Genomic DNA, 144,179 nt, shown 5'->3' on the forward strand with positions numbered 1-144,179 from the left:
ATGTAGTAACAGTATTATCATAAACATGCTCCCAACATTTTATTTTATTTTATTTTTTACATTTATTTACTTAGTTGAAAGGCAAAGTTAAAGAGGGAAGGAAAAAGAGAGAGATGTTGCATCCTCTGGTTCATACTGCAAGTGGCTGCGATAGCTGGAATGGGGCCTGCGTCACGCCAAGAGCCAGGAGTTTCTTCTGGGTCTCCTTAGATGGGTGCAGGAACCCAAGGAAGGACTCCTGCAGCTTTGCTGCTTTCCCAGGCCATTAGAAAGAAGCTAGATTGGAAATGAAGCAACTGGAACATGAACCAGTGCCCTATTGGATGCTAGCATTGTAGAAAGCAGCTTAGCCCGCTATGCCATAATGCTAATCCCAGATTTACACTTTTCAAAAGAGTGTTCATAATTGTTTTAAGTCCTACAAAAGTAAACTAGAAAAATAGAGATTGTGCTTATTATTGTATGTGAGGAAACTGAGACGTTCTGGAAGAGGTTTAGTAATTTACTAATTTACACAAGGTCACATCTTCTGTAAGCAACTGAGCAGCATAAACCCAGGTCTCCTAATGCATTTATTTTTTCCACCCAATCAATTATTCTATAGGACTTGATTTGAGTTCTCATAGCTATCTAATTCTGCTTGCTGCAATTGACTTTCATTATTTTCTGCTAATGGCGTTCCAATTTGTCTACCAAAATCACCAAGTCTTTTCTGTTTTAAGAAAAAAATGTGACAAAATTTTCAGTAACATTTTAAAATTCAACATAATGTGCAGTTGCACCAGATTTGCTGCTCAATGCCAAAGGAATTGAATTAACACACCACAGTTATGACTATGTGGTTCAGCTTGTTGTTAAATGTTTTGTGAGCATCAAGTCCTGAAGAAATAAAATGTGAAAATAGTTACTTTGTCCAGGGAGAAAACGGCCTGTGATTTTTCAATAGGTAAAAATGAGTAAAAGAAAATGATTAAGAAAAGGTTTTGCCTTTGCCTGCTCGCTCTTTCTCTAGTTTTTTAAATCTCTATCACCTTGTTTTCATATTCTTCCCTTTTTCATTTTCCAAACACCTGATAGCAGGGAAGAAAATTTAAACTTGAATGCTCTGACTTTCATCATTTGAATCACAGCTTCTAAGTTCTTAGAGTATTCTCTATGTTGTTTAGAGTCTTCAATTGTCCTATTAATAGCATCTGGGTCTTATTACATGGTTTTCCTTTCTGGCACGTGGAATCATATTGCAATGAAACAGGGGTCATAGCACAATTTTTTTTTCTGCATTCTGTACCTTTGCGGAGGTGAGGTCAAAGGGATGGTGATAAGTAATTCACATAGGAAACAGCTAGCCAAAGAGCTAAAAGTTTCAAATGATCAATTATCCAGAGGGAGGGGGAATGGAGAGCCTACAATCATTTTCTTTCCCTTCTCAGAGGAGTGAAAGCAAGCAGATGTTGTCCGTAACAAGTCCTTGCTCAACAGATTTCTTGACTGCCCTTCTACATATCTGTGTCTCACTTTAATCTGCTACCCAACATTAATCAAACACTTGGAAGCATGCTATATCAATGCTGCATAATCCAGCTCTGTGATTTACTGTCTGATTCTTTCAGCTCCTGTTTGCCTCTTGCTTGACTTTCATGTGGAGTAGCAGAGGTCAGTCACCCTAGGAGCTGTGAGTAACCTCTTCAGCAACCATTTGTTGCTGTCAGTCCAGCCTGCTGCCTCGTCCCACAAACCTGCAAGATATGTTCCCACTCACCAACATGGAAATGATAATCGATTTGCAAAAGCCCTATCTTCAGTTCCCTTTAGGTCACCTCCCAGGTTTGCTGCTCACTGTCAAAGGAAATTCAATTAACACACCACAAGTGTGACAAACTCTCCAATGTTCATTCACTAGAGTTGCCAGCTGTCTTAAGGTTTCAGCACCATCTAGTTCAGTTCTTGACTTCTCTGAGAGCCAAGAATAATGGGAGAACTTCCAAGTTTTTTGGTTTTTTCTTCTTCTTCTTCTTCTTCTCTCCCTCTTCTCATTTTCTTTTGTCATTAATCTGATAGCAAATCATTCAGTTTGTGTATATGAGTCATACATTAATATGATCAAAGGGAGAAAATATCAAGTTCCTTTTTAAAGTTAAAACAAGCTCTGAAAACAATTTAATGTACTCCACATTATTATCAAATTATGAGCCAAGTGGTATGTGTCAACATATTTCGTTCTTTCTGGATGCTGCCAAAAGCAGTTCATAAATCTATAGTCCTTCCTGATTTCCTTGATTCCATAAAGAATTAAGGTGACATGCATTTGTAATGTGTCTGATTGGACTTTCAAGTACTGTGTTTGGGAAACACTCCAAAGCTAAATAATTCTCTGTCAATCTACTTCTGAGACTTTCAGTACTCCCTTTACAGGACCTTGTTCAAACAACAGTCTGCATTTCATGTTAGGGTGAATGTAATAATGTTTCTTACAAGAAAAAAAAAAAGATTAGATAAATAAATTGTGAGCCATTGAGATCCCTAAACAGACACCCGATGCCTTGACAGTTTGTGTCTGGCAACTCATCTATTTAAGAATAGCAAGCTGCGGGCCCGGCGGCATGGCCTAGTGGCTAAAGTCCTCGCCTTGAAAGCCCCGGGGATCCCAAATGGGCGCCGGTTCTAATCCCGGCAGCTCCACTTCCCATCCAGCTCCCTGCTTGTGGCCTGGGAAAGCAGTCGAGGATGGCCCAATGCATTGGGACACTGCACCCGCGTGGGAGACCCGGAGGAGGTTCCAGGTTTCCGGCTTCGGTTCGGCGCGCATCAGCCCGTTGCGGCTCACTTGGGGAGTGAATCATAGGACGGAAGATCTTCCTCTCTGTCTCTCCTCCTCTGTGTATATCTGGCTGTAATAAAATGAATAAATCTTTAAAAAAAAAAAAAGAATAGCAAGCTGCATTGTGTATTAGCTCAAGGAGGAAATTACTCTTGATTCATTTGTTTGAGACATTCAGCAATGCCCATCTGAGTTAATCTGTTGATAACATTTGAATTTATAAAGAAAGATGCCATTGATATTTTCGCCTCAGTTTTAGGAGTCATTTTTCTGTAGGTCACAAATCAAAAGAAATTTCTTAAGTGTGGGTGGCATCAACACATTTTAAACAATAGGATGAAAAGCAGGAACCATTGCTTTTTTGTGCCAGTCTTGTCAGTTTCCAGTGGTGAGGCCTTGGAACAATAAAAGGTGACTTGCTGCTGTAGAGACCCATTACAATTGCAGATGGAAAACTGACATTGTTCCTTACAGTTCCTATTTATTTATTTTCATTTTATTTGAAAGGCAGAAATACACGCCCCCCCACTCCCCCCCCCCCCACACACACCGAGGGAGAGAGAGCTCTTGCATATGTTGGTTCATTCTCCAAATACTGCAACATCCGGGGCTGGGTTAGGCTGAAGCCAAGAGGACAATACTCCATTTGGGTATTCCATGTGTATTTCACAGTTCCGAGAATTTGAATTATCACAATATATTTTCAATCTTTATTTTTTAGAATCTTATATAACAAAATAAAATTTCAGATTCAGGCCACTTAATATTAATGGGCTTCTATTATTCTATTCTGCTATTCTATTCTAATTTTATTCATTTTCATATGTTGTTGTCATAACTATGCTCTTTTTAAATGAAATACTTTGAGGGAAAAATAGCATGATTAGCTAAAATGAGGAGATAATACCATTGCAAGAATCACATGAAGTCCTCTCAACCCTCAAAGCCACACTGAAGTAAACTAAACATTTTTAAGATTTGCATTTATTTATTTATTTAGATGTTATTTTATTTTTATTGCAAAGCTATATATACAGAGAGGAGGAGAGACAGAGAGGAAGATCTTCCATCCGATGATTCACTCCCCAAGTGACTGCAACGGCCGGTGCTGCACCGATCAGAAGCCAGGAGCCAGGAACCCCTATGCATCAGACAAGCAGGATCTTGCATATGTAAAAATGCCAGTGATTTATGAGGTCTTGTTTTGAGTTTATCAAAGTTGTACCCTACTTAGGTGCTTCTGCTTACACTCACAATCAATCCTTTTTAAACAAGCATTTGACAGGGTGAGCATAACACAGCACTTTCATCAGCAGGCCCTCATTCCAAATGCATACTCTCTGGGGGCTGAGGTGCTGAAGCTGTGAGCGGGAAACTCAGACCATTTCTTCCTTGTGGGTGGCAGAGACTGTCACTTGAGTCATCACTGTCACCTCCTAGGTTTCATATTAGCAGGAAGCTGAAGGCAGGAGATGAAGTTGGAAGATCTGAATGCATTTAATTTCCTAAGAACTTGGAATACTTTGGTGTGAATTTCAGCCTTGACACTACTTTCCTTATCTTTGAAATGGGGATCATAAGGAACAAAAATATATACAAGGATTAGACTTATAACTGTTTTTTTAAAGGTTTATTTTTTTAATTGCAAAGTCACATATACAGAAAGGAGGAGAGACAGAGAGGAAGATCTTCCGTCCGATGATTCACTCCCCAAGTGAGCCGCAACGACCGATGCTGCGCTGATCCAAAGCCGGGAACCAGCAACCTCTTCCGGGTCTCCCACGCAGGTGCAGGGTCCCAAGGCTTTGGGCCGTCTCGACTGCTTTCCCAGGCCACAAGCAGGAAACTGGATGGGAAATGGAGCTGCATATGGGATCCCGGTGCCTTCAAGGTGAGGACTTTAGCCTCAAGGCCACGGCGCCGGGCCCCTTACAACTGTTTTTGAAGGACTATGCTGTTGTAATAAAATAGGGGAAATAAGTGGGGAGAGGGGGTCTGGGAAGGGAGAGAGGTGAAATTCAAAAGCCTTAGGAATCGTATCATGAAATTAATTAAAAAAATAATACATGCGAAGGGTCAGAGTAATGGTTCAGCTGGTTAATCATCTGCCTTCAAGCACCAACATCCCATACGGATGCTAGTTCGTGTCCTGGCTGCTCCACTTCACTTCCAGCTCCCTGCTAATGGCCTGGGAAAACAGGAGAGGATGGCCTAAAGCCTTGGGACCCTGCACCTAAAGAATGCTCCTGGTTCTGGATCAGCTCAGCACCAAAAGTTGGGGCCACTTGAGGAGTGAACTAACAGATGCAAGATCTTTCTCTGTTTCTCCTTCTTTCTGTAAACCTGCCTTTCAAACAAAAAATAAATACATCTTTTAAAAATATATGAAAAATATTTGTTATAGCACTAGGTATATATGGTCAAAGTAAATGGTCAAAGTAATCATTATTTCCATTAGTTTGAACAAGTTAACATCCGAAGTATGTTATTTGTAAAATGGGATTTTTACCTCATTAGGTTGTTGGGAGGATTAAATGCAGTAATATATGTAAAACATACAGTTATATACCTGGTACTTACTATTATGTTTGCTATCATCTTCCTTTCTTGAACATCTTTAAATACAAGAGCACCTCATAATGTTTGTGGAATTAAAAAATAAACCTACTTTGTTGCAAAATATTTACAAATGCATGCATAAAAGAAATCTTTAGTTTATAGAAAATGTGTATTATGCATGGATATCCAAAAAAAGATTGGCACCAAACTAATCTTTTAATACCACTTTCCATGAACTTTTTGAAGTTTCCCTGTATTTTAAATCATACAGCACTGATGTTAGCATTGTAAATGTTTGGGCTTTATGAATAACAGGTGCCTATTACCTAAGGTGGAAACACTTTGATGGGTGTTGCCATTCTGAACCTCTCGGACCTCACATGCAGTCTCAGAGGAACGGCAGTGGTTCAGGTATGATTTTCTTAGGAGATTTATAACAGGAAAGTTTTCCCATAGGTCCAGGCCTTCCTGACAAGTTAAAAGCAAGCAAAATATGTTCTGGTTATCTACCATAAGGATGGTGTTCCTTTCCTCACCCAGCAAAGTGAGATTGGTTGTCTATGAAGCATTCAATATGTCCCACACATGAAATAAATTTGATTTTGGATTCCATATTTTCTTTTTCAAAAGCGTAATTTCTCCCAGAAGCTCTCAAAAAGTCATGATGACCTGGTAAATATTTTCATTTAACATTTATTTATTTTTATTTGTAAGGCAGATTTTGGAGAAAGAAGGACAATGAGAGAGGTCTTCTATTAGTTGAATCACTCCCCAGCAGCTGCAACAGCCAGTGTTGAGCCAATCCAAAGCCAGGAGCTTCTTTCAGGTCTTCTACATAGGTACAGGGGCCCACGGACTTGAATCATTCTCTTCAGTCTTCCCAAACCATAAGTTGGGAGTCTTATTTGAAGTCAAGCAGCTGGGGTAAGAACTGGTATCCATATGGAATGCTGCCGCTGTAGGATGAGGACTAGCCCACTACACCATGACACTTGCCCTTATAATTGGTAAATCTTAACAGATAAAGTCACCGGAAGTTTGTTGCCTTATTGTCTGGAAAAACATCTTCCATCATGTCACTCTGTGCTTTTACCTAACCCTAGATGGTTTCTCAGACTTTCCATGATTGCTTTATTTAAAGTCAGAGTTAAGGAGAAAAGAAAAGATTGATCTGTTGGTTCACTCCCCAAGTGGCTGCTATAGCCAAGGCTTAGCCATTAGCTTCATTCGTGTCTCCTACATGGGTGACAGGCATCTATTTTGTGTTGGTTTTCCCAGACCATCAACAGCTGGATTGGAAGTGGAGCACCCAGGAAATGTACTAGTGCCTATCAGCGATGCTGGCATCACAGGTTTACAGCTTTACCCCCTAAGCCACAACACCAGCCCCTAGTTCCTAAGAATTTCTTTGGTTGAATCTAAATAGGAAATAGTTCACACAGAAAGGTGTTGTTCAACACGCAATTCCCTTTACATTGAGTGAAATAAAATCACTGTGCTATGTTGCTTTCTAAAACTTCTACTTATCCTCACAATGATAACTAAAAATTTAAATGTCAAGCTCCAGCATGAATGACTTTGAGTAAGATTGTTAAGAGGTACATAGAGTTCATTTTATGAAACTTCATTTGGAACATGGGGTTCAAATTCACCTTAAAGACCAAATAACACATTAAATGAAACTTTTTTCCTTCCTTTACTAAGTTCAAGAACATAAAACACTACAAGTAATTTATTTTACAGGAGTAAATTCCCCTTTAACAATCTATGTGGACTTTCCTAAGTGGAGGTTGGAAGGGCTTTTAGCTGTCTTGAGGACAAAATAACTCATGGATTAGTAATTAAAATATAACCTACTTAAATATTACAGTCACTTGAGTCATTTATTTTTAGCAAGGGATTGCCAAAACTTTGTACTTTCTTCTACAGTAGAAAAGCAGTGTATTTTCAAAAATATAGACGAAAGTGATCAATAGGTTAGCAGAATTCATTTCTGCTATTTTAATTGAACAGTGAGGATATCTCCCTGTGTGAGAATACTTTTCAGTGTGGAGAATGAAAAGCTTGAGTTTGAGTACAATCTAATCAACTTTAGAACAAACTGATTCACTTGTTAGTCTTTGAGGAAAACCAGGTTTTGTTGACAGGACTGAAAAAAAAAAAAAGACGCAATCCTCACCTACAAATGACTCTGCTAAACACATGTTTATGGTTGAACTACCTTCAGTCAAGAATTTTATTCGGTTTTCACCATCTGTTTAACAATAAAATCAACATATTTTATGCTATGAATGACATTATGGATAAGGAATAAAGCCAGGTGCAGTATAGTGACATGAGCATATGACTTGAAGCAAGCCACATTTGTGATAAAACCCCAGCTCTGTTTTATAGTAGCTTTAGGAATTTAGTCAATGTATTTAAGTTGTCAGCCTACTTCCTAGTTTCTAAACATCAGGACAATGATCATCCACCTGCTGATAGGATTCTTCTGAGGAACAAATAAACCCAGCAATATATTAAAGCAGACAGAACATTGTTCCATTTGTTTTAAAAAAATTTGTTTATTTTTATTAGAAAGACAGACTTACAGAAAGGAGAGACAGAGAGAAAGATCTCCCATTTGCTGGTTCAATCCCTAAGTGGCTGCAATGGCTGGAACTGAATTGATCCTAATCCAGGAGTTAGGAGCCTCTTCTGGGTCTCCCATGTGGGTGCAGGGTTCCAAGGCTTTGGGCTGTCCTCGACTGCTTTCCCAGGCCACAAGGAGAGATGGATGGGAAATGGAGCAGCTGGGATACGAATCGGTGCCCATATGGGATCCTGGCCATGCAAGGCGAGGACTTTAGCTAGTAGTCTACAGCATCAGACCCAGAGTATTGTTTTTAATACATAATATGCGTTCAAGAAATATGATAAATCTAAAACTCTCTGGTATTCAGAGTTCCCTTGCTGTAGAAACGAGAGGCCTTCTCAAGGACTTCTGAGAAAAAAAAGATACAAAGACACAAAGATCCATAACATCCTAACAGTGCATTGAGGATTCTTTATGGGAGATGGTAGAAAACAGGAAAGAATGGAAGGGAAATTTATTGTACTGCAGCTACTTACTGATACTTATGCAATCAATATTATTTGAAAAGATTTATAGAAACCCATTCCAAGGCACAGAAGTGGATGAAGAACTAGCTAAGCCAGAAGTCAGGATCAGAGTCAGAGATAAAAAACATATGTATCAGCTGCATTTAACTAAAACAGATGAATGTGCTATAAAATCTATCTTCCATGATAGTATTGTCTGACATGTTACTTTAAATTGTTTAATCAATTATTAGACTAAAATGTAATTATACTAAAAAAGTAAGAAATCATTGGTTGTGAGACTGCTAGTTTCAGAAGAGCTGTTTGAAAAGAATTTTCAATACATGTATCAGATAACAGGTGAATCTAGTAGTAAAACCTGATATCTCTTCATTGATATTTTTAGAAGACCAATGAATTACCTGTAAAAAAACCAATAAAGTTGTTCTCTTTATATCAGAATATATTTTCATAGCTTTAAAAAGTGATAGTCACATTTTTTACTCAAGTCAACAGAAAAAAGCTGCAAATTCCTGTTCATGAAAAATAAACTTTTTTCATAGATGTTTTACTCCGTGACAATCTCCTAAATGGTTACCCATAATGTTCCTGTTAAAAACAAATCTATTGGGCCCGGCAGCGTGGCCTAGCGGCTAAAGTCCTCGCCTTGAATGCCCTGGGATCCCATATGGGCGCCGGTTCTAATCCCGGCAGCTCCACTTCCCATCCAGCTCCCTGCTTGTGGCCTGGGAAAGCAGTCAAGGACGGCCCAATGCATTGGGACACTGCACCCGCGTGGGAGACCTGGAAGAGGTTCCAGGTTCCAGGTTCCCGGCTTCGGATCGGCGCGCATCGGCCCATTGCGGCTCACTTGGGGAGTGAATCATCGGACGGAAGATCTTCCTCTCTGTCTCTCCTCCTCTGTGTATATCTGGCTGTAATAAAATGAATAAATCTTTTAAAAAAATCTATTTACTCTTTAACTAGAAAGGACAATGCATCAATTATAAATAAAATAGAAAATGTCTACAATAAGGTCACAACCATAAAGCCAAGTACAGCAAGACAGTTAAATAGGTTCAACCCAAATTAGTAGCAGTTTCTCACTTCCATTATCAGCAAATCCAGTTTTTTACTCAAATACGTTATCACACACAGTAGAAAACATCATGTATCAATAGAGAATACTCAGCAAGTAAGTGTTTCCAGAATTGCACTTTGAATGTCTTCATGACTTACAATGAAGACTTTTAAAAAGATTTATTTGAAATGTAGGTACAGAAAGAGGGAGTGGGAGAAACAGAGAGACCTTCCTCCATGGATACATTCCCAGATGAGTATAATGGCCAGGACTGGGTCATGACTAAGGAGAAACTTCTTTCAGTTCTCCCACACCCGTGACTGGGGCTCATTTTTGTTTTTAATAGACCATTAGCAGGGAGCTGGATCAGAAGTGCAGCAGCTGGGAACGAACCAGAGCCCATATGTGAACCAGAACTGTAGGCAGTGATATTATCTACCATGCCAAAATGCTGGCCTTAACAATGGAAAGATTTTCTAAATAGATTTGCTCTTTAAGAGAACTTTATACAACATTGAAAATCCTTTTCTCATGAATTAATCTTGCAGTAAATAAAGAAAAGTACCTAACCTACTTGACCTATGTTAGGATAGTTGGGAAAATACAATATGGTCACTTCTCCACATTTGAGACTGTTACATCAGAAAACTGCAGGCACATGCTGATTTGTTCATTTTAGTTAAACAAATAGTTTCTAAATAGATAAAGAATGCTGTTAATGAAAAAAAGACAAGTGGCACAGCTTCTTATCAAATATCCCCACCCTCCCCACCAAGAACTCCTTGTTCCCAGAGTCTATTCACAAATTTACGAATTTGGGGTCCTTCTACGGCTTATACTGTGCTACTACTATCTATTAGGCTGGAAGTTATTTGCATGACTGAACAAAACAAATTATTTTTACTTTGTTTCTTGCAATTATTTGAGTTATCATTTTTTTGTATTTCTTTTAACTTTATACAATTTTTTTAATGCTTACATAGTGGATTAGGGTGGGAAGGGTAGAGAGTGGGGGGCAAAGTGGGTGAGATTATTGTTTCCAAATTTTCCTTTTCTTCCTCCTGTGGTGCCTGGGAGTAAGGGAGAGATGGGGTATCCTGTGCCTGGGGAGAGGGGAGATGGGGGACCCTGTGCCTGGGGGGAAGGGAGAGATGGTGAAAAGCCACTCCTCACCTCTCAACAGCCTCAGTGCCTGGGACTGGGGAACAGCCTCCCACTCTCAACCCAGGATCCATGCTCTGAGGGTTTTGCTCAAGCAGTTTTGATAAGAGTTATCATTTTAACAAAAAACAAAGAATGAGTACAAAGAACTGGGGATGGTAGTAGTTGTAACTTGAGTTCACTCAATTTTGTTTTCTTTGCTGTCATTTTGTAGGTGGTATTAAAAATACAGACCAAGATTTTGGAACACCAATAATCATATGGAAAAATGTAAATAATAATGCATATCATGCAAATTAATCTATTTTTAAAATAGAGCACAGAAAGAGTAAAGAGTCGAGTAGATATAAGAGAATGATTTAAAAATGCTTTAGAATTTCACTTGTAAGTATGAAAGGTTAAAACTTTTCTGGGAGTCTTCACATGATGTTGAACAAAGAGATAATCTGAGCAAGTAAACCTTAATTTCTTTGATTAAATGTGGCAGAATATTTCTAATTATGTAGGTAAATCACCAACTAAATATTTTTAAAAATCATAGCGCTAAAACAATACTCATTTTGTTACTGCGTATAGTTTAAAGTTGATGAACAGATTAAGTCAATTACATCTTTGTTTCAAACAAAAACAAACATAAGGCACACAAACAGGCATTGTCCATGATGTGACACTAAATGAGGTGTTTTGACTATGCAAACATATTAAATAAACAAGCTTTCCCTGTTCTTAATTATTTTTATGAGCCACATATCAGTAAAATCAGAGATTAAGAACAACTTTAAAATTCAAAAAAAACTTTGTTGTATATTCTGTATGAAGTACTTTAGAAGTACTCTGGTGTTTTTTTTTTATCTGACTTTTGAGGAAAATGTATAACATACATGAAGCTAATGCCATCTCTTACAAAAATATATTCCTTACCCTATTGCAGCTAATATACACAACTACAAAATCTGTCAAGGTGAACACTCCTTAGAATTTCTTTAAGTATAAAATACAGCAAGGCAAAGGAAAGCATTATATACAAATGGTATTTGTATATATTTAAGTATTCCTATATTTATGCATAGTACTTTCAGTCTAATTGGAGTACAATCTACCCACGTATGCAAAGACCCCTTCAGAAGCAAGCAGAAGCACCCATTCTTTAAGTTACACTTGATCACGTAGACGAGCAAGTCTTTGTGATAGTTCATCCTGGAGAAAGCAAATTTTACAAGTCAGTAAGCTATGACAATTATAAATGAGTAATAATTTAAATGGCTCACACTTCAAATAAGATTTAACATGTAGTCTCAGAAACTCACAAAGCCAACATCAAGAGTTTAATTGTTTTAAATACTTCAGAAGACAGAGCAGAGGCTATGAAGGGGAGGAATTCAATCTCTGAATGAAATGTATATGCAGAGAATGCCCATCATTACACCAATCACATTTTGCTAATTTACAACAATGTAACATTAGAGTAGAAAAACACTCTTTGTAAAAAAAATAAAGTGAAAACAGACACATAAATGCTTAATTTATGTAAATGTTTATGTGTCATTTTGCTACATTTAAAAAATACATATACATCAAAGACAAGACAATCAACATAAATTTTAAAAATCTCTACCTGTTCCACTGAAGCAACACTTGCGCCAATAGAACCTGTCTGACCTTGTGGTAGTTCCATGTTGAGATCCAGGCTAAAAATCAATTTAAAATTGATTAGCATAAATGTGTGTCAATATAGGTATTTTTCTTCCTTATCTAACTACAATAAGGAATAAAATAGTCATTGAAAATTTAAACACTCCATCTATATTATACCATAATTCAAATGAAAATAAAACAGGTTTGATTTTATAAATTAACTCAAACACTTACTAAAATATCTACATTCTGAAATCTTAAATCACAACTTTGTAAATGTACAGGGAAATGTTCCCATCTTCTGAACAAAAGACCAAAATAATGGTCACGTGATTCACTAGATGTACTAGAGATTAATATGTGAAGGAAAATTAATATGCTGAAAAAAGGTAAAATAAGCAAGATAAATTTAGCTTTAGGATCCATATGAAATTTCTGAGTTAACTAAATTTAGGGATCTACTATTACCAGATAAATGACTGCATCCAATCACACAAGAAACTCTCAAAAAAGTTAAGGATACTTGTGCAAGATCACCGAAATGATAGCAATAGAATTTGAATTTATGTTTGTCTACCACCAATATTTTAATCTCCATTGTACTACTCTTATGGTTTATAAACAATCCTTTCTGTTTATTTCTAAACTAATGAATGCCAACTCATTTAAAAACTTTTCAAGAACTATAATACTTTTAATATTCACTATGAGAATCTATGCAGAGATTTTTATTTAAAAATGGAAATATGTGCTACACAAGTTGAGTATCCCTTATTACACAATGCTTACAACCAGAAATTTTAGATTTTGGAGTGCTCCAGATTTTGGAATAACCAAAAATTACACTTTATTGAATTTTGTACAGATTTTGTCTTTCGATCATCCCTATTCTAGAAGTCTGAAGTTCAAAATTATACGAAAATCCGAAACCTTTAAGTAGCATGGTAACATTCAAAATATTTTGGCTTTAGGGTGGGTGTTGTGGTAGAGCAGTAAGGCTGCAATGCCCATATTGCATATTAGACTGCTTTGTTTGAATGCTGGCTCCTCTGATTCCAATCCAGCTTCTTGCTGGTCACGCTCTCGAGGCAGCAGATAATGGCTTCTGTATTTGGATCTTTGCAAGCACATGAGAGACCTGCGGAGAGTTCCAAGCGCCTGGTTGCAGCCTGGCTGTATCTTGGTTGCTGTTGGTAACTGGGGAGTGAACCAGGAGATGGGAGAAAGGTCTCTAGCTCTCTCTACTGCTAACTTTCAAAACAGTTAGAAAAGCTTTAATTGAAAAAGGTTCAGATTTTGACATCTCATATTTGAGATCAGACAAGGGATGTTTCACTTGAACTAAACTTTGGTTGAGAGAATCATAAATGGTAACAGAAACTTAAACACCTTTAATGATTGGCATCAATATTTCTGTATCTACTGGGCCAGGCATCATCCTTTATTGAAATAATCAATCTCTCAATTTTGGCACCTGGATCCACAATGAACAACTGGCAGTTTCTGGAGGCATATCTGGCTGTCACGACTGTTGAAAGGAGTGCTGATGGGATCTAGCAGGCAGAGGCCATAAATGCTGCTAAAACATCCTTGACATATACCACAGGTTTAAGCTTTACGCAGTCCAAAAATGTCAAACAGTGTTGAGGTTGAGAAATCCTGCTGCAGGGGCCCGAGGACTTGAACCATACTCTGCTGCTGTCCCAGGCCACAAGGGAGCTGGATCAGAAGTGGTACAGCTGGGACATGAACTGGCACCCATATGGCATGCCACCACTGCAGGCAGAGGATTAGCATGCTATGTCACCATATTGAACCCTTAAGTTTTTGGTAGAAACAGAAACAAGATCTTAGTCCCTTACTATTAAGATAGTCATCTGACACACAATGTTTTGGTCATTTTCTGATATTTAAAGGTCACCTTTTTTTCTACCTCCCTGTATTGACAGTTGTCTACATCAGGATAGTAATAACAAAAACAGTATACAACCTAATCTCTAACCTCGCTCTAGAACACTGAAACCCTGAATTTCAATTTATTACATTATGTTACAACTTATTAGTGACTATCTAAAGAACTCACAAACTGTTCAGGCTAATTAGCTATCAGCTTACATAAGAGAAATATTTATAAACTATTTTCTAGGTGTCTTCATATCTTTTCTCTTCCCAAGAGAAAAAACACAGTATATAAAACCCAATTTCAATCTATTACTTTGTTTTTAAGATAAAGTGTAAAACATCAGCATCATCCAGTTTTAATCTTTATCTTTAAAATATATTCTTGTTCTTTTTCTGAAAAAAAAAATTGTTTGAAAGACAAAGTGACAAAAAGAGGACAGAAAGTGAGATTCTTCATTTCCTAGTTGACTCCCCAAATGGTTGCAACAGCTGGACCTGAGCAAGGCCAAAGTCAGGAGCTGAGAACTCCATCTGGGTCTCTCATGTGCTTGATAAGGAACCCCAAGTACTTCAGTTATCATCCGCTGCATCCCAAGCTTGTTAGGGAGCTGCAGTGGAAACAGTGTAGCTGGGACATGAACAGGCACGCCAACACAGGGCCCTCGCTCTGAATCCAGTGTACCATAACCAATCTCTGTATTTTTATTCTTTACTATCATGTAAACATGCCAGAGAGTACTGATGTAACATATGTTTACAGCATTGTCAAGTTACTTCTTCAAACATCAAGTACCTGGATCAAATAGCCTATATCAGACACACTATGTCTAAAAGCAATGCCATAAATGGATATCAATTATTTCTCTAACCCCCCCCCCCCAACAAATGACCATTTGCGATGCTGCTGTATTTTGAATCCCTTGAACATTTTGCATATCTGGCTCTATTTTCATGATTCAAACTAGACTTCTGACTCCAAGAACTGAGTATAGCCTAATTGTTTTAGAAGATTCTTTTCTTAAAAACCACATATTTGATATGCTATGAACACCACATACCTAGCAAATGTTCCTGCCTCCACTGATTACTTACCAGCATTTCCCATAACACACTAAGTGAGTCTGTTGCTAGGGATTTTTAAGGAATATCAAGATGATTTGAACCGAGTTACATGTTTACAAACATAGCAAGGAACTGCATGACTATTCAAAGATCCTTGGAAACTAGGGTAAAAAACCTAACAATTACCATTGGCGGGAATATTAAGCATCTTCATCCACATTCGAGAATTTCAGAACCTCCTGCTGTTAAATCAAAATGACCCCAATGTATCCAAATGACTTCTTACCCAGCTTCATCTGCCATTTCTTGAAGCAGCGTATCCACTTGGTTCTAGAAAATCAGAATTTACATTTTAAAACTATTATTTATTTATATTTATTTGAATAGCAGAGAAAGGAAGGCAGAGAGAGCGACAGGAACAGAAAGGCAGGAAGGAGAGAGGTAAGGAGGGTGGGAGAGAGATGGGTCATACATCTACTGATTCACCTCCCAAGTGTCTGCAACAGCTGCGACTTGGCAGGCAGAAACCAAGAAATTCGCATTCACTGTAGATCTCCCATGTGAGTGGCAGTGACCAAGGACTTTGAGACATCACCTGCTGTACCTGTGTATGAGCTGTCAGACAGCGTCAGAGGTAGAGCAAGGACTCACTAGGCTCTCTGATACAGTGTTTGAAGTGGTGGCTTAAACACTGGACGACAACCACAACTACTCCCCAAACTTGTATTTTAATAGTATTTGCCTTTTGCGTGGCTCTTGCTTGCATTTTTGTTTTAAAAGGAGAAATGGTCTGTAATTTCTAAAAGAAAGCTTATTTTATAAAATATTTTTTAACCACCAGAGGGAGAGGAGTTATTTCAGAATAATATGTTGTTTCCTCTGAATAACATTTGTCTTAAAGCCTAAAATCTTAGAAACAAGATTCACATATTTGAATTTGAGTCATGTAGCTCTAAGATAGTAAGCCAATTTGTAAAGTTCCATTTCTAACCCATTTTATTTTTCTTTAAACTGAAATCAATTTAAATTTTAGATTAGAATAACTAATTGTTTTCTTCTGTCAGTTCAAACATGATATTAAGGATAACTCTAGAGAGGAATAAAATAGTTAGTATAGTTGTCCCTCTGTGTCCATAGCTACATACAAACATATTCAACAAACTGCAGATTGAAAACATTTGGAGGGAAAATTGCATCTGAACAGATGTAGACATTTCTGGTCATTATTCTTTAACTAATGCAGTATAACAACTTCAGGCAAAGTATTTACCTCACATTAAATATCAATAAACAGTGTAGAGAGGTTTTAAACGCAAATACATTTTTCCCAGGAAAATGTAACATATCCATGGATGTTGGTATCTGTGGAAAGGTCCTGGGGCAACCCCCACTGATATGGAGGGGTGCTATATTAAGGTACTTAACAATATTACAGTTCTGAGGGAACAGTCTTAATAACTGAAATCCACTTTTTTGTTAATTTGTTAAAAATAGTTTGAACATACAAGAAAGAGTTCTATCATGTGGACCAACCAACAGCATGTATGATTATAGGCAAATTGCTAACCTTCCTGTTGATGCTTAGTTTCTGTTTTTCTCTTTTACTCATTTAAAAATATTTCTAAGTATTCAGAAAAAAAGTTTATTAAAAATAGGCCAAATACTTAAGTGCATCAACATTTTGCTATTTTTCCTTCGTATCTAAAATAGCATGATTTTAACATTTACTTAAAAATGGTATAATACTCTTTAGCTGGCTTTTCCTATAAATCATAGAAAGTTTAATTATATTGATATCTACAGATCCAGTGTATTCACGTAAGAGATGTACTAATTCTAATATAAGAAATACATTCAATATGATTAATAAATTCTAATTCCGGTCACTTAATTAAAAAATAAACAATGGTGCAATGGACACTTAGACACTATATATGTGTGTGTATGTGTCTTCCTACATAATTTTCTGGAAATACATAAATTTCTGGAAGTATTGGGTTATAGGTTAATGTATTTAGCACCATTTAGCAAATATTATATACCTACTTTATCACAGATGTTATTATTGCGCTAGGGAGTCTTCATTTAAAAAAGACAATAAAAATTTCTGCCCTCATTGTTTACATTCTACTGAATGCTTCAGAAGGGAGCCACAGGCTTTTTAAGGTATGTGGTATTTCAAAAGGTGATATGATATGTACTGTGAAAAAATTATTTAAGGTAGTTAGCAATGTCATATGAGAACTGTTGATGCAATTTTAAATAGAATGGTCGGGAAAGACTTCATTATGAAAAACGACTTGAACAGCTGAAGGAGGTCAAGTGAGAGAGTAAAGAGGATATCTGGAGGAAAAATATTCAAGAGAGAGGAAACTACAGGTGGAACGACTCTGAGGCAGAAATGTACCTGGTGTGTCTGACAAATAACCAAGAAGTGCGTGCCTGAGTGATGAGATGTAAAAGGACATCCTGTAAAAGAACTGGTGTGAGGCGGGTCTTACATGTCCTAGTAGACCTTTGGAAAGAACGTGACTGTTACCTGGGAGAGAAATCTGGAAGGGTTTAAGCAGACGAGAAACATAATATAACTTATTTTAACAGAAACACTCAGGATGAGAACAAACAAGATAAAACCAAATTAAATTGCCTTTCCATTTGAACTCAACTCATCAGCACAACGTTAAAAGCTGAGTAACTAGGTGTATTCAACCAGTGCCTTCTCCATTTCTATTGTGTTTTATGAAGAATGTCTTACATACATCTGAATGCTCCCAGTGATGACACAATATCTGAAACTGAAGAGGGTGTTCAGCAAATGCTGGATGAGTCTCAGGATCTTAGACTTAAAAAACACTTAGAATTGGGCCCGGCGGCGTGGCCTAGCAGCTAAAAGTCCTCGCCTTGAACACGCCGGGATCCCACATGGGCGCCGGTTCTAATCCCGGCAGCTCCGCTTCCCATCCAGCTCCCTGCTTGTGGCCTGGGAAAGCAGTTGAGGACGGCCCAATGCATTGGGACCCTGCACCCGCGTGGGAGACCTGGAAGAGGTTCCAGGTTCCCGGCTTCGGATCGGCGCGCATCGGCCCGTTGTGGCTCACTTGGGGAGTGAAACATCGAACGGAAGATCTTCCTCTCTGTCTCTCCTCCTGTCTGTATATCCGGCTTTCCAATAATAATAAATTAAAAAAAAAAAACACACTTAGGATTATCACCAAATTCAACGTCTATATTTTACAGCTAGAAACTGAGACCAAGGATAGGATCTTATTCAAGGTCCCAAAATTAATTAGTGGTAGAGTAAGGATTAGAAATACAAGTGTCCTGAATTCACTTATGTTTCTTAAACTTGACTCAAGAAAAATCAACTACGTCTAGTATAAAAGCCCTAAACATACATAACATAACATGTTATACATAACATCATATCATCTTAAATTAAGGCAAACATGTGGTATCTAACCTTTTGGGATTGGCTCATTTCCCTTAGCATTATGGTTTCTAGTTGGGCCCACTTGTTATATGTTGTGTATAAACTAAAATTGAAATGTCAATGAGGTGCTCACAGAAGGTGGTTAAGAACTCGCATTTATTTTTAACATATTGGTTACTCAATACTATGTCAATTAATTCCATAACGAGGTTAATTGTTGCTGATGGTATGTTGGAGCTTTTAATTGATTGGGATGATACTCTGCTGGCTCTGTCTTCAGACCAGAGAGGGTCTCCCTAAGAAGCCGTTGAACTTGACTGGACAATAAGATGCTGGACTCTATGTTTGGTATATGCTTGCAAAGAGGGAATCTCAACTGAACTTCAACTGTGGTTATGCAACAGGGTGGAGGAATCCACCATGGTGGGAGGGTGTGGGGAGGGATGGGGAGAATCCTAGTACCTATGATACTGTGAAGAAATTAAAAATAAAAGGCAAAAAAAAGCCCTAAACAAAACTCAGAAACTCTGATAGTGTTTCTCAAACTCAGTGCATATAAATCATGAGATTGTTGTGAAAATGAAGATTTCATAAGTGGGAATGGGGTCTAAACTCTGTATTATTAACGAGCTCTTAGGTAATGCTCCTGACTCTTATTCCACATTTTGGGGAGAAGGGTTCTAGGAGACGGTATTAAATAAATGGCTAAACATATATTCACTATAAGATATTCACGCTACTCACATTCATTCTTTCTTTCATTTTAGTTCTAAGCCCTATATGGGAATTTATTTTCTGATTGTGTACTTCTTCATGAAAAGAATTATCTGCAGACAATTCTGATAGAGTTGCTGATTTTCTAACCTACTCTGTAAACAGCCTTTTTTTTTTTAAAATCACATTAGTCTTTCTAAGTAGCAGCAACAAACTTTCTGTTCATTTTCCTAATCAAGTAATACATGCAGAGATCAACAAAAAGAGTGAAAAAAAATCTATCTGAAAATTTAAATTTCATAAAAATGTCATTTCTGGCTGATTTCATTTGCAAACTCTTCTTTTTCTCTTCAGCGGGTCTTTCTATAGACTGCAGGTATGGGAAACATCCTAGGGCCTGGTATAATGGCTCAGTGGCTAAATCTACGCTTCGCATGCGTCAGAATCCCATATGGGTGCCGGTTCATGTCCAGGCTGTTCCACTTCCCATCCAGCTCCCTGCTTGTTGCCTGGGAAAGCAGTTGAGGATGACTCAAAGCCTTGGAGACCCCCGTGGGAGACCCAGAAGAAGTTCCTGGCTCCTGGTTTCGAATGGGTTCAACTCCAGCTATTGCTGAGTGAACCAGTGGACAGAAGATTTTTCTCTTTGTATCTTCTTCTCTCTTAAGTCTGCCTTTCCAATAAAAATAAACAGATCTTAAAACAATTATAGAAAGAAGACATCCTAGTTTATTGAAAAATGATTGTGTCATTTATGTTTATGCATAAATAATCCTCCAAAAGAGTAGGGTCAGTAGCAGGAGAACATTTGCAATAGGATGAATAAACTGAGGCTTAGAATATGATCTAATGTTAATTTGCCTCAGTGAGAAACCAGGGCTATGCCTTCACCAATAAGGATCAGGTGAACCCAGCTGGCAGAGGGTCCGGACTCTAGACCCAGTATAATTCCCAGAACTCCAAATCAAGCCAGGGGATGTACTGCATCAATACCGCCTCGAGCATCTGACAGTGAGGGTATGGAACAGTGACTGGTTATCTTTCATTTGGGGGATATTGCATATTTGTTTAGCAATATAGAGATATACAATGGCTCACAAAGCCATTAGGGTTTGAGGTGCAGTAATTTTAAAAAGTTATTTTAAGTAGAAATGATTCTTACTTGTGGTGTTGTTAGGGTTGTAGTGTTACTCATTGTATCTTCCATTTGCTGTGTTTGGACATCAAGTGTTTCAAATTGGTGTTCAAATTTGTCCATCAAGGCAGAAATCTATAAAAAGAAATATAGTCAAAAGAAAAATACTGATAAGCTACTGTATGATATCAATTAAATTTATGGTTTTTTTTTTACCTTCTCAAGGTTCATACTTCTCAATGTAGCATCCATGGACTTAACTACACCTGCCATGGACTTGGTTACCTATTAAAAAAAAAAAAAAACAGAACAGTAACAGACCTAGCATCCTGGAATATAAGCGTTAAAAATTTTTTTTCATTGTCTCTTAAATACATTTCTTACAGATACAATTTTTGAAACTTGTATATAAATTTCCTTAATAATAGAAAGGCAATATGATGTATTTCTGACCTGAGCATCAGCTAACTCATATCTTTGTCTCTTCAGTTCATGAGAAAGCAACTAATTATACCTTAGTTTAAAAATTACTGCCAACTGCTTCTCAGCCTTTTGGCTAAGATCAGATGTAAAAACTACTGCCAAAATAATTTTTTAAAAATACCTGGGTAGAAAGCCAAGCATCCTATTGTCAGTATAGATTTAACAGTTTCATTAGGAGTCCATCTTTTATTTGGGAATAGAGACCCATACTGCAATGTATCTTCACTTCTCAGTATGCTAACTTCCGTTTTACAGTTTCTCTAGGCAAATATATGTACATACATGTTAATCTATCTATCCATCTATACTGATAGTGCATTTTGCATGAATTGTTGCCTTGTATCGAGAGGACATATATCTGTCCTTTTGAGATTGACTTATTTCACTGAGAATAATGGTCTCTAGTTGGGACCATTTTGTTGCAAATAGTAGAATTTCATTCATTTTAATGGCTGAGTAGCATTCCACAGAGTAGGTGTACCACAGTTTCTTTATCCATTCTTCTAACATTTTTTATAAATATAATGTCAGGATACACTTAACAGTGGAGTGATGGACCTGCGAAGGACTCTACTATTGTAACACTATAGGGGAAATCAGTGGGAGGGGATGGGAGTGAAAGGGGAAATCCCTGAGCTTAAGGAACTATATCACAAAAAATAAAATTTAAAAAAAGAGGAAAATAATATTTAAAAAATTTTAAAAGAGGAATGTTTAAAAAAAGGTTTTTAGCTTGTTTGTGAATTGATATGTTGTTTATAGATGCTTGGATTAATTTCTGGGATCTCTGATCTGTTCCACTGGGCCACATATCTACTGTTGTGCTAGTGACTGGCTGATTTGATTGCAACTCCGCTGCAATCTATATTAAAATCTGATATTGTTACACATCTTGAAAAAATGAAAGAAACATCTGTCTACAATACTAGTGCCTATGAAGACTTTTATTATTTCCCTGAAGGACCTCTCAATAGTATAGATTTATGATAACCCATTAAATTTAAATAAAGCCTTTGTAAGATTTACAAGATAGTAAGTCTTACCTTGCCCATTGTTACTGCGGTCTGAACTCTGGCTGACACAGCATCAACCCTGGCACTCATTCTCAAGAAATTGATTGCTTGGTTTTTCTGGCGAATTGCATTTTCAGCATGTATCCTCGCAACTTCTGTATCACCTTGCTGAATGGCCTGTTAATGGTGAAGACAAAGAACATAAATACAAATATACAAAAAATGGAAAATGAAAACTGCAAGTGCTTTCAGAATCAGCTTTTTAAAAAATACATTTATTATTTTTGGTGATGTTACAGAGTTGATCAGGGTGAGAAGGACTGAGGATTAGGGGAAAGTGGATGAGACCACTGTTTCCAAATTGTCTTTTTCTTCTTCCTGTATCTGGGGGAAGGGAGAGAGATAAGTGATGAAGCTGCACCCAGTCTTCAAATCACGCCAGCATCCAGGGATGGAAAAGAGGTACCCGGTATCAATCAATGCAAGGTCCCTGATATGGATTATGCTCCAAGGATTCTGCTGAAGTGGTTTTGATGGTTCTGAAATGCTATCGATCTCGCGGATCCAAGGATGAGGAAATCCTTCCAAGGTCCATTGGCTGACATAGTCCAACTTAGAGTCTCCTTTCGCCCAGATATTTGCTGTCAACACTTGGTTGGGGTAGTTGGCTAATTTGTTCTGCCCTCCATCCTCTGCTACAATATCCTTCCCCAGCCCTGGTTCCCATGCTTACCAGTGGGAGTTGCAGCAAATCAGAGAGGTGCCCACAGTTTCCCTACTGGCCCCATTCTCAGTCCTGTATCTTGCACTCTCCAGGTGCTTCTGCAGTCTAGCTTGACAGGATTTGTCCTCAGTCCCAGCACTTGCCAGCTGATGCTGCAGCAAAGCCCAACCAGCCTGCACTTACTCTGGCTCATGCATGTACAGTGGATACAGTCACTTAGTCCAGTCTGGTTCTCATCCTAACCCAGCTCACATGCAGGTCAAAAGGTTTTATAGCCCTTACCGGCCTGGTCTGCCCCCAATTTCAGTTTTCCCACTTTCCAGTGGGAGCAGTGACCCAGCAGGGGAGCCTACACTGCCTCCCTACCAGGTTTTCACACCTTTCCACAGGTCTCTTCTGTACTGGTGGGTGCTGTTGCCCAATTTGGAATGCCCCGCATCACCTTGGCATTAGCCAGTGGGTGCTGTAGCCTGGCCGGGCCCAGTCTGCACCACATTCCAGCTCACGCTGGTGGATGCTGCCGGCCAGCCCCTCAGTCCAGGCCTTAATGTGAACTGGCTGGTGCCATAGCCTGACCTGCACTCATTCCTGGTTCTCAGATCTGCCAGTGCCAACTGTCCAAACTGGCCTGCCCCCAGAGCTGACCCACATGTATACCAGCAGGTACTGTAACCTTGCCTGGGCTGAGCTGCTCCTTGCCTTGTTTCTTACGCTCACATGACAGAGGAGTTCCCCAAGCTCCTCCATCAGGTCACCTCTCAGTGACACATGTCACACACAGGTGGCTCCTTGGCCCAGGCTAACTTAGTCTACCTCCTGTCCTGGCAAGAACAGTGATTTTGCCCAACTGACCTGCACCTGGTCCACGTTCATACACAGCTCTTGCATGGTTTAGCAGTAATCAAGAGCTTAGTCCATTCTACACACAACCTGGCTCCAGTGGGTGCTGGAGTCTATCCCAGTCTGGCACACCCCAGGCCCAGTGCACACACATGCCAAGGGACACTGCAGCTATGTCCAGACCAGATCACTGCCCTTATTCTGCCTCTTGCGCTCACCAGTAGGAACCCCAACCCAGTCGAGGCATCCCCTTAGGTCCCCAACCAGGCCTGTTCCCAGTCGCAGACCTTGCACATGCCAGTGTTTGCTTTGACCCAGTTTGGCACAATCCATCTCCTGTGCTGGCCTTTTCCATTGGATGCTACACCCTGGCCTGGCCCGACTTGCCCCCAGTCCCAACTCTCACTGGTACTGCATCCTAGCCCTGCTCAGTTCTACTCCCATCCCTGGATCATGCAAACCGGTAAGTATGATAGCCTAGTCCAGCATTGTCCTCATTCCAACCTGGTTTCTGCACATGCCAGTGTGCTAAGGCTTGGTCCAACCCTGCCTGGTCCATACCCCTTCCAGAACCAACCCACAGACTTGCCTACGGGTAGAACTACTTTGACCAGCCTAACCAACACCCAGGCCTGAGTCATGCTCACCAAAGGGAGCTACAACCTGCCAGGAGAGTTTCCCAAATTCCCCCAGCAGGTCCACTCCTAGACCCAGATCTCACATGTTCCAGCAGGTGCCACACCATTACCCAGCATAGTTTGCCCCTCTCCATCCCGGCCTTTATATGAGTTGGTGGATGTTGCAACTCTGTCCGCCCCACACCCTATTCTTGGGTGTGTCTGCAGATACTGCAGCCTGGGCCAGCCCAGCCTTTACCCAAGTCCAGTATTCATGAGTGTTGCAGGGTTCAATGGTCATGCCCAGCTCAGTCCATCACAACTCCTGGCTCTTAAGCACTTGCTAGTTAGTGTCATGGCCCAGCCTAATATTACCTGTTCCCTGTTCCAACTCTCACTGGTGGGTACTTTGTTCGAGCTCTGCCAGGTAGTCCCCTAGCTTTAGTGTGTGCTAGTGAGTAGTATTCAGGGGTGGTCGATGTTATCTAGTCCAGCTCAGGTCTCCCACGTGGGCTGGTGCTTCGGTCTGAGCCTCAAAGGTCCTCCCGTTGCCCCCTCCAAACCACTCGGTCTCAGCCCCCTTGCTTACCTGCAAGTAAAGAGGCCTTGTTAATGGAAGTCTCTCAGTAGTCATTCCTCACATGCAACATACTCCCTCACCAGTCCTCCCTCCCACACATTTCCTTACCCTCTTCCTTGGGCAATTTGCCCTCCCTCCTCTCCTATGGTAGCACATGTCCTCTGCATGCCCCATTGGACTGCCCTATCTTATGTGTGCATCTGGGTATGCCATCCACTGCTCTATCTAAGCCACTGAAGAGGCTCAGATCTGCAGGAACAGTAGTCTTTTCAATGCAAGTCCCTCAGAGATCATTCCTTACCTCAAGTCTCTGCATGCCCCCACCTGTGCCATCTCCCAGGCTCCCTGCAAGCCTACACCCTCAAGGCCCCAGAGCATGTCGTGGAGAGGCTGGGGGCTTGGCCCAGGCACCCTGCTGGGCTCCTCCACCACTGGGGCTAGCCAGAGCTTGCTTGCTTATTTATTTATTTATTTATTTATTTATTTATTTATTTATTTATTTCAAAGAAAAGATTTATTTATTTTTTGAAAGGCAGAGTTGCAGAGAAAGGAGAGATAAACAGAGAGAACTCCTTCATCTGCTGGTTCACTCTCCAAGTAGCCACAAAGGCTGGAACACAGCGAGTCCAAAGCCAGGAGGCAGGAAGTTCCTCTGGATCTTGCACATCGGTGAAGGGGCTCAAAGAGCTGGACCATCCTTCACTGCTTTCCCAGGCACGTTAGCAGGGAGTTAGATCGGAACTGAGACATAAACCAGCATTCACATACGATGGTGGTGCTGAAGGTGAAGGCTTATGCCATGATGCTGGCCCTCATAGTTAGCTTTTAGAAAATAATTACACACTAAATTCTTAAAAGAATAATTTATAATCCTTTAATTAAAAATACTATTAGGGGCCCAGCACTGTAGCCTAGCAGCTAAAGTCCTAGCCTTGCATGCGCCAGGATCCTATATGGGTACTGGTTCTAATCCTGGCAGTCCCGCCTCCCATCCAGCTCCCTGCTTGTGGCCTGGGAAAGCAGTTGAGGACAACTCAAAACTTTGGGACTCTGCACCCATGTGGGAATACCCGGAAGAGGTCCTGGCTCCTGGCTTCGAATCAGCACAGCTCTGGCTGTTGCAGTCACATGGGGAGTGAATCATCGGACAGAGGATCTTGTTTTTTGTCTCTCCTCCTCTTTGTATGTCTACCTTTCCAATAAAAATGAAATAAATCTTTAAACAAATAGATTATTAGAAAATACACTGTAGTTCACAGAAACAGAATAAAGCCGAGAATTGTTTTAAAAACTGCCTATAATCCCATTACTGAACCATTACTACCATTAATATTGCAGTGCATACCATACCACATACATAAACAGTTATTACAATGTAAATATGCTTATTACAAAAACACATGCATAAAGCATAGCATATGATGCATGTTCATATGATGGGTGTTCAAAATGTTCATGAAAATGTGTACTATGGAAAAGCAATGTGCAGATTTCAAAATATTTTCACACAAAAATTTAAGTTCAATCTTTCACAAAATTTTTAAAATATCTTCATTTTTAAAACATTTATCTATTTTTATTGCAAAGTCAGATATGTATACAGAGAGTCAGAGAGGAAGATGATTCATTCCCCGAGTGACTGCAACAGCCGGAGCTGAGCCAATCCAAAGCCAGGAGCCAGGAGCCTCTTTCGAGTCTCCCACGCGGGTGCAGGATCCCAAGGCTTTCGGTCAATGTCCACTGCTCTCTTAGGCCACAAACAGGGAGCTGGATGGCAAGAAGGGCTGTCGGGATTAGAACCGCCGTCCATATGGGATCCCAGTGCTTGCCCAAGGTGAGGACTTTAGCTATTAGACTACCGCGCCAGGCCCCCAAAATATCGCTTGTTAAAAATCTTAAGTCAAACCTGTGCTACTATGTGGCTCATGTGGACCAGTGGATTAAACTGCTGCTTGTGATCCTGGATCAGAATGCTGTTTGAAAGCCTGGCTAGTTTGCTTTTGATTTAGTTTCCTTCCATGTACCAAGGAAGGCAGTGGATGATGGCCCAAGTACTTGGGGTCCAGCCTCATGTGGACAACCTGGATGGGTTTTCTGGCTTGGGGCGTCTGCCTGGTCTAACGCTGGCTGTTGTAGCGATTTGAGCAGTGAGCCAGGGGATGCAAGTACTCTCTATATAATTCTGGTTCTTAAATAAATAAATATTTATATTCATATAAACATATGTAATATATTTATAAATATATATATGTATATTTATATATATATAAATAATTATTTATTTATATATAAAACTACATCAGCACTTCTCAAGGCTACCTGCATATTATGGGCATGTCATTTATTAGCACTTTCATCTTAGGTAAAAACATTACTGATTGTACTTAAAATGATTCTAGATAGTACATAGATATAAGAATCTTCTTGAATTATGAATTTCTCAAATGTGTATATGAAGAGGATGTAACTACCATGCAGTATACTATGTAGGCCAAGGATACAGTTTAAAAGAACAAGTCAATATAAAGATACTACAAAATAAAGAGTTCAGATGGTATTTCAATAGTCCAAAACTGAGAAAATAGTACAATAGTGAGTAAAATCTAACAAAGGTAAGAGTCCTGCTTGCCGGATATCTACTTCAAATTCTTCCACGACACATGTTCACTATAGAATATGAAATTTTATATATTACATAATTATTTTTGTAGGATAAATTCTTGGACACAGAGGTGTACGCATCTAGAGGTGTACACAATTTTAACTCTTCCACAGAATTTGGTAACAATTCACATCTCTTTCAGCAACATGTTTATCATTGTGGGATGTTTTTTTGTTGTTTTATTTAATTAATTTATTTTGTTGTACAGTTGTTGACAATCTTTACATAGTTAATTATGGTTAAAAAAAGGTTCAGGGGGATAGGGAAGTGGGTAACACTATTATGTCCATATTGTTTCCATCATGTATCTGAGGTAAAGGGGGATATTGAGGGAGAAGCCCCACCCGGTTTCCCACCCACCCCAAGCATGTGGGGCATGTTCTGAGATATTTGCTCAAGTGGTTTTAATAGTTCTCCAGTTATGAATCGCTGCCAGTTTCGCTCGATGAGGTCGTCCACTGATTGATATGGTCCAACATAAAGTCTCCGTTTGCCCCATATTTCGCTGCCAACAATATACAGCTGAGATGAATGATTGACCTGTTCTGTCTTCTGTCTTGTCTTGGTTAGAGTTCTGAGTCCAGCAGTTCGATTGGGGAGATCTCCAAAGAAACTTTGAGGTATTCCCAGACCAGATTCTTGTATGTTCTAGCAAGCACAGGGCCCGGCACAGTCCATCACCCCGATCAGCTGGTGGTTTCGATTGCTGGGTTGGTTCTGTTTTCATTGCCGAGTTGCACTGGAACCAATGGGTGTTGCAGTCCAGTCTGGTTCTGCCCAGCACATACTCGGCCCTTCAGCCAACCAGTGGGAGCTGCAGCCTAGTCGGGGCGACCCACAATAACCCCCACCAGGCCCGCCCCCTACCCTGGTTTGCCAGTATGTGTAGCAGTAGACCAGTCTGTCCCCCATCCCATTTGGCTCTTGTACTTGTCACTGGGTATTAAGCTTAGTTACATCTAACCAACTCAACCATCCAGCCCTCACGGATGTTGTTGAGTGCCTCTCTGTCTAGCCACCCCAGCCCCCATCCTAGTTTTCATGCCTTCCCGCGGGACTAGTGATCCAAGAAGGGGGAACCCACTTTTTCCCTCCCAGGTCTCTCTCACTTCCGGTTTATGCACTCTTTAGGTGGTTCTGTGATTTGACTTGACAGAATTAGTCCCCAGTGCCAGCTTCTGCCAGCTGATGCTGCGGCCAAGCCCAAACATCTCTCACCCACTCTAATTTATGCTTGCACCAGCAGGAATAATCAGCCCAGCCTGGCTTCTCCCTGATCTAGTTCACATGCAGCGCTCAGGTGTTATAGCCTTGCTTAGTCTGGTCTGTCCCCATCCCAGCCCATGCTCTCCAGTGGGAGTAGCTGTCTGGCGAGGGGACCAGCCCCTTAATCCCCGTGCCAGCCCTGCCCCTCCCTTCCTGGATCTCACGTGTGCTGGTTGGGTGCTGCAGTCAAATCCAGTACAGGCAACCTCACCCTGGCATTCCATAATGTGTACTGGTTTTGTCACGACCAAACCCGGCTCAAAAAGATACTATTGTCACATTTAACCTTGCAAAGTAAGATGTGACAATAGTATCTTTTTGCATTTTGTGATTAAAAATGAGGTAGAGGGGGCAGCGCAATAGCCTGGTGCCTACAGTCCTCACCTCGAATTCGCCAGAATCCCATATGGATGGCCGTTCTAATCCCAGCAGCCCCGTTTCCCATCCAACTCCCTGCTTGTGGCTAGGGAAAGCAGCCAAGGATGGCCCAAAACCTTGGGACCCTGTACCCGCGTGGGAGACCAAGAAGGGCTCCTGGCTCCTGGCTTCGGATCAGGTCAGCTCCAGCTGTTGAGGCCGCTTGGGGGGTGAAGCATCAGACAGAAGATCTTTCTCTCTGTCTTTCCTTCTCTCTGTATATCTGCCTTTCCAATAAAATTAAAACTTTTTTTTAAAGTGAGGTAGAAAATATTTTATCTGTTTAGCAGCCACTTGTACCTGTTTAATAGCTATTTGTGTCTTCAATCTTTCTGTTTTTTTCTTATTAATATGTATAAACACCTCATGTTAAATGATTATATATTTTGTACCATGCAAGGCCCACTTCTTCTACATGGCTGGTTGGCTTTTCATTTTGTGTATGCCTTTGATGTAAGGAAGCATCTACTTTTATGGTAAAAGATTTTTCCTTTATGCAGTTTCAACATGCTCAAAATATTGTTCTGCATCTTAAGACAACCTCTTAAGCAACTGTAATGGTTTACTTCCAAAAGTTAAGTATTTAGCAAATTTGATATCTATCTGGGTAAAAGCTATAATGTACAGATAAACGGTTTTCCAGTACCATTTATTGAATCATTCCTTTTTGCCTCCTCAAATATATTCAAGATAACATGTTGTTTGTTGCTTGTTCATTCTAGCTAGTTTTAGAATTAATATTGCAAAATACATACATGCATATTGTTAGGTTTTGGGATTCAAATAGGAGAAGTTGCTACTGCAAGCTGAAGTAGAGAAGACTTTATTTTATAGGGAACATAATGGGGGGAAGTGTAAAATGAGAATGGGGTGGAACCTGCCCAGGGAGCAGGAGCACTGGGCCTAAATCCTAATCTCTCTTCTCACCCCAGAAATGGGAAGAGGAAATAGAAAGCTTGCAATCATTGATCACACCCACTTCTCCCTAACTCTAGATCCTTCCCACCCTGATCAACTATGTAAACATCATCTAAAATAAAAATTAAAAAAAAAAAAGAAAGAAAGAAATTGGGTTTCATTCTGCCTGAGCAACAGGCAAAGTCCCTTCTGAAGCAGCTTGTTGGGTGAGGTGCAGAGCGCCACCAGGCCGCCAGGATCTGGGACAAGGTCAGTAAGGGATGTGCAGAAAGGGCTCCTTGGTTAGGTTCACAGTGCATTGTCTTGCAATGTCCCCAGGTGAAGGACTTTCAGGAGCAATAAACATTCCAGTATCCTTTAGATTCCTGTCAACATTCAGTTATATAATTAAAATGCATCCATTTTGCTATGTACACATTATATTTCATTTAAAATGATTAAAGAAAAAAAATGTCTGGGACTCTCATCTCCAGGTAAAAACCAGAGTCCTTAAAACAGTCTTTAAAATCATGTAGGATGTGCTTCTGTCAGTGAATTGTGTTTGATAAAAGGCAAGAAAGGACGCCTTGTGCTAAGGGAAACAGACGAGGACACCTGGGGCTAGGAGAAAGGGCATGGGTCTGGGCCATGCTTTCACCTTACAGGGGTTCAGTTTCAAAGCTGGCCCAGTGACTCTAAGGCTAAGTGGAACGTTTATTGCTCTAGAAAGCCCAGCACCTGGGGGCATTTCAAACTTCTAAGACAAGGCTCTGTAAACTTCACCAAGGGGGCCTCTCTGTATATTCCTCACTCATAACTTTAGGGTTCCTGTGGCACTCTGTACCCTCTCCCAACACACAGCTTAAAAAGGGACTCTACCTGCTGCTCAGACAGAATACAATCTAGTTTCAAAACCCCTGCCATCTGTCCAGGTGGATTCTACCCCCAATCTCTATCCCCTATCCATTCCTATCTCTATCCATTCCTCCTAACAAAGTCTTATCTACTTAAACTAGTTGCCTGTTCTCCTTCTTTGAACCCTACAATCCTAAAGCTTAACATAGAATCTAACAATCTTTACTACATTCTAGAGTTTTCTCTTATCCTTATGTTGAAAATGAAATGGAACCCCATAATGCAAAAGCAGGGCACATCCTCCTGTCTTGTCTCATTTGTCAAATGGAATTTAGTGACTTAAGGGAGTAGTTCAGCTGGCCTTACACGGTTCTAATCACTGAACTCAAAGAGTCATTTGCTTCTCCAATAGGTAAGAACATCAATGGCCAGTATCATCCTGGAGTGAATTGCGTAAGGAGGGCAATTGCAGGTCTGGGCAGAAATGCTACTTTCATGTAACCCCATATCCACTTGGAGTCCACCTGGTCATCATCATACATTCCCTAAAGAGTACAGCATTACTGGCCAATCAAAGAAATGTCACACTCCCCAATGACCAACCAGGAATGTGGACATACGCTGATCACACATCTCTGAATCCCAATTTCCATCTGTAAAAATCTGTACTTCTAAAGCTTTGGGGAGCCCAGGAATTAAGCAAAAGCTGCCCAGCTCCTTGCTCTGCGCTTCAGAATAAGTACATGCTTACTGTTATTGATTGATTGTCATTTATTTATATTTGAAAAGCAGATTTACAGAAAGGAGAGACAGAGAGATCTTCTATCTGCTGGCTCACACTCCAAATGGCTGCAATGACCAGAGCTGGACTGATCTGAAGTTGGGAGCCAGGAGCTTCTTCCGGCTCCACCATGTGGGCACAGGGGCCTAAGGACTTGAGCTAGCCTCTACTGCTTTCCTAGAACACAAGCAGGGAACTGGATTGTAATAATAAAGCAGTCGGAACTCGACTAAACAATGAGTTAAACAGATGCATGACTATTTCATTATAATGGGGCTATATGAAAGGAGGGGAACGCAGAGGGGTAAGGGGAGGGTTGATTCCCTATGCTTACATATCTGTACCATGGAAAAAAATAAATCTTTTTGGAAAAATATTTTTAAAATAGTTCAACAAATAAGTTAAAAGATAAATAACAAATATAAAGTAAAAGATTTTAAAAAGTTAAAAGTTCAGTGAGAATACAGTCAAGAGCTCTAAACAATAATCAGATGAAACTCTATTCAACTTCACTCAAATACAGTACATTTAAAAATAATCGAGGCCAATTTTGAACTAATGGATGACAGGATCTGTCTTCTGTTTTTAAAATATTCTCTGGCTGCTGTGCTAAGACCATAAGAAGGAAATTTCAGAAAGTTTCTGGAAATGGAATTAAAAAGATAAATTTTGGTGCGAAATGTTGAAATCCATGTACTTTAATTCTATTATCATGAATTTTCTAAAAAGTGTTTATCTATTTATGGCAGAGAAAGAAACAGAATTGCCATGCACTGGTTTGCTTCTCAAATCCCCATAACAAGTGGTACCGGATCAGGCCAAATTGGAAGCTGTACCTGAATACAGGTTCCTCACATATGTAGCAGGGATCCAACTACTTGAGCCTTTACTGCTGCTCCTCAGATTGTGCATTGGCAGGAAATTACTAGTACTTAGGGAGTAAGGATGGGGGAGCCTGGACACCAATCACTACAGTAACTGAGGTTAAGATACATTGATGGCTTGGATCAAGTAAGGAGCATTGCAGATAATAATTAGTCATGTTCTGAACACATTTGCTGAGTTTATGAAATAGTTATAAAACAAGTTAATCAAGACTCTCAGGTTTTCGTTTTTTTTTTTTTTTTTAAGAAGTGCCTTGAACTGACATACAGAAAATGGTACTGAGGAGGATGAAATAAAAGGAGTTTTAACTTTGGTTTGTTTCTATGCCATGCATGTAGAAACATCAAATAAGCAGTTGGATACAGGAGATCACAATTCAGGGCCCAAAAAAAAGCCTGCAGATAGACACTGAACTCATCAGTATGTAAACAGTAATTAAAATTAAAAGAAACTACATTAACTCACTGTAGTCAACAAAGAAACATGAAGAGAACAAAGAAAAAATAGGCTTTAGGGACTGAGACTGGAAAATGTGGTGTCCTGGAAGTCAAAAGAATAAAGTGTTTAAGTGAGGATGGACTAATGAACTGTGACAAATGCTACCGGCAAGTCAAGTAAAATGTTAACTAGGAACTAACCATTATATCAAGCAAATGCAGAAGTTTTCAATTTCCGTGAAAGTGTTGGCATAGTCTGAATGGATTTAGTGCAACAGAGAATGAGGAACTAGAAAGAACCAATGAATATGGACAACTTAAGTTTTGCTAGAAATGAAATAAGGGAGAATAGCAAGAGACAGAAAACGGGTGGAGAGAGCTTCTTTTTTTTTCTTTTAAGATTTATTGAGAGGAGGAGAGACAGATGGTAAGAACTTCCATCCTTTGATTCACTCCCCAAGTGGTCGCAACGATTGGAGCTGAGCTGATCCGAAGCCAGGAGTCCGGAGCTCTTCTGGGTCTCCCACACTGGTGCAGGGTCCCAAGGCTTTGGGCCATCTTTGACTGCTTCCACAGGCCACAGGCAGGGAGCTGGATGGGAAACGGGGCTGCCGGGATTAGAACCAGTGCCCATATGGGATCCTGGTGCACGCAATGCGAGGAATTTAACTACTAGGCTACCGCGCCAGGCCCCAAGAGAGCTTTTAAATATTTAAGGATGTTTGCATGCTGACAGGATTGATTCAGTAGAGATTAAAAGTTTTGAGGTGATAGAAAGATGGCAGAACAATGTCCTAGGAAAAAGGGATAAGATCTAGCACATGAAGGAGGAGATGACTTTTACAAGGAGTGTGGACAACTTATTGTGAGAAGGGAATGGGCACAGATACAAAAGATTTCTCACTGAGGAAGAAAGCAATGTTGTGAGCTCAAAGCGAGAATTGGAAAGGAGTATGCTGAGGTTTAAAAAGACACGAGAAGGTACAAAATTGACATTTATGTGGACAATAAATGGATTAGGGACATTATCATCTACCACCAAGTCATGTTGTGTCTCTTAAGTTTATTTTAAGTTGGATAGTTTGGCAAGATGTAAAAATACGAAAACACATTCCTTGATCCAGCAACTTTACTTCTAGGTTCATCCTAAAAATACAGTTAGAGATCATCATAAATATTTATGTTCAAGAAGATTCACTACAATGATATTGAAAAAATGCAAAACAGCTTAAGTATCAATGTCCAAGAATATAGCAATGCTTAAGTAAATTATAGTGAACACAACACTGTTATATTAATATGTTTCAGATAACAATGATATAGAAAAAAAAGCTTACAACATAAACAGCAAGGGGAACAAGCAGGCTCTCATTCATTGGTCCACTCATGTATTAACACCTATTGAATGTTTATTATGTATCAGTTACTTGGAACACAACACTAAGTAAGACAAAGTTCCTACTAGTGAAAGGAAATAAAAAGTGAATAAGAGAGCTAATTTAGATTGCAGTAAGTGCTTTACTAGAAATAAAATACAGCAATCTGATACGGTAATAAATCTGATGGACTACTTTAGACTTGGTAGTTAAAAAATGTCATTTGAGGAAAATAAATTTAAGCTGAGAACTGAATGAAGGAAGCAGCACTACAAAGACCTGTAGGGGCGCGGTTAGGCAGGGCTGGGATGGGGAGCTAATGCAAGTCCTCAAGACAGGATTAAGTTGCATTTTAAAAAATGTACGCAGTTTAGTGTGCACTACAGTGGAATGGTTAGAGGGGATAGTATAACACACTTCATATTGTCCTCATAGTATGCTTGGAGATACGAGACAAGTCAGGACCAGACCACATAAAACATTATGATAAGGACACTGGGTTTTGCTTTAGGTTTGATGCAAAGCCATGGAAGCACACTTAAGCAGGAGGATGATGTGATTACAATCTATTTGCCTACTAGTGGAGGAAGGAAGGGCCAATGGAAGACAGGGAGATCAGCTGAGTGGTTAGGGAATTAGCAAGAAATGACGTGGCTTAACTTAGGGTATTAGCAGCAAAGGTAATGAGGGTTCAGGATACTCTCTGAAGGTAGATTAGCTTCGAATTAGATGTGTGCTAAAAAAAAATAATGATAACTTCCAGACTTCTGGTTTGAATAAACAATGGTAGACTAGCTATTTACTAGGATGGAAAATACTGGAAAAGCAGGCAAAGACTGTTTTAATGTGCATAGTGGGAGGTAAAGAAAAATTTTAGATTTGGAAACTATTGAGATGACGATTAGAGTCCCAAGATGACAAAATGATAACTAGATATACAAGAACATAGAGCATAAAGAAGAAATAAAGGCTAAAAATCTAAATTCCCATTCTTTCCTCTCATGTATACCTCAACTCTATGTAACCTAGACTTTCCCTCCTCTATTATACCAAAACTCTTCTTGCTAAGATGATCACTGCCATTCTACTGGCAATACCCAACCAACCATTTTTAATCAATTTTTAAGATTTGTTTTTATTTGAAAGGTAGATTTTACAAAAAGTAAGAGAGAGAGAGAGAGATATCTTCCATCTGCTGTTTCACTCCCCCAAATGGATGCAATGGCTGGAGCTGAGCAGATCTGAAGCCAGGAGCCAGGAACTTCTTCCAGGTCTCCCACAGGGGTGTAAGGGCCCAAGGACTTGAGCCATCCTTGACTGCTTTCCCAGACCATCAGCAGGGAGCTGGATTGAAATTGGAGCAGCCGGGACTGTGCTGGCACTGGCAGTCAGAGGATCAGCCCGTTTAGCCATCATACCACCCCATTTTTAATCTTCTTACTTGCCATATTTTGCCCTGCAAATTACTTTCTTTTTGGAATGTCTCTCTTCTCTCGATTTTGAACATACCTCTTCTACTTCTCCTTGCTTCTTTGTTTTTTTTTTTTATATTTGGGGATTAATTTCACTCTTCCTTTACCCACTGCCCCCAATCCAATCAAGTATTAATGTTTCCCATATGTTTTTCCAACCTGGTGTAGTTCTCATTTCCCTGGTCAAACCCTTCCATACCCGTGGGTTAAAAACACTCAGTACTCTTAATCTGTCATCTCCATATCTGTCTTCTGAGCTCCAGAACTAAAGATTCATGTTTCTACTACACTAGCACACCAGGATTGGAACATATGATGCAGTCTATTAAAAGATCAATGTTTTCCCCGACAAACCAAACCACTTTATGCTATTTCCCCATTTCAAGGAAAGCTGTAGCCATCCATCCAATCAGCTTTCCAAGCCAGATAATATCTGAAGGTTCCCTTACCTCAACTCTCAGCATTCAGCCACCAAATCCAGATTCTTCACCCAGTTCATCACCTTTCAAATTCATCACCTTCATTCCATTGCTACCAGTTCTCTGTTTTTGCACAGACTATCACAGAACCTTCTTGCCAGCAAATCTGTCCTTGGTTTCAGAGACTTATATATAACCCAGGAGTTTGCAGGAAAGGGCCAGATAGCAAAGGTTTTAAAACTTATGGAACATATTGTCTTCATAGCAACTACTCAATTATGTTGTTGTAGTACAAATGCCACAGATTAAATAAACATTTGTGGAATGTTCCCATATAACATTATTAACAAAACAGGAAACAAGCCTGATCTTATCTGCAGAATGTACTTTGCAGACTTCTGATATAACCTTTCTTGCCAAAATGGCATACCTAACAAATAATTTACTGCATGTGACTTCCATGATCATGTTTTTCACTAAATCAAAATGTTTTTAACACAATACAAAGTCCATCACATCATGACTTCCTGTCTAAAGTCCTTGGAATACTGTCTTTGTAGTTCCCCAATATGCTATGCACTCGACTTTCTTATCTTTGGTGCTTCCTGTCCCTTATTCTCTTTTTCAAAAATGATTTATTTTATTTTTATTTGAATGGCACAGTTACACACAGAGGAGAGACAGGGAGAAAGTTCCTCCATCTGCCGATTCATTCTTCAAATGGCTGAGCCAATCCAAAGCCAGGAGTCAGGAGGTTTCCTTTAGATCTCCCACATGACATGAGTGTAGGGCCCCAAGGGTTGAGCCATCTTCCACTACTTTTCCAGGCCATAAAAGCAGGAAGTGGGATCAGAAATGGAGCAGCTGATACTCAAACCATTGCCCATAGCAGGTGTTGGCACAAATGCAGAGGCTTAGCTACTACTTCACAGTGCCAGCTCCTTTTCCTTCTTTTCTTCTCCTCCTTCTTTTTCTTTTTTAACATTTATTTATTTTTATTTGAAAGGTAGATTTGCACAGAAAAGGAGAAAGAGAGGAAAAGATTTTTCATCTTTTCGTTCACTTCTCAAATGGCTACAACACTTGGAGCTGAGCTGATCCAAAGCCAGGGATTTCTTTTGGGTCTCCTGCGTGAATGTTCAAGGAATTACGCCATCTTTGCTGTTTTCCCAGACCATGAGCTGGGAGCAAGATCAGAAATGGAGCAGCTGGGACACAAACTGCCGCCTGCATTGGATGCTGGTACTCGAAGGTGGACGATTAGTGTGCTGAGCCAAGATGCTAGTCCCGTCCTTATTTTCTTATTGGCTAATTCAGATTGGACACAAATGAGGCTTTAAGGAGGGAAAGTCCCTCTGTGGACTTGTTAAGCCAACTCTGCTATTTTCCTACCTGTAGGCAGACATTCAAGTCTGATGTTTGAGTGAAAAGATATGGTAGTTGTCAGCACAGTTAATAATTGAGCACAGAGTAGAGAGCAGTACAGAAAGAGGACGAAGACAAAAATCTTCATGAAACAAAGGAAGCAACACCTGTGAAGATGAACAAAAAGGGCAAACAGTATAGGTGAGCCCAAGTATGCAATGTGACAGAGGCAGGTGTATAGTTTGGAGAGGGAAATCAACGGTATAAAATGAAGACCCTGGCAAAATATTTGGCTGAGCGATCTTTGGAGGTCAGTGTGACTATGTCAAGTACAGTTTCAAGGAAGTGGGCAATAGGATAGGTTTGGTCTAAGGAATTCATGAGAGGAGAAGCAGAAATAAGCAGTGTAGACTACACTCTAGAGTTTTCAGGAGACAAGTGTTTGAGAATTAAAAGGCTACCAGTCAAAGGACATGTTAGGCTTGAATTTCATTAAATTTATATATATGAAACAAAGGAGCCAGTTAAGATTAAGACACTAGAGAATACTGGTGTTCAGTCATGAAAGAAATGTCAAAAAAGGAAGGAGCATGTGATGAGGTCAAGGTCACAAATAGAGGGAAAGCAAAGAGAAGGATGGGGTCAACTTTTGAAACAAGAGGGTAAAGGACATAGTTTATTTGAGGAAGTATTGGGGAACATGTCTTAGAGAAGGATCAGTAGAAAAGTGAGGTATTTTTTGATGCCTTAACTTTCTCAAAATAGCAAGGAAATTTGCTGAATGAAGAAGTATTTTAGTATGTTTAGGCTGCTATAACAAAATTCCATAAATTATTGTCTTATAAATAACACGAAGTTATTCCTCACAGAACTGCAGGCTGGCAAGTCTAAAGTGAAGGTGCTGACAGTCACTGTCTGTTGCCAGCCTACTTTCTGGCTCACATATGGTCCCTTCTGTGTCATCACATGGTAGAAGAGGAAAGGCAGCTCTTTGGGGCATCATTCCCACATCTCATGTATGTGCATGAAGGCTCTGTCCTAACAATTTAATCACTTCAAACACAGCCCATCTCATAACACCATCACACTGATTATTTCTATTCCTTCCTGTTTCATTTACATCTCAGACCAAAGCAGAAATTACTGCATCAAAGAGCATATGAATTTAGAATTTCGATACAGATACTACCAAATTGCCCTCTACAGTTCTACTGATTTTCATTCCCATCAATGAAGTTTAAGTGCCTTTCTTTATATCTTTAATAATGATGCATATTAGCAAATATTTTGACTTTTCCAAATCTAATAAATAATACTGTTCTATTATAACTTACATTTTATTTTTCTTCTCAATTTTCTTTTTTAAAGTTTTGAATTTTATGGTGCAATTCCATAGGGCCTGGGATTTCCCCACCCTCCCCCAAATTCCCACCCCAACTGGTTTTCCTCATTTTAATACAATAGTATAGTCCTTTGTAACATAATTCCATCAGTCTGTTATTTAAGTGTGCCCTGACATTGCTGGTACAGACAATGGCACACAGTCCAGCATCCCATTGTCTAGATAAGTCCAACAATTTCATTGGGAGTCTATCTTTGATTTGGAAGTAGGGACGCATACACTCCATTGTGTCTTCACATCTGGAAATGATAATCTCTATTATGCCATCATTATGTACTTACATTTTAAAAGCAATGTAATTAAAACCTGAAGCTGAGAGTGTTTTCTGTTTAAAAGAGTTTATTGTGGGCCGGCAGCGTGGCCTAGTGGCTAAAGTCCTCACCTTGAACGCGCTGGGATCCCATATGGGTGCCGGTTCTAATCACAGCAGTCCAGCTTCCCATCCAGCTCCCTGCTTGTGGCCTGGGAAAGCAGTCAAGGATGGCCCAAAGCCTTGGGACTCTGCACCCATGTGGGAAACCTTGAAGAGTTCCTGGCTCCTGGCTTTGGATCGGCGTAGCATCAGCCATTGCGCTCACTTGGGGAGTGAATCATCGGACAGAGATCTTTCTCTCTGTCTCTCCTCCTCTCTGTATATCTGACTTTCCAATAAAAATAAAATAAATCTTTTAAAAAAAAGATTTTATTGTGAACCACTTGATATACTTTCATTAAGTTTTAATAAACTGTTGTATTCTTTTAAAGATTTATTATTTATTTTTACTGGAAAGGTAGATATACAGACAGAGAGATACAAAGAGAAATATCTTCCATGTGCTGGTTTACTCTCCAAGCTGCCACAACAGCTGGAGCTGGGTTGATCTGAAGCCAGGAGCCAGGAACCAGGAGCTTCTTCTGATCTCCCACGTGGGTGCAGGGCCCAAGTATTTGGGCAGTTCTCTACTGCTTCTCTAAGCCACAAGCAGGGAGCTGGATGGGAACTGGAGCAGTTGGGACACACACCTGCACCCATACGGGATCTTGGTCATACAATACGAGGATTTAACCCACTAGGCTATTACTCCAGGCCTTGTTTGTTGTATTCTTATGAACTGTTCTAAAAGTTCTTTTACATTAAATAGATTTGCTCTTATTGCTGAAAATACTTTCTCAGCTATTTTTACTTCTGACTTTATGAAACTTTTAGACCTATAGAATATTACTAACATCGTCAAACTTATAAGTATTTCTTTCTCAGCTTCTAATTTTTGCCTTTTCCAACTCCCATTCTAAAAGCAGTTGAAAAACAAAAACAAAAACTGCAGGGGTCTGCAACGTGGCATAATAAGCTAAGCCTCCACCTGTGGCACCAGCATATACTACCTGGTTGCTATACTTCCAATCCAGCTTTCAGCTTATGGTATGGGAAAGCAGTTGAGTCTGGCCTAATTCCTTGGACCCTACACCCACATAGGAGACCTGCAAGAGGCTCTTGGCTCCTTGTTTTGGATGGGCCCAATTCTGGCTACTGCAGCCATCTGGGGAGTGAACCAGCAGATGAATGACTTCTGTCTCTCTTTGTCTCTCTGTAACTCTGCCTTTCCAATCTGGAAAAAAAAAATCTGTTCCTTCTTTTCTAGTAGATAGATGCATCTATTGGTAATAATTTCTCTCTAATCTGCATAAAGCATTTTATATGTAGACTTGCACCTTTTAGAATCAAAATTTTCATAAATACTTTGACATTTTTCCTTTTTAAAGTTTTTACAATTTTTTTTTTTAAATTTTGTTTAGATAATATTTATATAGCTGATTAGGGTGGGCAGGATCGAGGGTTAGTGAGTGAGACCATTAGTTCCAAATTTGCTTTTCCTTCTTCCTGTTTCTGGGAGAAGGGAGAGACTAGTGGAGAAGCTGCATCCAGCCTCCCAACTGCTACAGCACCTGGGTTTGGGGAACGGCCATCCGATGTCATCCCAGGATCCACGATGTGGCTAGAGCATGCTCTGAGGATTCTGCTGAAGTAGTTTTGATAGTTCAGAGATGCTGTGGATCGCTGATCCAAGCATGAGGAAATCCTTCCAAGGTCCATTGGCTGACATAGTCCAACTCAGAGTCTCCATTTCCCCAGATATTTGATATCAACACTTGGCTGAGGAAGTTATCAGATTTGTTCTGCCCTCTTTCCTCTGCTACAGTACCAGATGTCCTCTGCAAGCCCCATGTGCTGCCATATCCTCCTTGTGCATTTAGGCATGCCATCCACTGTTCTGGCTTAGCCACTGAGGAGGTCCAGTGGTCCTCCACAGTCAGACCACAAATCATATAATCATCCTCATGGTTGGAGTTCTGAGTCTAGCGGTTCACTTGGAGGGATCCTCAAAAAAACCTCATCTGAGGTGTTTCCAGTCTTGACTCTTGTGTTTGTTTGCCAGTACAGAGTCTGGCTCAGTCCATCACCCACATCAACCTATGCACACACTGGTAGTTGCAATTGCTGCACTGGTTCTGTCTACAGCTCCATCTCATGCAAATCAATGGATGCTGTGGCCCAGCCTAATCCTGCCCACCACAACTCAGCCGTCATATACACCAGTGGGAACTGCAGCCTAGATGGAGAAGCCCCAATAACCCCTGCTAGGCTCGCCTCCAGCCTGGTTCCTGTGTTTGCCACTAAGTGCAGCAGACTAGCCAAGTCTGTCCCACATTCCATTCAGTTCTCATACACACGAATGGGCGCTGAAGCCTAGCTCAACCCAACCGACCCAACAATCCAGCCCAAATGCATGGTGGTGGGTGCTACTGCCTGTTTGGCCAGGCCTCCCCCAGTCCCGGTTCTCATGCTTACCAGTGGGAGCCACAGTCCATCACACAGGTGCTCACAGTTTCTCTAAAAGGCACACTTCCAGTCCCAGACCTTGCACTCTCCAGGTGCTTCTGCAGTCTAGCTTGACAGGATTTGTCCTCAGTCCCAGCATTGGCCAGCTGATGCTGCAGCAAAGTCCAACCAGCCTGCACTTACTCTGGGTCACGTATGTGCCAGTGGATACAATCACTTAGCCCAGTCTGGTTCTCATCCTAACCCAGCTCACATGCAGGTCAAAAGGTTTTATAGCCCTTACCGGCCTGGTCTGCCCCCAATTCCAGTTTTCCCACTTTCCAGTGGGAGCAGTGACCCAGCAGGAGAGCCTCTCGCAGTCCCCCTACCAGGTTCTCAACCCCACAATGTCTCACTTGTGCTGGTGGGTATTGTGGTCCAGTCTGGCATGGCCCACTTCAACTTGGCATTTGCCAGCAGGCGCTGTAGCCTGGCCAGTCCTGGTCTGCCTCCACTTCCATCTCATGCTGGTGGGTGCTGCAGTCTAGCCCAAACAAGCCAGTCTCCGATCTTTGCCTTAATGTGAACTGACTGGTGCTTGACCTGACCCAGCCTGTCCTGCATCCCATCCTGGTTCTCAGATTTGCCAATTGTTGTTATGAAATTGTTCAGCCTGGCCCACCCCCCAGACCTTACCCACAAGTCTACCGATGGTTACTGTAACCTGGCCTGGTCAGGTCTGATCCCAGCCTTGGTTCTTGCACTCGCCTGAATGGGCTGCGTCCTAACAAAGGATTTCCCCAAGCTGCTCTATCATGTCTCCTCGCAGTGTCAGACCTTGCGCACACCAGTGGGTCCTTGGTCCAGACTGACTTAGTCCACCTCATGTGCTGGCAGGAACATTGGCCTTGTCCAACCAGCCCACACCCATTCTGGCTCTTACTGTTGGGTGCTATATCACAGCCACACCTGGTTCATGCTCATACACAGCTCTGGCATAGTTCAGCGGGAACCAAAATCTAGCCTAGCCCATCCTACACCCACTGTGACTCTCACAAGTACCAGTGGGTGCTGGAGTCTAGCTCAGTGTGACAGACTGTAGACTCAGTGCCCACCCATGCCAAGTGATACTGTAGCCCTGTCCAGCTCAGACCGTCTCCATTCTGACTCTTGCACTCACTGTTAGGAAGCACCACCCAACCAAGGTGTCCTCTTAGCTCCGCATACAGGCCTGTTCTCAACCACAGATCTTGAGCATGCCTGTGGTTGCCCTGACCCAGTTCAGCATAGCCCATCCCTCATCTTGGCCTTTGCCATCATATGCAGTAGCCTGGTCTGACCTAGTTCATCCCCAGTCCCAACTTTTACTGGAGGGTGTTACTGCTTAGCCCTGCCCAGTCCACTTTCATCCCTGGATCATGCAAACTGGTAGGCCTGAATCTTGCATATGCCACTGGGTAAGGTTGGCTCCGCCCCACCCAGTCCAACCCCCTCTAGAACCCAATGACACACTTGATGATGAGTGGAGCTACCTTGTCTGGCCTGACCAACAGCCAGGCCTGAATCACGTGCTCACCATCTGGAGATACAGCTCACCAGCAGAGTTTCCTAAGCTCCCCCACCAGGCCTACTCCCAGACCCAGATTTCACATGTGCCAGCAGTTGCTAGACCTTTACCCGGCATAGTCTACCAACTCTGTCCTGGCCTTGGTATGAGCTAGTGAATGTTGCCACCCGGTCTGCCCAACAGACTATTCTTGGGTGTGACTGCAGGTGCTGCAGACACTACCAGCCAGCTTGTTTCCAATCCCAGTACCCATAAATGTCATGAAGCAGGGAGGGGGAGCTCCATGGTCATGCTTAGCTCAGCCTGTTACCATCCTAGCTCTTAATCAAACCAGTGAAAATTGAAGTTCCATAACGGTGGATCCACATATCTCCCACAGAATCTGCCCCCAGACTTGGTTCTCTCATGAGCTGGTTAATGTCATGGCTCAACCTAACATTACCTGTCTCCTGTTCCGACTCTCACTGTTGAGTACTATAATCTAGCCCTGCCAGGTAGGCCCCCAGCCTAGCTACGGTGCGCACCAGTGGGTGGTAGTCAGCAGCAATCCACACTAACTAGTGCAGCTCAGGTCTCCCAAGTGGGCTGGTGCATCAGTCTGATCAATTAATAAAGGTCTTCTAGCTTCCTCCTTCCAAACCGTTCGGTCTCAGTCCCCTCCCTTACCTGCAAGTATAGTGGCCTTGTTAATGGTAGTCCCTCAGAAGTTATTCCTCATCTGCAACACATTCCCTTAGTGTCCTCCCTCCCACCCATATCTTGATCCCCTTCCCTGATCAATCCATAATCCCTGCGCCCAGGAGCACATGGCCTTCCCCAGCCCAGCCTTCCTAAGTCCAGTCTTCCAGTGGGGTTGTATGTTGGCCTGGAGCTCTGCCAGCCCACTAGGGTCCCAAGCTCCTGGTACGTGTGCTGACCTAGGATCTTACCCCTCTGCAGACCCAAGGTCCAGGCCTATTCAAAGTTCCCCAAACCCAGGCCACCAGCACACCAGGACAGCATACTAATCTTGGGCTCTCCTCTCTCCTCTCCTACCCAGCTAGTGACTAAGCACATGGGGAAATAACCAAGCTTGCTCCACCTGCCTGGATGTGAGCACCACGAACCCGCATACCCCCCCCAGTGTCATCCTCCAGGCTCCCTGCAGGCCCACCAGTGCAATGGTTCCCGGCTGGGTACCTCAGCAAAGCACAATGACTTTAAAAACATATTGAAAAAAATAAAAAGAAGATGCTGCGGGCCATGAGTTTGAATAGACAGGAAAATAGACATTAAAGGAATGTGAGAAGTAAAAAATCTTAAGGGAAGTAGAAAAAGAAAAATACAAAGCCTCCCAACTGTAGGCAACTGCCTCGGTTGCCTTGTATCTCAGTTCATGTTTCTGGGCCCAACTAATGCCAATTCTGTGTCAACTACACCAATGGGCCAGCATATTTGCCTATTTTTTTAAGATTTATTTATTTATTTCACATGAATTATTGAAGCAACAGTGAGGGAGAGATCTCCCATCCACCAGTTCACTGACTGCAATGGCCAGGGTCAAGCTGATCTGAAGCTGAATCTCCCACAGAGGTGTAGGGTCCTAAGACTTTGGGCCATTCTCTACTGCTTACCCAGGCCATAAGCTGGGAGCTGGATGGGAAGTGGAGCAGCAAGAATACAAACAGGCACAAACATTGGATACCAAGGCTGCAGGTAGAAGATTAGCCTATTATGCCATCGTGCCAGTCTCTTACTGAGGGCTTTTGATGTAGGAAGAGCTATAGCCATGGACCTCACCCAACCAGGTCACTGCACCTGCCAGTGCGTATGAAAGTTGAAGGTGGGGGTGGGACAGGTGGGGGATCTGGAGAACCAGTGCCATAGGCCTCCCTGGGCAGCAGCCAGGCTGCTGCACCTGCAGATATGTGAGATTGCTGGAGTTAGGAGTGGGTTGGACAGAGGGATTTAGATGGCCAGTGACATGACTCCTCTTGGACCAGGCTACTGCACCCAATTATGCACAAGTGGGGCTGGGAATGGGCCAGTCAGGGGAGGCAGAGAGGCTTCTTTGGGCCAGGTCACTGTACCTGCTAAAGGAGCCGGGGGGGGGGCGGATTCGGGCCTGGTGTGATAGCCCAGTGGCCTGAAGTCCTCGCCTTGAACGCCCCGGGATCCCATATGGGCGCCGGTTCTAATCCCGGCAGCTCCACTTCCCATCCAGCTCCTTGCTTGTGGCCTGGGAAAGCAGTCAAGGATGGCCCAAAGCCTTGGGACCCTGCACCCACGTGGGAGACCTGGAGGAAGTTCCTGGCTCCTGGCTTTGCATCGGTGCAGCACCGGCTACTGCAGTCACTTGAGGAATGAATCATCGGACGGAAGATCTTCCTCTCTGTCTCTCCTCCTCTCTCTATACCTGACTTTGCAATAAAAATAAATCTAAAAAAATAAGAGGAGTGGGGGGCTTCTGGTGTTGGCAAGAGGTCCACCCTTTCATCTCATGTTGGTCACAGACATGTCAGGATGAACTCAGGTTCCAGAACATGTGGTGGTGTGATCTGGCCTTGGAGCCTACGTTACACGATTATATCACTTGCATTGCTGATTTCTGTGCAAAGAGGTCAAGAACATCTCAGAGTAATGATGAAAATGTGGGGAACATGGCAATCGGCACTTAAGGTCTCTGGCTCATGAGAGGAGTCCATTAGATGAGAAAGAAAGAGTTCTGAATCTGGGATAGGCAAGTGCTACACCTCTGAGCATCAGGAAGTACCTAAAGAAGATGTGACGAGGAGAATCAAGATGGCGGAATAGGGTAAGGACATGTTTAAATGGATGGAGAAACATTTAATCAGGATGACGCAGAGAGGACATATTCAAGGAAATAGGAAAGGACAGAAAAACAGCAGAGGGGTACCTGGAGACTGATAGACACGGGAAAGCAGCAGACACAATGGTGTGGTGTTGCAGTGACTAATTCCCCAGAGCATTCAGCTAACAGCGATCTGAACTCCACCAGCAGGCGGGACTCCACCAGCAACCGGGTAGGAAGGGACTTTCACTGGGAGCTTAGGAGGTGAACCCAGACAAAGAACTGTCTGTCCTACTGGTCTGTTTGATTTGACCAGGAGCAGAGACAGAGCAGCAGATCACAGACAGACACTGTGAGAACAGAGTGGATTCCATAGCCCAGTCAGCCCCCTAGAACTGAATTGGGCGCCATTTTGAGTAAGGAGGAAAGGGCGAGGGAAAGGACTGAGCATACACTGAGCTGGGAGTGAACTCATTTCTGACTCAGTGAACTGCAGCGACGTGGCATTCTGTAGGTTCTGCCCAAGACAGGTCTGGGTAGCCCTCAGACCTGATGGCCAGCAGATCAAGAATTCTAGCAGTGGTACATCAGGTGCCATTTTGTACACTGTGGCAATAGCTTTATGACTGCAGGGTAACAGTGAACTGCGCATGTGCTGATCTCCAGAGAACTCACTGAGTTCAATGAATTGAACTGGTCCCACAGGAAAATAATACCAACTGTGGCATTGTACAGGTCAAAACAGGTCCGTGTGGCACCCAGACCTAATGTCCAACAGGTTCCAGCAAGATCAGCGCCACCAACAGCCTAACTAGATAGGACACCTGGTGTCTCTCTAATCCTGGGACCTGCTCCAACAGAAATTGGGATAAAGGTTGCAGAGACAATGGTGCAGCCTCAGCACGGAATCACAGGAGGAGGAGAGTGGTGAGCCAGGAGCTGGGGCTGTGGAGACCACGGTGGAAATCTGACATAAGAAACCAGACTTGGAACTCACTGGAGGTTGTGGCACAAGTGGCTGCATGCAAAAAGTTGTGTAGCAACGGCAATAAGTAAAATCGCATTGTAGACCTGTGGGTGACACAGCTTAGAAACCTGCCCCAAGGAGAAAACTCTGCTAACCAGAAGTGTAATGACCAAGAGCAAAAGAAGAGACAAAGGCACAATGAATATTACTGAAAACTCCCCTACAAAGGAGCAAAACCCTCTGCCAACCTCAGAATTAACTGAGAAAGACATCGAGAAAATTGGGCATACAGAATTCATACAACTCATTTTAAAGCTTCTGATCAAAAATGAGAAACACATGCAAGAGTTCAAACAATTTAAGAAAGCAATAAAGCAAATCAAGGCTGATATATCAGAAATTAAGAACACAGTAGAGGGCCCGGCGGTGTGCCTCAGTGGCTAAAGTCCTCACCTTGAATGCCCCGGGATCCCATATGGGCTCCAGTTCTAATCCCGGCAGCTCCACTTCCCATCCAGCTCCCTGCTTGTGGCCTGGGAAAGCAGTCGAGGACGGCCCAATGCATTGGGACACTGCACCCGCGTGGGAGACCTGGAAGAGGTTCCTGGTTCCCGGCTTTGGATTGGCGCAGCACCGACCGTTGCGGCTCACTTGGGGAGTGAATCATCGGACGGAAGATCTTCCTCTCTGTCTCTCCTCCTCTCTGTATATCTGACTTTGTAATAAACTGAATAAATCTTAAAAAAAAAAAAAAGAACACAGTAGAGCAAATTAAGAGTACAGTGGAGAGTCTCCAAAATAGAATGAAGCAAGCAGAAGAAAGAATCTCAGAATTGGAAGATATTTCCTGTCATCAGGGGAAAGCAAACAAAAAGCTGGAAGCAGAGCTGGATCAGGCCAAAAAAAGTATTCAAGAATTGAAAGATACTATTGAGAAGCCAAATATAAGAGTTATGGGAGTCCCAGAAGGTGCAGAAAGAGAAGCTGAGTTTGCAAATGTATTTAATGAAATAATAAAGGAAAATTTTCCTAATCTAGAGAAAGAATTGGGAAACAACATCCAGGAGGGGCACAGAACTCCCAACAGGCTTGACCAAAAGCGATCTTCACCAAGACGCATGGTCATCAAGCTCTCTTCAATTGAACATAAGGAAAAGAACCTTAAATGTGCATGTGAAAAAAATCAATTGACATATAAAGGAATGCCAATTAAGCTCACAGGAGATCTCTCACAGGAAACTCTACAGGCAAGAAGAGAATGGAGTGACATATTCCAGATTTTGAAAGAAAAAAATTGTCGGCCCAGGATAACATATCCAGCAAAGCTTTCTTTTGTCTTTGAAAATGAAATAAAATTCTTCCACAGTAAAGAAAAGATAAAAGAATTTGCCTCTTCCAAACCTGCCCTACAAATGATATTTCAAGATGTTCTCTTGACAGAGAAGAGGAATAGCAGCCAACGAAACCAAAGGCAAATAAATGAGAAGAACATCCCAGTAAAATGACTACACAAGACTAAATCAATGAACAACCCATTCCTAAAATGACAGGACCAAAGTAGCATCCATACATGTTAAATTCGGAATGTAAATGGCTTAAGCTCAATCAAACGTCATAGATTAGTACACTGGATTAAAAACAAAAAAACATCTATTTATTGTCTAGAAGAGACACATTCACCAACAAAAATCAGCGGAAACTATATTGCATGGATTTTGTTGTTTTCTGTTAGTTTCATCTCTTCAAAAACACTTTCTTCTGATTAAATCATTCAATGACTCGTAGTCATACAGTAGCATCATTTTCTTCAAGAAGGTTCTTGATTTTCATTTCTTCAGCTACACGTTAGTCATTTAGTAGCATGTTATTTAACTTCATGGTGTTGTTAATTTCCTTTTTCTCCCTGATGTTGATTTTCTTTTGTGGCTTTTCATTTAAGGGGATGTATAGTAGCTGTGTAATGGAGACTGTCATATCTAGTAACATGTCATTTAACTTCATGGCATTGTAAATTTCTATTTTTCTTTTTATTGTTGATTTTGTATTATGGCTTTTCATTTAAGGGGATGTACAGTAGCTGTGAAATGGAGACTAACATCCAGATGTGAGGATACAATGTAGTATGTATCTCTACTTCCAGACAAAGACGGACTTACAATGAAACTGTTTACTATATCTTGACAATAGGATTCTGGACTCTCTGCCATTGTCCATGCCCGCAATGATAGACATATGACTGTGTATGAAGAATTATATGTTAGTAATGATATAGAGGAACTGGGGGGGGAGGGAATTGGGGAGGGAGTAAGAGAAATGCCAGGAGCCTATGGAACTGTATCATAAAATAATAATAATAATAATAGTAAATAAATAAATAAATAGAATGTTAAGAAATATAAAACTTCTTATATAGCTTAAAAAAAAGAAAGAAGATATGATGAATCTGCACCCTTCAGTAATCCTTACATTAAGAATGGGAGATCTGAGGGAAGAATGAAATGGGACAGGTAGGTAACAAGCTTAGGGTCACGAACTGGAAAAAGCACTTTCACGGTTCTTTATAAATTCCATCCACCTATGTATTAATCAAATGAGCCTTCCCCCAAGACATACTTCCTCTGACTGGAGACCCGGTGTGGTACCATGAAACTACTTCCCTTTCCCAAAATCTTATGAACACTGGCAATGTGGAAAGCTGAACTCACTTTTCCTGCGGCGTGGCCTAGCAGCTAAAGTCCTCGCCTTGAATGCCCCGGGATCCCATATGGGCGCCGGTTCTAATCCCAGCAGCTCCACTTCCCATCCAGCTCCCTGCTTGTGGCCTGGGAAAGCAGTTGAGGACGGCCCAATGCACTGGGACACTGCACCCGCGTGGGAGACCTGGAAGAGGTTCCTGGTTCCCGGCTTTGGATTGGCGCACACCGGCCCGTTGTGGCTCACTTGGGGAGTGAATCATCGGACGGAAGATCTTCCTCTCTGTCTCTCCTCCTCTCTGTATATATGACTTTGTAATAAAATAAATAAATCTTTAAAAAAAATATTTCCTTCTCTCACACCTTTCCCCTCCTGATCCACTCCACCCACAAACACACTCTATATGTATCTGTATTATCTTCACCTTTTAAATAAACTTAAGATTATTTTTAAAAAAGAATAAGGAAAAAGTGAAAAGCAGATTGTGAAGAAAAACATGTAGCAGGAAGAATAAACTCATAATGTAGCAGACCTACGTTCAGGAAGCAATGCTCCTTGCCTACTCCATAAATAAAATACTAACTAGGAATTTTTTTAAAAAAAAGATTTATTTATTTTTATTACAAAGTTAGACATACAGAGAGGAGAGACAGAGAGGAAGATCTTCCGTCCGATGATTCACTCCCCAAGTGACCTCAATGGCCTGTGCTGTGCCGACCCGATGCCGGGAACCAGGAACTTCTTCTTCCAGGTCTCCCACATGGGTGCAGAGTCTCAAGGCTTTGGGCCATCCTCAACTGCTTTCCCAGGCCACAAGCAGGGAGCTGGATGGGAAGTGGAGCTGCCGGAATTAGAACCGGCGCCCATAGGGGATCCTGGGACATTCAAGGCGAGGACTTCAGGCCACTAGGCCATGCCTCTAGGCCCACTAACTAGGAATTTGTACGGTAAATTAAATTTGCACTTTAAAATGGATATTTTTAATTTTTTTATCTACTGGACAGCTAGGAAAAAAGAGAGAAAGACAAACCTTCCATCTGCTATGTCACTCCCAGTATATTTGCAACAGCTAGTGGTGGATGAGGCTGAAGGACTCCACACTTCCAGGTCTCCCATGTGAGAAACAGGTGCTCAAGCACTTGAGTAGTCATATGCTGTCTCCCAGGATGCATTAGTAGCAAGCTCAATAAGAATTAAGGTAGCTAGGACTAGGACTAGCACTCTATTACGGACTCATAAACCACAAGTCATGGCTTAACTTGCTCTGCCACAACAACTGCCTTTTTATACATTTTAATATTGCTATGTTTGCTTAGATTTGATACCTTGAAATCACTGTTGTTATCTCCAAACTCCTCAATATGCAATTATAGCAGGCTAAGAATCTTTTTTATGTTTTCCTTGTAATATTTGGACACTTTTTTTTGGAAAAGCATAGTCCTAAGACATCCATGCCAAATTTACTTTATCCCCTAACCTAGCCTAAGTATTTTCATTTCTTTTTCTAAAAGTTTTCTTAGAGTTTTCACAAGCACAGACAAAATAATCAAAATGGCTCAATTTAAAGGCTGGATATATGCTACTACTAAACATGAATATCTAGTAAGATAATACCTTAAAATAGGTCCATAAATTGCATATGTGTAGAAAATATTTAATGCAGTGGTCCTAGACTACCATCTTAAGAGAGGCCTAATTTTAAGTTTGGCACTTAAGTGGCATATAGAAACTTCAATTTGGGACTGGATCTCAGAACTGAAGATTAGCTCACTCACTATGCCTAAACGTAACAAACAATGGTGGTCTATGGCAAACTCCTGATTTTCTTTTGGGGATCTAGAATATTTGGTATGTATTGACCATGAAGTACCTGTGTGACTATGGCTAAAAATCCTGGCCTCCTAGGCCAAGGAGCGGTTCCCTGTTAGACAATGATTCATACATGTTTTCATCATTAGTTACAGAAATTAAACTGGTCCTAGGTGACTTCGATAGAACTCCAGGAAGTTTGAGTTTGAATCCTCCGGATATCATCCATGTGCCTTCTCCTTCTGATTCTACTTTGTATCTTTTTATTGCGATTTGGAATAAAATGTCATAACTACAAGTATATGCTGTATCCTGTGAATTCTCTCAGCAAATATACAAATCAAAATGTACACTAATGCTATCTAAGATTTAGCTCCAAATCTTCAGAAATTGTAGACTCTAAAATTAACCAATAAAGCTAAACAATCTTAACATATGAATTTTATACTTCTCAGCTTGGTTCTGCCTGTAAGTCACAGGACAATCTTTAGATGTAGGTAACATAGAACAGTCAAAATCAATCTTACGGAACATACTTAGATAATTATCAACAAACACATAAACATAATAATAAACAATAAGCACAGCCATCATTAACTGTATAGGATACTTATTTAAGAGGATACTAGAAACAGAAGCCTAAACCAGTAATTAATCTTTCTTCAATGTAAACCACAGTTTCAACTATCCTTTCATGAGTTAAAAAAATTAAAAATGTTAAATATGCCTTACCTTTTTAATTTTGGCCTTTTCAGCTTTTTCTTCTTTATCACATTTCTTGGCATTCCCATCAAGTTCTTTTGCAGCAAGCTTCAAGTTAAATAAGTGCTCTGAACATAAAGGTTAAGGCTATTGAAAAAGTAATTCTTCCAATTTAACCATCTGCAAAGATGTTAAAGTTATAAAACCTAACAGATCAGAGTAAACTACTTAAAACAATTAATAACAAAATTTTAGAATTTGTGTCTCTAATAACTTGTTTTGTACTAATAAATTCACAGAACATTCAATATTTATTCATTATAAAGGGAAAAGTTACAGTGGCGTAATCTGTCAGACACTTCCTTAACCAATGTTAACATCATCAGTAACAAGACATTTCAATGCCATTTACCTTCTGAAATTAAGAACTGAGAAGGGTACAGCATCATTTATAGTGCTGCCAAAAAACATAACTTCAATCTACCCAAGAAAAAAAGTATTAGACAATTTTGAACTGAGAGATATTTGATATAATGCACCATTAGACTCTATCAGAAGTGTCAAATTAGTGGTAGGCATTTGGCATAGCAATGAACCTGGGTAAGATAGCCACTTTCTGTATTGGAGTGCCTGAGTCTGATTCTGGCTTCTAGCTCCTGATGACAGTTTCCTGCCAGTTCAGACCATGGGACACAGCAGGTGATGCAGCAAGCAGTTGGGTCCCTGTCACTCAAGTGGAAGCCCTAAATTTTGTTCCTCCCTCCTGACTTTGGTCTCAGCACAGGTCCAGGAGACACAGGCCATCAGGGGTGTTAACCAATAGATAGGAATTCTCTGCTCTTCCTACCTCTTCCTTTCTCTCTCTCCATCTCAAATATTTGAAATTGTCAGGTTAATGAAGAGCAAGGCTAAACTAAACAGCTGTCATCAACAAGAAGACACAGGAACAAAATGCAATGTGTGACCCTGAGTTGGACCCTGGGACAGAAAAAGGTCTATGTTGGAAATACTGATGAACTGCAAATAAGAATTGTAATTTAGTGACGATTTTCTGTTAATAACTATCCTATGGTTGTGTTAAGACATAAACATTAGAGGAGGCTTGGTGAAAGGCATACAAGAACTTTATTATTTTTATAAACTTTTTTTCAGATATAAAATTACTTTAAAGTTAAAAATTTTACCTTAAAAATTTTAAAGTATAGAAAGGAAAAATCAGAAAGTGAAGCACTCCCTTTTATAAAATTCCAATGAGTAATGGAGTGATATTTTCATGCTCATGACCCGAACAGAAATATGAATTATATACATAAAATATGATAGAGCAATAAGAATTATTTAAAAACCAACTAGTCTGTGTCACAAGATTATGTCAGTGGTTAGGACAATTTTATATATCTGGCCTTCAGAAAAAGGCAATATTTACTTTTTAAAAACTCTTGTTTCTGTACTTCTAATAGACATCTGCAAGAAAAAAATGGAGCGTTCATTTTCGGAAAGGTGCCACACAACACAGCTTAATGTACTGAATTTTGGGTTAATTACATCCCTGTAGAAAAACAAAATGATTTGCTTTATTGATAAAGCAAAATAATAAATTAAGCTATATTGTTCTTCTCTCAAGATGGCATGATGGCATGATGGAATAAAAGGAATTAATTTGTTATCCTGAGTAATGTTTTAGGATATACATTCTTGATATATTTACAACTGCTAAGAAAATAAGTGCATGTGTGTGGATTTTTATGTAATCTTAATGTAAAATGTACATTAATATGGGTTGTATCATTCCAGTGCATATATTGTTTTATATGAAGGGTTCAATCAGGGATTTTCAACCTCAATATTATGCATAGTTTTATGCCAGAGAAATGTTGTGCCTAAAAACTCTAGGAAACTTTTTCTCAAATTCTAGAATTTTTAGAAGCATTCCTGGCCTTGCCCACTAGGTGTCAGTAGTATCCTCCTCCTCCCAGTTCTAACATCCAAGCTCATGTCCAGACTGCTACAAGTCACTTGGGATGAGTGAGGAAAAACTGTTCATTGCTGAAAAACATTATTATTGACATTAATGAAACTAATAACACAGAAATAAACTTTCTATTTTCTAAATAATCTCTCAAATATAAACATTGCACCTACAGAAAAAGTCACTATACTTAAAAGATGAAATTATAAAGTCACTATTTTATGAGTTCATATAGTAAATAGTCTTCATATTTTAAAGGAATGTCTTCAACATTCCTTAAACCTGAAATGTGCCACAAACTGCAAATACTTAGGACTACTTACTGAATATGTATTGCAGCCAAATTTTTTTTTCATAAGGTTGATCTTTTTTTTAAGATTTATTTATTTTTATTGGAAAGGCGGATATACATAGAGGAGAGACAGAGAGGAAGATCTTCCGTCCAATGGTTCACTCCCCAAGAGGCCGCAACAGCTGGAGCTGAGCCAATCCGATGCCAGGAGCCAGGAGCTCTTCCGTGTCTCCCATGCGGGAGGGTCCCAAAGCTTTGGGCCGTCCTTGGCTGCTTTCCTTTTAAAAAAAAAAAAAAAATTTACTTCTTTTTATCAGAAAGGCAGATTTACGAAGAGAAGGAGATACAGAAACAAAGGTCTTTTATCCAATAGTTCACTCCCCAAGTGGCTGCAACTGCTGGAGCTGAGCTGATCCTAAACTAGGAATTAGGAGTTTCTTCCAGGTCTCCCTTGCAGGTGCAGGGTCCCGAGGCTTTAGGCCATCCTCTACTGCTTTCCCAGGACACAAGCAGGGAACTTTATGGGAAGTGGAGCAGCTGAGACATGCAAGGTGATAATCTGAGCACCTGCTATTGCACTGGGCCCACAGCCAACTCTTATTTAATAGTTAAGATTGAGGGGCTGGGGCTAGGGCAGGCAGTGTGGTGTAAGTTAAACCTCTGCCTGCAGCAATCCCATTTGGGTACTGGTTTGAGTCCTGGCAGCTTCACTTCTAATCCAGCTCCCTTCTAATGGCGTGGGAAAGCAGCAGACAATGGCCCAGGTCCTTGGGTCCCTGCACCTACCTGAGACATCTGGAAGCAGCTCTGGGCCACTGGCTTAGAACTAGTTCAGCTCTAGCCATTGAGGCCATTTGAGAAGAGCACCAGGAAACAGACGACCTCTCTGTTCTCCTTCTCATTCTCTTTAACTCTGCTTTGCAAATTATAAGAAAAAAAAAAAACATTTGAACAAAAGATTGAGGGGTATGGCAGAGCAGGTTTAAGCGGCAGCCTGGAAAGCTGCCATCCGTGAGTACTAGTTGGAGTCCTGGCTGCTACACCTAAACTCCAGCTCCCTGCTTACACACCTAGGAGAGTACCAAAAGTCAGCCCGTGGCCACTGACTGCTGGCACCCACGTGGGAAATTTGGATGATGTTCCAGGTTTCTGGCTTCAGCAGGGCTCAGCTCTGGCCTTCAGCCATTTGGGGCAGTGAACCAGCAGATGGAGAGCTCCATCTCTCCTCTCCTCTCTAACAATGCCTCTCAAATAAATAAATACATCTTTAAAAACAAAAGATTGATGATAGTATAAAATTCTAGTCCCTAAAATTAATAAATCTGTATTAGGAAAGTCAATTTAATATCATAATGCTTTTTAATACTTCATCAGAAAGAGATACAAACTTCTAGAAGTATGGTGAACTAGAGGTTTGGAAAAACACATTGAAATACTAGAGAAATTAACAAGTCCCTATTATAAATGCACAAGTTAGCTTGCAAAAATCAAAGGAAAATCTTAGGGAACAGGATCAAAGCTAAACCCCTAAGCCTCTATGGTTAAGTGTTGGAACTGAACTTTCTGAATAAAGGTATAACCCTTAAGCCCACAATAGTATCAGAGGGTAGGAAAAAAATCATATCAGCTGACAAAGGCAGATAAGGCGTCAAAATTAACTGTCTTCATGAGTCTTGCTTGAATGCTGGAGAAGTAAAATTTCTCTGGGAATCTACATGCATGTTTTCATGCGGATTTGGGTTTCAAATGAATGATCTGGAAAACTCTGTCCTTTATACAGCATCGCTTTAGTCTCAAAGTGGACAACATCTTTAATCCAGTCATCTCAGGAGTCCTACAGGTTTTGATGAACAGATTAATAATATTAGATACACCTGAGAAGAAAATTAGCAAACTAGGATACAGATCTGATTTTAAGGTGACAGTAAAAAATAAATGTTATGGGAGAGAGAATAAAAGATAAAACAAGAATATAAAAAAGATTGCTATATTCAAAGAGCAAGCACAAGAGTCTTCCATAATAGATGGAAGGAATAAATATTTAGATTCAAGAAGCACCAAAAATTCCAAACAAGATAAATAAAAATAGAAGCACACTAACTATAACACAGTAAACGTCTGAATATCAAAGTCCAAAAGAACTTTAACAGGCAGGTGTTATAGCACAAAGGGTTAAGCTACTGTTTGGGGTGCACACATCCCATACTGGAGTGCCTGCATGTGAGTCTTGCCTCCAACTCTGCTTTTCATCTGGCTTCCTGCTGAGGCACCTGTGAGCCAGCAAAAGCCTCCATTACTGGGTTCCAGGCTCCTGGCTTGACCCAACCCCAAGGTTGGCATTCAGTAAATTAATCAGAGGATGGAAGATGAACTTCTTTTCTCTGTCAAGCTGCCTTTCAAATAAATAAAAATGAATACTTAAAAATGACTTTTAAAAAATCCACAGTGGATGTTTAGATAACTTAAAAAAAATCTAAAATCAGGGTGAGCACAACTTTGAAACAAAACACTAAACAGGTGTTGAACAATGTATTCACATTATGTGATGCAGTCATGTCACTGACATAAAATTAACGAATACCAAACCACTGTTTCTAAGGAAAACACGTGGTTATGTTTCTATAAACTTGCACTTAATATTTTTAAAGACTTACTTTATTTTGAATTGAAAGGCAAATTTACAGAGAGAAGGGGAGACAGAGAGAAAGATCTTCCATCTGCTGGTTCACACCCTAAATGGCTGCAATGGCCACAGCTGAGATGATTCAACGTCAGGAGCCAGGAGCTTCTTCCAGGTCTGACCACGTGGGTTCAGGGACCCAAGGACTTGGGCCGTCTTCCTCTGCTTTTCCAGACCAGAAGCAGGGACCTGGATGGGAAGCAGAGCAGGTAGGACAGAAACTGGTGCCTACATGGGATGCCAGCATTTCCAGTTGGGAGATTAACCTCTTAAACCATGGCATTGGCTGCTGCAGTTAACATTTTTAAGAGCCAATACATAAGCTTTAGTTTATGCATGTGTCTTATGAATTCCATTTTACTTGGTAAATATTAACACTGACTTCATGGCCAATTCATTCCTGAAAGAAATTTATGTAACACATGGATTTTTTTTTTAAAGATTAACATTTTTTTGCAAGGCTAAGAGGGAAGGGAGAAAGAAGATCTTCCACCGGCTATTTCATTCCCCAAATGGTGACAATAACTGGGCTGGACAAGGCTGAAGCCAAGAAGCAGGAACTCCACCCAGGTCTCCCACACGAGTGGCACAACCCTAGTACCTAGGTCCATCTGCTGTTGCTTTTCTAGGCCCATTAGCACGGTGCTGGATCAGAAGAGCAGCCAGAACTTCAACTGATTTTGCAATTAGAAATGTCAGCATCACAAGTGGTGGCTTAATTTGCTGCACCATAACACCAGCCCGTTTGAGGGCTAGTTTATATAGTGAAATCATCACCGCCAGCAAAAAAAAACAAAAAACAAAACAAAAACAACAACAACAAAAACAAAAACAAAAACAAAAAAAAACAAAAAACACTGCAAACATGAAAAATGGCATTAAAGGGCAAAAATGGCAGTTATTAATGCTGAAAGAGTTGAAATAATAAGGCAGAGAGCAATTATAGCTTTGGTAAATGTGAACTGGAAGCAGGCACACTGGGTGACTTAAAAATTGTCCACGGTTGTGCACTGTACTACAATGATCAAGACAGTGTCACAAGTACTGAATTTAAGGTTACAAATTTTATCAAATAGGTGAATTTGCAAATGCCAGTATCTGTGAATGATGAAAATCAACTGTTTGTGACAAGAAAGAAAACTGGGTCTGACCCAGATGAAAGTTTGGCAAGCAGCAACGGGCCGGTGCCCACCGATCCGATGCTGGGAACCAGGAATATCTTCCGGGTCTCCCACGCGGGTGCAGGGTCCTAAAGCTTTGGGCCATCCTCGGCTGGCTTCCCAGGCCACAAGCAGGGAGCTGGATGGGAAGTGGAGCTGCCGGGATTAGAACCGATGCCCATATGGGATCCTGGCGCGTTCAGGGCGAGGACTTTAGCCACGCCGCCGAGCCCCTATTTTTCTTTTCATTGTTGATTTTGTATCACGACTTTTCATTTAAGGGGATGTACAGTAGTTGTGTAATGGAGACTGTCATATCTAGTAACATGTCATTTAACTTCATGGCATTGTAAATTTCCTCTTTTGTTTCTACTGCTGATTTTGAATCATGACTTTTCATTTAAGGGGATGTACAGTAGCTGTGAAATGGAGACTAACATTCAGATGTGAGGATGTAGCGTGGTATGCATCTCTACTTCCAGACAAAGACGGACTTATAATGAAACTGTTTACTATATGTTGACAATAGGATTCTGGACTCTCTGCCATTGTCAATGCCCACAATGATGGACATATGACTGAGTGTGAAGAACTATATGTTATTAATGATATAGAGGAACTGGGGGGGGAGGGAACTGGGGAGGGGATAAGAGAATATGAAACTGTATCATAAAATAATAACAATAATAATAAAATGTATTAAAAAAAGAAAGTTTGGCAAGCAGTGTATCTTGTAAACCCATAGATAGATCCAGAGAAGTAATGACTATACTAGTTAATCAAAATGTGTCATTTTGCAAATAAAAAGGTGTAACATAGAGATAATTAAATATGTAAGAGAGAGAATGGGATGACTGAAAAAATATTTTGTAACCTTTTTGTTTTTTAGAAGGAAACCAGTTTTAATTAACTTTCATATTAAATTACGTATGTAGATTAGAATCTCAAGGTTAATGATGAAGCAGTAACATGAACTTCCATAAGAGTGGAGAAAAAATGGAGTGAACCACTTACTACATCCAAAAGAGGGCAGCAACGAGAAGTGAATCACAAAGAAAACAGGCCACGCAGAAATCATACAGCTTTGCAGCATAGCAACTAAAGCCACCACCTGTGACATAGGCATCTCATGAGTGCCAATTAGAGTTCTGGCTGCCCCACTTCTGATCCAGCTCCCTAGTAATGTTCCTGGGTAGCGGATGGTCCAAGCGCTTGGACTCCTACATTCACACTCACATGAGGGACTTGGACAAAACTCCTGGTTTTTGGCTTTGGGCTGGCCCAGCTTTAGCTGTTGCAACCATATGGGGAATGAACCAGGGGATGGAAGATCTCTGCCTGTCCTCTAACTGTGTCTTTCAAAATAAATAATTAAAAAAAGAAAACCAAAAAGGTGACATGTAAAGACAGGAAAAGTTATAATAGAGGGATCATAAACTAAAATATCTAGGTATAATTCAGTGTCAAAGACAGCCTAGAAAAGCAGTAATTTTTTCGGAGGAGTTACTATAGAATTTTATAAAGTAAATTCACAAATGGATAAAAGAATTATACATTCCTAAGTTACCTCTGGAATTGTCTCACAGTATCTTTGTATAGGTATATGTTCATCTGACAAAAAAACTGATGAAAGACCCTGTAAGTAACTTAACAATTATATTAAAACAGCCAGTCCAGCCTGTACAATTTGAGAATACACAACTTTTAGCATATGAGACATACAGCAACTTACTATGCAGTGGTGCGCAAAGAAATCTGAAATAACATAACAGACAAGCCTGTTATCTAACTATAGTTAGTTAATGAATATATAAATCCTCACAATTTCTCTTCAGGAACCTAAAGCTAATATAAGACAAAATATTGATTAAAATATTTTGAAATACAAAAGCACTATATCTACATATGGGTTAAAAAGAAATTGTAATGAACATTTTTAAAAAGATATAGAATCGAGTGAAAACGAATGAGTGGAATGTGGCTTGTGGGATGTAGCGAATGCCACACATGGACTTTTCTAGACTTGAGACTCATATTAGGAAGGAATAAATGCACAAATTTAATATTATAAACATGAATTTCACATAGTCCAGAAGAGGACAGAACAAATCTCAAAGAAGAAAACAAAATATAGGAGAAAATAGATAACACAATAGGTAGGTTTAAAACGTCTAGAGTTCTCAATAAAGATTAATCAAATTAACATGCCAAAAATGAAAATATATGTGGATATTGCAGGTGTATTTTATTCACATAGAGAACAGATTTCAAAGCTGTAAAATTTCATGTACGTAATAGGGACTTCCGGTCCTCCTGCCCGTCCTTTGCCTTTCTTTTTCCTTTTCATTTTTGCAGTGGCATACCTTCAGTTTACTATGGATAGGTATTTGAGACAGTGGTTAAGATGCTGTGCTTGAGCTGCCAGTACCTCACATTGAAGTGCCTGTGCTGAGACCATGTTCCACTTCCAGTGTCAGGTTCTTGATAACATGCTCCCTGGGAGGTAACAGGTGATGATTTGAGTGCCTGGGTTCCTATCACCACATGATGGTCCCAGAATGTGTTCTGAGCCCCTGGCTCCAGCCTAGCCCAGTCCTGGCTATCTCAGGTATTAAGGGAGTGAACAAGTGCACGGAAGATTCCTTTCTGTTTCTCTTTCAAATAAGTCATACATTATGAACAGCATTCCAATAAACTGGATATTAATATTAATAATAATAATAATTCTAGATTCCCAATTCAGTGACTCAGATATTTTAACATGTAAGTACAGTAATGAATGAATAAACAAAATAACAACACAAGCTGGTCTTGATGGCTTTTTTAGTACACTATAGCAATCTTTTAAGAAAATCCAATTCCTGTATTACCCAAAACTTCAAAGAACAGGAAAAACACAATATTTCTCAACTTTGATATTTGAGCCAGAAAAGGTCACTGCATGTAAATGGACATTTATAAAACAATCTCTTTGGTAAACAGAGATGCAAATAGACTCAACAAGATATCAGCAACCATCCAATTGTTGAACATGTATCATACTCCTCAGCAAGGAAATAACACAGAATTTAACAAATTATCCATGTATTTAGCAGCACTAGAAAATAAAAAACTAAAAATAAATAACTGGTAATCTCAATGCCTGAGGAAAAAATATTAAATGAAACCTAACATTCTATGGGTTTATCAAATCAATATTCAGATGAGTGGTTGATAACCACCTCTTAGCAAATCAGTAATGGAAAAAACTTCCTTATCCTAAAAATTGTGCCTACTAAAAATACACTGAAGACATCATTTTTATAGTGAATAATAGTTAGGATTCCTTCCTTCTTGGAAGGGAAAATGAATGAATCCCAAACATTATCTTGAATAATAAAAAACAGCAATATGCCATATATATATAAAATTTCAAAATGTGCAATGTACACATGTTGTAAAATATGAAGAAATCCAGGGCCCGGCGGCATGGCCTAGTGGCTAAAGTCCTCGCCTTGAACGCCCCGGGATCCTATATGGACGCTGGTTCTAATCCCAGCAGCTCCACTTCCCATCCAGTTCCCTGCTTGTGGCCTGGGAAAGCAGTCGAGGACGGCCCAATGCACTGGGACCCTGCACCCATGTGGGAGACCAGGAAGAGGTCCCTGGTTCCCGGCTTTGGATCGGCGCAGCACCGGCCATTGCTGTCACTTGGGGAGCGAATCATCGGACGGAAGATCTTCCTTTCTGTCTCTCTGTATAGTTGACTTTGTAATGAAAATAAAATAAGTCTTTAAAAAAAAAAAAAGAAGGAAATCCATCTGAATCGTAACAGGCCCATTAAGACAGTAATACCTTTTGTGGAAGAAGGGAGATAAATTGGCAGTGTATGATAGTACATAAGCCTAAGGCTAGGTTAGTGGTATTTGCTTTTCTGTATTCCTTTGGGAGTGAGAATTAATTAAAAGGTACACAAATTGCACAAATTATTATGAATAAAACTTAGGCCAGTAATCCTTGTTCCACAAGATGACATATTTAGTTTTAATAAGTTTATTCTGCTATTTGAAAGGCAGAGTTACAAAGAGAAGGGATGGAGGTAGAATGGGGTTGAGAAGGTAGAGAACAGGGGGAGAAGGAGTGAGGGGAAGAGAAAGAGCATTCATCTTTTTGTGGTTCACTCCCAAATTATTGCAATACCAAGGGCTGGGGCAGGCTGATGCCCGGTGCCTGGAACTCCACTTGAGTCTCCCATATGGGAGGCAGGGTCTCAAGTACTTGGGGTAATTTTCCGCTGCTTTTCTAAACACATTTGGGATGCAGGTAGATTGGATTTAGGCCAAACATGTTGTGCCATAATACTGATTGATATATTTCTTTTTACAAAGAATATTCGAAAACTAAAATCGGAAAAGCATTATTAAATGTATACTTCACTGTTGACAATGGAATGTGTGGCAGTATTATAACTTGAATTTGCTTCTGTTTTACAAAAATTTAAAATAACAGCTTCTTGGGATCCCCTGTTTTGATATTCTATTCTCTCTTTTTTAAAGATTTACTTTATGTTTTATTTTCAAGGCAGAGTTACAGAGAGCAGTTGAGAGAGACAGAGAGCCTCCATCTGTTGGTTCACTCCCCAAATGGACACAGCGGCCAAAGCTGAGGGGGTATGACACCAGGAGCCAGGAATGTCTTCAGGGTTGCTCGCACGGGTGCAGGGGCCCAAGGCCTTGGACCATCCTCTGTCGCTTTCCTAGGCCATAAGCAGGGAGCTGGATGGGAAGTGGAGCAGCTGGGACACAAATCTGCACCCAAATGGGGTGCTGGTGCCGCAAACTGGTGCTATTCCTACTATGCCATGGCACTGACTCCCGATATAGCCTATTCTTAAGCTTTAGGTACAATCTGTAAAAACATTAATTTAAAGTTTATAATTTCAGGAGTTATTTACTTGGACATTCCCACATTACTTCAAATATCATGTTGTTAAATAACTGTTTCTCACTTAGAAACTGATCAGCATATACTGTTACTTTTCTTAAACATTAGATCATTTCTAAAAAAATATTACTTGCATGTTTTTACTTATTTGAAAGGCACAGTCACAGTGTAAGAGCTTCCATTTGGCTCACTTCCTAAATAATTGCAACAACCAGGGCTGGACCAGGTTAAAACCAGGAGTCCAGAACTCCATGCAGGTCTCTCACTTGGGTAGCAAGGACCAAAATACCTAAGTCAGCACCTGCTGGCTTCCCCCACCCCAGGGTGCGCAACAGCATGAAGTTTGCCAACTAAACCTGTGATTAATTCATGAAGGAAATTGTTCCATCAGTCATTTTTTTTTTTACAAAAAGAAACATTCTCTAGAGTTACAGCCAACTAAAATAGCTACAAAACACTACAAAAGCATTGTAACTCTAGTTCATCGTCAGTTTAGTAGCTGAATTGATTTTTTAAATCAGAAATCTATTTTTCCCACTTTAATATGTACATATTCACCCACTACAGTATGTATGGAGCAAGGTTTTAGCCCTACGGATTTCTGGCTTAATGATAAATCATCACCACTCTGGTGGTATTCTAGTTACCTGGGTCACATAAACATAGGAATATTTTTGATAGAAGTGCTTTCTTTTTAAAAATGCTGAATTTTATGTACCTGAAAGACAGAATGAGAGACCAAAAGCTATTTTCTATCCTCTAGTTCACTCCTCAAATGTCAGCAACTATTGAGGCTGGGCCAGACCAGAGGCGGGAGACTGGAACTTAATCTAGATCTCCCACATGAGTAGCAAGGACTCAAGCACTTGGGGCGCCACCTGCTGCCTCCCAGGATTCATTAGCAGGAAGTTGTTTCAGAAGTGAGTAGCCACTGCAAGAATTGGCACCACAGGTGCTGACATTTTTTGCTGAAAATTAAATCCTATATATCCAAAATAACTTTCGAAGGACTACTACTGCTACTATGGCTAGTCTTAATAGCTTTACTTAACACCGTCAAGTATTATGAATTTAGTACTTGAACATTCCAAATAAGATTTTAAAGCTGAGCTTAAGGCTCATTTTTTAAATGCCAAAACTAGTTTTACACAATTTCATAAAGCTTTCAAAAATAATTTAATATCCTTCCTTTAGTAATCTACAAAATGCATCACTCAAGACACATATCATAACTTACGTGTCATAGCTATTAATAACATTTTTGATGGATAGTTTCCTTTTTATCCTTTGATATCAGGCCATTAGTCGGTACTTCCAGTTTACGTCTGTGCTTTTCAGTCCCCTCTCTTGCCAATATATGCAGATCCCATAAATTAGAAAAAAAAAATGTCAGAACTTAGAATAAATGAGGAGTAAGTTCTCACTACAGCAATGCCCAGTGTTCTCACTCACAATCACTATCATTTTAATACCTGATCTAGGCAGTAGCAAAGATTTACAACCAGAAGCTCATTCACTGCCTGGGCTGAATTTATTCAGCCTCTGTGAGGCTTGCACATACCAGCATGAATGCTTTTCAGCAAATGTAAACAAGATTTCTTAGTGATGCTAAGAAAGTGGTTGGTCTTAAAGATACCCACTAGTTGACAGTAGGCTTCCTCTATCCTACATGCAAAGAAAAGCACAGCAAATTCACTCACTTGGTTTTGAGATTGCTATACAATACACTGAAGGGATCATCTGAACATTCCCATCACTGCAAAGCTTGCGAAAGCGGTCATTTTCTGCATTGCAACTCCCGAAAATAAAAAATACATATATCATTTCATAATAGATGTACCTTTTAATAGGGAATATTACTGAATAACACTCGTCTTGAAGAGTATCTAGCCTAGGTTTTCCCAAGAAGTGATGGGCTAGAATCATTTTTTTTTTCAAAACTTTTCAAGGAAAAATCTCAAGCGGAATATCAACTTAAAGAAAAAATACCTCTGCAAAATCTGCACAACTTAGTGAAACAGAACGGAATCGTGCTGTAAGTGTGGAGGCACTGCAACATTAACAGATTTTAGAGTCTAGTCCAAATACTCTATTCCTTGTTTACAAACTGTGACATTCTCTGCTTTAATTTAGTCTTAGATACAGTGGAGATCATAAACCTGTCCTCCAGCATGGCTTTCAGGATTTGAGATAACATATACAATTAAGAAATGCAAAGTTTGCCCAAGAATAGGTGTTCAATAAATCTCAGCTATTACAATTATTTCCTCATAATATTGCTAAGCCATGTGATTAACCATATAATATGGTTAGAAAGGAAATAAAAAGTCAGAATTTCTCAAAGAGATTCTATGTATTTGCAAGTAAAGTGATGACCAACAAATGATGCAATCCAGCTAGATTATTATTAACCCAGTCTTAGATTATTGCAGTAAAAAGTAATGTATATATATATATATTGCATATATACAAAGAAGCCTTGCTTTTAAATGGAATTCACTCAATATTTCTAAAGAAAAATGACAGATTACTGTAGCAATTTATATTAGAAATCTCTGAGGACAACAATGTTGTACAGTGGGTTAAGCCGCCACCTGCAATGTTCCTACTCCATATGGATACTAGTTCAATTTGTGATTATTTCTGTTTCAATCTATTTCTGCTAACATCACTGGGGAAGTAGTGGAAGGTGAGTCATTGCTTGAACCCTGCCACATGCGTAAGAGATCGGATGGAGTTCCAAGTTCCTGGCTTCAACCAGGTCCAACCCTTTTTAGTCATTTGGGGACATAATCAATAAATTAATGCACTGTTTTTCCTCTCTTGGTGTATCTGTGTGCATGTGGGTAAGTAAGTCAGCCTTTCAAATAATTTTTTTTAAAGAAGACTTATAGTACAAACTTCATGTTCCACCTGTTTCGCTGAAGTGGGTGGAAAACACTAAGTGAAAGCAAGTTTTACAAACACAGGAGGGCACACCTCTTTCATTATAAATGCCAAGAGCAGGATTTGTAACATGCTACATGCACAGAAGTAAAGATTGAAATAGAGGAGGGAAGAGGAGAGGTAAAACAATGTCTCTGCATTTGTCCACACCTACGATGTCAAGATACATTTAGATAGCAGAATGATGGGCTTATGACTGTTTATGAAGGACTATACTATTGTAATGATATAGCGGAAATCAGTGGGAGGGGTGAGAATTGGAGAGGGGTGAAGGGAAATCCCAAAGCATATGGAACTGTATCATAAAACAACAACATAAATAAGTAAAAAAAAAAAATCAAGATCATAAAAAGTATATAAAGAGAGAAAAAAAAAAAGAAGAGGGCTAATGAAGGGACCTCATTTTTATCTATGTAAATTACACATCCTGAATTCATGCCCCCTATGGGAGCTCAATAAAGGTTTATTGACTTAAAAAAAATGTGAAAACACAACACACATAAAACCATGCATTGTTTTGTTTTTCATTGACACTTACTTTTAAAATCTATTTATTTATCTTAGAAGTAGACAGAGAGAGATCCAATCTGTTGATTAACCTCACAATGGCACACGCGCAGAACACTCAGTCCGGGTCTCCTTATTGGATGGAAGGAACTCCATCTCTTGGGTCATCACTCTGTGCCCCAGGAGCCATAGCAGAAGGAAGTTGGGTTCAGGGGCCAGAGCCAGGAATCAAACCGAGGCACTCCAGCATCAGACACTCTTCATCTCAACAGGCCAAAGGGAAGGCCCACCTCTCCCGGAAGTTGGATCAGCCCTTGTATTGGGGGAGGTAGAGCTTGGGATGAGAGAATAACAGTGAGCTCTCAGAACTGAGAAGAACCTGTAGTTCCTTTGTCAGTCTCCCAGTTTTACTGATGTGGAAACTGAAAAGCTGAAGCCTAGGGATGGATGGCTAAGGAGTAACTTCTAGATGCATGAAAAATGAGGAACAGAAACACAGCTCAACTGCTTGCTGTTGGCATTTTCCCATTTCATAGGAAATTACTCAAAAACGGCCTCAAACGGAGTCAAAACATGAGCCATAAACAATCCGTACACTTCACACTTGCTGTAAACCACAACATTCTCCTGACTGGCCAGGCCATAAATCACAAGACTGCTGTGAGGAAACACATTTGAGAAGCAAATTAGAAATATTATTAATATCTTGGTCAAAATACATCATGCCACATTAGCTGACACAGGCAAAGCCTCAGCAACTGCATGTAATTGATTTCTACTTTAGGATCTGGGTGATTTGCAAGACTTAGACATTCTTAAGGTAGTTGGCAGCCTGAGCTGTCTGGGCAACCACAGAAGGAAGCATTGATACAAGTTCTGAACATTGCCTTCTCTCATAGTATCCACAGGATTAATCTCCCACTGCACTGTCACTAACAACATTTTCACGGTGCAGTTCCTTGGAGAATGACAACAGCTTTAAATAATCTGGTCTATATATGCAGTACTAAAATATAACAAGAAGCTTACTATTTCTAAGGGGTTATTTTATTACAAAATGCACTATTAAAAATATTTGTTTTTTTATTTGAAAGACAGATTTACAAAAGAACAACAGAAAAATCTTCCCTTGGCTAGTTCACTCCCCAAATGGCCACAATGGCTTCAGCTGAGCTGATCTGAGGCCAGCAGTCAGAAGCTTCTTCTGGGTCTCCCACACGAGTACAGGTGTCCAAGGATTTGGACCATCCTCCTCTGCCTTCCTAGGCCTTGAGCAGGAAGCTGGATGGGAAGTAGAGCAGCTGGCACATGCATTAGTGCCCTAACGGAATGCTGGTGCTTGTGTGTGGAAGATCAGCCTGTTAAGCAACTGTGCTTGTCCCTCAAAGAGGTTATCATGTTTACATGAGATGAAAAAACAAAACAAACAAAAAATACTCTTTGGCGTGGCTGTTGTGGCACAGCCAGTTAAGTCACAGCTTGTGAAGCCTACATCCCATATGGAATGCTAGCTTGATTCCCAGCTATTATCGTTCTGGTCCAGTTCACTACAGATGTGCCAATGATGCAGGAGATGATGGCTGAAGTACTGAGTTCTTCTTGTTTTCATGGTAGACAACGATGGAATTTTGGGTTTTGGCTCCGGATTGGGTCACCTGCAGACATGAATTTGGCCCACTGAAGAGTAAAGCAGGTCAAAGATCTCTGCCTAGACCCTTCAAATAAATTTTCAAATATTAAAAAAAAAAATCGCTCTCCTAGCATTCATCTCAGTTAATATGTCCTGCTTGTTAACAGTATTTCTACCCACCCATGTGTGTGCCATGCCTTCACTAACCAAAAGCTACTCAAAGCTGAGGAGATGGGGACCCAGTCATGGCATGGTGGGAAAAGCTGCCACCTGCATAGCTGGCATCCTGTACGGTTACTGGCTCACATCTCGGCTGCTCCACATCTCAATCCAGTTCCATGCAAATGCAGCTGCAGAGTAGCCAAGGATAGCTCTTGGGGTGTCTGTTACCAAGTAGGAGACAAACACAGTCTTGGCCGTTGAGCGATCAAGAGTGAACCAGCAGATGAAAGATATCTCCCTCTATATCCGCCTTTCAAAAAATAATAAAGATAAAAATAATCCTTTTTTTAAAAAAGTATCATAAGTCTCTGTGTACCTGTAACATGGGCACAGTGCTTAGTTTATATTAGACACTCAAATACAAGTTGATACTTGACTAAAAGTAAAAGGTCATTTGAACATTCTGTTCGTACTATGAGTCTAGGCAATCAATGAAAATATTTTCAATGCTGAAAGCTAATGACCTCATATTCCAGGTATTAAGAGTCTGATGGAAGAGCTAGGTAAGACGCCATATGACAAGGAAGACAGAGTTAACAAAGTGTGAAAGCACACAGGAAAAGCAGCCCCAAGCAGAAAGTGATAGGAAGTGGGACTATGGTATCCTTAGGCTTGGCTGGGAAGCAGGTGAAGAGAATAGGAAGAAAGAAAGATTCCTATAAATGAATGCAAAATACTAACTGTAAGAAAAGTATCATGTGCCTTAAAAAGCTGAGAGCCAAGGCATCCTGCAGGAGCCAAAACAAAACAACAGGAAAAGCAGCATGGACCAGGGAGTTATAGCATAATTTCCTAATTGGAGTGCAAGTCACTGTAGCGTTCCTACATAACAATACAAGTGGTGCCTTTGTAAAGGTGACACGAGGTCCAGCTCAAGTTTAGTTCAATGCATTTCTGGAGGACAGGTCACTGCCCTCTTCTCTACACCGGTGGAACTGGATGGATGGCGTACAGAAATAATCACAGCCAAATGGTCTGAAAGGAGGTGAGCCTCCTCCCTTCATGTGACTCAAGGGAAGATTGGTTTTTGTTAGGTATTAAACTATTGATAACAGTGCCGTTAACCAAGTCTTGGCAGGCGTTCCTGACAGAGCAGGTTAGCAGCCACTTATCCTGCTGTCAGTGGAAATCACACAAGGTCACCCTCACTAGGGAAAACTAACTGACACTATTGCAGCAGGAAGCAAGAATATCTTGAGAACTGATTCCAAACGGCCATCCCCACCCCCTTGAAAAAGAGATAACAATATTCGCCGTGTCTTCTTATTTACCGGGGGCATATTCCAAACATGCGAGCTTTAGGAAGCACTTTCATTTCATCTTCAGCACAGCTGTGTAAACTTGGTGGGTCACTTAGGATGTGCTATGGGATGAGTAAACTGGGCATGGCAAAGGTTGGGGATTTGTGCTGTCTCACAGGTGTCTTAAGAGGAAGTGGGAATGGGCCCGGTGGTGTGGCCTAGTGGCTAAAGTCCTGGCCTTGAATGCCCCAGGATCCCATATGGGCACTGGTTCTAATCCCACTTCCCATGCAGCTCCCTGCCTGTGGCCTGGGAAAGCAGTCCAGGACAGCCCAAAGCCTTGGGACCCTGCACCCATGTAGGAAACCCGGAAGAAGTTCCTGGGTCCTGGCTTCGGGTCGGCACAGCACAGGCCATTGAGGTCACTTGGGGAGTGAATCATTGGACGGAAGGTCAGTCTCTGTCTCTCCTCCTCTCTGTATATCTGAGTTTCCAATAAAAATAAAATAAATCCTTTTAAAAAAAAGAGGAAGTGGGGTTTAACACTGATCCTGTGACTCACTGTGCAGTGTTCTTTATGATGGCAGTAAGCTGCACTTTCCTTAGCTACAGTGACAAGTGGGCCTGCTAGCCATGCATGTCTCTTCACACCAAGCATGTCCCTCAAGGGTGCGTGTTTTATGACTGCTTTATGTTGGCACATGATGCAGTGGTTGCACTGCTCTGTGTATGCCTTATAAACCTCAAACCCCTTCAGCAGCCCTCTTTGTTAGCAAAGCCACAAAGTGATGACAAGAGCTATAAAACCATTCCTGTCATGCACATTTTGCCAGTTTCCCGTTTCATTCCAGGGCAAGATACCCAGCTCTTGTATTCTGTATGACACCAATTGCTGAAAGAGGGAATGACAGCGACGTGGAGATCCTGTGATATCTTTTCACTTGTAAAAAGCACTTTTGTCCTTCTGCAAGCCAGGGCTCCCTACAGCTTGGTTCTAAGCCCCTCCCAGTGCTTAAGTGGGGACACAGGTGCGCTTGATGACTGTGGCAGTTTGGGGGCGCTTTGCGAGCTTCCCCAGACGGTGAGTGCACAAGCACCCTTACTAACAAGCCAACCTTTATCCTAAGGCGCACAAGGGTCCCAGGCACTTCCTCTCCCTGCCATCACTTCTGACAAAGGGCGGCCTGCAGCATGACGGAGGTCTCCACCGTCCTAGTGCACTGGGATTGTACCTGCCGCCCCCACAGCCTTGAGAAGGGCTGGCGCTCTGCTCCTTCTCAGTTTCCTAAGGGGGCGAATTCCCGAAAGGACAGGTGACCACAGCCTGCAACAGGCAGGGTTCTGCTCAATCATCTTCCCAAACCAGTCCGGCGACTTTGCTGACCCTTCCCCTAACACCCCACGCCCCCAGACTGCAGCATCTCGCCAGCCAGCAGAAAACAAAAGCAGAAACAACAAACAAGCTGCGGGAGCCCAGCCGTCCGCATTGGCGCCCCGGCTCTGCGACCGGACTCCACCACCAGGCGCCTCCCGGGCCCCCGCCCCTGGACCCTATCCCTGTGCCCTACCTTCCGGACTCCACCACCAGGCGCCTCCCGGGCCCCCGCCCCTCGTCTCGGTCCCTGTGCCCTACCGGCCGGTTTACAGAGGCGAAAGGATACTCTCCATGCTCGCCATGGTCCCCAACTCTTCCCTGGGCAAGGCCGGGAGCCCTGCTGGTCAGGGGGCCACCTCACGCCGGGAGCCGCCACGGGTGTCCCCTCCCATTGGAGCTCTGCGAGGGGCGGGGCCGAATGCAGCAAAGGGGCGGTGCCAGGAGCAGAGGGGCGTGGCCAGGATCACCAAGGCGCTGGGCGGAGCGAAGCTTGGGTGAGGGGCCAGGAGCACAGAGGGGCGGGCCCAGCGCAGCCGAGGGCAGAGCGGCCAATACTCCTGTGCAAGGCCGGGAGCCCTACTGGTCGAGGGCCGCCTCACGCCGGGAGCCGCCGTGGGTGTCCCCTCCGCTGGAGCTCCCGCTGGCGAGGGGCGTGGGCAGGAACGCAGAGGGTCGGGCCGAGCGCAGCCGGGCGGAGGGGCCAGGAGCACAGAGGGGCGGGCCCAGCGCAGCCGAGGGGAGGACCGAGCCTCCGGGGCGGGGCCATGAACACCCGAGGGGCGGGGCCGCGCGCAGCCTGGTGCTGGGCCAGGAGCAGCCGGGGGCGGGACCCAGCCCACCCTAGGGGCGGGGCCGAGCGCGCAGAGGTGCGGGCGAGCGCCACGCCAAGATGGCGGCGTGGAGGCGGCGCGCGTGGGGCACGATGCCGGTCGCTGGGGGGCGTTGGAACGCTCGAGGGCAGCAGGTTCCGCGCCTCCTTCTGGAAGCGCTCGTGCTCCGCTCCAACGACCAGAGCCCAACGTTTTCCTTAAGGACCTGGGGGCCATCTCAGCTTCTGGGTCTTTCTGAGACCTGGGCACTCTTCGCAACCTGCGTGCCACCTGTTGCCTGAGCCTTCGCATGGCCCTTGGCCCCTCTGTGATCAGCGATTAGGTCTTAACGCATCAAGGAGCAAGGTATAGGGCCATAGTGTTTAGTGCGGTCGGGAGTCGGACTTGCACACTGGAGCTGTGAACAAGCGTGGTCCTTAAAGTCTGGGGCTAGAAAGGAAAGATGAAACGGCATGGGTAGGCTCAACGACTCAAGTTGATGTGAACTTGATGTGCTGTCTGCTTGGCCTCTTCATTTTTGTCAAGCAAAAGATCACGAAAGGCAAAAACGACGATGAAATCTCTGTATCATGCGCGGCAAGTGAAATGCTCAATAGTGCTGACACTTGCTGTGTGACGTATCGACATGTCCAAAGGACATTGATTAGGTTCAGTTGCTGGGTTTCTTTGGCCTTGGTGTGCTGCTTTTCAGTTCTAAACTATGGGAGCTTAGACAGCAGAACTGAGCGCAGAAAGCCAAGTTTTACTCTCCTGATACACATGGGTGGTCGGTTCCCGAGTTTAATAGACAGTCAACACTAGTAAAACCAACCTTTTGCAGCTAGATTCTGGGGACATACAGTTGGGACATCATGCCCACAAGTGGAAATGTCTAAAGGATATTGTTTTGTTTTGTGTGTTTAATCTCGCTTTCTATCTGAAATGCACAACTTTATTGCATCTGGCTTCACTGAGCAGATTCCATCATTGCTACATCAGTTTCCAAACAGGTTGTACCGTTTTAGTTTACTGTTGGAGAAATGTGTTTTGCGCATGAAAGGATTTTATGAGAAAGCGAACTGTCAGCCAATCACAGGTTCTTTTCTCAGTACATGGGCATACAGACCAGAATTGCTGAGGTGTAAGCATTTCTGTGTTTCATTTAAAGAATGAATTCTTCAGTGCATGTATAGGTAGGTAGCTTCAGAGAGTAATACCTTTTTAAAGGCTTTTTTTTCTTGCCCATTGTGGGGCTTTGAAAGACATTGTAGAGTACACTTGTTTGTGTGTGTGTGTGTGAAATTTAGATCTGGAGAGATCTGTTTTGTGAGGGGGCTTGTTGTTGATGTTTATCTTAAGTTAAATAATTACTGATGATGACCAATAGAAATGAGAATATTGTAGCATTAATGGTGTTTTACAAACTATGATGTCCTTACTCAAAAGAGAGATGTCTGTTGCCCACTGCTGTAGATTCTGTGAAGGTAAATTTGCAGTGGGTCTAAGCAACCTATATTTTAATATATTTAATATGTTTATGTGATTAATGATTATGTAATGTAATATTTAATATGTCATTTAAGTAGTGTATTATAAAAGGATTAAATTGGATGCAAATTAATCATTTACAAATGCTTGACAATTAAAACAATGAACAAATAATTTAATAAACAAAACAATTTAAAAGCACAAAGAAATTGTCAATAAGATTATTGGGTTTGCTTACGGAAGTTCTAAGTAGTCTGTAGAAGACCACTAGATTTGCTTGCTATTTATGACTCCCGTACTTTATTAATTTATTGAAAAATAGAGAGGTTATCCAAGTGGCTGGCAATATTCCTGTTTTAGTAAGAAGGAATCCATTCCACTTTGTAGAAATGAGGGTCTTTGTTGCTCATTAACAACAACAACAAAAGAGACAGAAATCATCACCCAATGCTGCACTCCTTAGACAGGGAAAGAGCACTCTGCAAACTTCATTGTTCTGTTTTATGTTTGAGTTGCAAGTAACGGTAACCAATTATGTGTTAGGATACACATGACATAGGTTAGAGCTGCAGGAGAGGAATTTAAAAAAAAAGCTCAGTGAGCTGAGGTAAAGAGAAGATGCAGCGGGGAACAGAAGTTTAAGGTCAAGAGAAAGGAGTTCTGAGTTGTTTCCATAGGTAACCTGGAAATTTGCACTAGTTATAATTAGAAAGTAAAAGAGTGATAAGGTTTCATCCTTATTTTCTTAGTAGATGGTGACGTTTGGTGATTAGAATATACTGTTATCAGAGAGAACATTTCTTAAGAAATCTTTGGTTTTTAACAGAGCACCGGAGACTAGCATTTCCCTTTGTCAGGAAACTTTTTCAATGAGATCATATTTTGTTATTAGTGAACATGATTGACTCTTAAAGACTAATGCTGTGAGAAAGAAGAAAGCATTTGCTATTATTAGAGACCCTTTCCCACTTTGGGATAATTTCAAATTAGTTTTGGGTGTTGTATGATTCATGAAATCTTTTAACACAGGCATAAGTGCTCAATTTCATTTTAATAAATTTTTTGTCTATTATTCCTCCACCCAGGAGCTGGATGGAGACAATTTTTCAGAAGAAGCAAATATTCTTGGGAGTTTCTTAACTTTTGTCAGAGGGCCGGGTGAAGACAAGGTAAAAAGAAAGAAGACAGCTTTCTTAAAAAGCTGTGTTCTGCACTTGTGTATGCCATTGCACTTGCCACAGACATTCACCTGTTATTCCAGAGACAGCTTTTACTTGCTGCTATTTTACTCTCGTTCTTTATCCTAGATTGCTTCTGGAGTCTCAAGGGAAAACTCTGTCAGAGTGATCCCCGTAGTTGTTATTACTTTATATGGCATTTGGTTAGAACCGAACTTAGGATGTTTGTGAATGTGAATCCTCTATATTTTATTAGACACACATTGTGTGATGTTTGAATATTGTTTTACACAAAATCAGCTGTAGTGTGATCCACAGTTCTTGCCTCTAGGTTAGATTTTCTCAGTCCAGTCTCTAGACATATTTGGATGGATGGAAAATTCTTTGCTTTGGTCTTTGCCCTGTGTATGCAGTGCAGAATATTTAGCAGCCCTATTCTTTCCTCCTGGATGTGAGTTTGCACGTCAGATTTCAAGTTGTAACAGCCAGATATTTTACCATATTTTCCACATATTCTTTAGAAAGCCAATTACCTCTAGTCAGTTGTAGAATATTTTTTTTTTCACGTGGGGCTATATTCGTTCATGGAGTGGGTCAGGAGGGGAAGATTAGAGAGAGGGAATTGTTTCTGCCTTCCGTTTTGTGTCCACAAGAAGAGAGAGACCATTCCTGCATGTTGTCACTCTTCATATGATCTTGGGAAAAGGAGTAGTTTTATGATATCACCCCTGGTCCCCAGTGTATCCTGAGTTAGTATCCGTTTGATTGATAGGTAGATGGGTGGGATTTAAAAAGAATAGTAGGGGTGTTGTTTCTAGGTATAACCCTAAACTAGCTACCTACGTTTCCCATTTCATTCTCCTCTCAGAGACTTCAGACACTTTTTTATTTTTAAGATTTACTTATTTTTACTTGGAAAGCCAGAGCTACATTGAGACAGGGAATGATAGAGTGAGGGAGGGAGAGAGAGTTTTTCGACCCTATCATGTAAATGATTTGTTTCATGTATTTGCTTTTCTGTGTTTTTTAGTTATCTTATGATCATTGTTTTGAATTTCTTTTCATGCACTTCACCAATTTCATCTTCACAGTCTAAATCCTGAAGTATGATTATATTCCTTTTGAGGAGTGATATTGTCTCCGTTTTGATGTTTCTTTTTTTTAGAAAAGTTTTGAAAATTTTAATTTCATTTTTAATATTGTTTCTATACTTGACGGGCATGTATGTCCATGTGGGCCTCTGATTATGGCGGGAAAGATTGAGGTTTCGAGGAAGGTGGATGGGACCAATGTTTCAGTTCTCTTTTTTCTTTGCTGCTATGTCCATAGCAGGGTGGAAGGGAAACCAGCACTCCTTGCTGTCAAACTACATCAGTGCTCGGAGAGGGAATCAATCTTTTTGATATTGCTTTAGAGACACTGACGTAGGAGAGAATCTTCCCAGGTATAGTTGCAGTGGTTTTGATAGTTCTGAGATGTCTTTATTTCACTGCACTTTGGCGGAGAAAATCTTTCTAAGGTCTATTGACTGACCAAGTCTACCTTGGTATATCCGCAGACCTAGATATTTGCTGCAAAGCCTGGCCATAAGAGTTGTTTAGCTGTTCTGCTTTCCTTCTTTGGAAGAGGTACTCGATGTCCTCTGTTGGCTTAGATCATGTGTTTCATGTGCTTGTGAATATGTTCTCTATGGCACAGGCGTCAGCAATTGAAGAGGCCCAGTCACTGGTTATTCAAGGTCAAATCACATATCTTGTGATTTTCCCTGAAGCTGAAGTTTGAATCCAGTGTCTACTTGGGGAGACCCCAAGAAACCTCTCCTTGGACGTCTTCAGAATTGACTCTTGTGTGTGACAGCTACTGCAGGGACATGTTCCTTTTATACCCAATTTGTGGAGCTTTATTTGTACCATGAAGGCATGTTGAATTTTATCAAATGCTTTCTCGATATCTAATTGAAGTGATCGTATGGGTTTTCTCCATTCTGTTGATGTGATATGTGATGTTTGTTGATTTTCAAATGTTCACCTACCTTTACATTTCCAGGGTAAATCTGTATAGATCATGCTGTATGATCTTTTTGATGTGGTTTGAATTTTGTCTGTTAGTGTTTGGTTGAGAAATTTTGTTCAGTTGACACAGGTTCTGTGGTGTTTATGTGTTGTATCTTGGTAGGATTATCATAAAGATTTCAGCAGAGTCTATCCTGCTCAATATTTTTGGAATAGATTCTAAAATAGTTTTAAATTATTGGAGTTGCTTCCTCTTTAAATATTTTGTAGCATTCATGTTTCAAGGCTCAGGTCCTGGACTTTTTCTTGAAGGAAGACTTTTAATTACTACTTCAATTTTTGTGCTTATTAAAGGTCTGTCTGTACAGTCTGTCTTGTTGATTTAATCTTTGTAGGTTATATGTGACCGGGGATTTATCCATTGCTTTTTTTTTTTAAAGATTTATTCATTTTTATTACAGCCAGATATACACAGAGGAGGAGAGACAGAGAGGAAGATCCTCCGTCCGATGATTCACTCCCCAAGTGAGCCGCAACGGGCCGATGCGCGCCAATCCAAAGCCGGGAACCAGGAACCTCTTCCGGGTCTCCCACGCGGGTGCAGTGTCCCAATGCATTGGGCCGTCCTCAACTGCTTTCCCAGGCCACAAGCAGGGAGCTGGATGGGAAGTGGAGCTGCCGGGATTAGAACCGGCGCCCACATGGGATCCCGGGGCTTTCAAGGCGAGGACTTCAGCTGCTAGGCCACGCCGCCGGGCCCGATTTATCCATTTCTTTGAGGTCACTCACATATGTGCCTGAGATCCAAGTATATAAGGCATTTCCCAGTATTTCTCAGGCACATTAGCAGGGAAGTTGTATAGAAAGCAGAATAGTTGGAACTTGAAGCAGCATGTCAATGTGTGATTCTGTGTCCCACAGTGCTAGGTCCTGCAGTTTTGCTTTCTTTTTGTCTTTATCTGGTGGCGATCCTAGGATATACTGAACTTGACCAGGTTCCTTCCCTTGCGGGTTTTGGAACAGTTTGAGAATTGCTGGAATTGGTTTTGACTTGTTGTTTTCTGGAACTCACCATGTTGAGCACAGCTAAAGAAATCCAATAGAGGCTACACTTCTGAGCTTACCTAGAGCCAAAGTCATGAAATATATGCTATCAGTATGCTATTTGCCCTCAAAAAAATGGTTTTCTTCCTAATAAAGTTTAACTCCAAAATTAGAAGTGATGAAACGCAAAAACAATACCCCCAAAAGATAAAAATAATTCTTTAGTGATACATCCCGACTGAAGTGACTCTTCACCATGCCTAAGAAAGATTTTGCAATATTAATCCTTAGGTTTCAACATGGGATGCGAGTTGGTGCAGCAATTACTGTTAGTTTGGTTACACTGCCAATTTGGATGTCTGTATCCCATATCAAAGTGCTAAGACTGAATTCCGGTTTCTGACTCCTGCTGGTGATGCGCGATCCTGGGTGCAAGCCATCACCTGCATCCTTATTGCAAGTGATGACTCATGTGGGCGCGTCCCTGCTGTCTACGTGGGAGAGCTAGACCGAGGTTCTGGCTTCAGCCTGGCCTATCTCTGACTACTCTAGGCATTTGGCACATGAACCCACACCTGAGCTATCTCTGTGCTTGCCCCATCCCATCCCCTTCCCTTTCACATCCTCTTTCCCTCCCTCTCAAATATAAAGAAGTAAATTTTAAAAATTCAAGAAAATACACACACATAATGAAATGAGGGAAGAATTCATGGTATGAATGACAAATTCAACAAAGTGAAATCATTTCAAAGCATAACAATGAAGATTTAAAAATCAATCAATAGGGCCCGGCGGCGTGGCCTAGCGGCTAAAGTCCTCGCCTTGAACGCCCTGGGATCCCATATGGGCGCCGGTTCTAATCCCTGCAGCTCCACTTCCCATCCAGCTCCCTGCTTGTGGCCTGGGAAAGCAGTCGAGGATGGCCCAGGGCTTTGGGACCCTGCCGCGTGGGAGACCGGAAGACCTGGAAGATGTTCCTAGTTCCCGGCTTCGGATCGGCGCAGCACCAGCCATTGCGGCTCACTTGGGGAGTGAAACATCGGACGGAAGATCTTCCTCTCTGTCTCTCCTCTTCTCTGTATATCTGACTTTGTAATAAAATAAATAAATCTTTAAAACAAAATCAATCAATAATACAAAAAGGGGGAAAGAATGAAACTTATCATGGCAGATGATTACCATACCTCAGAGATAACTCCTAAGAATGAAAGCAACAAAGAATAGATAAATGATTCATAAAGTTACAGTTCATTGGGCCCGGCGGCGTGGCCTAGCAGCTAAAGTCCTTGCCTTGAATGCGCCGGGATACCATATGGGCGCCGGTTCTAATCCCGGCAGCTCCACTTCCCATCCAGCTCCCTGCTTGTGGCCTGGGAAAGCAGTTGAGGACGGCCCAATGCATTGGGACCCTGCACCCGCGTGGGAGACCTGGAGGAGGTTCCTGGCTCCTGGCTTCGGATCGGCATAACATCGGCCGTTGTGGCTCACTTGGGGAGTGAAACATCGGATGGAAGATCTTCCTCTTTGTTTCTCCTCCTCTCTGTATAGCCGGCTTTCCAATAATAATAAATCTTTAAAAAAAAAGTTACAGTTCATTGTTGCCAATAATGACCTTGAAAACTGATTATCACCCAGAGTCAAAACATATAGACTGGTTGAGTGGATAAGTTAAGGCCCCAACTATGTGCTGCTTGTAAGAAACTCATTTCACTTTAAGTATACACAAAACTTAAGAATACAGGGCTGGGATAAGATAGTCCATGAAAATTCTAATAAATGAAGCCAGGATTAGGTATATCTCACACCAGATAAAAAAAATTTAAATAAAAACCATAAAATAGAGAAAAAGATGATCATTATATTAATAAAGGAATCGATTCAGTAAGACGACAATTACAAATGCACCCAAAACTAACACACAAATATGCACAGTAAATAACATTAGATGTAAGGGAGAAAGACGCTGAAATACAATAACAACTTAGGATATCATCACCACACTTGTATCAATGGACATATTATCTAAACAAAAAAACCCTACAGATATGACATTATCTAAAAAAAAATCTATAGATATACAGAGAAAGAGCTCTGTCTGCTGGTTCACGCCCCAAGCTGCTGCTAAGCTAAACCAAAGCCAGGAGCTTCTTCTGAGTCTCCCACGCGGGTACAGGGTCCCAAGGCTTTGGGCCGTCCTCTACTGCTTTCCCAGGCCACTAGCAGGGAGCTGGATGGGAAGTGAAGTACCCAGAGCATGAATAGACACTGATATTTGATCTTGGAATGTGCAAGGTGAGGATTTGGCCACTGAGCCATCATGCTAGCATTATTTTTATTCCTTTAGTGACCCTTTGACTATATTGTTATATTTCCTTTGTCCTTTTCTTCTTGTTGACTTTTGGTTGTGATTTGAGAGGCAATATCATATGATTTCTTTTTTTTTTTAAGATTTATTCATTTTTATTACAGCCAGATATACAGAGAGGAGGAGAGACAGAGAAAAAGACCTTCTGTCCGATGATTCACTCCCCAAGTGAGCCGCAACGGGCCGGTGCGCGCCGATCCGAAGCCAGGAACCTGGAACCTCTTCCGGGTCTCCCACACGGGTGCAGTGTCCCAATGCATTGGGCCGTCCTCGACTGCTTTCCCAGGCCACAAGCAGAGAGCTGGATTGGAAGTGGAGCTGCTGGGATTAGAACCGGCGCCCATATGGGATCCCGGGGCTTTCAAGGCGAGGAGTTTAGCCACTAGGCCACGCCGCCGGGCCCAATATCATATGATTTCAAGTGTCCTAATTTGAGGCACTTGCTTGAATCCAAATATGCAGAATGTTTTGTGTAGTGACGGGAGGAATTAGAGTTCTGTGTTGTTTAGTGTTCACTTATTTCATGATTTCTAGAGCTGCGCTTCAGTCACTCTCCTTGAAATGTACCTGCTGCTTTGTTGCCCTGACTCTCTCTGGGACAGAGGGAATCTCAGGATGCTTCTATTCAGCCATGTTGATTTGGATCTGTTAACCATTTTTGTGAAAATTAAAAAAAAAAATTTTAAAGTTACTTATGTTCACTGGAAAGGTAGTTACAAAGAAGGAGAGACAGACAGACAGACGGATCCTCCATCTGCTGGTTCACGCCCCTGATGGCTGTGATGGCCAGAACCTGGCTGACAGGACGGTGGCAGGAGTTGCGAGGTTCCTGCTGCTTTCACACATGGGTGGGCCTTGGGCGAGCTTCTGGTGCCCTCCCAGGCCATAAGCAGGGAGCCAGATCAGAAGTGGAGCAGCCCAGACATGGACTGGTGCCCACATGGGATGCCAGAGTCACAGATAGAGGCTAAGCTCGCCATTCCTCTGTGCTAGCCCTACAAATTAGAATTTTTAAGTTTATTTTTCATTTTATATGATGCATGCTATCTCTTTGTCTCTCTGTCACACACATACAGCAATTATATTCTGTCCACTGATTTACCTCCTCCAAAGGCTGTAATTCCAGGAACCCAGGCTTTTGAACCATCATCTGATGCCTCTCAGAGTACACATTGTAGAAAGCTGCATCAGAAATAGAGGAGCCAGGATTGGAATCAAGTACTCTGACATGGGATATGGATGTTACAACTAACATCTTTTAAAAAAAAAGATTTACTTATTTTATTGCAAAGTCAGATATACAGAGAGGAGGTGATTCAGAGAGGAGCATCTTCCATCCTATAAGTCACTCACCAAGCGGCCGCAACAGCTGGAGCTGAGCCAATCTGAAGCTAGGAGCCAGGAACCCCTTCTGGTGCAGGGTCATCCTTGTCTGCTTTCAAAGGCCACAAGCAGGGAGCTGGATGGGAAGTGGGGCCGCGGGGATTAGAACCGGCACCCATATGGAATCCTGGCACGTTCAAGGCGAGGACTTTAGCTGCTAGGCTACAGCGTTGGACCCAAGTAGCATGTTAAACTCTGTGCTAAACACATACTCAGAGAAACTTTGCCTATGTCAGGTGTACTATGTGATGTCTTGCTATATTCATGGGTATACAGTGTGAAAGGATGAACTAGAGTCGTGTGAACTCAGATTACCATACCCTGACATTGTTAACTTTGTGTTTGTGTGCAGTAAGTGCACTTGACTTTCAAGTGAACAATACAATAGTCACAGGGTTAGGCATTAGGAATCTAGAACTTGTTAATCTTACAGATGTAAGTCTGTGTGCTATTTTTACATTTATATAACATGACATCCATATACATATTTCCAAATTTAGCTCTCTAGGCTAACCTCATCTGAACTCTAGCCTTCAAATCACTGCTACCTGCTTTACAGACTGATGTTCCCGGGGACTCTCACATTTATCTGGCTTACAAATAAACTGACTCATCCTACTCCAGTTTCTGTATATGCACATGCATGCACACACAGGACAGCATGCACAGGACACACCTTTTCCTTGCTTTACACTGGTTCATGAAGTGACGGTAGCGTTTGTTCACATTGCTCAAGGGCTTCTCTACTTCCTCCTCCCTCTTCCTTAGACGTCACAGCCTGTCTTTAGTCAAAAACTTTTCTGGATCTGTTCCTTTCGACCTACAATTAGGTGGTTCCGACACTACCACATTTCTCAATATGTTCCATGCATGTTAACTTTAAAAAACAGTTCTTATGTGGTCTATGGGGGATGTAGAAGCCAGATTATTTAGGGTGAACACTTAGTGAATGGAGTCTTTGTAGGTGAAGATGAGAGATCCAGAGATCCAGGATTTGCTGGTTGTTGATTTTTGATTCTTTGAAACTCTAGGCTCTGGGTTCAAACATAAATATTTATAAATCCTACATATTAACTTGCTGTATGTATGTATGTGTGTGTGTGTTTATATCTATCTGTCTGACATCTTTCTTATTTACAATTAGGAAACCCGTTACTTTTGTTCTTAAGATGTCATTTCAGAGTTTTGATTTGTAGCTATAAATATATAGTGGTATTTTATCTCTATGTGAGAGGCAAGTCTGTAACAAGGTCCTCACTGCTTGATTTTCACTTTTATTGATCAGGAAGCAGAGCACAAATAACTCCCTAGCGCCTCCTTTCATCCTGGTCCCATCTGCTCTGTATTAAAAAGAGAACAACAAAATTTCTTTCTAGTATGTGGATGCCACTCCCAAGTATTCAGTACTGACACAGGCTCATTTCATGTTTATCTAGTCCATTGGCCATTTCCTTGGTTATCTGGGAGATGTGAATGTTACATTCTGCTACACTAATGCTATATTTTCCAAGGCATGATTGAGTATTATTTACACAAAATATTTATTGAATTAGGAGAGGATTTCCAGGAATTGTATCTATATGTGTTCAAAGTATTTTGTTGTATTTTATTAATGTCACAGCTAAGAGTATGCATAATATTAAGGAGCTGACCCTTTAGTAAACATCTGATAAACTAAATATTCTGCTTATTTTCTGTATAAGGAGCATCATCATCTAATGAAGATACATCCATTGCCTAGTTTTTATTTTGAAAATTTGTGAAGTTATTATATTTATGACTTTATATATCTAGTTAATCCAGGCTAGAAATAAAGATCCTACAGACAGTAGGTATCAGGAAAGGATAGTTTTAGAATGCTTGGGGCTTTGAATTTCGATGTTAATATTTTTATTTTTTATTTTTATTGTTCATTGATGATTACGTGGTTGACCAGGGTGGGAAGCATTAAGGGTTAGGCAAAAGTGGGTGAAATCATTGTTTCTAAATTCTCTATTTTGTCTTGTCTCTGGGGGGAGGGGAGAGTTAAAGGGGGAAGCCACACCCAGCCTCCCAAATGTCCCAGAACCCAGAGATGGGGAACTGCCACCCAATATCAACCCAGGGTCCCGGTGTAGTGCATGTTCTGAGGGTTCTGACTAAGCAGTTTGCATAGTTCTGAAATGCTGTTGATTTTGCTGATCCAGGGGTTAAGGAAGCCCTCCCAATGTCCGTTGACTGACCTAGTTGCCCTCAAGTCTCCATTCACCCAGATTTTTGCTGTCCTAGTTTGCTGGGGTAGTTTTCCAATTTTCTCTGTTCTCCTTCCTCTGCTGCGACACTAAATGAGCTGTCATATTCTCCATGTGCATCAGGGTCTATTCCCAGTGCTCTGCTGGTTTCACTCGCAGGCGGGCATAGGGACCAGGGCCAAGTGACCCAAACCCCACCAGATACCCCACCCCTTGGGCTCACAAATCTGGCTCCCACAGACCCCAGGCTGGCATGGCTTGCCTCACCTCAGCATCCCTAATGTGAGCTGGCTGGCACTGCAGCCTGACCCGGCCCCTCCTAGGCCTTGTTTTAATATGCTGCCGGCTGCCTATGATATTTGGCAAGTCAGTCATCTCACCTGTTAAATGAGGGCAGTAATACCTTCTTCGTTAAGGCTGTCATAAGTATTAAGTAAGAAAATAGGTTCAAATATTTAGCTCACTACACGAAATAGAACCACAGTTCAGCAAAGATGGGATTCATTGTTGTTGAGAGCAGCAGCATTAGAAGATCTGTAATATTAATAGCTGCAGTTCTTGTTACCATACTGTATTAGGTTATGGCATGTGAACTTTCTTCTAGCACTCTTTCAGTTAATTGAATAACTCATAATTCTGACTTGTGCCATTAAAGAATTTCTTGTAGCATTGCACAAATGTTGAGGGGCTAGCATTGTGCTACAGTTGGTTAAGGTGATGCTATAATACAGGCATACCATATGGGTGCCAGTTTTAGTCCCTGCTGCTGTCCTTCGTTGATTTCTCTGCTAGTGCACCTGGGAAAGCAGTGCAAAAATACAAGAACTTGGACTCTTGCCACCTATGTGTGAGTTCTAGATGGAGTTGTAAGCTCATGACTTTGGCCTTGTCCATTTTTGGTCATTGTGACAATTTGGAAAGCGAAACAGTGGATGGAAGATCTCTCCCTTCTACTTAACTGTGCCTTTTAAATAAGGAAGTAAGCAAATAAATCTCTATTAAAAAGAAAGCTAAACATTGAAAGTATTGTTAGCATCATTACTTAATTGTATTAAATGAGTTACTTAAGTGGTGACAGCAGGATAGAGACAGACACGCAGAGAGGGTGTATATGTGTATCTTTTCGAACTTGTTCTGGAAATGCACTGTGAAGCCTACTTATAAAAATCAAATAATGATAGCATTACTAGGAGAATAGTAAAGCATCATTGTCTTATTACATTGCCTTTAACCTGACTCTGAGTATTATTTATTGTATAAGTTACATTTAAGTTTTTGTCTTTTTATTGTAGTGTACCTAAGGTAGTAATACACTCTCCAGAAAGTTTTGAAAAATGTTTTTAGTGATAGGTTTTTATTATCATGTATATTCATGTTGAGATACCTGTTTCCATTTTATAGCTCAGAGAGAGCGGCAGTAGACACACATGCACACAGACAAACACAGTCACACAATCTTTTGCTCCGTGATTCATTTCCCAGGTGCCTAAACTATCCTAAGCTAGGCTCTCTGAAGATCTCCGTACTGGTCTCCCTGTTGGGTGGCAGCAATCCAGGTACTTTCGCTATAATTTGCTACCTACCAGTAATCATATCAGCAGGAAAGTAGAACTGCACATGAAGCTGGGACTGGCACTCAGGCTTTGATAGGAGATGTGGGCATCCCAGGGACCTCTTCACCAACAGCTGCTGTTATTATTTCATTTTTTTGAAGATTGATTTATTTCGTTACAAAGTCAGATATACAGAGAGGAGGAGAGACAGAGAGGAAGATCTTCCGTCCAATGTTTCACTCCCCAAGTGAGCCGCAACGGGCCGGTGCGTGCCGATCCGAAGCCGGGAACCAGGAACCTCTTCCAGTCTCCCATTTGTGTGCAGGGTCCCAAAGCATTGGGCCGTCTTCGACTGCTTTCCCAGGCCACAGGCAGGGAGCTGGATCGGAAGTGGAGCTGCCGGGATTAGAACCGGCGCCCATATGGGATCCCGGGGCTTTCAAGGCGAGGACTTTAGCCACTAGGCCACGCCGCCAGGCCCTATTATTTCATTTCTAATAAGTACTTTTACGGTGATCATTTGGATGAGAGAAGACAGAAGAGCTCCATATTTTAGAAGAACACAACGGGTGAGCATGTTGTAAAAGAAAAGCTCATACGTTTGATTTTCAGGAAAACAATGAGAAATGGCTGTTTTGTTTGCATGTTCACTACACATTTTCTCATTTGATCATCAAATAGCTCTATGAAATGTATTATGGTTACCCCCATTTTCAGATGCAAAAACTAAGATACATCAATTAAGTAGTTTTTTTTTCATGCTAACACAGCTTATAAATTAGAAATATTTAGAATAAAGCTCTAGTATGTTTGGATTGTGAGCATGCATTATCTTTTCACCAATGAAATTCTTCTTTATTTGTTGATGACTCTATGTCTGACATATAAAGCTGAGAATCTTACACAGTATAATCTCCCATTTTAATTATAGTTTTTATGTAAAATAAAAGAATGTACATATTCTGAAGAAAAAGGTAGGACTTTAAAAAATTTAACTTACCCATGATTGCATCATTGTTAAATGGAAATACTAGAATCTGAATTCTAGTCATGCCAGGGTCTTAAATCTCTCACACCTTTTTAGTGTAGTTAATGAGAAATTACTGCAATACAGTAGTTCTTAATGTGTTGCCATTCATAATATAGCATGATTCCTTACTGTGAATTTTAAATTTTTCTGTTACATTAAAAGTTTCATTTTAATTGGAAATTTAGCTTTATTCTACTTGGGTAATTATGACATCTTAAAAATGTTACTGATACCTGTTAAAATATTAGTTTCATAAGAATTTTTTCCCTACCTTATCCAGTCCCCACAGAATGATTCAATAATATATGAAGAGGTACTTCATTTTTTAACTATTTTGTTCATTTAAAGATCATGTAATCTTTTTCAGTGTTCCTAAAGTGGTTATGCACATTTCCCTTTAGAAAAAAAAAGATTTACTAATTCTTATTGGAAAAGCAGATATTCAGAGAAAAAGATCATCCATCTGCTAATTCACTCTCCAAGTGGCCACATGGCCAGAGCTGAGCCGACCCGAAGCTAGGAGCCAGGAGCTTCTTCCAGGTCTCCCACGTGGATGCAGGGTTCCAAGGTTTTGGGTTATTTTCCACTGTTTTCCCAGGCCACTGGTAGGGAGCTGGATGGGAAATGGAGCAGCTGGAACACCAACCCGCGCCCATATGGGATCCTGGCGCATGCAGGGCGAGGACTTTAGCCACTAGTTTACTGCACCAGATCCAGTACTTTTTTTTCTTAGTATCTTTGTACACACTGTGATTATTTGCAGACAGTCCTTCCCCCTACTAAGCAAATCCAGTATAGAAACAGTAGAAAGAGTGGGAGAATGAGGCAAAATAGCAGTGAATGAGTGAGGATTCCTAATATTCCTTCCTTGATTTGAAATTAAAATAATAAAATAGAAAAAAGAAGTCAAAAGTTTATGTAAGAAAATAGAAACTCTTTAAACATGTGAACACTTTTCTGTTCTTATCACTGAAAATATTTAGTCAGTGGAAACATCTGAATAGTCCATTTAATGCAAAATATTATCTAGTGTTGTGATACATAGTATATACACATTAGTCCAGTATGATTTCTGGTTTTCTCATCTACTAATGATTGTGGAATTTGACAAATTTTACCCATCCAGTGACTTAATTTTGACATGTAAAGTTTGCTCAGTTTGGCTGGCATTGAAGTGCAGTAGGTTAAGCCCTCACTTGTGACACGAGCATCCCATATCGGAGTTCCTTATTGAGTTTCTGGCTGTTCTGCTTCTCATCCAGTTCCCTGCTAATGTGTCAGGGAAGAAAGTAGAAGATGGCCAAAATACCTGGTCCTGTGCTGCACAAGTGGGAAACATAAATAGAGTTCTGGGCTTCTGGCTTGGTCCTGGCCCAACCATGGCAATTACAGCCTTTTGGGAAGATGGAAGATTTTCCTGTCTCTCCCTCTAACATTATAGTCACTGTGCCTTTAAAATAAGTAAATTAAAAATCTTCTAAAAGTTACTCATGGTTATATAGTCATTGTTGTATACTTCAATTTCCTGATAGTCTGTATTTTCTGATTAAGTTAAAATTTTCCATTTGGATGTACACTGCACTCAACTGTAAACATGACTGTAATAGTGAAAATAGCTGCTAACAGGGGTTTCCTGAGCTTCTATATTTTTGTTGGATATAATTATCCCCTTTTGTGGACTACCTTTCCCCTTTTGTGGACTACCTTTAGGTAGTGGCAACTAGGGGCCAAGGACAGCAAAGGTTATACTCGAGGGACTGGAGTGATATAGCAGGTATAACTGGTGCCAGCGAAGCTAGCATCCGATATGGGTCCTAGTTCATGTCCCAGTTTCTTCACTTCAATCCAGTTCTCAACGAATAGCCTAGAAAAAGCAGTGGAAGATGGTCAAACTTCTTAGGCTCCCTGATACTCACTTGAGGTGGTACAGTTTAAGCAGTCGCCTGTGATGCCAACATCCCATTGGACACCAGTTTAAGTCCCGGCTATTCCATTTCCAATCAGGTCCTTACTAATGTGCCTGGGGAAACACCATAACATGCATCAAGTTCTTGGTTCCTCCCACCTTCGTGGGAGAGCGAAGTGAAACTCTTGGCTTTCGCTTGGTCCAGCCCTGGCTGTTGCAGCCATTTGGGAAATGAATCAGTGGATCCAGAGCACTCCCTCTATCTCTCCCTATCTCTGTAACTCCGCCTTTCAAATAAATAATCTGGAAGAAAGAGGGGGAAAAATAGTGGTAAAGATTGATACTGTGAGTAGAGAGAAAAAGACTTAAACTTTCCAAACTGAAAAAAAATTCACTTGCTATTAGAAACAAAGGTAATAGTATCCATAATACAGGAAATATTTACTTGTAAGCATGAGATTTTACACAGACTTGCTTATGAAGAAAAAGATAGGAATTAATATGGATAATCATTAGTTAGAAGTGACCATGATAAAAAATGAAAACATTATTGAAAAAGCATTAAACATTCCCAAGTTTAGAAGGACTGGTGGAAATCTCAGCATTCTGAGTAAGTGAAATATTATATGGTAATATAGATGCATATAATATGCTTATCATGACACTCAATTTTCTAAATTGTTGGAAAGGCTTGAGAAACACACTTCCAAACTGAGGAATCAAGAAAATAGGTATGAAACAAAAAAATATATCTTTGACATTTGCTGCAATTGTGTTAAAACCTCTTACCATGAACAATAATGATAAATTTCCATGTTAGAGCACATAAAATGGGCTCAATAACAATCGTAATTATGCAGTTTGGTTCCTGACTGGAGAAATTCGATCTAGAATGCTACTGACATATCAGGTTAAAAAGTCAAGTGAATCATGTCAATAAACCTGTTTACTTTTTCTAAGTTTCTAAATGATCAAACCAACTTTTAAATAATCACTTTTATAGGAATCTGCTCATATTTACAACTTGGTATATTTAGTTAAACATTCCAACTTTACACATTGTGCTACTGTGTAAAGAATAAAGAGTGGAGAAAAGACTCTAGGGTCCCCAAACATGAAATGATCCCTGCGATACCCCAAGAGCATTGCTTATTTCAGTAGTCATTCCATCTGTGTTAGCAACCATTTATGAGAATGAAAGAAAGCTTGTGATTAACAGTTCCTCATCTTTACTCCTTTTCATATTGTTCAATTTCCTTGACAGTCAAGTAGTTAATTTTGTTTTGTTAGAGGAAAGGTTCTATTTTAATCTCTTTCCTCTTGTCTTCTTTCAAAAGAGGGGACAAGAAGGGGCTGTAATGTAGAGGATCCAGGTTACTTGAAGGTTTTCCATGAAGCAGAGCCACTTGAGGATCAGTTTTGTGTGTGTGTGTGTGTGTGTGTGTGTAGAATATTTGCTATATTGCCTTCCTTATAATTATTAAGAAATAACACTTTTTGTCAAATAGGAAAATGGCTTCAAATAATCTGTTTATTTAGAAAGGTTTTCATTGTATTGTTGTTCTCCATAGCATAGCATCAGTGAATTCAACATTCACTTAACATGGTAAACTTCATAATGGAAGGAATGCATATCAGTTGTGCCTGCCACGCTATGCTTGGTATGGAACATCTTGCTTGGCAAATAGAAGAATCTCAATAGCTATTGAAGGAATAAATGTATGGCCTACTGTAATCTAATTGTGTCCTCCATTTCACAGAAACAGTATTGCTACGTATCACCATTTACCTAATGGTTCTAATGAACTTTAAGAATTTGTCTCAACTTTAAAGATGACACAGTTTCATTTTACAGGATGAATGTTTTTATCTCTTTAAGTCTTTCTACTTCACAGCCTTCTTAAATGATTGTAGATCTTTAAATCTGTTTTCTCCGTGTATCCCACAGATTCTCCTCTCTACGCTCTAAATGTAGGTGATTCAAGGATTCTCTTATGTGCGTTTTTTCTTATTTTGCTCTCTCCCCAGAACTGAACACGTTTACACTTTGTTATATGTTAAGTGTGTGATGATGGAACAATCAGTATGTCCAGTTAAGTAGCTTCCAGAAGCATTCTGACTACTGGCAAAGTATAGAATGTGGTAACATAGTCCTGGTCAAGCATAAAATGAGTGGCATATATTCAAACTGGCTAGATATCTCTGCCCAATAGGCCATTTTTCTATTTTATTTGGAGACAGTGACAGATTGTATTTCTTTTTTTTTTTTAGAAAAAAAGATTTACTTATTTATTATTGGAAAGGTAGATTTACAGAGAGAAGAAGAGACAGAATGACCTTCCATCTGCCGGTTCACTCCCCCAGGTGGACACAACGGCCAGAGCTGAGCTGGTCAGAATCCAGGAGCCAGGAGCTTCTTCGGGTCTCCCACACAAGTGCAGGGTCCCAAGGCTTTGGGCCATCCTCGACTGCTTTCCCAGGCCACAGGCATGGAGCTGGATGGGAAGTGGGGTAGCCAGAACATGAGCTGGTGTTCATATAGGATCCTGGTATGTGCAAGGCGAGGATTTAGCCACTGAACTGTCATACTGGGCCCAACAGCTTGTATTTCTTAACCAGTGATGCTGATGAATGAGTCCTCATAACTGAATAAGATGAACATGTCATCTCATTTTGTAAATAAAACAGCCATAATAAAAACAGACATTGAAAACATGGTAAAAAAATAATAGGATAAGTGAATTTAAATAGTTTGCATCCTTTTAGAAGCAAAGCATTTCTGCTGAATTTTACGTTAAATTAGCTGAGTATACAACGATGCGACACCTAAGGAACTGTATCATGAGAAATAAAAAAAAAAGTGGCGTGAAACCTGGGGTGAAATACCAAAACGATCCAGAAGAGAGCAGCAAAGAGAAGAGAATTACAGAGAAAATGGGCCACACAGAAATCATACAATAAAAACAACCCCGAAATGTCAGGATTGCTAACAAATAATGAAACAAGTTGCATGTGTATATTTTAAACAGTTCTTTAAAACATAAATGCATAGAAAGGTAAGATATAAAGGCAGGAAAAGTCATCATAGGTATTCTAAAATATTTAGGTATAATTTAATTTGTATTAATCAAAAGAAATTCAGAAGCAGCATTAATTTTAAAAGGAGCTGCTATAAAATGATAAAAATACGTTTATCAAATAATTATACATTTTGTACACACCTCTAGAATTTCCTCAAAGTCTCTCTGTATATTTGTATATTAAACTGACAGAAAAACTGATAAATCTTGGGAGATTCAGCTAACTGAACGAAGAATGGATACGAAAGTGATGAAAACTCCTTAAAAGAATTAATAATTATATAATTGCCAGTCATGCCCATAAAATTTGAGAATGCATATCTCCCAGAATATGAAACATATGAAAACTCAATTTAGTGACTCATAAAGAATCTGAAATAAGATAGCAGATAAACCTGTAATCTAACTAAACCCAATACTTATTTCACAAATATATGAATTCTAATCACAGTTTTTCCAGGAATCTGAATCTATTGTAATATAAAATGTTAATTAAAATATTTATTTGGAGATAGAAAAGCAGCTATATAAACATGTTTTAAAGAACAAATTGTATTGAATGTTTTTAAAAAGATATAAAGGTGAATGAAAATGAACTGAGTGGAATGTTGCTGTAGAATGTAGCTAATGTGATATTCACAAGGAATTTTTCAGGTTTAAAAGCCTTAGATTAGGAAGGAAAAAAGCAGAAAATTAATATGATAAGCAGTCATTTTACAGTTAGGAAGAGGATTGGACAAAAAAAACAAAAAGAAAAAAATACAGGAATAAAATTAAAAAGTATATAATAGGTAGGATCAAAATACCCAGATCGTGTTCTCGGTAAACAAAACAAAGGTGCCAGAATAGAAACTGATCAAACAAAAAGATAAGGCATACCAAGTCTAAATATAGAAGGAGATATAAATGAGCTAAAGTAGGTGTTTTTATTTATGTAGAACAACACATTTCATGCATTTCATGGATATAATTTTGAGCACATAAAGATATTTCCCGGGCCCGACGGCGTGGCCTAGCGGCTAAAGTCCTCGCTTGAACGACCCGGGATCCCATATAGGCCGGTTTGAATCCTGGCAGCCCCGCTTCCTATCCAGCTCCCTGTTTGTGTCCTGGGAAAGCAGTTGAGGACGGCCCAAAGCTTTGGGACCCTGCACCCGCGTGGGAGACCCGGAAGAGGTTCCAGGTTCCCGGCTTCGGATCGGCGCGCATCGGCCCGTTGCGGCTCACTTGGGGAGTGAATCATCGGATGGCAGATCTTCCTCTCTGTCTCTCCTCCTCTGTGTATATCTGGCTGTAATAAGATGAATAAATCTTTTTTTTTTTTTTTAAAAAAAGATATTTCCCAGTTTCCCTGCCTCCTCCTTCCATTTTTCCTTTCTGTTTTAAAGATTTATTTATTTTTATTGGAAAAGTAAATTTACCGGAGAAGGAAGACAGTGAGAAAGATTTTTGTGTGCTGGTTCATTGCCTAAGTGGTCACAATGGATTTACAATTTTATTTTGATGTAAAACCCTTGGACATTCATGTCATTTTTATAATGATTTTTTGAAGATCGCCTGTATGCAAAATTTCAAAAAATTTGTGCAAAAAATAAAATCCCTTTTCTATGGTTGTCCGTTTTTATGTTTTAAAATCTTTTATTTACTTGAAATAAACATTTGAAAGGTAGAGAGACAGAACTAGCTTCCATCTGATTTGTTCAACAGACAGAAAGAGAAAGAGAGAGAGGGAGAGGGAGAGGGAGAGGAAGAGGAAGAGGGAGAGGGAGAGGGAGAGGGAGAGAGAGAGAGAGAGAGAGAGAGAGAGGGAGAGGGAGAGGGAGAGGAAGAGGAAGAGGGAGAGGGAGAGGGAGAGGGAGAGAGAGAGAGAGAGAGAGAGAGAGAGAGAAAACATTTGCTGTTTTATTTCCCAAATGATTCAAACAGCCAGGGCTGAGTCAGGCCAAAGCCAGGAGCTGGGAACTCAACCCAGGTCTCCCATGCAAGTAATAGGGATCCAGGTGTTTGAGTGATAGGGATCCAGGTGTTTGAGTGATAGGGATCCAGGTGTTTGAGTGATAGGGATCCAGGTGTTTGAGGCATCGCCTGCTACCTCCTAGGGTGTGCACTCACAGGACACCGGAATCACAGGTGAAGCTGGGAGTAGAACCCCAAGATAGGATAGAGGCATAGAATCCCAATAGAGGACACAGGCATCCCAAGTGGCATTGTCAAGCCCTGTGCCAAATGCCCGCTCTCCTGGAAACATTTTAGTGCACACCCATGCTAGCACACACACTCACAGATGGATACTGTCCAGCTTTCTCTAGGCAAATACTCAAAGTGTCTGGAAACAGCTGACACTTTGTCTGAGTCTCCAAGTCAGAGAGCTAAACAGGAGGAAGGTGGAAGAGAGGAAAAATGGCAAACTAGGCAGAGGTCAGGGAATGACAGTGGAGGCCAGCATATCTGAAGTACAAGGTGCTGTAGCCTTGGATTACTTAGTACCTCCTCGAGAGGGAATCGTAGTCATTCACTACATGTTAACAAATTTCATTGTTTAGCAGTTGTGATCTTTCAGTCCATTAAAAAGAAAAATTTCCCATCACTGTTTTCAGGGGGCAAAGAAAAATCAAAGTGTTTTTGTCTTTTGTTTTTGTGGCTACCTACACTTGTGACTAGCCACGGAAGGATTATTCCAGCAATATTATTTTTTATCAAGAAATAAGTATTCCCAAATTTACAGCCCATTAAAATGTCTACAAAATAGTACAGCAGCATTTCAACTTCACTTCATAGTTGATTTAGTAGCTGAATTGATACCATTATTTTCTAAATCAGAAATCTATTTTAACCACTTCAATATGTAGATAATCACCTCTTGTAATACACATAAAGTGTGATTATTTAAACAGCAAGCATGTGAATTAAGAATCTTATACTTTCTTTATTAAAGTAACCAAGAGTTAAGAAGCAAGATTTTAGTCCTAAAAATGTTTGGATTTTTGGCTTACTGATGTCAGGGAGAGAGAGATCAAGAGAGAGATATTCATGCTTCATCTGCTGGTTCATTCCACAAACATCACGAATAATCAGGGCTGGGGTGAGCCAGAGCTAGGAGACTAGAACTCAATCTAGGGCTCCCACACGGACTTCAGGGACCCACATATTTGGTTCATCATCTGCTGCCTCCTGTGACGCATTAGCCGGGAGCTGGATTACAAGTACAGTAGCCAGAACTTGAACTGGCACTTCGACTGAGGACAGGCATCCCAAGTGTCAACTTGACCTGCTGTACAGCTGCCACCATGTTTCAGTGATTGTTTGATGCACAATTAAACCTTCTATTTCAAAAGTAATTTTCCTAAGGACTCAATGGATTTTTATTCCTATTGCTGTCCTTGCAACTGCTATACTAGTTAGTAGTTTTAATATCTTAATTAACTAACATTCTCAAACACTAGATAGCATTCTACATAAGGAGATTCTTTTAAGCTCAGGTTAAGGTTCACTTTTTAAATGAACAAACTATTTTAAAGCAATTTTGATAAAACTTTAAAAATAATTAATATTATTTCTTTAAGTAATTGAAAAGGGGGTACATCTTCCTAATCACTCTGGATCTACATCAGAGCTGCTGGTAATTTTTTTTTAATGTGATAGCTAGCTTTCCTTTTATTTCTTCAGTATCAGGCTGTTCGTTTTCATTACTGTTTATATAGGTATGCTTTATAGTTATCCACGCTCTCTCATGCTGATGTATGTTCAATAAATTAGAAAGGGGAAAATGTTAGAACTCAGAACAAAGTAAAAGCTTTTTAAAAAATTATTTTTTTTAAAATTTGAAAGTCAGATTTCATAGAGAGAAGAGAGATCGAGATTTTCCATCAGCTGGTTCGCTCCGCAAATAGTCACAACAGTCAGAATTGTGTTGATCCAAAGCTTAGAGTCAGGAACTTCCTCCAGGTCTCCGATGCAGGTGCAGGGGTCCAAGGCCTTGGGCCGTCCTCCACTGCTTTCCCAGGCCACGAGCAGGGAGCTGGGTGGGAAGTGGGGCAGCCTGGACTGGGACCAGCACCTACATGGGATGCTGGTGCCAAGGGATGGGAGATTAGCATGTGCCACTGCACTGGCTCCACAATAAACTAACTTTTGACTTACCATGAAAGGTGGGACAGAGAGCTCATGATAGGCAGCTAGAGATTGAACTTAAAGCAATACCCAGTTCTCCAACTCACAATCACCATCTTTTTAATACTTAATCTAGATAGTAGAATTTATACCCAGAGGTGCTTTAGCTGCCTGGGCTGGATTTATTTGTTCTCTTTGAGTGTTTGCACATCCCACCATGAGTGCTTTTAAGTATATATAAACATTAACAATGGTTCAGAGAAAAATCTCCACTAATGGCAATAGATTTTCCTAATCCTGCCAAAATCTGGGTAAACCCAAACTATCAACTCAGTGACAAAATCACTCCTTTGGCCCTTCATATTGATATACAAGAAAATGAAGCACTCTTCTGAACATTTCAAGAAAATAAGTCATTCTCCACATTCCAGCTTCAGAAAATCAAAATTTAGAGCATTCTAACACAGCTTTGTATGGTGGCATACTGGATTAAGCCACTGCCAGTAATGCCAGTAGCCTAAGGGGCCAGTTCAAGTCTGCACAGATCCAGTTTTCTGCGAATTTGTCTGGAAGACACTGGAAGATGGCCCAAGTCCTTGGTCACTGCACCATGTGGAGACCTGCATGGAGTTCTGAGCTGGCCAACTCCTGGCCATTGTAGACATTTAGGGAGTTAACCACCAGATGGAAGACATACACCACTTTAAATTCTGTTTTTAACTCTACCTTTGAAATAAATCATTTTTATTATTATTATTATTATTATTTTTAAAAAAACCTCACTATAACATATAAAGGCACCTTTTTAATTTTTTTTAAACAAATGTACCTTTTAATAGAGAATATCTCTCAGTAAGACTCACTTTCAGGAGTATCTTGGCTAGGTTTTCCCATAAAGTGATTGTGTAGATTCATTTTGTTTGTTTTCAAAGTCAAAGCAAAATCTGCAGTTGGAACATCAATGTACAGAAAGAAGTGGCTCCATAAAATCCACAGAACTTGTCAACCCAAAGTGAAATGTGATGTATGTTTGGAGACACTGTTGAAAGAACCGATTTGGAAGTCCAGCCCCAAACTTTTAGTCGTGTATTCAAAGCTTTGACTTTCTCAGGTCAGTCCACCTGTCTTCCAGTACGACTTCAAGAGATAGTATATACAAATCTCCAACTCAAGGCTTGCTGTGAGTGAGTGCTCAATAAATGATAGATATTATATTTATCTCCTCATGAATTTGCTGGTCACCTATCTTAACTGTGTAATATGAATAGAGAGGAAATAAAAAGTGAAAATATTTCTTTAAAATAATCTGTGTATTTGTAATTACAGTGATAATAGGCAACTGGTGGAATCCAGCTATGTCGTAATAGATTACTGCAGTAAAATTTAAATAAAATGAATCTTTATACTTTTATGCATTGTATACATAAAGTAGTCTTAGTTTAAGACTGAATTCAATTCAATCTTCTTCGTGAAGAAAAATGATAGATCACTCTGGGGATTTGTGCTAGAATTCGCTGGAGTCATCAGGATGGTACAGTGGGTAGAGCTGCCACTTGTAGTGCTGGGTTTGATTTGTGGTTCTTTCGCTTTTGAAATAGTTCTCTGCTAATACGCCTGGGAAAGCAGGGAAGTTGAGCTATTGCTTGGGACACTGCCACATACATGGGAGACCTGGATGAAGATCCAGGCTCGAGGCTTCAATCTGGCCCAACACTAGTCTTTGCTGACATTTTAGAGGCTGAACCAACATATGGAGCATTCTCATGGTATCTCTCCTGCCTGTAAGTCTGAATTAAAAAAAAAAATTAAAAAGACTTATTTTTTTTTTAAATGAGATTTATAGTAAACGCATGTTCCACTGGTTGCACTGAAGTTGGTAGAGAAACAATAAGTAAAAATAAGCTTTACAAACATAGTAGGGTACACTTATTTCATTTTAAATGCTAGGAGCAGGACTGTGTAATGTGTGCATAGAAGTAAAGGTTGAAATAGAAGAGCTTAAGAGGAAGAGTAGCAAAATAATGTGAAAATACAACACACACATAAAAACTATGCATTGTTTTGTTTTTCATTGACACTTATTTTTAAAATCTATTTATTTATCTTAGAAGTAGACAGAGAGAGATCCAATCTGTTGATTAACCTCACAATGGCACACACGCAGAACACTCAATCCGGGTCTCCTTATTGGATGGAAGGAACTCCATCTCTTGGGTCATCACTCTGTGCCCCAGGAGCCATAGCAGAAGGAAGTTGGGTTCAGGGGCCAGAGCCAGGAATCAAACCGAGGCACTCCAGCGCCAGACACTCTTCATCTCAACAGGCCAAAGGAAAGGCCCACCTCTCCTGGAAGTTGGATCAGCCCTTGTATTGGGGGAGGTAGAGCTTGGGATGAGAGAATAACAGTGAGCTCTCAGAACTGAGAAGAACCTGTAGTTCCTTTGTCAGTCTCCCAGTTTTACTGATGTGGAAACTGAAAAGCTGAAGCCTAGGGATGGATGGCTAAGGAGTAACTTCTAGATGCATGAAAAATGAGGAACAGAAACACAGCTCAACTGCTTGCTGTTGGCATTTTCCCATTTCATAGGAAATTACTCAAAAACGGCCTCAAACGGAGTAAAAACATGAGCCATAAACAACCCGTACACTTCACACTTGCTGTAAAACACAACATTCTCCTGACTGGCCAGGCCATAAATCACAAGACTGCTGTGAGGAAACACATTTGAGAAGCAAATTAGAAATATTATTAATATCTTGGTCAAAATACATCATGCCACATTAGCTGACACAGGCAAAGCCTCAGCAACTGCATGTAATTGATTTCTACTTTAGGATCTGGGTGATTTGCAAGACTTAGACATTTTTAAGGTAGTTGGCAGCCTGAGTTGTCTGGGCAACCACAGAAGGAAACAGTGATACAAGTTCTGAACATCGCCTTCTCTCATAGTATCCACAGGATTAATCTCCCACTGCACTGTCACTAACAACATTTTCACGGTGCAGTTCCTTGGAGAATGACAACAGCTTTAAATAATCTGGTCTATATATGCAGTACTAAAATATAACAAGAGGCTTACTATTTCTAGGAGGTTATTTTATTACAAAATGCACTATTAAAAATATTTATTTTTATTTGAAAGACAGATTTACAAAAGAACAACAGAAAAATCTTCCCTTGGCTAGTTCACTCCCCAAATGGCCACAATGGCTTCAGCTGAGCTGATCTGAGGCCAGCAGTCAGAAGCTTCTTCTGGGTCTCCCATACGAGTACAGGTGTCCAAGGATTTGGACCATCCTCCTCTGCCTTCCTAGGCCTTGAGCAGGAAGCTGGATGGGAAGTAGAGCAGCTGGCACATGCATTAGTGCCCTAACGGAATGCTGGTGCTTGTGTGTGGAAGATCAGCCTGTTAAGCAACTGTGCTTGTCCCTCAAAGAGGTTATCATGTTTACATGAGATGAAAAAACAAAACAAACAAAAAATACTCTTTGGCGTGGCTGTTGTGGCACAGCCAGTTAAGTCACAGCTTGTGAAGCCTACATCCCATATGGAATGCTAGCTTGATTCCCAGCTATTATCGTTCTGGTCCAGTTCACTACAGATGTGCCAACGATGCAGGAGATGATGGCTGAAGTACTGAGTTCTTCTTGTTTTCATGGTAGACAACGATGGAATTTTGGGTTTTGGCTCCGGATTGGGTCACCTGCAGACATGAATTTGGCCCACTGAAGAGTAAAGCAGGTCAAAGATCTCTGCCTCGACCCTTCAAATAAATTTTCAAATATTAAAAAGAAAATCGCTCTCCTAGCATTCATCTCAGTTAATATGTCCTGCTTGTTAACAGTATTTCTACCCACCCATGTGTGTGCCATGCCTTCACTAACCAAAAGCTACTCAAAGCTGAGGAGATGGGGACCCAGTCATGGCATGGTGGGAAAAGCTGCCACCTGCATAGCTGGCATCCTGTACGGTTACTGGCTCACATCTCGGCTGCTCCACATCTCAATCCAGTTCCATGCAAATGCAGCTGCAGAGTAGCCAAGGATAGCTCTTGGGGTGTCTGTTACCAAGTAGGAGACAAACACAGTCTTGGCCGTTGAGCGATCAAGAGTGAACCAGCAGATGAAAGATATCTCCCTCTATATCCGCCTTTCAAAAAAATAATAAAGATAAAAATAATCCTTTTTTAAAAAAAGTATCATAAGTCTCTGTGTACCTGTAACATGGGCACAGTGCTTAGTTTATATTAGACACTCAAATACAAGTTGATACTTGACTAAAAGTAAAAGGTCATTTGAACATTCTGTTCGTACTATGAGTCTAGGCAATCAATGAAAATATTTTCAATGCTGAAAGGTAATGACCTCATATTCCAGGTATTAAGAGTCTGATGGAAGAGCTAGGTAAGACGCCATATGACAAGGAAGACAGAGTTAACAAAGTGTGAAAGCACACAGGAAAAGCAGCCCCAAGCAGAAAGTGATAGGAAGTGGGACTATGGTATCCTTAGGCTTGGCTGGGAAGCAGGTGAAGAGAATAGGAAGAAAGAAAGATTCCTATAAATGAATGCAAAATACTAACTGTAAGAAAAGTATCATGTGCCTTAAAAAGCTGAGAGCCAAGGCATCCTGCAGGAGCCAAAACAAAACAACAGGAAAAGCAGCATGGACCAGGGAGTTATAGGGTAATTTCCTAATTGGAGTGCAAGTCACTGTAGCGTTCCTACATAACAATACAAGTGGTGCCTTTGTAAAGGTGACACGAGGTCCAGCTCAAGTTTAGTTCAATGCATTTCTGGAGGACAGGTCACTGCCCTCTTCTCTACACCGGTGGAACTGGATGGATGGCGTACAGAAATAATCACAGCCAAATGGTCTGAAAGGAGGTGAGCCTCCTCCCTTCATGTGACTCAAGGGAAGATTGGTTTTTGTTAGGTATTAAACTATTGATAACAGTGCCGTTAACCAAGTCTTGGCAGGCGTTCCTGACAGAACAGGTTAGCAGCCACTTATCCTGCTGTCAGTGGAAATCACACAAGGTCACCCTCACTAGGGAAAACTAACTGACACTATTGCAGCAGGAAGCAAGAATATCTTGAGAACTGATTCCAAACGGCCATCCCCACCCCCTTGAAAAAGAGATAACAATATTCACCGTGTCTTCTTATTTACCGGGGGCATATTCCAATCATGCGAGCTTTAGGAAGCACTTTCATTTCATCTTCAGCACAGCTGTGTAAACTTGGTGGGTCACTTAGGATGTGCTATGGGATGAGTAAACTGGGCATGGCAGAGGTTGGGGATTTGTGCTGTCTCACAGGTGTCTTAAGAGGAAGTGGGAATGGGCCCGGTGGTGTGGCCTAGTGGCTAAAGTCCTGGCCTTGAATGCCCCAGGATCCCATATGGGCACTGGTTCTAATCCCACTTCCCATGCAGCTCCCTGCCTGTGGCCTGGGAAAGCAGTCCAGGACAGCCCAAAGCCTTGGGACCCTGCACCCATGTGGGAAACCCGGAAGAAGTTCCTGGGTCCTGGCTTCGGGTCGGCACAGCACAGGCCATTGAGGTCACTTGGGGAGTGAATCATTGGACGGAAGGTCAGTCTCTGTCTCTCCTCCTCTCTGTATATCTGAGTTTCCAATAAAAATAAAATAAATCTTTTTAAAAAAAAGAGGAAGTGGGGTTTAACACTGATCCTGTGACTCACTGTGCAGTGTTCTTTATGATGGCAGTAAGCTGCACTTTCCTTAGCTACAGTGACAAGTGGGCCTGCTAGCCATGCATGTCTCTTCACACCAAGCATGTCCCTCAAGGGTGCGTGTTTTATGACTGCTTTATGTTGGCACATGATGCAGTGGTTGCACTGCTCTGTGTATGCCTTATAAACCTCAAACCCCTTCAGCAGCCCTCTTTGTTAGCAAAGCCACAAAGTGATGACAAGAGCTATAAAACCATTCCTGTCATGCACATTTTGCCAGTTTCCCGTTTCATTCCAGGGCAAGATACCCAGCTCTTGTATTCTGTATGACACCAATTGCTGAAAGAGGGAATGACAGCGACGTGGAGATCCTGTGATATCTTTTCACTTGTAAAAAGCACTTTTGTCCTTCTGCAAGCCAGGGCTCCCTACAGCTTGGTTCTAAGCCCCTCCCAGTGCTTAAGTGGGGACACAGGTGCGCTTGATGACTGTGGCAGTTTGGGGGCGCTTTGCGAGCTTCCCCAGACGGTGAGTGCACAAGCACCCTTACTAACAAGCCAACCTTTATCCTAAGGCGCACAAGGGTCCCAGGCACTTCCTCTCCCTGCCATCACTTCTGACAAAGGGCGGCCTGCAGCATGACGGAGGTCTCCACCGTCCTAGTGCACTGGGATTGTACCTGCCGCCCCCACAGCCTTGAGAAGGGCTGGCGCTCTGCTCCTTCTCAGTTTCCTAAGGGGGCGAATTCCCGAAAGGACAGGTGACCACAGCCTGCAACAGGCAGGGTTCTGCTCAATCATCTTCCCAAACCAGTCCGGCGACTTTGCTGACCCTTCCCCTAACACCCCACGCCCCCAGACTGCAGCATCTCGCCAGCCAGCAGAAAACAAAAGCAGAAACAACAAACAAGCTGCGGGAGCCCAGCCGTCCGCATTGGCGCCCCGGCTCTGCGACCGGACTCCACCACCAGGCGCCTCCCGGGCCCCCGCCCCTGGACCCTATCCCTGTGCCCTACCTGCCGGACTCCACCACCAGGCGCCTCCCGGGCCCCCGCCACTCGTCTCGGTCCCTGTGCCCTACCGGCTGGTTTCCAGACGCGAAAGGATACTCTCCATGCTCGCCACGGTCCCCAACTCTGCCCCGATGAAGGCCTCACGCCGGGAGCCGCCTTGGGTGTCCCCTCCCGTTGTAGCTCTGCGAGGGGCGGGGCCGAGCGCAGCCGGGAGCGGGGCGAGGAGCAGGGAGGGGCGGGGCCGATCACAGTAGGGGGCGGGGCGGAACGCAGCACGGGCGGGGCCAGGAATAGAGAGGAGTCGGGCCGAATGCAGACGGGGGTGTGGCCGGGAGCCCTGCTGATCAGGGGGCGCCTCAGGTTGGGAGTCGCCATGGATGTCACCTCCCGTTGGCGTCCCGCCTGCGAGGGGCGGGGTCGAGTAATCCGTGGTGCGGGGCCGAATGCAACCGGGGGCCTAGCAAAACGCAGCAGGGGACGGGGCCGGGAGCGCAGAGGGGCGGGGCAAAACGGAGCAAAGGGCTGGGCCTAACCCAGCAGGCTGGGGAGCCGAGCGCACCTGGGCGGCGGGGCCGAGCGCAACCGAGGGCAGAGCGGCCAATACTCCTGTGCAAGGCCGGGAGCCCTACTGGTCGAGGGCCGCCTCACGCCGGGAGCCGCCGTGGGTGTCCCCTCCCCTGGAGCTCCCGCTGGCGAGGGGCGTGGGCAGGAACGCAGAGGGTCGGGCCGAGCGCAGCCGGGCGGAGGGGCCAGGAGCACAGAGGGGCGGGCCCAGCGCAGCCGAGGGGAGGACCGAGCCTCCGGGGCGGGGCCATGAACACCCGAGGGGCGGGGCCGCGCGCAGCCTGGGGCTGGGCCAGGAGCAGCCGGGGGCGGGACCCAGCCCACCCTAGGGGCGGGGCCGAGCGCGCAGAGGTGCGGGCGAGCGCCACGCCAAGATGGCGGCGTGGAGGCGGCGCGCGTGGGGCAGGACGCCGGTCGCTGGGGGGCGTTGGAACGCTCGAGGGCAGCAGGTTCCGCGCCTCCTTCTGGAAGCGCTCGTGCTCCGCTCCAACGACCAGAGCCCAACGTTTTCCTTAAGGACCTGGGGGCCATCTCAGCTTCTGGGTCTTTCTGAGACCTGGGCACTCTTCGCAACCTGCGTGCCACCTGTTGCCTGAGCCTTCGCATGGCCCTTGGCCCCTCTGTGATCAGCGATTAGGTCTTAACGCATCAAGGAGCAAGGTATAGGGCCATAGTGTTTAGTGCGGTCGGGAGTCGGACTTGCACACTGGAGCTGTGAACAAGCGTGGTCCTTAAAGTCTGGGGCTAGAAAGGAAAGATGAAACGGCATGGGTAGGCTCAACGACTCAAGTTGATGTGAACTTGATGTGCTGTCTGCTTGGCCTCTTCATTTTTGTCAAGCAAAAGATCACGAAAGGCAAAAACGACGATGAAATCTCTGTATCATGCGCGGCAAGTGAAATGCTCAATAGTGCTGACACTTGCTGTGTGACGTATCGACATGTCCAAAGGACATTGATTAGGTTCAGTTGCTGGGTTTCTTTGGCCTTGGTGTGCTGCTTTTCAGTCCTAAACTATGGGAGCTTAGACAGCAGAACTGAGCGCAGAAAGCCAAGTTTTACTCTCCTGATACACATGGGTGGTCGGTTCCCGAGTTTAATAGACAGTCAACACTAGTAAAACCAACCTTTTGCAGCTAGATTCTGGGGACATACAGTTGGGACATCATGCCCACAAGTGGAAATGTCTAAAGGATATTGTTTTGTTTTGTGTGTTTAATCTCGCTTTCTATCTGAAATGCACAACTTTATTGCATCTGGCTTCACTGAGCAGATTCCATCATTGCTACATCAGTTTCCAAACAGGTTGTACCGTTTTAGTTTACTGTTGGAGAAATGTGTTTTGCGCATGAAAGGATTTTATGAGAAAGCGAACTGTCAGCCAATCACAGGTTCTTTTCTCAGTACATGGGCATACAGACCAGAATTGCTGAGGTGTAAGCATTTCTGTGTTTCATTTAAAGAATGAATTCTTCAGTGCATGTATAAGTAGGTAGCTTCAGAGAGTAATACCTTTTTAAAGGCTTTTTTTCTTGCCCATTGTGGGACTTTGAAAGACATTGTAGAGTACACTTGTGTGTGTGTGTGTGTGTGTGTGTGTGTGTGTGAAATTTAGATCTGGAGAGATCTGTTTTGTGAGGGGGCTTGTTGTTGATGTTTATCTTAAGTTAAAAAATAATTACTGATGATGACCATTTGGAAGCTTAAGAAGCGTTTTTTATTTTGCTGATTTATAAAGTAACTGCCGTATGCTTTGTCATCATACTCCTTTGCTTTCCCTCTTACAGTCTACTTGTTTCTCACATTTCTGTGTGTCTTCTGTATTCCTCGTTCTGCCATCGTGTTTGCATCCTTAAGCAGTGTATTACTTAATGTTTTATGCTTTTAGTCTTGGTGCTAATGGCTCATGCTGATTGTCTTCTTTTGTGACTTCCTGTAGCAACGCATGGTGCTTTTTCTCAACTGTGTTATTTGGTCTGCCTATGATCATGCTTTTTCTTTGCTATGTAGTATTCCAAAGTAGAAATGGTACAGTATATTTTGTTCGGATCCTGGTATTTTCAGTTTCTCACTGTATGTAGCCTTCATGAAAATATTAATGAGGTTTTCAGAGGATATGATCAACCCCATGCTTACCAAACAGACCTAATGTGTGTGTATATGTGTGTTTTGTTACTGTGTATGATTTTGTTTTATACAAGTACCACCTTTCATTTATCCAGGTCTGTTGGATATGGAAATTAAAAGGTGCTTATTACGTATTTCTGCTGTTCTTTAATGACGTGTAAAAATCATGGAGCGCAGTTATCTCTTTCATATATTAACTTAGTTTTAATTGGCCTTATTTACAGGATTGACATGATTCAGTCATATGGTATAAGTTGTCTTTTTTTCAATGTTTGTTCACTTTTCCCTAACGACTAGTGATTTTCAACCTTTTTTTCATGTGTACATTTTATTTGCTTTTCATTCTTCTAAAATTTTCTGTTTATAGGTCATTTGCCTCTTTCTTTTTTTAAGGTTTTATTTATTTTTATTGGAAACTCAGATTTGCAGACAATGAGAAACAGAAAGATATTCCATCCACTGTTTCTCGCCCCAAGTGGCTGCAATGGTGGGAGTTGAGCTGTCCTGAAGCTAGGAGCTTTGAGCTTCTTCTTGGTCTCCCATGTGGTTTCAGGATCCCAAGGTTTTGGGCCGTTCATGATTGCTTTCCCAGGCCACAAGCAGGGAGCTGGATGGGAAATGGAGCAGGTTGGACATGAACTGGTGCCCGTATGCAATGCTGTCACATGCAAGGCAAGAACTTTGGCCACTAAGGTACTGCACTGGCTTTGTCCTTTCCTTAAGTTTTATGTTCTTGAGTTTCTTGAGCTCCTTCATACATTCTGGATATGAATGTTTTTCAGGTACATAGGTTTCAAATCTTTTCTTCCAATTTGTTAATTGCCTCTTCACTTTGTTGAGTGTTTCATTTTCTGTGCAGCTTGTTAGCTTGATGTAATCCAGTTTGTCTCATTGAAGAAAGCTTTGTGTATTACAATATCTCCCAGTGTTTCCCCTCTATTTTCCTCTTACAATTAGAATATTTTAGGTGTTAGGTTTATGTCATTTAGATCCCTGAACCATTGCATATTTCTTTTTTTTTAATTTATTTATTATTTTATTGAAAAGTCAGCTTTATAGAGAGAAGGAAATATAGAGGTAGATCTTCCATCTAATGATTAACTCCCCAAGTTACTACAATGACCAGAGCTGAGCTGATCAGTGCCAGGAACCAGGAGCTTCTTCCAGATGTCCCATGCAGGTAGGCCATCCTCTATTTCTTTCCCAGGCTACAAGTAGGGAGCTGGATGGGAAGTGGAGCAGCTGGAGCATGGATTGATGCCAGTATGGGATTGTGCAGATGCCCCGTGACGACTTAGCCACTAGACTATCTCACCTGGCCTGTACATTGATTTTTTTAAATAGCATGCAAATACATGTTTCATACTTTAGTATATGGATATGATTTTCTCAATGCTATTTCCTAGTGCATACAGTGTATTCTCCCTGCAGCCACTTTAGCATATTTTGAAAAGATTTATTTATTTTTAGTGGAAAGGCAGATTTACGGAAGAAAGGAGAGACAGAGAAAAAGATCTTCCATCAACTTGTTCAATTCCCATGTGGCAGCAATGGCTGGAGCTGAGCCGATCCAAAACCAGGAGCCAGAAACTTCTTCAGGACCTTCCACACTGGTGCAGGTTCCCAAGGAGTTTATATACCTCAGGTTCTTCATTTATTTCTTTTTACTGTTTTTTCCCCATATTCTAGATATTGTGGATTGTGCTGCTATAAATATAGGATTGCATGTAACTTTCATGTATAGATTTCACTTCTTTTGGATATATTCTCAGGAATGGAATAGTGTGGTCACACAGTAGATTAATTTACCGTTGTCTAAGCACTCTCCCTACTGACTTTCATATTGGCTGCTCTAGTCTACACTGCCATCAAGAGTTGAGTAGGGTATGATTTTCCCAACATCCTCACCAGAAGGTGTTATTTGTAAATTTCTGTATGGAAGCCATTGGAGTTAGGTGGAACCTCAGTATGGTATTTATTTGTGCTTCCCTCATAGCTCTGGAGCCTGAGCATCTTTCCATATATCTATTAACTGTTTGAATTTATTCTTTTGAAAAATCCCCACTCATGTCCTTTGCCCGTTTCTTTACAGGGTTATTTGCTGATATTAATATCTGAAGCTCTTTTTCAATCCTAGATATTAGCCCCCTATCTCTTAGGTAGTATGCAAACATTTGCTCCTGTTCTGCTGGTTGTCTTCATTTTGTTGATTGTTTCCTTTGCTGTGCAGAAGCTTGTTAGTCTTATTTGTTTATTTTGGATTTGTTTGCTTGTGCTTTTGGCAAATCTTCTATGAAGCCTTTACCAATGTCTTTATCTTGTAGAGTGCTTCCCTTAGGTTTCTTTTGATAGTTAGATGGTTTCTGAGTGCAGATTGAGGTCCTTAATATATTTAGAGTTGATTTTTCTATAAGATGACAGATGGAAGTTTTGTTTCTTCTGCAGGCAGATATCCAATTGTCCCAACAGCATTTGTTGGAGAAATCAACCTTTTTTCCTGGGTTATTTTCAGTACTCTTGTTGAAGATCAGTTGGCTGTGTATGTGTGGACTCACTTCTGTTGTTTCTATTCTGTTCCATTGACATTTTTTTTTCTGTTTCTGTAACAGTACCAGAGTTTTTTGATTACCACTGCCTTGTAGTATGTCTTGAGGTCTGGAATTGTGATTCCTCAAGTTTGACTGATTTTTACTCAGATAGCTTTGGCTATGCATGATCTTTTGTGTTTCTGGATAAAGTTTTCTATCATCTTTTATATTTCTGAGAAGAATGTTGTTGAGATTTAATTGGGATCATGCTGAATTTCAGTAATATTGACGTTTTAATAATTGTATTCTACCGATCCAGAAACATGGAAAATTTCTCCACCTTTTGATATGTTCTTCTATTTCTTTCTAATGTTTTGTAATTTTCATCATAGAGTTCGTCCATGTCTTTTTTTAGGTTTATTAAGCAAGATATTTTAAATTTCTTTTCCACTATTTTAAATGGATATGTAGACGCAAGTTGTTTCTAATCCTTGGATTTTTTTTTCTTTTATACTAGGACCATTAATTTATTTTCATTAATTTTGTATCCTGCTACCATACCAAACATTCTCTTATAAGGACCCGTTGCCTCTTGGCTGAGTCTTTTGGTTCTCCTAAGCATAGAATCATGTCATATGTGAACAGGGATAATTTTAATTCATTTCCAATTTGAATTGCTTTAATTTCATTTTCTTGCCTAATAGCTCCACCTAGGACTTCAAATACTCTATTGAATAGCAGTGCTGAAAGTGGACATCTTTGTCTAGTTCCAGATCTTAATATTAAAGATTCCAGTTTTTTGCATTTAGTATGATTCTTAAGTTCAGTTTTTCTTATATTGCATTAATTGTATTGTGGAATATTGCTTGTATGCGTATCTTGTTTAAAGTTTTTTAGCATGATGTGGTATTGTATTTATGAAATGCCTTCTCTGTATCTATTTAGATGAGCGTATGTTTTTTTCTTCAATTTTGTTGATATGGTGAATCATATTTATTGATTTTAATTTGTTGAACCATCCCTGCATGCCAGGGATAAATCTCTTCTGGTCTGAGTGAATGATCTGTGCAAAACATTGCTGGATTCTGTTGGCAAGTATTTTGTTGAGGATTTTTGTGTCTATGTTCATAAAGGATATCAGTCTGTAGTTCGTTCTTTGTTACGTCTCTATCTGGCTTTGGTATTAAGGTGATATTGGCTTCACAATATTGTTTTGAATATTGTGTAGAGGATTGGTGTAAGTTCTTGGAACTTTTGGTAGAATTCATCAGTGAAGCCATAAGTTCTGGACTTTTCTTTGTTGGGAGGGATTTAGTTAACTGTTTCAATCTCCATCCTGGTTATAGGTCTGTTTAGATTTTTAATTATCTCAGAATCAGATTTTAGTAAATGGTATATTTCCAAAAATTAACCATTTCTTCAAGGTCTTCTTATTTCTTATGATACAGTTGCTTGTATTAGTTCTTGATTAGTCTATGTATGCATAAATTATCTTTTGTTATATTTCCTTTTTCATCTCTAATGATTATCATCTTCTCCCTATTTTTTGATTAGTTGTGCTATTGTTAATCTCTTTGGTAGATTTTCTCCAAGAACCTAGTTTTGATTTGTTGATCTTATGTGTCATTCATTTGTTCTCTATTATACTTATTTCCTCCATTGTTTTGGTTATTTCTGTTTCTTTTCTCTGCTAATCTTGGGATTATTTTGCTGTTGTTTTCCTAGCTCCTTCAAACATGCAGTTAGCCTGTTTATCTGGTGCCTTTCTAGTTTCTTTATATAGGCACTAACCGCAATGAGCTCTCCTATTTTTTAATTATTTATCTTTTTGAAAGACAGATTTACAGAGTGGACTAGAGACAGAGAGAAGATATTCCATTCTCTGATTCACTCTCAAGTGTCCGCTACAGCTGGAGCTATGCTGATCTGAAGTCAGGAGCCAGGAGCCAGGAGCCTGTTCAGGGTCTCCCATGAGGTTGCAGAATCCCAATGCCTTGGGCCATCCTCAACTGCTTTCCCAGGCCACAAGCTATATGGGAAGCAGGGCCACCGAAATTGGAACCGGTGCCCATATGGGATCTTGGTGCATGGAAGGCGAGGCCTTTAGCCACTAGGCTACCGCACTGAGCTCTGAACTGTCAACACTGCCTTGACTGTGTCCCACAAGTTTTGATATGTTGTATTGATGCCTTCATGTTTCAAGCAGTTCTTTTATTTCCCCTTTGATTTCTTCTATAACCCATTGTTCATTTATCAACAGGTTGTTCAGTTTCCAAGTATTTGCATATGCTCTGGTGTATTTTGACTTGTTGGTCTCCAGTTTCATTCCATGATGATTGGAAAAGATTCATTATATAATCTTAATTTTTTGAGATTTGCTGAGGCTTGTTTTGTGGCCTATAATGTGATCAATCCTGAGGAAAATTCCATGAAATAATGAAAAAAACTCTATTCTGTGTCTGTAGTATCAAAGTTTCTGTAGATATAAATTCAGTCCATTTGTTCTGTTGTCTGTGAGCTCTGTTTCCTTGCTGAGTTTTTTCTTGTTAATCTGCCATTTAGGCTAATGGGGTATTAATGTCCCCCACTTTTATTGTGTTGGAGTCTATTGATGCCTTTAAATGAATCTTTGTTCGAAATAGGTGTTCTCGCAATTGGTGCATATACATTTATTATGATAATTTCTTCTTGCTGAATCAATCCCTTAGTCATTATGTGGTGTCCTTCTTCATCTCTTTTAATGCATTTCATGTTGAAGTCTATATTATCTGATACAAGAATGGTTGTACCAGCTCATTTTTTCCTTTCTGTTGCCCTGAAATATACTTTTGCATCATTTTACTTTCAGTTTCTGCATATGTTTGTTGTTGAATTGTGTCTCCTGTAATCAACAGAGAGATGCATTGGATTTCTCATTGTTTAATTTATGTTTCTTTTTTGCTTTTATTGAGATGTTCTCTATATTTACCTTTGGATTTGGTAGATGTCCTTTTTTTATATGCAGCACATCTTTAAGCAACATATTTGTAGGACAGGTGTGGTAGAGGTGATGTCTTTCAGTGTTTGATTGCCTTGGGGGTATTTTATCTCATTTCAAATACAAAGGAAAGCTTAACTGGTATGCTATTCTGGGCTAACAATTTTGTATTCTTTTAGGATCCGGAACATATCACTCCATTGTGTTCTGATGTTGTGTCTCCTTTGAGAGGTCAACTGTGAGTCTGATTGGGGTTCCTCTTTAAGTTGGTTGACTTTCCTCATTTACATGTTTAAGTATCTTTTTTCATGTTCAATTGAAGATAGCTTGATTATGATGTGCCGTAGTAAGAATTGTTTCTGGCTGACTATTTGTGGTTCTCTGCCATTCTATATTTGGCTTCTGGTTTCTTTGCAATTTGGGGAAGTTTTTCATTATTATTTCTTTGAATAGATCTTTTAACCCAGTTTCTCCTTCTGTACTTTCAGGAACTCCCATAACTGTTATGCTTTTCGCTTTGATGGTGTAACTTAACTTTTTGTATTGTTTTCTTTGCTTGATTCAATTCCTGTTTCAGCATTTTTGCAGGCGGTATCTTCCAGTTTTAAGACTATTTCTTCTGCTTCATTCATTGTACTATTGAGAGTTTCCACTGAATTTTAATTTTATGTGTTTTATTCTTGATTTCTAATCATACAATGTTTTTTTTTTTATTGTTGTTTTTTCCTGTGTAACATAGTTGGTAAATTCTCTGAGTTTCTTGTATTTAAGGTACTCTGTAATAATTTAAAAAAATTTTTTGTCTGGTGCTTTCTCAATATCTTCCTCAGTTAACTTTGTGGTTGAAATAGTGCTTTTATCCTTTGCAGGGAGGCGTGGGTAACCTCATTCGTTGTGCCTGTGCCTTTTCGTTTCCTCTTGGCCATCACAACTCTGATTAGGAAGTTCTTCTCCTTGGACTGATTTTTAAGCTGTGTTGTCCCGAGGTCTGCAGATAGATCTTAATGATCCTTTTCATTTTTCATTTCTCCATTTGCTTCTCCATTTGCATCACTTGTTGCACTGCAATCAATGTGTTTCAGTCTGGGATTTCTGTGCTGTACTTCTGCCATCTTCTCTGTAACTTGAGCTCCCAGCTCATGACTCTCTGCCCCATGTGATCCCATGTTGGCTGCACCATTGTTTGCTTAGCATCTTGCCTGCTCGGAGTTCCACCAGTGTTCAGAATTAGGGAGAAACTAGCTTTGACTTTAAACTAGAGCACAGGGCTATTATTGGTACCAGGTGTGCAGATTTTTTTTCTTTCTTTTCTGCTGGAACCTGCTGGCAGTTAGGTTTGGGGCAAGCTGGACCTATTGTGGATGTAACTTTTGGTATGCCAGGTCAGCCTTATTTTGCTGGTACAACCAATGCAATGTATTTATTGAGTTCACCCATTGCTTATTGCATATACAGTTCGCTTTTGCCACGCGAGGCAGGGATTTTGCCGCATAAGTGAAAATTGCTCCTGAAGTGGTACTGGTAGAGGTCTGGGCAATGAATCCACCCTGTCCCCACGCCCGTTTGAAGAGGCTCCACCACCATGCTTCTTCTTGTGACTAGATTGGAAAAATCAGTGGGACTCACAGTTTTATGACTGGATTCACCTCCTGTATTCTTGGTGTTCTCCCTTCTCAAGCTGGTCATCAATGATGCTCTGATCGCTGCTGTGGTATCTGTTTTCTGCAGCACAACTCCACTGTTTCTGCTGCTTCCCTGTGTCCATGGGTGTCCATGCATCCCTCTGCCATTGACCTGCCCACTCCTATTTCTTAGGGTTACACCCTGTCTGTTTCCCCTCAACTGATTTTTCTGTATCCATTTTAACAAGTCCTCATGCAAGTCTGCTATATGGTTTTTATTTAGAAATCTTTTACATCATTGGTTAAATGTGTCTAAAGATACTTAAATGTTAATATAGCTGTTGTGATTGAGACTAATCATACCAGCTATTTCTCTGCCATGGCATTGTGTGTGTTTATAAATTCTAAATTGATTTTTAAAAAGACTTATTTATTTTTATCAGAAAGGCAGGTAGATACAGAGGGAATGAGGTAACAGGGAAAGATCTTCCAGCTGCTGGTTCACTCCCCAAGTGGCCACAACAGCTGGAGTTGAGCCGATCTTAAGCCAGGAGCTAAGAGCTTCCTCTAGGTCTCCCATGGCTTTGGGCCGTCCTCTACTGCTTTGCTAGGCCACAGACAGGGAGCTGTATTGGAAGTGGAGCAGCCAGGACATAAACCAGTGCCCATATGGGATCCTGGAGTGTGGAAGATGAGGCCTGTAGCTACTAGGCTACCACACTAGGCCCTCTATATTGATTTTTATATGTTGATTTTATATCTTCCATTTTTGCCACTCTGTTTTGAGTTCCTGGGTTTGGTCTCTAGGATCATAGATTAATCCTCTGCCTGTGGAACCAATACCCCATATGGGTAACAGTTCATGCCCTGACTGCTACACTTCCATTGTAACTCACTGCTTATGGTCTGCAAATGTAGCAGAAAATGGCTGAAGTCTTTGAGATGCTGCACCCATGTTGGAGACCTACTGTAAGGAAGCTCCTAGCCCCTAGCAGCCATTTGTGGAATGAACCGGTGGGTTGAAGACTTCTATATTTTTGTAACTCTACTTTTCAAACAGAAGAACTCTTTAAAAACATGAATTTCAAGAGCTATTGATGGAGTATTTTATTTTCCCTGGGATCATTTCACATGCAAAGAGGGATAATTTGTCTCTTTTCCAATTTGTATTCTTTTTTTCCTGCTTCTGCATAATCACGTTATTAATGAGCAGTCTTATCTAGTCCCCAACCGTTGTAGAAATGCTTCCAATTTTCCCCTATTCAGTGTGATTTTAACTGTGTAGTTATAAGGCCTTTCTTTTGGTGAGGATTTTTTGTCTTCCTAATTTGATTAAGGTTTTCATCATGAAAAAAAATATTGTATCAAATGTGTTTCTTCTATGTTTTGAGATAATTTGTGGTTTTTATAAAATTTGTCTACATTGTACATTACATTTGTTGGTTTACATAAATTGAATCTTCATATACCTGCTTCCCCTATATAAATCCCATTTGGGTAACGTGGGTAATTTTTGACTGTGTTTTGGATTTGATTATCTACTACTATTTTATTCAGGATTTTTGTATGCATGATCATCTAGGATATTGATCTGCAGTTCTCTTTCATGTTGTATCCATGTTTAGTTTTGGAATTAAGGTGACACAGACTTGGTTGTTAAATCATATGTGTTAACAGATCTTTGCATGTTTTTCTACAGTTTCCAAATCGCTAGCCAATAGTTGTTTGTTGTCATTTCTGATCATCATTTATATTTCTGTGGTATCTGTTGCAACATCTCATGTTCTTTAAAAATATTTTTGTTAATTTCTATTAGAAAGACGTATTTACAGAGAAAAGGAGAGACAGAGAGAAAGGTCTTCCAGCCACTGGTTCACTCTGCAAATGGCTTCAATGGCCAGAGCTGAGCTGATCCAAAGCGAGGAGCCAGGAGCTTCTTCCAGGTCTCCCACGCGAGGGTGGGGCCCCAAGGCTTTAGGCCATCCTCTACTGTTTTCCCAAGCCATAGTCAGGGATGTGGATGGGAAGAGGAGCAACTGAGACACAAACTGGGGCCAAAAAAGGATCATGGAGCATGCAAGGCGAGCATTTGTTCAACTCGCCATTGCACTGGGACTAGAAAATCTCGTTTTTAGTCTTTTAATTTGTTATCTGTATTTTTCCCCACCTATTTTTGTTTAACTGGCCAGTGGTTTATTAATTTTGTTTCTTTTTGGAAAACCATTTATCTCACTAATCTTTTGTATATTTTAAAAAATTTTTCTGTTTTGACATTCTGTAATTTTTAATATTTCTTTCCTTCTACTTCTTTTAGTTTTGCTTTCTGGCTCCTTGAGAACTAGTTATCTTTGAAATTTCTCGATGCTGCCAGTAATTGCTACAAACCTTTAACTCTATTCTCGTTGTATCACATAAATTTTGTTATGTTATATTGAAATCTTCATTCTTTTCTAGGAATTTTTGTTTCCTTTTTTATTTCTTTGACCCCTTATTCATTGAGATGTATGTTCTTCAGTCTCTATTTGTTTCATATAATTTCTAGTATTTCTTATCTTAATTTCCAGCTTCATTCCATATTGTTCCAAAAATATGGACGGTATGGTTTCAATTTTCTTTTAATTGTATTTAGATGTGTGTTCTGTCCAAGCTTGTTTATTCTAAACATGGTTCCAGGTATTGATGAAAAAATGTGAGTGTTTTGTAGCTGTGGGATTACATGCACTATATATCAATTAGATCCATTTCTGTGATAATGTAGATAAGCTCTATTCTTTCCCTTCTTTGATATTTTTATGTTTTTTGATGTAAGTGGAATTTTGAAGTCCCTCTTTATTATTATGTTTGAACATCTCCTTCAGATCCATTAACATTTGTTGTAAATGGTTAGGTGCCCATTCACAGACACCTTTCCTTGATTAATTGTGAGTTGGTTTTTGTATATGTTGTAAGGTTTAGGTGGCTTGTTTCATGTGTTGTACATTTAGGTTCAATTGTGCCAGCACTGTTTTTGAAGATACTGCTTTTTTCCCCTCTTGGATTCATTTCAGTTTGCTTGTCAAATGTTATTTGGCTATAAATATGAGGGTTCGTTTCTGGGATTTCTATTATTTTCCATTGATCTACATGTCTACTTTTGTGCCAGTACCATGCTATTTTTATTACAATTGCTCTGTTGCATGTTTTGAAGTCTGATAGTGTGATGACTCCAACTTTATTTTATTATTATTATTTTGTTGTTGTATCTCTATCTCCTGGCAGAATTTCTTGTCTGTCATGTGTAGATTTCCTTACTTATGTAATTTCCTCTATGTGTTTTTGGATAAATATTCTTAGGAATTCCTTTTTTAAGAATTTTGCCTAATTCCTCATCTTCACAGTGTAACACTAAAGAACTGTTGTATTATTTTTGGGGGAGTCATATTGTCTTCTTTGTTCACGTTTCATATTTGTGTTTGTTTGTATGTATTTGGGCAACACTGGTTGTTATCTCTCCTCAAGACTTTGTAATTAGAGGCCTGTGTGGCTTAATAGAATGTATGCATCTTCTGGGAATATCTAGAAGTATGTGCAAGTTTGTTACAGGTACTCAGACCAGTGTTTCTGTCATTATTGGGGTAGTCATGTTTGCAGTAGTTGGCGTATTCAGAGACTTGCCTACGTGAATCAATTGCCTAGGATGTCCTCCCTATGACTTCTCAACCCACCCACTCATGCTCATAGCTCAAAGAATTTGTGTACTACATAATGTGAGGACAGAACATAATGTTCCTCTCCACCACTTTAGGAGTTATGAACTTTTGGAGTCAGACTTGATTAGTGCCCAAATATCCAGCTGTATTCCATGCATTTCTCAGTTTCTCAGTCTGTGTGTAACTCACACAGTCACAGGATACAGAGGATCCACTCTTGGTTTTACAAACAGGCCTGACCTTGGAGACAGCCACCTGCCTGACTGAGGTCAGTTGGTGTTCCCCCTAGGGATTTTGAGTCTAGGATTTTGGTGGGATAAGGGGATAGAAGCTTTCTGGACTGGACTGAAATTCCGTGGGGACTGTGAAATTCTCAGACAAAATCCTTAAGTGGTGCTCAGGGCATAGCAGTCAGGGCATAGAAGCTGAGCATGCCCAGTGCATAGCAGCTGGGCACTTTGGTAGAGGGAGAAGAAGGAAGCCATATGCCCTGCCTTTATATAGCATAGTGGGTTCTCTTCCCTGCCCCAACCCCAACCAGCTATCTAAGCTGGATTCAAAGTCAGTGGGAATTGCAGAATTCTCCATCAGGTAAGACCACTAATGCCCCTTAAAATGCTGCAAGTCCTCTCACCTCACTCTGAGAAATTGTCATCCTCACTGACCTCCAGTTTCAAGAATGACTAGTAGTGTCCTGTCTGCTATTGCATGTTTGTACAGTTTTTGAAACTCCAAGAAGTCTCTCTACTGTAGGCTTTCCATTGCAAACTACTGTTTCCCCTGGGAACCTGGTTCCTTCCATGTTTTTTTCTGTTATCTTCCAGTGGTCAAAACCTGTATCTTTCTACTTACCCATCTTGGGTTGTCCAATCTTACAATTTTTGAAAAAGATATATTTGTTTAAAAGGGAGAGAAAGAGACAGGAGAATGGGAGAGGGAGAAGAAGAAGAAGAGGGAAGAAAAGGAAGAGAGAGAAGGATAGAGAGAGATTGATAGATAGAGATTCTCTTCCATTTGCTGATTCAGTCTGTAAGTGGCTGCAATAACTGTCTGGGCCAAGCCAAACCAGGAGCTAGTAAATAAATTTTGAGTCTCCCACAGGGGTGGCAGGGACTTCAGTATTTCTGCCATCTTCTCATGTCTTCCTAGGAGCAGTAGTGTGGCTCTCGATCAGAAGTGGAACAGGTGGGATTTGAACTGGCATTCTGACATGGGATAGCTTTAGCCCCCGCCATGCTGGCCCCAAAAGCCTGCTAATGATTAAAGTAATAATGAAACTTTGTAATAGCTGGTACATGCATTTATTCATTATTAACGTATATTCAGTTTCTTAGCATTTTGATTATTTGGGACCCTGTCTTTGTTTCTTTCCCCTATTAGATGTGGTAATACAACCTGCTCCGTGTGACCTAAATAAGCAGCTACCTTTTTGTTATGTTCATTAAGTAGAAAGATGGTGGGAACCATAGATGTGGAATCTCTAAAACTGTTCTATTGGTACTTTTTAAATCTGACCATGGCAATATGTTTAATTAACTCAACCAGTATTGAATGTGTTGAAATTTGGCATGAACAAAGCTATTGTGTTTTTTTTTAATTTATTTTTTAAAGTATTGTTTTCCATGATACAGTTTTATAAGCTTGATAGTTTATAAGTACCTTATTCCCTCTTCCTCCCTCCCAATTTTCATCTACCACTATCTGTCCCCAGGTTATCATGAAAACGCAATCACTTAGTTCACAGGTACAAGCTTAACATTTTGATATTTAAATTCATCATAACATGATAAGTTAAGGAAAAGGAAGAAAACATAGTATCATAACACAAATGTATATTTATAAGTATCATTAGGAGTCCTACTGTTTTTCAGGAGTATAGATGTGTATATCCCAGTAAGCTGATCTCGCTTCACATATATATGTGTACTTCCCCCCACCACATATGTGTACTTTTAATATATTTTGTTTTATATTAGAGATAACAAATGATACTAGTCCTTTTGAGGCTGGCTTTCTTCACAAAACATAGTGGATTTCAGCTGAGACCATTTTGTTGCAAACAATAATATTTCATTCCATTTAATGGTTGTATAATATTCCACGGATTGAATGTACCACACTTCGTTCGTTCCTTTGTTGTTCAATATCTGGATTGTTTCCATTTCTTAAATATTGTGAATTGTGTTGCTATAAATATGGGGTTGCAGACAGCTCTCTCAAATGCAAATTTTGTTTTGTTTGAATATATTCTCAGGAGTGGGATGGCTGGGTCATATGATAAATTTTGGTTGTCTGAGTACTCTCCATACTTACTTTCATAGTGGCCTTACTAATCTACATCCATCAACAGTGGATCAGGTTACTGTTTTCGTCACATTCTGTCCAGCAATTATTTAATTTCTGTATGTAGGCCATTCTTATTGGAATTAGGTGAAATCTCAATATAGGTTTTTTTTTTTTTTTGCATTTCCCTGATCTCTACAGAACTTCAACTTTTTTTGTTTTTTAGTCTGTTAGTCTTTGGAATTTCATCTTTTGAAAAAATATCTGTTCAGGTCCTTGGCCCTCTGCCCAGTTCTTGACAGGATTATTTGTTTTGCTGTTGTTGAGTGTAATTCTTTGTAGATTCTGGGTGTCAGTGTCCTATCTGTCGTGTAGTGTGCAAGTATTATTTTTCCATTCTGTTGGTTGATGTCTCACTTTATGGACCATTTCCCTCACAGTACAGAAGCTTCTTAGCTTGATGTGGTTATATTTGTTTATTTTTGCTTTGACTGCCTGTGCTTTTTGTGTTTTCCTAAAAAGTACTTGCTTATGCCTATGCCTTGCAAAGTGGCCCCTATGTTATTCTCCAGTGATTTAATGGTGTCTGGGAGTAGGTTTGAATTCTTGATCCTTTTAGAACTGATTTTGTATAAGGTGAAAGTTACGGCTCTTTTTTCTCACTTCTGCCAATGCACATCAAGCCTCCCTAGCACCATTTGTTAACAAAACTGTCCTTTCTCCTTGGACTGATTTTGGTTCACTTGTCAAAAATTAGATGTGTGGGTTCACTTCAGATATTTTTATTCTGATACATTGATCTTATTTATTTTTGTGCTATAGCCTTGTAGCACAACTTAAAGTCTGATGTTATGATTCTTGTAGCTTTGCTTTTATGTTTAATAGCCTTGGCTATTTGGAGTCTTGTGTTTCCATATGAATTTCAGCATCATTAATTTTTGGAAGAATGTCTTCGACATTTCATTTGGGATTGCATTGAATCTGTAGATTATTCAGTAATATGGACATTTTGATGATTATTTTTCTAGTTCACAAACATGGCAAATTTCTCCATCTTTTGATGTCATCTTTTGATGATTTCTTTCTTTAACGTTTTGTACTTTTCTTTGTAGAGAGCTGCTGTGTTGAATGGGACTGATCTTACAAGTTCTTTCTCAACCATGGAGTTGTTTATGTATACTGTGGCCATTGATTTATGTGGGTTTATTTTGTATCCTGATACTTTGCTAAATTCTCATATAAGATCCAGTGGTATTATTGTTAAGTTCTTTGCTCCTCCTATTTATAGAATCATGTCATCTGCAAACAGAAATCATTTAAATTCCACCTTTGTAATTAAAATCCCTTATTTTTTTTCTTGCCTAATGGCTTTGGCTAGAACTTCCAGTACTATGTTGAATAGCAGTAATGAGAAAGGGAATCCTTGTCTGGTTCCAGATCTTAGTGGAAAAGTTACTAGCTTTTCACTGTTCATTATGATGTTGGCATTGGGTTTTTCACATATTGCTTTGCTTGTGTTGAGGAATGTTTCTTTGATGCCTAATTTGCCTAGTGTTTTTAGCATGGAGTGATGCTGTATTTTATCAAATGCCTTCTGTGCATCTATTGAAATGATCGTATTTTTTATACTTCAGTTTGTTCATATGGTGCATCACATTTATTGATTTGTGTGTGTTGAAACATCCCTGTATGCCGGAGATGAATCACACCTAGTTTAGGTGAATGATCATTTTGTTGATTTTGATTGGCTGGTAGTTTGTTGAGAATTTTTCCATCTATTATCAACAGGGGTATTGGTTTATAGTTCTTTTTCTTTTTTTGTATCATTCTCTGGTTTTGCATTAAAGGTGAGATTGACCTCATTGAAAAAAAAGAAAATGGGTGAATTGCCTCTATTGTTTTGAATAAAAAGTGGAGGATTGGATCTAGATCTTAAAACGTTTGGAGAAATTTAGCAGTGAAATCATCTAGTTATGGATTTGGAAGTGCCTTTATTACTGATTCAATCTCTGTCCTCATTTGTTATTCTACTTAGGTTTTTGATGTCCTTGCTATTTCATTTTTAGTAAATTGTATGTGTCTAGAAATCTATCAGTTTCATCTAGAGTTTCAAATTTTTTGACACATAGCTACTTTTACTTGTTCTTAATGTTTCTTTTTGTGTCAGAGGTATCTGTTTTTGTGCCTCCTTTTTCATCACTGATTTAATTGTTCCTCTCTCTTTGGTTAATTGTGCCAATGATGTAACTATTTTGTTCGTCTTTGTGAAGAATCAGCTCTTCGGTTCAGTGATCTTATGTGTGATTATTTGGCTTACATTTTGTTTATTTCTTCTCTAGTTTTAATTATATATTTTTCTGCTCATTTTGAGTTCAGTTTACTGTTATTTTTCTAGCCTTCAGAAGTATTCATAGCTCATTTACTTGCTGTCTCTCTAGTTTCTTTACATAGGAACTAATTGTAGTGAACTTCCTTGTTAGCATTGATTTTGTTATATTCCATAATTTTTGATATATTGTGTTGATCTCTTTAGTTGTTTCCAGGAGTGTTTTTTATTTTCCTTTTGATTTCTTCTATGACACATTGTTTATTCAGAAACATGTTGCACATTCTTCAAATATTTGCATATTTTTTTGGAACTTTTTGCCTTGCTGGTCTCCAGCTTCATTCCCCTGTTGTCTGAAGACACATGATATTATTTTGATTCTTTTGAATTTGCTGAGGCTTGTTTTATACCCTATCATAAAAAAAGTATATTTGGTGTTCTGTATGATGTTCTATAGAGGTTGATTATGTCTATTTGATCCATGGTGCAAGTTAGCTCTGTTTTTTCTTTTCTTGGGTTTCTGCCTAGTGATTCTATCCGTTGATGTTAGTGGAGTTTGGAGATCCCCCACTATTACTGTACTGAAGTCTGTCTCCCTTTAAATCCATTAACAGTTGTTTTACATAGGCAGGTGCCCTAGCATTTGTTGCGTATACATTCATTATAGTTATTTCTTGTTGAATGTATCCCTTGATCATTATTTAGTGTCCTTCTTTGTGTCAGTGTTTTTCATGTTAAAATTTATATTATCTGATGTTAGAATGCTATACCAGCTTGTTTTTCCCTTCCATTGCCCTAGAATATACTTTTATCATTCTTTTACTTTCAGTTTCTGTGATCTTTGTTGATGACATGTGTTTGTTGTTAGAAGGATAGATTCTGTTTTTTTTTTTTTTTTTTTTTTTTTTTTTAATCCAGCCTGCAATCTGTGTCTTTTGATCGGAGCGTTTAGGCCTTTTGCATTAGCATTATTATTGAATGGTAGAAAATTGGTCCTATTATTTTAAGCATAGATTTTTTTTTTGTTTGCTTTAGGTTTCTTTTTGTTTTACTGAGATGTTCTGCATTTGTGTTTTCTTTCGTTATGTTGTGTATCATTCTCATTTTCTGTCTAATATATCTTAATATATCATTTATAGTTCTGGTCAGAGATGAATTATTTCAGTTTCTGTTTGCTTTGGAAGTTCTTTATTTCAATTTCATATAAAATAAAAGCTTTACTGGCTATATTCTTTTGGATTGGCAGGGTTTGTTGTTGTTGCTTTATCTGGACTATGTCTCTTATTTCCCTATTGGCTGTAGAATTTCTGGTGAAAAGTTAGCTTCATGTCTAATTGGCAATAAAGTTATCAGTCATTTCTCACATGCACATTTAAACATTCGTTATGTTAGAATGTTTAACTATGATGTGCTGTCATGATAATAATTTCTGGTATGTCTATTTGGGGTTCCCTATGCTTTCTGTATTTGGAATCTTCTTTGTTTCCCCATTTTATGAAAGTTTTCATTTATTATTTTATTCAAAGCATCTTTCAGCCCAGCTTCTCTTTCCATGCTTCTGGAATTCCTAGTATACATATGCTTGGTTGTTTGTGGCATCACTTAATTCTTAAATCACAGTTTTCTCGACTTTACTTAATTTGGCTAGTTTTTGACAGTCTGAGAATTAGCACATGAATTGTCTTCTAGTTATTTTTTTGCCTCTCACTCATTCTAAAGTCTTTCTATGTTGTTGGATTCTTCATTTGTAATAATTCGATTTCATTTTATTCATAATTCCTGTTATGTGTGAAATACTCCTTTAATTCCTGTATCTGCATCTCACTGTTTTTGAAGAGTTTCATTATTTTAAAAAATTATCAAGTAATTACACAATCTTCATCCTCCAATTCTAGGTTTTAAATGTTTTTATACTTCCTGAAGAGAGAGTTGTTTTCATTGTTCATGGTGGTTTTTTTTTTTTTTTTTTTTTTGCCTCTGGGTATTCCAAAACAGATTAGTGGTTGTTTGCCTTAGATAGATTTTATCTTTGGGCTATTTCTGTGATTTTATGGGTATAGCTAATCCTTTAATGGGAATCCAGTGGTGTGTGCTGTAAGTGGCTTGTGTAACACCCACCTTCCATGCACTGTTAAATTGGTAGCATTTTGCTGCTGGGACCAATGTATTGTATTCATTGGATCAGATTATCCAGATGCCTTGTGGAGAGCCAAGTGTGTAGTCTCACTGAACGTAGTGTATGCCTAGATTGTTGCTTCTGCTACTAGCTTCCTCATTCTGCTTATGGATTCTTCACTCTGCACAACAGCATCTGCCGGCTGCTGATCAAACCACCCTGCAGTGACAGTGTTGGTTGAAGTGCATTCTTCACTTCACCTGCATGTCCACCTGCTTTCTTCCCACTGCTCTGTTTCCATATGTGTTCAAACACCAGATTACCACAATCCATGATGTAACAATTGGACACATTACTGGCTACTCCAGCGATGCCCTCTTACTTGTGTCCCAGAACTCTTGGGTCAAAGGCAAGAACAGTGGTCACTACTTTGCCTTTCCACCGTAACTGCCACTTTTTTGTTTCTTGTGTCTATAATGAGATTTACTTTGCCAAGCTGACAACTTTACCCATTGTGTGGGGCAGTGTTGTGGTGCCTTTCCCTTGCTAACCCTTCCCTGCCCAAATCTGCATGCTTCTGCCCTAGTCAGACATCTTGAATCTTGACTATAGTGTTCTTACTAAATATAGAGATGGCTGCTCTACACCTCTGTAGATTCTATGAAAGTAAATTTGTTGTGGATCACAGAAGTCTGTGTTTTGGCTCTACTTATTAAAGTACTTTTTGCATAAATTGTTGACTTTGGATAGAATTAATACAAAATGTCTCATATCCATAATTTTATGTGGTGCTAAATGTAAATTGAGGTAACTGTTACTGTCTTTTTCCCAGTTAAAACAATAACAGAAAATTAAGAAGCCCACGAAAAAATCTCAAAGATCTTAGTTGGCTTGCTTAAGCAAGTTTGAGTAAATAGTCAGTACTCACTTAACTGGTTTCCAACTCAGTGCTTTTGAAGGGTATAACAGAATAATAAAGAGGAAAAATAAAACCAGTGTTGTTGATTGATTTTTGTAAGTCATGTTCCTAATTAGTATAACAATAAAATGAGATAATAAAATTCATGTTTTGGATATGAAAAATCCATTGCATTCGTTAGACATGCTATAGAGTTATAAACTCAGGGTCTATTGCAACTCATTTAATGAGGGAAAAAGAGAGAAAGAGAGAGAGAAGGCTTGTTTTGTGTTAGAGAGCACTCTGTTGGCTTCATTGTTCTGTTTCAGATTTGAGTTGGAAGCAAGGGTAACCAATAGTGTTTTAAGGTTACACGTGACATAGATTATAGCTTCAGGAGGTAAAAAAAAAGCTCAGTGAGCTGAGGTAAAGAGAAGATGCAGCGGGGAACAGAAGTTTAAGGTCAAGAGAAAGGAGTTCTGAGTTGTTTCCATAGGTGACCTGGAAATTTGCACTAGTTATAATTAGAAAGTAAAAGAGTGATAAGGTTTCATCCTTATTTTCTTAGTAGATGGTGACGTTTGGTGATTAGAATATACTGTTATCAGAGAGAACATTTCTTAAGAAATCTTTGGTTTTTAACAGAGCACCGGAGACTAGCATTTCCCTTTGTCAGGAAACTTTTTCAATGAGATCATATTTTGTTATTAGTGAACATGATTGACTCTTAAAGACTAATGCTGTGAGAAAGAAGAAAGCATTTGCTATTATTAGAGACCCTTTCCCACTTTGGGATAATTTCAAATTAGTTTTGGGTGTTGTATGATTCATGAAATCTTTTAACACAGGCATAAGTGCTCAATTTCATTTTAATAAATTTTTTTGTCTATTATTCCTCCACCCAGGAGCTGGATGGAGACAATTTTTCAGAAGAAGCAAATATTCTTGGGAGTTTCTTAACTTTTGTCAGAGGGCCGGGTGAAGACAAGGTAAAAAGAAAGAAGACAGCTTTCTTAAAAAGCTGTGTTCTGCACTTGTGTATGCCATTGCACTTGCCACAGACATTCACCTGTTATTCCAGAGACAGCTTTTACTTGCTGCTATTTTACTCTCGTTCTTTATCCTAGATTGCTTCTGGAGTCTCAAGGGAAAACTCTGTCAGAGTGATCCCCGTAGTTGTTATTACTTTATATGGCATTTGGTTAGAACCAAACTTAGGATGTTTGTGAATGTGAATCCTCTATATTTTATTAGACACACATTGTGTGATGTTTGAATATTGTTTTACACAAAATCAGCTGTAGTGTGATCCACAGTTCTTGCCTCTAGGTTAGATTTTCTCAGTCCAGTCTCTAGACATATTTGGATGGATGGAAAATTCTTTGCTTTGGTCTCTGCCCTGTGTATGCAGTGCAGAATATTTAGCAGCCCTATTCTTTCCTCCTGGATGTGAGTTTGCACATCAGATTTCAAGTTGTGACAGCCAGATATTTTACCATATTTACCAAATATCCTCTAGAGGGCAAATTATCTCTGGTTTAGAAACACTTACTCTGCTCTAAGATCTTCTAACATGGCCTTTCTATTAAACTAACAAAATAGTAGCAGAAACTACTATTTAAAAAGATATATTTTTATTTGACAGTCACATATACGGATAGGAGGAGAGACAGAGAGGAAGATTTTTTGTGTGTGTTGATTCATTCCCTAAGTGCCAGCTATAGCTGGAGCTGAGCCAATCTGAAGCCAGGTCTCCCAAGTGGATGCAAGGGTCCCAAGACTTTGGGCAGTTCTCAACAGCTTTCCCAGGCCACAAGCAGGGAGCTGGATGGGAAGTGGGGCTGCCAGGATTAAAACCAGCATCCATGTGGAATCCCGATGCGTGCAAGGAGGGGACTTTAACCACTTTGCTACTGCACCGGCCCTCCCACCCCAGCTCTTTAGCCACTTTTACTGAAACTGGTAAAATTAAAATCCATGGAAAGAATCCTTAAGGCATTGTAAAATCTTTCATTTTAGATTTATCCAGAAATAGTGAAAGCTTGGAGTTATTGAAAGTTGTTTTCATTTGCATTTCCAGTACTTAATAGCTGATGATCTTGGACAATTTATTTAACATTTTTGTTTTGTGTTTTGGTTTCTTCATTTGTAACAGTGATAATATTAAGTTTTTTTATCTTAATATAAGGAGTAACGGTATTCTAATGTGATTTTAGAATGTTTAGAAGAGAGTATTTCAGAAATAGCAACCATACAAATCTCCTGTGTAGCAAAACACACACAACAAAGTGGTCAAGATCATCAGGACTTTTTCAGATGAGAAGAAATCATACTAGTGTGAAAACATGATACCTTCATACATTGAAAAAGTTAGAAAAGTTTTGTCACTATTGTTGGAGTAATTATCATATGTAGAGAGGTGCCAGAGAAGATAGTTGAATAACTGCTAGAGAACTTTTATCAGAAAAGAATCTTTTTCTTTTTTTTTCCTTTAATATTCATTTATTCATTAAGTACATTGTATTACATGACACAATTTCATAGGTACTGGGATTCACCCCCCCTTCACCCCAAACCCTTCCCCCATCATGAATTCCTTCACCTTGATGCATAACCACAGCTCAAGTTCCGTTGAGATTCCCTAATTAAAAGTTTACACCATACAGAGTCCAGCATCCCACTTGTCCAGTTCAAGTTCAACGGCCTCTTAGGGAGGCCCTCTCAGGTTTGTTCTTTTTCAATAAGGGAAAAGCCCAGAGATTTTCCAAGATTAAACAATTTAGCAAAGGGACATGGATAGTAAGTGTAGAAGCTAGGGCTGATGGATGTCAGTTTCCACAGTACTAGCTACTTTGAGCTATTTAACTCATTTTTAAAAACTTGAATAAAGTTATCAGCAAAATGTGTAAGGATGAAAAGTGGTGGTGAAAATTAACTCTGAAGAATTTTTCATGACGGAGAAGTTAAGTGCTGCATTGGTTAACTTAAAATTACTTCCTAAGAGAGCTTCCTGGGAGAAATACACTTGAATTCCTTTTCAGTGCATAAATATAAGGCCGTTTCACATGTTTGAAAGTCTAATGTACAGTCTCAACAGCCACAGGTGCAATTCTAAGTAATTTCTGCAGATATTCATTATATTCACAGTGAAATGTAACAGTGTGTGTGTGGGGGGGTAGTTGATGTCAAATGAGTTATTTCTAGGCCTTCAGAGATAAGTTTCCAGATGAATCTAATATATTTGATCCACGAATATTTCTAGACAAGCATTAGGTCTAATGAAGACTCAGGATAAATGAAAATTTGCAATAATGTTGTTTTCATGCAATATTCTACTCCATGTCCCAGCACCAAACGGTGAAAAGGGTCTTTGGATTAGCTGCTTTTCATCAGCTTTGGGTTTAAAATTTGTATCTGCATGGTCACAGACAAAAAGCACACTCCAAAGGAATCTATCAGTTTATGTACAAGCTATCTATTTCATCAAAATAAATGTAGGTTGTATCAAAAAAAAAAGAATCTTTTTAAATCATCTGTTTAGAGAGAAAGGCTAAATTTTGGTCTAATCAATATGTGTGTTTATCAGGGTTTGTGAGTGTGTGGTAATCATTTCTCCACTCCAGGGCCTGTAGGAATTAAAATAGGTGATCATACACCACCTATGACTGACTCTACAATGTTTGAAGAATGTATTCAATTTTTTGTTTTTAATAAGTTTTGTAGAATGTTACCTCATTTCATGATTCACATTTTATGAGTATTTTATTACAAACTTTAAAATTACATAAATTATGATGAATAGTATCTTATATAAACACCCATATTTTCCTGCCCTCTAGGAATATGTAGCAGTTAATATTTTATTACATTTGTTTCAAATCCATTTTAAAATAAGTAAACTTTTATAGATGAAGTTAATTTCCTTTAACCCTACTCTATAGTCTTATTCTCTGATCTTTTCTGGAGGTCATAAATTTCACGAGTCACCAGATATCATCTTCCATTCATACATGTGTATTTATGAACATTATGTAGTTTTTTTGTGTGTGAATTTGTTTGTTTATTGTTATACATAGTACATGTTTAGTTTCCATACCTTTTACTCAAATTTCCATACGTTTTTCTTAAATTGCAAGCAATGCTCAGTAACTCAGTGTTTCCTATATCTCACTGTAAATACTTGAATGTTTTTGCTAAGGTAAGTATTGCAAGTAAAATTACTGACACAGGGTAGAAATACCTATCTTAAGATAAAGAAGTACTAGTTTATATGTTAATTTTTTATGTACTGATAGTGCAGATTCAGAAAGGAGTTAAATTCGTATGCATTTTAAGAGCTGACCTTTATCTGAGTTTGGTGGGTTAGAATTCACTTATACTTGCTAATTTTAAACACATTGCAATTCAATATTGATTGCACAGTGTGCACTTACAACAGATCTATTGAATTAGAACACTAATCTAGATGGCTACTGAATCTGATCTAGAATGACTTAGTGATGTTTTATTCAGTCAGAAGAAAAGACTTATTTACAAGGAAGATCAACATATCAGACAAAAATCTGCAAAGTTTAAGTACATAGGCTTAATTGGTTGTTTGACTTGTATAACCCTTCTCTAGATTTGTCGTAAGTTCTCCTATTTCTCTTAGCCTCCTAAGTTTAAAGGTTGGCGTTGGTTGTTACAGTTGAAGTATGCTTAAGTTGATACTTTCATGTGTGTAAATTCTAAAATGCGTACTAGATAAGGCATGTGTGGACATAGAGGATAAAATTGGAATAAAAGAGACATTAAGTTGAGAAACAAATTCAAAATAAGAACTGTGGAAGAAAATGTGGAGCTATGTGGACCGAGTCTCACAAACAGTCTTGAACCTGGATGATAATTTTCAGACTTTTCATAGAAATTTTCGTTGTCAGAATCACTTTGATCACATGTATGGAAATCCAATTTTGCCGTAAGGTTTAAAAATTGATTTCAAAGTGTATTTAAAAATTTTTATTTCTCAGTTGCCTGGAAACAAAACAGTAGGTTTCTGTGGCAACTGATTTCACTTTGGCTAATTTCTAAATCAGGTCACAAGCCAAAACTTAATCAGAAGTATGCAGTGATCCAGACTACACAGAAATTAATAACCTTCTATTCTTTTTGTAAACCGATTTAAAACTTTATGAAAAGAAATTATCCATTACTTCACATATATCTATTTGAACGTTTTGTTAAGTAAAGTTCAGTAAAATGTTTACAGAGTAATACATTTGTAAATTGGAAGAAAAGGGGTGGAATTATTTAATTTGTTAAAAACTATTCGTCAGGTTAGTGTGACTTAAGCTTTTCCTTTTTTCCTTTGGCCTTTAGATGCCATGTCCTTTAATACAACTTAATGAGCAGTTTAGAAATGATCATCTTAAAGCATGCTTTGATAGTTACATTAATAAATGTAGTTTAAATAAACCATTGTTCAAACTTAAAGAAAATTCCGTCTCAAATATTATAAGCATATTTGGTAAGTATATTGTTATTTATTTGTTTCCTCTATTAATTAGTATTTGTAATGGCATTTCTCTTTTACCTTTCTCTTTTGTCATTAGTCTTTATTTAATTTTCTCTCTCTTTTTTAACTGATTCTGTATTCAACCTCAGCACAATACTTCAGCTGTTTTCAAAGTGACCTTTGCTGAGGAAACTCAAACTTAACCAATTACCTATACTTTAGACTCAGAACAGAGTCTACTAGACTTGAACACAGTACAATTAAAATAAAGATTTTGTTAATAGTCATGTAATACAGCAAAGGCTAACACTGAGCATTTAAGAGCATGAATGCTCAGATGCCACATGCTTATTTTATTTTATTTTTATTTTTATTTTATTTTATTTTATTTTGTTTTTTTTTTCCTGGGAGTCACAAGCACAATAACTTTTAATGAGTCTTAGGAAGTGTTCCAAAATAGTCCCATAGTTTGCCATGACAGTAAATTTTAATTTATCATTACATCACACAGTCAACATACATTGGAATAGTTGAAAAAAGGATGACTTTAGGGAGGCAAAGGAAATTTCTCACTGCTTTTAGAACATGCTAAGTTACAAACATCATCAGAGATAAACATGCTGAAAAAAAATACTGATTAATTTTAAGAAGGACCTGTCTGTGAATAGGTAAGGATTGTATAGATAAGGAACAAAGGATTGCACATGGCTGCTGCAAACTGCTAAGATGAAATCTGTGTGCGTGGCCTGAGTTGAACTGACCTGGTAGGTAAGATTAATAGCTCTGTCTGGACACACCTCAGACTGGTCTCATGAGGTGTTTCTCCTGAATGCTTTGCGGGTTTTCTGGAGGCAGTTTGTTCTCAATTGTAAGACAATAAAATTATCACATAGAAAAGAGTTAGGTATAGTGGTTAAGATGACATTTAGGATATCTGCATCCCATATAGAAGTGACTGGGCCAAACACTCAGCTCTATGGTTCTAGGTTGTGACACCAGCTTCCTGCTAATGCAGACTGTTGAACGCAGCCACATGCTTCTTTACAGTTACTGGAAATATAGCAGTTTCGAAAAAAAAAATGCTATCTAGAAATTTGATATAAAACATTTAGAATGGAAAAATCATTGGGATATCCCATAGTCACCAACTTTTGTTACCACAAACATTGTTATCACCTATTTTGAAAGATTTACTTATTTATATAGAAAAGTGAAATATACAGAGAGGAGGAGAGACAGAGAGGAAGATCTTCCATCCAGTGGTTCACTCTCCAAGCAGCCTCAATGGCCAGAGCTAAGCCAATCTGAAACCAGGAGCCAGGAGCTTCTTCCAAGTCTCCCATGTGAGTGCAGGATCCCATGGTCTTGGGCTGTCTTCGACTGCTTTCCCAGGCCACAAGCAGAGAGCTGGATAGGAAATGGGGCCACTGGGACAAGAACCGGTATCCATGCAGGGTCTTGGCACATGCAAGACAAGGACTTTAGCCACTAGGCTACCACACCCAACCCCATTATCATCTTTTTATGTGTGTGCCCCACTTCCCCTGTTTTTTCCTATATATAATATATATTACGACTTGGTCATTTTATTGCTTACTTGTATCCTGGAAATAACTGATTTCTGTGCAGATAGTTGAAATTTAGCAACTTTTCATGCTATGAGGTTTTTTTTTTTTTTACTGATTTTTAAAATTAGAATCATTCTTTCCATTCAGAAATTTGTCTTTATATTAAAGTGAATGTCTGTAATTGGGAGAAATATGCAAATACTTGAAGAGTAAGATATTTAGAAGAGATAAATGGCTAGAATAGGATTTATTTTTTCCATTTTTATTATTAATATTTTATGATACAATTCCATATGTTCTGGGATTTCCCTTTCCCCGTTGCCAGATCCCCTCTCCCCACAATGAGTTTCCTTATATTATTACAGTAGTATAGCTCTTCATAAACAGTCATAAGTCCATGATTGCAGGCATGGACAATGGCAGAGTCCAGCATCCTATGGTCAAGATATATTTAACAGTTTCATTGGGAGCCCATTTTGATGTGGAAGTAGAGATGCATACTACATTGTATCATCACATCTGAATATGGTAGTCTTCATTACACAGTTATCATACATCCCCTTAAATGAAAAGCCACAATACAAAAGCAACAACAGGAAGAAAAATAAAAATTTACAATACCATGAATTTAAATAACATGCTACTGTGTGACTAATGTGATGTTGAAGAAATGAAAAACAAAATCAAGAACCTTCTTGAAGAAAATGATGCTACAGTATGACCTATGAGTCAGTGAAGCATTTGAGAAAAAATCTGTTTTGAAGAGATAAAAATCAAAACAAAAGCATCAAAATCCGCTGATCTTTGTTTGTGAGATGTATCTCCTGTAGGCAAGAGATGGGTTTTGTTTTTTGATCCAGTCCACTAATATATGATATTTGATTGATGAGTTTAAGCCATTTACAGTCAGGGTTAATGAGAATAGGTGGTATCTTGGTCCTGTCATTTTTGCCATGGATTATTCATTGTTTGATTTATTCTTGTGTTTTTATTTCACTGGGTTGTTCTTCACATTTGCATTTCGTTTTGGTGACTGCTATTCCTTATCTCTGTCAAGAGGACATCTTTACGTAGGGCAGGTCTTGAAGAGGCATATTAGGAAATAAAACACTGAAGCAAAGAATTATTTGAAATGAAGGATACAATGGAGCAAATTAAAAATTCAGTGGAAAGTCTCAATAACAGAATGAAGGAGGTAGAAAGCAAAATCTCAGAATTGGAAGATATTTCTCGTCACAAAGGGGAAACAATCAAAAAGCTGGAAGCAGAGCTGGGTCAAGCAAAAAAAAAAAAAGTATTCAAGATTTAAGAGACACTATTAAAAGGCTAAATATAAGAGTTATGGGAGTTCCAGAAGGTGCAGAAATAGAAGCTGGGTTTAAAAATGTGTTTAATGAAATGATAAGGGACAATTTCCCTCATCTGTAAAAGATTTTGGAAACAACATCCAGGAGGGGCACAGAACTCCCAACAGGGTTGGCCAAAAGCGATCTTCACCACGACACAAGATAATCAAGCTCTATTCAATCAAACACATGGAAAAGATCCTTAAATGTGCTTGTGAAAAAAAATCAATTGACCTATAAAGGAATGACAATTAGAGTCACAGTTAAGCTCACATAGAGAACTCTACAGGCCAGAAGAGAATGGAACAACACATTACAGATTCTAAAAGGGGAAAAAAAAATGTTGGTCAGGAATAATGTACCCAGCAAAGCTTTCCTTTGTTTTTGAAAATGGAATAAAATTCTTCCACAATATAGAATGTCTATTTTTAATAGCCAACAAATCTATTAAAGTCATATTTTTCTTTAATTGAATACATATAAACGTGATAGCTGCTGTAAATACACATAACTTTTAAACTTATACATATTACTTTTTATATCAGTTAGTAAGTAAGCCTCTATGCACTGTCAGTACAGTTACCAGTGTTAAGATACTCTGTTATGAGCTATTGATGTCTGTGAACTAATGCTAAAATATTAATTTGGTGCTAGCAAATTTTTTCCTGATTTAGTCAATCTAACATTTTTATTATTGTATAAGTTTTTGGAATAATTATTCTTCAGTTTTAGTTACTAAATTTATAATAGCTGTACTACCTTTTTTGTTGATCTACTTTATAAGAACAAAAGAGAATTTGGGTTGTGAATAGTTGAAAATGACTTCACACTACCGTATAGTTAACTATTATAGGAAGCCAATACTATTTATTATTATTTTTAATTTTATGTGAACCATTTTACTGCTAGAAATATAGAAATAAGTTATGTAGTGGTCTCTCAAAAATGGAATAGAAAAAGAAATCTCCTTAAACTTGTAACCATATGAATATTTCAAGACATACATTTAACAGAAAATATACACATTTAAGCAGTGCTGTTGAAGGTACAGCCTGTGGGTTATATAAGGCTTGCAAAATCATTTTATGTGTAGAGGAAGTTTGTAATTGAGTACATCTGTAGTTGAGTTTTTAAAACATCTTCTTGCAATGCAGTAAAAACATCTACAGAAGACCAGAAATTTACAAATAAATGAGTTTTTGCCTTCGAGCACCGACATAACCAGAACTTCAGTTAAGAAGAAAACATTACCAGTATTCCAAGAGTCCTCACTGTTCCCTCCTCTCCAATTATTTTTCTTTTTAATGTGGATGAAGAATATATTGCCATTTACATGGTATGATTTAGTGAAGCAGTATTCTCAGTAAATATCAAATGATGTATTGTTCAGTTTCATACACTGTATATTAACTTCCACAAATCAGAGAAAACATATATTTTTTAAAGATTTTATTGTTATTGGAAAGCCGGATATACAGAGAGGAGGAGAGACAGAGAGGAAGATCTTCCATCCGATGTTTCACTCCCCAAGTGAGCCGCAACGGGCCGGTGCGCACCGCTCCGAAGCCGGGAACCAGGAACCTCTTCCAGGTCTCCCACGTGGGTGCAGTGTCCCAATGCATTGGGTCGTCCTCAACTGCTTTCCCAGGCCACAAGCAGGGAGCTGGATGGGAAGTGGAGCTGCCGGGATTAGAACTGACGCCCATATGGGATCCTGGGGCGTTCAAGGTGAGGACTTTAGCCGCTAGGCCATGCCGCTGGGCCCCAGAGAAAACATATTTATCTTTCTGTCTTATTTTACTTTGCATATTGATCTCTAGTTGTATCCCATTTATAGCAAATGCAAGAATTTCATTCTTTTTTATGGCTGAGCAGTATTCCATCATGTACATGTGTTATTTCAATGCTAAACAAACACAAATCATTGAAGCTTTTTACTGTAGTATAGCTATAGTCATTATGCAACAGTTTTATTTTGCATTTGATATAACAGAAAAACTATGATGCAATACTAAGATCTCATTACTACTAACTTAAAGGGAAGAAAAACAATGAGACAATTTACAAGCTTAATTAAAACTTAAATTTTGACATTGATAAGTGTGACCTTTTATATATATATGTTGAATAAATGATATAGTACTGTCATGCTATTGGACAGAGGGATAATGCTACTTATTTACAATAGAGTAGGATACCATTTAGAAATTTGAACAAAAGAAATTTCACTTTGGTTTCAGTTTTATTTTTAAAATTTGCATTATTCATTTTAAAAATTGTTATTGTTATTTTCTGTTCATATTGCTTAGATATTAATGGTTTGAATCAGAACGTTAGCATAAACTATTCTATTTAGTTTCTCTAAATAGAACTTGAAAATACTTTTCAGTAAATTATGTCAAATTTTTTCATAAAGATTTCAGACTGGAGAACTTACTAGGAAGGTTACAGATTATTATTTCTTACACACTGTGTGGGAGAAGAATGTTGTGTGGTATTTCATAGTTTATGTTCGTAGAGGTTACTGAATTATAACTAGCTTTTCTGGATAGTTGTGATAAAATCGTGGAATAACCAAGGAAACTCTTATTTGGTAGTGCTATATATTGAAACAAAATTGAAAACAATGATAATGATAGTTCCAGCTCAAACAAATTAATTTTTTTTAAAAAAAGATTTATTCATTTGAAAGGCAAAGATGGAAATTGGGCTCAATACCCACATGTATACATATATTGTCTTTATGATATTATTAAAAAGATATCCTACAAAATCATATCAGGATGTTTTTATAAACACCAGAAATTCTCAATATTCATGATTCTTACATGCTCCTGGTTTTTAAAGACTTATTTATGTTTATTGCAAAGCCAGATATACAGAGAGGAGGAGATAATTCACTCCACAAGTGTCTGTAACGGCCAGAGTTGCACCTACCCCGAGTCAAGAGCCTCTTCCGGGTCTCCCACGCGGGTGCAGGGTCCCAATGCATTGGGCCATCCTCGACTGCTTTCCCAGGCCACAAGCAGGGAGCTGGATGGGAAGTGGAGCTGCCGAGATTAGAACCGGCTCCTATGGGATCCAGGTGCGTTCAAGGCGAGGATTTTAGCTGCTAGGCCACAGTGCCGGGCCCCCATGCTCCTGTTTTAATGTTCCCTAAGGGGAATAGTTTATAGTCAACAGCTTTTCAGTATGAATTCGTTTTTCAGTGACTAAAAATGTCTATATCTGAAGGAGATGAGACACTTGTAGATTTAAATACAGAAATGACAAAGGAAAAGAGGTACTAGAATATACTACGATGCCAACAAACAGTAGACCTGGGATGGGAGTTATACCTTGGTCTCTCTTTAGGAGTAGAAATAGGACAGTGCATCCACACACAGCTTTGGCTTAAGGAGAGCACGTAGGTCAAGGCCAGGGGAGAGAGCTGCTTTGTGCGTGCATGCGCATTTGTGTGTATATTATACAGATCTATATTATATTTACAGTTTTTGTACTATCATTAAAATAAAGATGTTTCTTAATAAAATGTCAGAGTCTTACCACTTCAAAAAAAAAAAAAAGAAATAGGACAGTGAATGAGAAGGTGAGTAATATGTTCAAATGATAGTAATATAACACTGAAGGAAAATGTTTGTTTTTTTTACATATATGAAACGAGGTAAGATTTTAAGATAAAAGAGCAAAATCCACAGAATAATCAGTTTTATTTACAAGAACTTTCTAAAAAACTTACCTGTTATTGATAATTCATGTGGGAAGATGATACTTTGTTGATAATATGTGGGAGAAAGAAGATGAGGCTACACAGAAATATATAATGGTAAATTAGGGCCCTGCGCAATAACCTAGTGGTTAAGGTCCTCCCCTTGGACATGCTGAGATCCCATAAGTGCCAGTTCTAATCCCGGCAGCTCCACTTCCCATCCAGCTCCCTGCTTGTGGCCTGAGAAAGCAGTCAAGGACGGCCCAAAGCTTTGGGACCCTGCACCTGCATGGGAGACCTGGAAGAGCTCCTGGCTTCGGATTGGCACAGTTCCAGCCGTTGCAGCTACTTGTTTGGGGAGTGAATCGGCAGATGGAAGATCTTCCTCTGTGTCCCTCCTCCTCTCTGTATATCTCCCTTTCCAATAAAAATAAATCAATCTTTAGAAAAGAAAAACATTTGTTTATAAATGACTTTTTTCAGGCAATTGAAATAAATATACTTAATGTTATAGTACTTCATACAGAAAAAAAAACTACAAAGCTGCAAATATATTACAGTGTGAATTCTAACTTGAATATGTATTTCAAGTAACTTCTTGCCATTAGAGTTTTTAGTGGTATAAGTATTTTATGTTTTGTCATTTTATTATTATTTTTCCGTACTTGGATATTTCAAAGGAATAAGTTCTTTATTTTGTGACTGTTTTTTTTTTCATTCCCTGTGCAATTATCACTCTCACTATGAGTTACATTATACTTTCTTTACCACATTTATTATTAAAATAACATTTATTTTCAAAAAGTGAGAAATTAATGTGTTAGAATCCATACTTTTCCTCCTAAGAAAAAACACCAGTAATTGCATGAGTAAAGATTTGGAGACATGAAAGTAGATGTATTGCATGAAAAAATTTCATATAAATGCCTGAGGTAATTGAATTTTAGTTATTTCTAGGAGAATGGATCTCAAGCATTCTAATTTTATTTCCTATCCTTCTAAAGATACAGAAAATGTAGTTTCTCAATCCATTTCCTAGCTTAATTACCTTTAACTGTGTATGACAGATAAATGTGCTTTGTAACTAAATAGCATATCTACATGAAGTTCCCTTTCACTACATGAAATAAATTAGCTTAATGAGTCATTGAGAATAATATATAATTTTAAAAATATTTTTAAATTTTCAACTAGTTTTTAACAGATTTCATATGGCCTGTAGATACTATTCTAAGAACACAGTAATACTCTCCCTCCATCCCTCCCCCAACCTTTTTTCACCCTTCTTTTTTGTTTTCAAAAATGATGAAAACGTTGAGAGGTAACTCTATTGCTGATATTTGTTCTCCATAGTTGATATTTGACATTTTCACACAAGTATTTTGACTAATTAAAGAAGTTTAGGTGCTTTTGTAGTCTTTGAGATAACATTTAAATGTATATTATAATAAAAATGCTTAATACTTTACCAAATTAGAATTTCAACGAATAAGTGCAAGAAGACCCCAGTTTAGTGGGGATATAGATTATGGTGATAAACAATAATTGAATTGAGAATGACCATTTCACCCATATAGCGTATGCTCTAAGGTTCTCACAGACCGTTAAAACTATGCTAGTTATTGGCCCAGCATGGTAGCCTAGTGGTTAAAGTCCTTGTCTTGCAAGCTCCGGGATATTATATGGGTGCTGGTTCTAATCCCAGCAGCACCACTTCCCATCCAGCTCCCTGCTTGTGTCCTGGGAAAGTAGTAGAGGACAACCCAAAGCCTTGGGACCCTGCATCTGTGTGGGAGACCCGGAAGAGGCTCCTGGCTCAGCTCCGGTCGTTGGCCATTTGGAGAATGAATCAGTGGATGGAAGATCTTTCTCTCTCTCTCCTCCTCTCTGTACATCTAACTTTCCGATAAAAACGAATCTTTAAAAAACTGCTAGTATTATAACATTCTTACCCATTCTTTTGACAGAGGTGTAAAGTGAAAAATATGTATTCTAAATGGAAATACATATGTTCAAAATGATTTGGTTTTCATGTTCCTTCTGATGTAATTACAGTGAATAAATGCTGTAATAGCATGCTACATATAAACAAAGATCATTCGTTTTATCAAATCAAGTAATTTTCTTTAATTATGGTTATAACTTGTGAAATAAATCAAACAAAATTTAGCATTGTTTCATGTGTTTTTAAAATGATAGTATTGATACGTAACTACATTGCTAGGATGTGCTCTCTGTAGTTAATATTTGGCAATTTCATGAAAATATTCAGACCAGTTAAATAGGTTTAGGTCCTATGCAAAGGCGCTTCTACAAACCTGCTACTATCCTGAAACTCCAGAGTTGGGTATAAGATATGACCTACATTGGCTTGGCGGCGTGGCCTGGTGGCTAATGTCCTCGCCTTGATCCCATATGGCCGCTGGTTCTAATCCCGGCAGCTCCACTTCCTCTCTATCTCTCCTCCTCTCAGTATATCTGACTTTGTAATAAAAATAAAATAAATCTTTAAAAAAAAAAAAAAAGATATGACCTACATATTCTTACTTTAGAATAGTAATACAAGATAAGTGCATCCTTGTTATTGACAATAATCATGTTTGTAAATTTGTTGGTTCCCTTACAATCTATTTGTATCCACAAGGTCAATATTTACAGTGCTTTTGTGATCCTTTGGCAATATGGATAGAATGATGAAAAATTTGAACCTCCCAGTGTGCAGGTTCCCAGCTGAGCTGAGTATGATGTGATTCCACTTTCTGTTTAAGCTCTAGTACCATAAACAAATGTTTTTTCTCCCCCTCAACAACCTAATAAGTGCCAAGTTTTTAAAAATAATTTCACGCTTCTATTTACATAGTTTTGGTGATTAGCTATTTTAAATGGCTTCCAGACATGATATTGAAGTGTCTCCAAGTACCACAATGATGTGTTGTATCTATGAGGAAAATATGTGTTAGATAAGCTTCAATTAAGCATGGGTCATAGTGCTGTTGCTTTAAGATCAGTGTTAAAAAAAAATCATATATACACCCACCAATAGAAAGAGGGAGAGAAAGAGGATGAGAGAGAAAGTGATAAAGAGAAAGAGATAAAGAGAAAGAGAAAGAGAAAGAAATAGGTTAGTGAAAACATTGTAACTAGAGACTAAAACGAATGCTGTTGTTTCTCCTTGATAATAGTTCAGGGCTCATGTTTTTTTTTTTTTTAAAGATATTATTATTATTGGAAAGCCGGATATACAGAGGAGGAGAGACAGAGAGGAAGATCTTCCATCAGATGATTCACTCCCCAAGTGAGCCACAACGGGCCGGTGCGCGCCGATCCAAAGCCGGGAACCAGGAACCTCCTCCAGGTCTCCCACGTGGGTGCAGGATCCCAAAGCTTTGGGCCGTCCTCTACTGCTTTCCCAGGCCACAAGCAGGGAGCTGGATGGGAAGTGGAGCTGCCGGGACTAGAACCGGCGCCCACATGGGATCCCGGGGATTTCAAGGCGAGGACTTTAGCCACTAGGCCACGCCGCCGGGCCCAGGGCTCATGTTTTATAGTTAGTAGAAATAATGATAATCTCTTTCATTTAAATTTGTAGTACTTCCTTAGTCTGATGAGAAATGAGTCTTCTTTATTGTTTTAACCAGTTCTTTTTAGCTGATTAATGCTGTAGAGTTTCTATCAATCTATATTACATATATGAAATTATCTCTCTTCATTTCGTGCTTTGTCTTCACAGGTTGATTTTTTTAAAATGTTTTTATTCGTTTGCAAGCCAGACCAACATAGAGAGAGAGATAGAAAGATCTTCTGTCATTTGATTTGCTCCCTGAATGGCTGCAACAGCCAGAGTCTTGCCAAGATGAAGGCAGGAACCTAGAATACCACCATCCAGATCTCGTATATAGGTGGTAAAGGCCCATGCATTTTGGCTATGCTCAGCTGCTTTCTCAGACGCATAAGCAGGTAGCTGGATGGGAAGCAGAGTACCTGGGACTAAAAGCGTATCTCAGATGCAGGATATAAGCCTTACAAACTGCGGTTTAACCCACTGTGCCACAGTGATAACCGCTGAAATTGTTTTGTGTTAATCACTTTGTTTACTATATCTTTGTATGAATCTGCACTCTGATGTAGAATATCAGCATTACAGGTAGCAGCTTAGCTCACCAACACCAACCCTGCCTTAGCCCTATTTTTAAACATTTTGATTCTATTCTGTGTCTTATATTTAGCTGCCAGCATTTTGAAGGTTTGCTCTTGCCTCCCTAATTTCTTTCACTCTAGATCTCTGGTATACATTTCCTTGCATGACTAATTCCTTGTCAGCTCGTCAAACTTTCCTTAGAATTCCTACTCAAAAATACTTAGCATAATAAATAGCTCTTTTTTAATCCCAAACTTCTTCTCTCTAATGAAACTGTCTTCTATTCGACAGGTTGCCACAGCACTTGTTATGAGTCATGTGGAGGGGTAGGGATACCACGATTTGGGTCATTTCCTATGGCCTCTCAGGGAGTGTATTCAAAGGAAGCTTGAAGTGTAAGCGGATCCAGGACTGTGACCCATTTGGATATGGGATTTAGGCATGCCAAACTGTGTTTCCATAATTGAGTGAGAACATGTGATATTTGTCTTTCTGTGCTATTTTCTTTTAACTTAGCATCATGGCTTCCAATGATGTTCCCTTTGACACGAATGACAGGATCTCATTCTTTATATAGTGTTTGTATAACACTCCATTTTGCATATATACCACTTTTATTTCTCATTCATCAGTGTACACTTTGGTTAATACAGTATATTGGCTACTGTGAACAATGCTGTTGTAAGCAAGGAAGTGTAAGCATCTCATTGATACAATGTCATTTCCTTTGATACATATCAATAATGGGATGTCTGGATCATATAGAACTTCTAGACTCTTTCCCAATGGCTTTAGTACTTTACATTCCAACCATTTGTTTATTAGAATTACCCTTATTTGCATCCTTGTAAGTTTTTTTCTCCTCTTTTTGGCTGTATTTCTGACTTGAATGACATGATAATATGTTGTAATTTTCATTTTCATTTCCTGATTGGGTGATGATATTTTTCACATTCAAGTTGACCATTGGTGTATCTTCTCAGAAATGTCTATGCAGATTGTTTGCCCATGTTTTATGTTGCAATGTTTAGGTATTTTATATTCTGCATAGTAATCATTTATTGGATGAATAATTTGTAAATATTTTCTTGCATTCTGTATGTTATTTCATCTCTGCGGTTCTTATCGCTTCTCGGCCTTTTGGCTAAGATCAAGTGTAGTATCATCACTGCGGTTCTTTTCTTTGTGTCAGAGCTTTTGAGTTTAATATAATATCATTACTGTATTTTTACTTTTATGGTAATGCTTTTGGTCGCTCAGCCAGTATATCTTTGCCCAACCTGATGTCTTAATTCATTACTTTTTATTATAATAATTTCAAGATTTCAGGCCTGATATTTAAGTTTTTGATCTATTTTTATTTAATTTTTGTATACAGTGAGATGTGGGAATATGGATGTATATGCATCTTTTTAAGGTATGTAGATGTATATGCATCTTTTTGCATAGGTATATCTAGTTCTCCCAAAATCAATTATTGAAGAGTTGTCCTTTCTGCAACTTGTATTCTTGGATTCTTTTTCAAAAGTCAATGAACTTCACATACCATATGTGAATAAACTTCCAGATTCTTTTCTATTAGTATATGTGGTGTTTCTTTTTTTGAGATTCCATATTGATTTTAGGATTGGTTTTCTGTTTCTGAAAGAATGCCGATAATTTTGGGGAATGAATTGTATTGAATTTGTATATCAGCTTGTGTTTTATGATCATCATTAGCAATATCAGTTCTAGTTTTTGCTCAGGGGATGCTTTTGAACGTATTTTTGTATTCTATATCCTTTTCTTCATCAGTACTTTCTAATTTTCATTGTGGAGATGAATCGCTTGGTTAAAATTTATTCAAAAATAGTTTCTTAGTTTGTTACTATTATTAGTGAAATTTCTATATTTATTTCCTTTTCAACAGTTTCCCTACTTGGTTTATAAAGCATTTTTTAAAAGATTCATTTATTTTTATTTGGAAGGCAGATTTACAGAGAGAAGGAGAGACAGATAGATCTTTGAATAGCCATGATGGCCGGAGGTGAGCTGATCCAAAGCCACCAGCCAGAAGTCTTTTCTGAGTCTCCCCCATGAGTGCAGAATCCTATGGTTTTGTGCCATCCTCTATTGCTTTCCCATGTCACAAGCAGGGAGCTGGATGAGAAGTGGAGCAGCTGGGACATGAACCGGTACCCATATCAGAACTTGACACTTGCAAGGTGAGGATTTAGCGCTTGAGCCATTGCACTGGGCCCCATAGAACACTTTTTTAAAAAGTAGTTACTTACAAAAGCAATATATACATTCAACGCAATCCCAATCAAATTGCCCAAAACATTCTTCATGGAACTGGAAACAATGATCCAAAGGTTCATCTGGAAACACAAAAAACCAGGGATAGCTAGAACCATTCTCAAGAACAGGAAGTTAGCAGGGGGAATCACAGTCCCAGACCTCTGGACATACTACAGGGCAGTGGTTATCAAAACAGCGTGGTACTGGCACAAAGATAGAGAGGAAGATCAATGGAGCAGAATAGAAACACCAGAAGGGAACCCAAACAGGTACAGCCAAATAATCTTTGACAAAAAGACAAATGACAATCCAGGCAAATGGGAAGGTCTGTTCAATAAATGCTGTTGGGACAACTGGTTAATAGCCTGCAGAAACAAAAAGATAGATCCACATCTTTCACCATACACTAAGATCAGATCTAAATGGATAACAGATCTAAACCTACATCCAGAAACCTTCAAACTTTTGGAAGAAAATGTTGGAAACACACTGCAACACTTAGGGGTAGGCCCTCACTTCCTAAAAAAGACTCCAAAAGCAGTAGAAATCAAGACCAAAATAAACAATTGGGACCTCATCAAACTAAGAAGCTTCTGTACAGCGAACGAAACAATCAACAAAGTAAAAAGGCAACCCACAGAATGGGAGAAGATCTTCGCACACGACATAGGTGATAGAGGCCTAATCTCCAGAATATACAAAGAGCTACAAAACAACCAAAATGTCAAAACAAACAAGCCACTCAAGAAATGGGCACGGGAAATGGGCAAACACTTCACAAAGGAACAAACCCAAATGGCAAATAAACATATGAAAAAATGCTCAAGTTCCCTGGCAATAAGGGAAATCCAAATTAAAACATCAATGAGGTACCACCTAATGCCAGTAAGACTGGCCCACATGAATAAAAGCACCAACAACACTTGTTGGCGAGGTTGCGGGGAAAAGGGAACCCTACTCCACTGCTGGTGGGGCTGCAGGCTGGCACAGCCTCTATGGAAATCAGTATGGAGAATATTCAAACAACTCAAATTCAACATACCGTATGATCCAGCAATAGCACTCCTAGGAATATATCCAGAACAATTGTTTTATGAGAAACCAACATGCACTCCTATGCTCATAGCAGCACAATCAGTAATTGCAAAAACATGGAAACAACCAAAATGCCCATCAACAGAGGATTGGATAAGAAAGCTATGGTTCATCTACTCCATGGAATACTACTCAGCTATTAAAAAAAAACAAAATGCAGTTGTTTGTGGCCAAATGGGCCAAACTGGAAACCATAATGCTAAGGGAAATGAGCCAATCCCAAAAGGTTAAATACCACATGTTTGCCTTAATTTAAGATGATATGATGTTATGTATAACATGTTATGTTTTGAATGTTATATGTTGTATATAAACTAAAATTGAAGTGTAGGTGAGGTGTTCACAGAAGGTGGCTGGGAACTCGCATTTACTTTTAACATATTGGTTACTCATTACTATGTCAATTAATTCCATAATGATGTAAATTTTTGCTGATGGTATGTTGGAGCTTTCAATTGACTGGGATGATACTCTGCTGGCTCTGTCTTCAGACCAGAGAGGGTCTCCCTAAGAAGCCGTTGAACTTGACTGGACAATAAGATGCTGGACTCTAGGTTTGGTATACGCTTGCAATGGGGGAATCTCAACTGAACTTGAGCTGTGGTTATGCAACAAGGTGGAGGAATCCACCATGGTGGGAGGGCTTGGGGAGGGGTGGGGAGAACCCAAGTACCTATGAAACTGTGTCACATAATACAATGTAATTAATGAAGTAAAAATAATAAATAATAAAAAAAAACATAAAAAAAAGAAAAAGGTAAGAGATTTTTAAAAGACTATTGTGTAGGATAATGGTTTTCAAGTTGGTCTTCCAACAATTTTTTGATCAGTTAAAATACAATTGCCTATTGATGGCCCCTATATGAAGATATTTATTAACTCACTACTAAATTTCGGGGAATGCACAGGTCTCTAAAAAAAAAAAAGTAGTTATTTAAATGATAGGCTTACAGAGAGAAAGGGAGGGACAGAGAGATCTTTCAGCTCGTTTACTCGCCAGATGATTGCAGTAGACTGAGAGGGTCTGAAATTAGGAGCCAGATGCCAGGAGTTTCTTCCATGTCTCCCACATGGATCAGGGGTTCAAGTACTTGGTCCATGTTCCAATGCTTTTCTGGGTACATTAGCAGGGAGCTGGATCATAAATGGAACAGTTTAGGACTCCAACTGGTTGCCCATATTG

At 39.9% G+C, this 144,179-nt stretch overlaps 1 protein-coding gene and 1 pseudogene across 2 annotated transcripts; one reads left to right on the forward strand and one right to left on the reverse strand.

Moving 5' to 3' along the window:
• Positions 1–11,260: 11,260 nt before the first annotated feature.
• LOC101526347 (charged multivesicular body protein 1B2-like) lies at positions 11,261–102,371 on the reverse strand. Of its 2 annotated transcripts, none has more exons than XM_058659009.1 (8): positions 102,334–102,371; positions 52,427–52,524; positions 22,105–22,251; positions 20,795–20,863; positions 20,606–20,713; positions 15,586–15,629; positions 12,316–12,388; positions 11,261–11,897 (listed from the first exon to the last, which is right to left on the reverse strand). In XM_058659009.1, exons 1-8 carry the CDS (start codon positions 102,338–102,340, stop codon positions 11,853–11,855), a joined length of 591 nt encoding a protein of 196 aa, XP_058514992.1. In that variant the 5' UTR covers positions 102,341–102,371; the 3' UTR covers positions 11,261–11,852. The 2 variants fall into 2 exon arrangements, with proteins under 2 accessions (XP_058514992.1, XP_058514990.1); XM_058659007.1 differs by lacking the exon at positions 102,334–102,371 and adding an exon at positions 71,628–71,712.
• Positions 102,372–140,745: 38,374 nt separating this feature from the next.
• LOC118760565 (U2 spliceosomal RNA) lies at positions 140,746–140,858 on the forward strand (annotated as a pseudogene).
• Positions 140,859–144,179: the final 3,321 nt, after the last annotated feature.

The sequence above is a fragment of the Ochotona princeps genome, chromosome X (genome assembly GCF_030435755.1).
Source record: "Ochotona princeps isolate mOchPri1 chromosome X, mOchPri1.hap1, whole genome shotgun sequence".
Classification (NCBI taxonomy): Eukaryota; Metazoa; Chordata; class Mammalia; order Lagomorpha; family Ochotonidae; genus Ochotona; species Ochotona princeps.

Excerpts from the sequence above, each read along its gene's own strand:
- LOC101526347 (XM_058659007.1), bottom strand. Across the intron at positions 12,389-15,585 it reads GAAATGGCAGATGAAGCTGG|CCTGGATCTCAACATGGAAC; the intron begins GTAAGAAGTCAT and ends ATTGATTTTTAG. Across the intron at positions 11,898-12,315 it reads GTGTTGCTTCAGTGGAACAG|GATGAACTATCACAAAGACT; the intron begins GTAGAGATTTTT and ends TGCTTTCTCCAG.